General features: G+C 41.8%; 3 protein-coding genes and 2 long non-coding RNA genes across 6 annotated transcripts; 4 read left to right on the top strand and 1 right to left on the bottom strand.

The window, feature by feature from the left end:
• Positions 1-371: 371 nt before the first annotated feature.
• Positions 372-69,257, bottom strand: LOC125704124 (uncharacterized). The gene is made up of 33 exons (XM_048969454.1): positions 69,146-69,257; positions 68,813-68,887; positions 68,514-68,631; positions 35,348-35,592; positions 35,127-35,249; positions 34,879-35,034; positions 34,646-34,793; positions 34,354-34,526; positions 34,148-34,276; positions 33,876-34,061; positions 32,985-33,229; positions 32,749-32,891; positions 32,433-32,657; positions 31,740-31,958; positions 31,519-31,646; positions 31,068-31,211; positions 30,713-30,919; positions 26,902-26,955; positions 24,913-25,030; positions 24,258-24,502; positions 24,019-24,159; positions 23,771-23,926; positions 23,538-23,685; positions 23,246-23,418; positions 4,231-4,359; positions 3,959-4,144; positions 3,039-3,283; positions 2,803-2,945; positions 2,491-2,715; positions 1,800-2,018; positions 1,576-1,706; positions 1,125-1,268; positions 372-978 (listed from the first exon to the last, which is right to left on the bottom strand). Exons 2-33 carry the CDS (start codon positions 68,861-68,863, stop codon positions 769-771), a joined length of 5,307 nt encoding a protein of 1,768 aa, XP_048825411.1. The 5' UTR covers positions 68,864-68,887; positions 69,146-69,257; the 3' UTR covers positions 372-768.
• LOC125751663 (uncharacterized) lies at positions 7,379-11,886 on the top strand. Its single transcript, XR_007400719.1, has 2 exons — positions 7,379-8,854; positions 9,458-11,886. It is a non-coding gene; the product is annotated as an uncharacterized LOC125751663 (long non-coding RNA).
• On the top strand, positions 37,794-50,990 carry LOC125751664 (uncharacterized). Its single transcript, XR_007400720.1, has 2 exons — positions 37,794-46,767; positions 47,434-50,990. It is a non-coding gene; the product is annotated as an uncharacterized LOC125751664 (long non-coding RNA).
• An 8,554-nt stretch (positions 69,258-77,811) lies between the features above and the next one.
• ciao2b (cytosolic iron-sulfur assembly component 2B) lies at positions 77,812-80,167 on the top strand. 2 transcript variants are annotated; one of them, XM_049030784.1, is made up of 5 exons: positions 77,812-78,192; positions 78,282-78,365; positions 78,644-78,769; positions 79,704-79,749; positions 79,945-80,167. In XM_049030784.1, exons 1-5 carry the CDS (start codon positions 77,977-77,979, stop codon positions 80,043-80,045), a joined length of 573 nt encoding a protein of 190 aa, XP_048886741.1. In that variant the 5' UTR covers positions 77,812-77,976; the 3' UTR covers positions 80,046-80,167. The 2 variants fall into 2 exon arrangements, with proteins under 2 accessions (XP_048886741.1, XP_048886742.1); XM_049030785.1 differs by having other exon boundaries at positions 77,816-78,103; positions 78,286-78,365.
• Positions 80,168-83,596: 3,429 nt separating this feature from the next.
• Positions 83,597-86,951, top strand: rrad (Ras-related associated with diabetes). Its single transcript, XM_049030766.1, has 5 exons — positions 83,597-83,759; positions 84,200-84,576; positions 85,133-85,206; positions 85,317-85,521; positions 85,938-86,951. Exons 2-5 carry the CDS (start codon positions 84,210-84,212, stop codon positions 86,213-86,215), a joined length of 924 nt encoding a protein of 307 aa, XP_048886723.1. The 5' UTR covers positions 83,597-83,759; positions 84,200-84,209; the 3' UTR covers positions 86,216-86,951.
• Positions 86,952-110,073: the final 23,122 nt, after the last annotated feature.

Consider the following 110,073-nt stretch of genomic DNA (forward strand, 5'->3'; position numbering starts at 1 on the left):
TCATAAGTATATTACTTGAGGTCTGTGCATGTGTTAATTACTACTCTCTTCTTAAATACAAGCATAGCAGTCAAGGGGCTAAAACTGAAGTTATTCAGAGTTCTTTGATAACCAAGTCCATTTAATATTAGGGTTGACAGGAATACTGGCAATTTACTGGGCTACGAGCAGATTTTGGTCAACACACCAAGTCTGATCTGCATGCCATCCTCCTCAAAAGAGGTATATTAAACTGTCAAGGTTCAGGGTTGTTCAGCACTGCTGTCTATCATCTACTCCAAGAGAAGCCGTTCTTTCATGAAGGAGACCAACTCAAAACATAGAACAAGTAGCGTCAGATTACTAAATGCCAAAGCATCAGTCCAAAGGCATTTGTTTTTAATATTTTAATAAAAACCTTTAACAAAAAGTCCTAACAATCACAATGAATGCAAGAGTGAAAAAAACTCATAAAAGCAAAGTGAAAAATGTCTTTAAGGCACTAAATATGACTATGAAGGAAATTAAAACTGAGCATGGATAGCACTTTAAAATATTCAATCACCTTTAATCATCATTTCAACAATTAATCCAAGTTCATTAGGTGCATATATACACAAACTCAAGTCCTAGCGCCAGATCAGTCTTCTGAGAATGATCTCACATTCAAAAGCAACTCCCATTAAACCACAAGTGTGGAGTAAGACCCAGACAACAAGGCAACAGTCTTAGGGCAGAGCGACACAGGACTCATCAATGGCCACAAGCACAAAGTCTGTCACGTGACCTTCAGTCCTCTTCACCACCACCATACATGTCAGCCAGCTTCTTAAATCGCGGCCCCCATTCATTTAGGCAGTTGTAGTCTTGGTCCTCCCCAGAACTGGAGGAGTTGAGCGAGCTGAGGGAACCAGCATCAGAGCCCCCTCCCTCATAATCAAACACCAACAAGGAGTCATAGGGTGGAGCCGTTGGATCTGTATCTGCAGCCTTTAAGTTCTGTAAAGTTAAAAAAAAAAAAGACCATCTTATAAAATCATATTAAACCATATTGACAGCAACGGCCAAATTTGTGGATCAAGAACTGCAGCATAAATGAACCCACGATCACGTCGCGCGACGTGTACAAACCACTGTCCACTCACATCGTCAATGAAGTTGCCGATGTCCTCGGGGTTGGCAGGCCTGGGCCGGTACTGTGGTGCAGCCAGGAACGTCGGGGCCACGTCATTACGGAAAACGTCTGGCCTGTTATCCAGTCCTCTGTGTATCTGACTTAAGTCATAGTCCTGATTGCAAGGGGGCAGAGTGAAGACAGAACAACTTAGTTGACCGCAACTCTTCTAAATACAGGACAACACCCTTAACAGTCCTTGGTTCTCAATTCTACAAATTTGGCATGTTTCCCAGAGCACTCTGATGTAGACTAACCCAAATCAAACTTGGGCATGATTTAAACAGAGCGGCACACAGGCGGGGGATGTTTCACCAAAGCGGAGTGCGACCGAGTGGTTCAAACCATGCAAGTCGTTAATTGGAGCTTCTGGAAAATGCACCCCTGAACGATCTATACTATTCAGAGCCTTTGGCACCCACCTGATCTTCCTCTCCACCACCTTCCTCGTCATAGTAGTAGATGTTGTCCCGGATGTCGTCGTCCTGGAGCAGGGGCTCCTTCTTCACCCGAGTCCTCCTTCTCAGGAACATGAGCAGCAGCAGAACAAGCACTGAAGGGTGGCAGGGGAAGGAGATCAGGAGGCTGTGCCAATTCTACAATACATACAATTAAAAACCACCCAAGACACAGAGGCACTACTTACGAAGCAGAAGTAAGATTGCTGCCAAGATTCCCAGAATCCCTGGCAGCTCCAAGCCAGCAACGTATTTGTCGTCACACGAAATGTCCTTTCCGGTGCAGTCACAGACATCAGCAACGAGAGTATTATCTTGATAAAGGTTTTGACTGTCAAAGAGCCTTAGGACCACATTGTACTTGTCCCGTGGCAGCTGTTCCTTCAATGTGAGTATAATGCCTGTACCTGAAGAGGGGGGGCAAAGTTAGAATCAGAACAAAGACCAGACTTTTTTTTTTTTTTAAACCTCTTCCAAAGACCCCATCCGTTTAATTATAGTGTGGAAACATTAAAGCCTTTACCAACTGTAATAGGAGAGAACTGATAGTAACTAGCTTTCCATTTCAATACAAGTGCTATTTAATTTGTCAGCATGGAAACTGTATTTTCAAGGTTTGCTCATATTACTTGAGACTAGCAATGCTGACTAGTGCCCGATTAGCACAACTCACTGGCCCCAACTAAAAGCAGATTGGCCCCACCCATCACTCACTGATTCAAAACATACTATTGACTACAATCACTGTAGCCTTTGTTTCAACATATCTGTCACCCCACCACATCAAGGGGATAAAGTACAGTTGGACATCCCAACTACCAACCACCCCCCCACCCCCATCAATTGTTTCCCCTCTTCTACAAACAGCTACATGCTTACTGCTTTCATTCATTCTTGCAGTCCAATTGTTGTTGGATTTATCCCGAAGCTCCACTCTGAACGGGGGGCCGAACTGGGGCCCGTCCTTGTCACTGACGGAGAGCAACACCGGCTCGGGGTTCTTGTTACAGATACGGATATCTCTTTGGTCGATTGTTGGGGCATTATCATTCACATCCTTCAGTTCCACAATCAATGTCCCAGTTCCTGTGGTAGGAGGGGCACCTGCAAAACCCAAAAGGCTTAAGATTCATGGACTACATGCATCTTCCTGATTTAGATTAAGGGTAACGTGGACAAAAAAAAATGTACCATTATCAATAGCAAGAACCAGAGCTTTGTATTTGCCATCAACAAGAGAGGATTCTTCTCGGTCCATTTTGCTCTTAACAGTGACATAGCCAGTAGTTTTATTAATAGCTAGCCATCCAAGCTGATCTGGAACCATTTTATACCTGAAAGGAAGTACAAGTAGTAGGTTAGGCAAAATTCTTGGATTATAAACATGGCAGACACAACCAAATAAAAAAGTAAATGCATTTCATTACTCTATTGTCTGTTTCATGTGAGTGTCTGGATCGGTTGCTGTATACTGAGCAACTATCTCATTCACAGCCAAGCTCTCTTCCACAGAAACATGCTTCTCGCGTGGATTGAACACCGGAGGTTCATTCCTGTCCTCCACATTCACCACCACTGTCCCTGTGGCTGTGGGCAGCCGGATGGCAAATGGAGCTTCATTCTCCACTGTAACCAGCAGCGTGTATTTGTTCTTCTTCTCAAAGTCCAGCTCCTACATCAGGGAAACAAGCACGTCATAAATTTGCACCCAAGAAATTTCTATATGAACAGGACAGATATCTGACTCATATCTTAAGGAACCAAGCATAATAGTAGATGTATAACCTTTTTATGGTTTATGGTAAACGAGTCCAATAAGTTTGCACAATCTGCACTTAGTTTAGTTTGGCACTCTACATAATAGGGCACATTCACCATATTAATACCTTCACTATAACCCAGTATACCCTGCTCATGTATTAAAGAACAAGTGACAAACACTGTCACACCCCCGCATGCCTTCTCCATCGTGGAGTGGCTCTAACGAGCCACACCTGTTCCTCGTTTAACCCCGCCTCTCGTTTCAGCCCTCGTGTGGATGATCCCAGGTGCCTCTCATCTGTTCCCTCATCTGTGGTGTATATAGTGCCTCCTCGTCCTGAACTCCCCAGTCTGGTCATTGTAGTGTTACATTGTAATGTTGAACTGCTGACTGCATGTACCCCTCCGTTTACTCTGTGCCCCGTTTCTCCATCTGGCTCGCCCTGACCTAGTTTTACCCTTTGTGGTCCATTTCCCTTTGCCTTGCATTTCGTTTGAATAAAGCCCCTTTAGGTTTCCCCGATGCCTGCCTTCGCCTCCATCCTTCCTGCACCGTGACATGACAGCTGTAATACTGGGACTTCACCTTTATTAGGGTGACGATGCCATCCAGGCCACCAGGGGCAGTTGAGACATTGAAGACATTCCCATCATTCCCTTGGATAATCTTAAACTTCGTGAACCAGGCAGGAGTTTCAGGATCATCAGCATCATTCACTGACAACTTCACAACTTCAGTGTCTTTTTGATTTTCGGGCACAGACACCTCATACTGTGGACAGAACAGGATCATTAACATGAGCACATATCAAGCGGTGATACTACTGCCTTGTAATTATTGGGTGAAACCTAACTTACAGTTTGTGGGTCAAACTGAGGAGCGTTGTCATTGCTGTCCGTCACAGTAATTATGGCTTTACAGGTGACCAAGTAACCATTTCCCATCATATCACCAACCTGAACCGTCAGTGAATACTGAGGGTGTTTCTGGAAAGAAAAAAGTTCAGGTCACACATTTGTTCAGACAGAGCCATTTTTGGTTAGAGGAAGAAAAGCCCACCTACCTTCTTATCAAGTTGACCATTATTCAGTCGTATCAGCCCACTAGTAGGATTAATAGCAAACATGTCTGGAACAGGTAGCGGTGGATCTTGACTTATAATGCTGTATTTTAAGGCTGCATTACTAGTCTCAGGATCATCAGCATCAGTTGCCGTGACACTCAGGATCTCATACCCTAAATATTTTAGGGGAAAGCACATGCAAAAAAAAAATCAAGCTGATGCAATGTCTGTATCAAAGTTCTTGCCTTGCAAGCAGACCATTAGCAGCAATGTGAAGCATATCAGCACACTGTACCTTCACCCACAGCTTCTGGAACACTGCCCATATATACATCTTGTGTAAAGACAGGCTTGTTGTCATTCTGATCACCCACTGTAATTACGACTTCCATAGGGTCCTCTTTTGTAAGAGTAGATCCAACAGCAGCAGCGTGAGCCAGAAGCTGGTGAAAGAAGTACCATTTAGGCATCTCAATTCAGGTTAAGATTCTTTTCATTATTATTAAGCAAAAGTGAAGCAATGCTTACGGTATAGCTGGGACACTTCTCTCTGTCCAAAGGCTGTGTTACAAAGAGCTGGCCAGAGGTTCTGTCCATAGTGAAAATGTTTTTAGGTGCCTCATCTGCTCCAGGACCAGTAATCCAGTAGTGCATTACAACTTCTTTATCCTTACTGGACCTGATCTAAAAATAAAAGCATTGTTTATTGGATGAGCATAAAAGTACATAAGACAGTTGAAAGCAAAGCGTCAGTAAAGTATAAAAATGTGACATACCTTCACCACAAATTTAGGAAAGGGACCCATTTGACCTTCAAGAATTGTGATTGGAGGAATCACCCACTCTCTCTTCCTTCTTCTGAGACCAGCTGAGGACCTTGGAAACACCAGCTCTGGGACAGACTCACTGCCATCAGACTGGAAAGCAGAAGGACACCATGGAGTGCAAACTAATCACACTTCAGGACTTGAAACAAAATGGACCAAAATCACTGCAATCATTCAATACATCCTACCTGTTCAGCAGGGACATTTTCCACACCAAGCAGCACATGGCTGGTCTGTGGCTCAAGCTGCACCCGGACTCTTGCAGTGACCTTCTTGCCCACTGAGTCCCAGGCATGAACAAAGAAGCTCTTGTGCCCTTCATGTAAGGTCACAGGCCTTTTTATTAGGATAGTCCCATCTGATTCCACCTTAAAACGGGAATCTGCTGAGTTGAAGAGGAACCTCTGGCGCCCACTGCAGTCATCATACAGAACTGCATAAAGAAACACCAATAGAACATGGTGAAACTTCAAATTCAGGAAGGTGGCCAATACATAGATTACCATGTCATTTAAAGAATATATTTAAGCCAGGACATGCTAAACAAACATTTACTGATTTCCAGAGGTACACTTTAAATTTATTCTTTAATTCATTACAAGGGTCCCCAATGAAAGAGTTTGTCATTTAGATATCTGTTAAATGGACATATTGAAAAGTTTGTGCGGTCTGTCATCTTAGCATTTCATTCTGCAAAGAATACTCCAATATTAAAAGGTGCTAGATGTGCTATGCATCACTGTCAATAAACACTGACACACGCTCATCGTTTTCTGCAAGCTGCAACTACAGCCCATACAAATCACTAGATCGATTACGGCACTTTTCCCACTGGCATACAGGAACCGACCCATACTGCGAAGAGACTAGTTACTGCACGAATCCAGCTTGCCTTGGGTTTCCACTGCAGAAGGATCAGCTCATTAAAGGCTTGGACGAGTTTGGAGAGCGGCAGTCACGTACAACAGAAGAGACTCTTACTGTTCACACAGTACACGTAATTCACTATATGCAATTAAATTTTTTGGCCGCATGCTAATTTCTTAGCATGTCTATGAGAATCACCATGTTATGCAAGCACGAAACACTAGCGGAATTAGCATTCACTTGCTCAAATTTATATTGCAAATCCATTCCATTCAGCTGTTCTACAGTACTTTAACTGGAAATTTTACTTTTGCGTTTTCAGCTATGCATTGCCATGTTCGAAACTACTAATAATGAATGATATACCGAATGTTACACTTTCTTCAGATAATCCATGCACAGAACACTGATATCTCTATGCATTTTGAGCAGTCAGAGGGTGGCGACACAACCAGCTCAGTTTAGGCTCCTACAGCTAGGTTCTTGATGGCAGTGGAAAAGCTCCATTAGTTATCCATTTAATGTAACCTAAACTCCTATCCACCATCTTGCTCTGCAATCTCTACCAGCCATCAATAACCACTTTAACCACCAAATATCAAAGGCAGAGCCCATAAATATGGCATACTAGGAACGGGGAGTCAAAGGCTGGAGGACACACTGGCTACTGACAATTACCTCCAATTCAGACGGGCATCTAAAGGAAATATTTTTAAAATCAAGGCTCAAAAATCTTAAGGTTCTCCAACTACCTTGAATTTTTATCCTTAGAATTTTAGTACAGCAGAATACAGAACAGAATGCCATTATGACTGCACATTTCCAGCACAACAAAATATAAAACATGAATAATGAGTAACAATTCCAAATGTTTGATTTGTCCCGAGTGATTTAAGCATGCTTAGGGTTAGGCTTGATTGGACGGTGGGTGCATATAAATTTTGATAATAAGCAAATGTTGCAGGCTAAGTTCAGGGCTCCTCCTTCCATTTACAAGACAAGACCTGTCGCACTCACTCGGCAGGTCTAGTCCGAGCCGGTTGCTTACACGCCCAGTCAGGATTCCAGGAACTTCAGTTTCACAAGGCGTTATGCATGACATCATAAAGCATGTTTAAACTGACAAAAACACCCTATCATACCATGGCTACTTAACCAGGAGGCCCCAAGTTAAAATACAACTGAACAAGATACTAAATTAAGCATTTATACAATTTAGCATATCCTAACCACACCTTTCACCAACTGATGTCTTTATTTCAAAGACGATAGAGCGTATACTGGCAATATTTCTGTTAACCTTTACCAGGATCCGAAACCTGATCCCTCAACATTTAAAAAACACCCCCCCCAGACACACACAGCCCACCTTGTTGCACAAGAAGCAAGAGACAATACATCTACGAGAGCATTACCCTGGTACCCTGCACTCAACGCCACACACACCAGCAGTGCTCCCAGTTTTACTAAATCAAGGCTGTCTGAAGATACCACTAGATAAGCTTCCGTATTCGTTTGTGCTTTAAGTTCAGGAAATCGCAGGGAACACGTATGGCCGCAATAAACTTTAAATAAGGAAAGGTGCCCAGGAAAAATGACAAAAACTCAGAACATTCAAGGATTTACCTCTCCCCAGCCTCCTGCCCTTCTCCAAATGTGCCCGATCTACATTAAAGGTGAAGAGCTTTGATGAAAATCCAGGCTGACATGGCTCTTCCTCTTCACATGACCCTAAATTGAAAACCTGGAAGAAGGAAAGAAAGAGAAAGAGGGAAAGAAGCGGCTCAACAACTCAGCGCAAAAGCAGGTAAGGCGCACTGCTTTTACAATGGCTTTGGCCGGGGCACCTTCGAGCCGTGCAGAGACCCGCCATAAGCTACGGAAACAAGGACGCTTATCCAACTTAGGAATTGAAGACGAAGTAGAAAACGATACACCACAATTTCGCCAATCAGTCCAGTGGATTTAAGGTTTAATAAGACTTAAATTACATAAAGTAAGCAATAAATACATAAATGAAATCAAGGGCGCTGCCACGGTTGGGCGCTCACTCCCAAACTAATGGGTCCAACGACTCCGAAGCAAACAGACCACAGGCAACTTTAATTACATATCTGCTAGCGTCTACGTTTAATTTATAATATTTAAATATATAAAAAAAATAACAACTTTAAGGGGGTTAAAAAAAATGAAAGGCTTCATATCCACAGCACAGCAACCACGAAAACCCAAGTAAAAACCAACTTACCTGGAGTAAAAAGATAAGTCCCAACGCCAAGACCTTGTAAGTCCCCATTAGAGCGAAGTCTCGCCGAAAACCTCTGTTCTCTGTAAGCAGGGATAGTGAACGTTTGAAGGGGGGAAAAAAAGCAAATCCGCCTTAGTCCACACAGTTTCGCAGGCTACCCCTCCCCAAAGGTGTGCTGGCACATTAATGCGCAGCTGAGCAGGTAGTTTCGGGAAGCGGGGGCTGCCGCGCCCCTTAGGACGGCCAACATCCAAATATGGGCATGGAGCCTCTTCATCCGCAAGCTGCCTACAGGTAAATGGAGACTCCGCTCTTTCTCACCGGGTCCTAAAGCCAACCGTTTCAATTTATTCCCTACGGGGTTTTAGAGGAAACGCCCGCAAGAGCGAGCGCGTTTGTCCTGGAAAAACTCGGCGTTGAAATGCAAATTGTGGTTTGGGTATACGAGCCCCCTACTTTGGATGGCGTTATTGCAGGTGAGAGTTATCGAAAATATATATTAAAAGTAAAAAAATTAAATAACGAAAGAAACACAGAATTAACTCATTACAGTTAATCAATCAGCTTGAATTAGAATTGTATGTGTGTAACCTTAAGAACAGTCTCAGTACACCTGTTAGGCCGCAGACAACACATTATGTACTGGAAATACCACAGTGCATAAGTTACGTGTAGTTTTACAAGCTGAACGTATTCTCATTGTCGTGTGAAGAACTTCAGGTTTTACCTTAGCATACTGAATGATTTGTATCATATTTTAGGCAACACGAATCAGGCAATTTTCGATTGATGTTTAAAGTGAAAGATGATGGAGTGATATGAAAGGTTGATTTTTTTTCCATAACAATTCAAAACAGCCAAAGACACACTGTATAATTGTTTAATGAAAGCAAAGCAAGTCAGTCACCACCCTCTTCTTAATAATACTCCATTTTCACTACGTGTGAAGGTAATACTTATAAAATGAGGAATAAGTCCCATTCGCCAACCACTATTATTGTTGTTAGTTTTTCTCAAAACAAAAACACTGCAGATAAGTACGCAAACTGAGGTATTTACCTTCCTTTGTCTCTTCGCAGGTCTCGGCACCCAGAGAACAATGCTGCAAATACCTCCCAGTCTCACTCAGGCTGTCACACCCTTATTAGACCATTTAATTCCTCCCGATAGCTAACAGTTACACTGCCCTAAGTACACATTGCAGCTTATCTTTCGACACTGCTCAAAAGCATGATGTACTTTAGCCTCAGTTTAAAAGTTAAAATGAGTTAAAATTTGAAACAGTTTTAAAACGAGAACTTGTGTTTAATTGTGTAAAAATGATTGGTGCCTGTTTCTTCATTGCCATGTGAAGGTCCACATTGGGGTACAGAATCCTTGCATAATATCTTCACCTCAACCAGAGCTGAACTGAAAGGCACCATTCAGCAGATCTTACTGACCACACACTCCATGATCCTAATGCCCTACCGCTTTTGGGATCTGGAGAGTTAGGAAGGTTGTTTCGTATTCAGCCACCATACTTGTATATTTCATCAATATTTGAGCCCAGGAATCCCCCAGACTTCCCATCCTGTCTACAGTTTCCTTGTATTCATAGCTTTCACTATGACATCACTTCGCGTCATATGTTGTAGGCAAGGGTCTACCTAGAATTTCTGGACCTCCTGAAAAAAACTCTTCATGGTCCCTTGTCAAGCGGTGTCTCCCCTGAATCTGACAGGGTATCCATGACCCTCCGACAGCCCTGGATTTATTGCTGAAACTTTGGTTGTTTGGCAAGCAGAACTGTAATGAGAAGAGAGATTTTTCCTGTTCATGCCTGATACATAGGATAATATTATGGATTATGGGTTCAAATTCTGAGCCTGGCAGAGTAATGATATCACCGTCGAGCCCTTGCGCGAAGCCCTTAACCCCATCTGCTAAGGAAGGCTGTACACTGGCTGAACTGGTGTTCTGACCCCTGAACTTAGCTGAACATGCCTACACATTTGTGTCTCTCACAGAGAGCCAGATTAGGCATGTGACAATCCAAAGAATTCCTGTGTGCTGCACAAATGACAAGTTAAGTATCAATGATACTATATGTATGAGGTCATATATACAAATACAGAACTCGAGGAACAGGTTTAGCAAACTATTACAAATTGTTATGGTCAGCTGACTGTGACCATCTCCCCCTAGCCCCCCTCACACAAATATCATGTATTGTTTTGCATCAAACAGTAATACCTATTGTTGCTGCAATATTTTACATGGTATTACATTTTATTAAATAATATACGTATGTTATTTAAATTGACATTAATGTTATTAGTTAATACCATTACTGTCACTTCATTTTTTGAGAACTGCTATTTGTTTCTTCAAGGGTGTTGTGTGTCTGGGAGGGTTAGGACTAGGTCTCTGTAATCAGAAGGTCGTTGGTTCAAATCCTGTGGTTGGTAAAGTAAGCTTATTTTTATTTTTGGGCTCTTCAGTCGTTTCAGGGACTGGCTTGACCATGTTTTCTTAGCTATATGTTGCTTTGGACAGAAGCATTTGCCAAATACATACATATGACCGAATCAGACATTTACCACTCAGTAAGTATATGAAGCTCAGTCATCATGTGATGTTTCCTGCTGGTCTTGAACCATTTATACAGCATCAATTATGCAGAAGGTGGTGGTAGAAGGAATATTCTGTGATACTTCCTTTTTCTGTCCTTTTCGAGACATTTGTTGATTGGTATCAGTTCATGTCTGTAAGCCGAATACTGCAAGTCAGGAGATCTGAACAATTATTTGATGGGTGGGACTGCGGCAATGACTATTTTGTGGTCTAAATGACAAGGTGTGTTAAATTGAATTGTTCTTTTTATAAAAGTAACCGCAGTTTCAGAGTAAAATGAGATTAAGATTCCAGAGTCTCTGAAAAAGATGAGGTTAAAAATAAGTTTGACTTCAAACTTTTTAGTTCCTTGTTAAATAATTTATGATGGTGAGATATTGATCTATTACTCTTATTGCTCTTTTCATACTCACAACAACTTGCATTAATGGAGAATCTCTTATGCTGAGTATGGAGATTAGTTAAGTGGTTACTGGAATGAGTATATGATGCATCTGTGTGGTTAAATGTTATAGGATCAAAATAGGCTTTATCTTCTAATACATGTTTTTTCTAACAAAAGTGCAACCAATTGTTGATAATGAAATTATGGGTTTTTCTCACAGGCTATAGCATGAAGCATAAAATAAATGAAGCTTAAAGCCAATGCTGAACCTTTTTCCCACCATCTTGACAATACTTATTCTGAATTGCAAATAAGCTGTAACTGTGTTTAAATACTGTAACCTTTGGAAATAGCCTTGTACAGGCAGGGCATCCTTCCCTTTAATGTAATTACTCATTAAGTCGCATTAAGTCATTAATTGTTAAATCAGAGCAGGGAGGACAGATGTTTTATGTCTTGTTCATGGGAAATTGAACTGCTTTTTAATATTAAATGTTCCACACTTGAGGTCATGTTCTTCAGAATGTATTTGTATCCTTAAAATGAAATAGCTTGTATTTATTCTGTCTGACTTCCAAACGCATACCAAGTGCTGGCCTACAGGTTTCCACTTATCCATCCATCCATCCATCCATCCATCCATCCATCCATCTAGCCATCCATTTATCTTCAAACTGTTTATCCAGCTCAGGGGCACATAGTGCATATCTTTATTGCCTTTCAGATTTGCATGTGTAATACCATTTCTGACATGTCTTCCCTTTCTTCCCCAGCAGTGTTGCAGCTCGCCCTTATAAACCGATAATACGGGAAGTCAGATTACAGGCATGAGCTCTGTGCTGCGGGGCTCAGGTGTGAAACGCACAGTCCGGGAACAGATTGGTAGGAGTGGCTGGGTTCTGCTTCCCGTCCTTATGACACCATTTCCAGAGCCACCCACATATGAACTGTACTTATTGAATGCAGTTTTCCTATAAACATTCATCCATCCATGTCCTTTCATTGTTAACATTGAAACAGGCCGACCCTGAGACAGTTCAGGAATAGAATCAGAAATATGTAGGCCTGCGTTTCTTTGGTGCAGTTGATAAGGTTGTTAAAAATATGTAGAAATATACAGGCGTAGCCTACATATGCAGTGTAGGTAATATCATGTCGTAATTTAATTTTAACCTTGTGAGTCAAATCCATTTAAGCTTAGACGCGAACTACATGGCCAATACCCGGTTCTCTAAAATGAAGTGTAAAGTTTGAAATTTCAGTCAGAGCTATAACCTCCTTTTATTTCCCCCTATCTATTGAGTTTATTTCTTCGTTAAGACATTCACCTTCTGTTATTAACAATGTCTAAATTCACCGACTGAAGATGAAAGGCAGTCGATAATCACACATCTGAGTCATAAAAAGTCACAGGCTGAATCACATGCCTGTTTCATGATCATGCGAATAGATGCTCGATTGTTCGTTGAAAAAAATAGGGGGCGTATTAATTGCTGCCCACTTTTTTGGTGCAGTCTTTGTTTTTATCAAGTGATAGTTTATCTGATGACATTTGGAAAAAAAATACGGCTGGTAGGAATAGTTTAAAGTGTTGATCACCCCCACAAATATCTTTTTAACGTGTGCAAAGACATGGAACTTTGAAATGTGGATTTTATAACTTGTATTAACTGCCTGCCTTTTACACTGCTCTTCACTGACTGCAGACATTTTCATGCTGTCGGCCTACTGATAGACACAGACTGAGGCAGCAGAACATTTATTTTCCCTTATCGAAAGGGCAAAACACACGACATTGCGATTCCTAAGCAGGATTTGACTTTGCTTTAATTACACAGATGCTTCAAATTAATCTTCATGGGAAACAAAATGAGGGGGGTTTTGTTTAACATTCTTTCGGCCTGATTATCTTTGTGTTTGAGTGCGACCCCAGTGAGACTGACGAGCTGCATTTGTAAAGCAAACTTGTGGAGATGCGCTAAAATGCCTGTGAGCTGCAGCCAGCCCATCTTCTCGCACCAGTAACCCCAGCTCTTCACCTGCAACATGTTTGTTCACAGTCTGCTCATCACCTATGCATCTCGTTGACGTTCCCTAAGCAAACTATTTTGTTGTCGCCGATAAAAAGCAAGCCCGTCCATGTAATGGCCTGCGTTTCCAAATTTATTTTAACTAGCACTTGATAAGCTAGGTCATGTTGTTCTTTTTGTTTGTTAAAATGGTTTTGTTTGGCATCCAATTTGTGCATACGGCATAATGTGCTGTTGTAGAATTATACTATACATTTGGCTTTGAAAAACCAGACAGTTGCTTTGAAGAGTGTCACATTCATGTCCTTAAGGGATGGAAGGGTTCACAATACAACCATTATGACTGGATACCCCCCCCTCCTCACACACACATTCCACAATATAGTGTAGATATCACTGACCTTGCTAATGATACAAAAGCCTTGAGATACAAATGGTTTCCTGGCAGCTTTGCTATGAAGGTACTGTTTGGTGTTCAGAACAAGGCATGAAACAATGTAATTGCATGTGGTAAATATCATCCAGTATCCCCAGTATTACTGAGGAGAGGTGAAGCATCTCTCTGTTAACTCTTAAGCTCCCGTATTTCATTTCTAACATTTTCAACAAAACACTGTTATTTTCATCTGCAGCTGTTAACTTTCTGTTGTGCCTGATTATGTTCCACCCATCCCCTATATAAAAGGTTAAATGGGTTGCAATAAATGCATTCTAAATCCTTAGTTTGCTAGTGTGTTGGCTTAGAAAATGCATTTTAAGGGTGCTATGTATATCATCATCAAACTTTATTTGCAATGATCAAAATATGAATACATTTTTCTACAATAAAAATATTGAAAATGATTTAGGGAAATACGGTTTCAATGTCTAATAGTAATACACACAACTCTTTGTGACAGAGTGTGTATTAATCCACTAGACATTCATTTAACCGTAGTGTGTTCGTTAGTAAAAAAAAAATAACCCCTCTCTCTTTTACAGCCCATTTCTAAAACTCATTTAATGATTAACAGTGTATTTATACACTGCTGCTGAAAGAGAAACTACATTTTTTCTTCCTGCTTGATGGTTATAACAAATAGAACTTTAACCATGATTCTACCAAGGCCATTGGCCTGGGCCACTGATAATAGCCGATTGCTATTCATTTACTAAACTTGAAAATGTCTCCTGGATTTTTCCTCTCATATGTTATTTTTTAAAATGCTTTAGCACTTTTCTCCTTCATCTACGTATTAATAACTACAAATTAACTCAGAAATCGTACAACGCATGTATCTACCATTTCCTTGCTATACATGTGTTGACTTTTTAATGGACAAAGGTTGAGTTACGTTTAACTTTTGTCCGCCTTAGGTAACAGACACTGGCTGTGAAAGTAAACATCATGTTCGTGTTGTTCATAAATTATGCATTTAGCTGAATGTTTCGGACTCAGGATGCAAACTATTAACTTCTCTGCTGCGGGAGAGAAACTGGGTGGAGAGAGAGAGCATATGGGGGTTGGGTGGTTATTTGCTCGTGTGAAGAGATGCTTTATGGCACCATCAAAGCATGTTCCTGCAGGTCAGAGTCGAGAAGAATAACTAGCTTTTATCTGCACAAAACACCTGAAGTAAATACAAGCCTTAATTAATATAACATGAGACTTTTTTGTCCATACCTACCCAAGTTGAAATAGTTAAAATATATGTTTAAAATCGTGAACAAATAACTATACACTTCATAAACTGTGAAGAATTCTTCCTCGAAAAAGGAACTCGGAATCCGTGGTTTTTATCTGCAAAGCTGCTTCCGCTGTAGCATATTGACTTCATCAATGTCCTTAAAAGCCCATTAACACAGAAGCTTTTAGATAGCATAAAATGTTTATGTAGCATGACCTTTAAAGTCTTATTATGTTGTGGAAGCATGCATCTCGACCACGTCTCTTTATCCTTGAGGTAAGTTTCAGCATGTTCAGATTCACCCGAAAAAAATCACGGCCTCTTGTTTCTGTGGCAGAGACAAGCACCATCTTGCATTTGTAGGGGTATTGTTTCCTGGAATGTGCTCCGTGTCTCCTATCTCACGCTGAGCCACAGAAAGTCCCTCCTGGCTAAAGACGGCGATGCGTCAGTGACTCTTAGGCTGCCTTTTCTCATGTTAAGGTTCATGAATTAAATGATCCACCAGCCGTCCCCCCTTCCCCCCCAATACAGAATCAGGCGTCTAATGACAGGGTCCCTGAGCTCAAAGGGGGATCTTGTACACACATGCTGTGGGCATGTGACTTCAGAATGACGTCACAGCTAGACAAATGCTGCGAGACATAAAGTGTAGTCGGTTGTGGGGGATGGTGCAGTTCATAGTGGGAGACGGTGTTGCCAGCAGGAAATGGTGGCGCGCAATTCAACATCTCGTGGCATGAGGGAGATTTCGATCTGCCTGAGGAGCTGGAGGAGTTCTATCTTCCAGCCTTCTGAGATTCTTCCCACAGGATCTCTGAAGCTTCCCTTTTGCAGTAGAGTGCTTCACTATTTTTCCCAAGTGTGGCAGTTTGGTGCCACAAAACAATGTGCCCAGTCAGCCCTTATATCTTGTGATTAAGGACAGAGGGGGGGCTCTACAATTGGTACGTTCCTCACTTTGGTGTGAATGCAGATAATTGCCTCCCTGGGGGCTAGGCCAGGCTTTATCCCGGCTTAGTTGAACTCCACCCTGGCTGTATCATGCGTACTTACCTTTACTGTTGTTGACACTTCAAGTAGGTGACCTATGTAAACTACATTAGTAGCAAACTTGGTAAACTAGCAAATTTTAGAATTTTAAAACATATTCCTGATTCGTAATCCTTATACGCCGATCATGCAAGTGCCTCCGGGACGGCTTGTAGATAAGAAAAGGTGTGGTAAGTTTGCTCTCGGGCAATTTGCCGTGACGTAAGGTTAGTCCACCTGTGAGAAACTGTGATGTCATGCTTCCAGTGTAATTTGTGTTTTAGCCGCAGTGAAATGGCTGCCTACACTCAGGTCATGACTGTGTGTCACCAGGAAGAACAGGATGTGAAATGTTGTAACCTGATGCCACAGTCTGCACCACTTGCTCACAACAATGCACAGCTAATGCAAATGGAAGCAGGAAGAAGCGTTATCAGCAATCTAAACAGGTATTTCAGGTTGAGGGAGATTTAAAGGCACAGCGCACATTTATTGTGCAAGACATTCGTTTCTATACATATATGGATGTCTGACAGAAGACTGCATTAAACCAAAAGAACTCATTCGTTTGTAGCCTGGTGATGAAAATGATGATTACTGCCTGTCCACTACACAAGAGCTAAGGCTCTGAAACTATGGATTGAGCAAACTATGGCAATCACTGAGGTTGTGTTCACATTTAGACAAGACAGATTTCAGTTAATTAAAATATGTGGTAGCTTAAATGATTATTGACAGGATGCTGTTTGCTCTGACAGAAAGACTGGAAATGCATTAAGGAATATTTACAGAAATGCTGTATCATCTGCATTCTGTTATATTTGAATATTGTTTTGAGAATGAAATGAAACATTCTGAAATTTGAATCAAAAGAATGTACATTTATTCACTTTTCGGAGCATTCTTTAAAAACTACAAATGCATCAGCTGTAATGTGACACTTGGAGACTGTAAGTATATAATGCCGTTAGAGGTGTAATTACAAGTCCATTTTACCTCGAGCTGCAATTATTATGGGCCTTTTAAAAATTTCTGATCATTCTAGACGTCCTTGAAAGAAAGATCAAGCAACTTTCCGTTAGGGCGTTTGTCCAGCAAGTAATTAGTCATGCATTCGCAGAAAGTGGTTGTGGCTAATGCAGAACACAAATGCGATAACGCTATCAGACATTTTTTCAGCATCGTGGGAAGAGACATCACTAAATACTACCAAGAACCTCTGGAGAACGAGTACGCCCTTCTGCAGTACACAACATGAGACAAGTATCGATCACTAAAATGTCCAAGAAGGTGTGTCCAGTGAATGCTTAATTGGAATAATGAGAGTCTTCCGGTACAGTTCTTATCATCCAAAAGCAGGCTATCAAAACTGGTTTGCTTTAGAAAACATGCTGTCTCCACAGTCTCTGATCCTACCTATGATCAGGTAACTCTCAGGTCACTGTGACCTCAGTCTCTGTGTGCATATCAAACACAGGAAGTTGTGTTTACTCTGAACTGCTTTCTGTCTTCACCATCTTATCCTAAGATGGAATGTCTTACCGGCTTGAAGAAGCATCGCACGTGCCTAGCTAATATATTAGGAGAACAACTGCTTATATCAGCCAGTTTTCATCTTTATTATGTAAGGTACATCTATATGTCTTAAATATTTATTGAATGGTTTGAAGAAGAAAAAAAAACAATTTCATGCACTTTAAAGCACTGCTATCGATTTAGTCTTATTGAGATTAGTTTGGAAAAATATCATTGTTCCTCAGGCAATAGCCACATCAAATGTGATTTGTAAATCTGTATATATACAGCTGGAATATTTTAGTGGATTGACAATGATTAAGTAAATTATGAGGACATGACAGCACGCTCCATCTGTGTCATGAAACGTTGACGTTCGATTTACACATCAATTTCCTCCCGTGCTGCGTGCTCTCACAGTACATCACTTTATCAGATGATACAACGTAGGTTATCAGTTATTTTCTACAATTTAAAACAAACAGTCAAGCAGTGATGCTCTCTAAAGCAGATGAGTGTAGGTTTTATAATAGTTTCATTTTCAATGTGATGTTGAACAAAAGAACATGTTAAAAAAAATATGGTTGGAGATTCCCTTTAAAGAGAAAGTGGAATTATGGTTATATACATAAATAATGAAATAATATACACAAGGATTATGTTAATGGATAAAGTACAGCTACTTAGTAGACATGTAAGCACTATCGGTAATGAGGCGTGGGTGGGGAAAATATTACAGACTGTCCACTACCCTATTATACTCTCTCAGAAAGTGCCTGGTGCTTTTGTAGTAATCACATTACTAAAACATTACTTGAACTACAAAACGAGGCATCTATGTGTTCGATAAATATATAGATCAATCTGCTTTACTGTACTTTTTCCCTGAAGTATACTGTAATATGTCTTTCTGCCAGTCAGATTAAATGTGTAAAACATTGACATTTACAGTAATATAATTTTAAATGATAAGTCACCTTCAAGAAGTTACTTATTTTTTTGGATAGTATCGTGGCCTTTAATATGTTCAGTCACAGTCAAAGGTCACAGTAACAGTCACCTCCAACAAGTCAGAACAGGAAGTGATGTCAGGAGGTTCTATAAACATTTCCTTAAGCGATTCACTTTGTCATCATTAAACACGTGAACAGAATAGAATAGGATATGTTGACCAGGAAGTTATCTTCATTTTAAATTAAAATGGACTTCCACCAGTTTCAAGCAGTGCAACGTTTATTAACTAAAAACACCAAACATTACAGAGATAGTCATTTTATCCTGTCTAGCTAGCGTGATATCTACTGATTAACTGATTTCTATGATAAGATTTTATCAAATAGGAAATGGTCTTGGTCAAAACTATTGGAAACTGCATCTATGCTGTCTTGCTGGGTGTTTTATATGTATGACTTTGAGAGGTAGACTGAACGCTGTGTCTTATCAGGTGAAAACCCCAGGTTAGCTTAGACCTACAGGTGTGGACACACAGATGCCCATTGTTTTAAGGCTTACTGATGCATGACAGAAGACAACTAATCTGATTACACAGATGTTACGTATTGTTATACGTTGAAGGCAATGAGACGAAATATAAAATATTTAACAGACGTGGTTAAAAAATGGTACAAGTTATCATATGTCCAGGCTTATGCCCAACAGTAGGTGGCGTAGTGATTAATGACATGAAGTTGTCAGGCAAACATTACATTGAACACAATACCCTCTAGTGGTGGCAGAAGGGAGCCTTTGAAACTGACAAGTCGTGGGATTATTTTGTGTTACCAATAACCAACACACTGGATGGGGGGTGGAAAGTTGTTCAGCGGGTTAGGCCTCCATATCTGTGATCAGTAGGTTGTCAGGTCAGGCCCTTACAGAATCATGACATGCTGGGGCCTTGAGCAAGGCCCTTAACCCCCAATTGCAGGGGTGCTGCACACTGGCTGACCCTGGGCTGTGACCACCAAGCTTTCTCTCATTTTTCTATGTGTCTGATAGAGCACTGTATGGGGTAGGTGAGAAGGGAACTGCCATGAATCGATACATTATCACTGTTATATTCTACTTTACTTAGCTCTCATTGGCTGCTGGTCCATATAAGATGTAGCTAAGGAACAAATCAGTCATGTTACACTGTACTATAAATTGGCTCTAAAGACCTTCTGCGACAGGACTTCTACATATAGATAAATTCAGTATTTATAGCTTACATGTGATGCACAATGCATTTAAAGATACAGAAATTATATTTTTGCAAGGAGATGATCATTTGTATGCAGTTACTGTGAAATTCCCTAGATCCTGTGGTGCCCATTCACAGTCTACAATAGGGCTGTGTTTAAAATGAAGCTTGTCATCAGTTTGAATTGATATTATGAAAGGCGTTTGTGTCATTAAACATGGCTCCTTAACTGGGAACAGCTTGAGCCAGAACTGGCATCTAAAGTTAATTATTTTTAACAATAGTAGATAGCATGACTTATTTATGTAGCTGCACTGCAGCCCTCCTTTCCGGCTTCCTGCCGTTGAATACTTGTCAATGGTGGGAACTCATCTGTATTTCCAGTAAAGATGACACTGTAAACATTTCCTTAAGCGATTCATTTTGTCATCATTAAATACGTGAACAGAATAGAATAGGATATGTTGACCAGGAAGTTATCTGCAAGCAAGAAAGTGTACAGTAACATAAGACAATAAAATAAATATAATAATGCTACCTAATAATAATTAAATTTTCTGTATTGCTTATCCAGTGGCCAACCTGGAATCCATTCCTGGAGTACAGGTACACCTTGGCAATAATGTTACTAGAAAAATAGTTAACTGAGTAAAACTTACAATACTTGAAAAAGACTAAAAGCACTTTTAAAAGAAAAATTGATTGTGTTACATGTGTAGTTGCCAGAATAGGTGAGAAGACAGAAGTTCTTCTGTCCTTCATGCAGGTTTATAGACTTTTTTAGCATGAATGAGAGACCTCTGGCGCCCACTACACTATAGTAACGGAACTGCACACAGACTGTTTCAGTTTGGACTTACTTTTACTAAAATCACCCGAGGGAATATAAATGTAGTTAATCAGACATGTAAGTGTAAGTTTAAAATATTTGCAGAAATCCAGAAACTTGTGATGACTTTTCAAAACATACTTAATACATTAAGCAAAAAACTTGAAAAAAACTTGATTGATGTTTTCAATCCTTCTGCATTCACCACAACCAACGCAGTGGCTGTGGCCAGCTGAGTGGAAGATGGAGCTTCATTCTCTACCATACCCAGCCAAACTAAGAATACTAAACATTACAATCAGAGATGCCCTTTCTATCCTATTGAGTTGGCATGATATTCATTGATTAAGGAACGGTGTAATTTTATCAAACACTGACATCTAACCATTTATCCTCGTCAGGGTGGTGAGGGGCCTCAGACCTGCCCTACACCACAGGAACGTTTATTGATTACAAAATTAAATATTAGAACAAATACCTGAAATAGAAGATCTTCCAAGGAAATGAACATTATGCTAATGTATTAATAAAACACATTTTAAACTCAGTTGAATATCTGTAACCTCTACACAGCTGGAGCCTCATCCTCATCCTCTACATTCACCACAACCGTTGCAGTGGCTGTGGGCAGCTGAGTGGAAAATGGAGCTTCATTCTCCACTGTAACCAGCAACGTGTACTGACTCTTCTTCTCATAGTCCAGACCCTTCAATGGAAAACAAACACACAGGACGCTAAAAGAAATGTAACACTCTTTCTGTTTCGCTAACAACCAGGAAGTTTGTTGCATTGCTTCACTTTGGAAGGTCAAATGGGTCCCTTTCCTAAAGAGGTACTGGCAAGGTTTCTGGCATAACTGCAAATAATTAACTTTATTTAATAAAGATATTCACATACCGCCTCAGCTTGGGTCACTCTGATCAAAGCAACTGTAGCATGATGAATAATTGCCAAAAAACCTTGGAGTCACACTAAGTGAGAACCTCACCTTCTCTGTAACCTGGTCCTGCAGGCATCACTAACATCTGATGGATCCTCCTACTCTCTCACAGAGCATGTCTAGGTCCATTTGACCTGTCCACCCTACTTTGTTACTTTTTTCACCCTCGCAAAAGGTCTAACACATCCCAATCTGCTTCAGTTACCAAGGAGAATGACACCACATCACTGCCAAGACCGCATCAGACCATACAGTGCACCTAGATCCTCTATCTCAGGCTGAAATGTGGAGAAATTAGACTCCCTATGTAATGGGACAAGCTCACTCTTATTTCAGGATATGTAAATATTAAAGAAAAGTCTAAATTGTTAGGTTGCACTGCAGGTGATTACATCATTTCTTAAACTATTTTTTTTATCTGTTTTCAAATTTTGACAGACTAATAGCAAAAAATTAACTAGCAACACATAAATTAACAACTTCAAAGGGACGAAGAAAAATGACTCCTCTCTGAATTCAGACTGAAAAGGTCATAAGAACGAATTTACCTTCACAGTTTTAATAATGCCATCCACATAGCAGGGTCCAGTGCTGACGTTGAAATAGCCTTCATCGTTCCCTTGGACTATCTCAAACTTGGGGAGCCAACTAGGAGTCATTGGCTCATCGTTGTCGTACACAAACATTCGCACCACTTCCACATCCTTTCTATGCTCAGGAACAGACACTGAGTACTATCACAAGAGAAACACTGAATTACCACGGTGCACTGATCAAGCTGCCAAATGGTACTCAGAACCATGGTTTGCTTCTGTGTAATGCTATTCTACATAAAATTTGAATATTTTCACCAATAATTATTAATGATACTAGACTTACAGAGGACCAAGGAAATTGAGGGGCGTAGCTATTCAAAAGCAGAGCTTCATTCCTGTCCTCCACATTCACCACCACTGTCCCTGTGGCTGTGGGCAGCCGGATGGCAAATGGAGCTTCATTCTCCACTGTAACCAGCAGTGTGTATTTGTTCTTCTTCTCAAAGTCCAGCTCCTACATCAGGGAAACAAGCACATTTAAAATAAATTATTTGCAAACTTGTATCCATGGCAGCTGTTCTGATGAAGGAGCAGCCAGATCCTCGAGCTAACAGCCAGCAACACACAAAATGACTTAATTAACTCTAATACTTCACCTTTATTAGAGTGACGATGCCATCCAGGCCACCAGGGGCAGTTGACACTCTGAAGACATTCCCATCATTCCCTTGGATAATCTTAAACTTCGTGAACCAGCCAGGAGTTTCAGGATCATCAGCATCATTCACTGACAACTTCACAACTTCAGTGTCTTTTTGATTTTCGGGCACAGACACCTCATACTGTGGACAGAACAGGATCATTAACATGAGCACATATCAAGTAGTGATACTACTGCGTTGTAATTATTGGGTGAAACCTAACTTACAGTTTGTGGGTCAAACTGAGGAGCGTTGTCATTGCTGTCCGTCACAGTAATTATGGCTTTACAGGTGACCAAGTAACCATTTCCCATCATATCACCAACCTGAACTGTCAATGAATACTGAGGGTGTTTCTGGAAAGAAAAAGTTCAGGTCACACATTTGTTCAGACTGAGAGCCGTTTTTGGTCAGAGGAAGAAAAGCCCACCTACCTTCTTATCAAGTTGACCATTATTCAGTCGTATCAGCCCACTAGTAGGATTAATAGCAAACATGTCTGGAACAGGTAGCGGTGGATCTTGACTTATAATGCTGTATTTTAAGGCTGCATTACTAGTCTCAGGATCATCAGCATCAGTTGCCGTGACACTCAGGATCTCATACCCTAAATATTTTAGGGGAAAGCACATGCAAAAATATCAAGCTCATGCAATGTCTGTATCAAAATTCTTGCCTTGCAAGCAGACCTTTAGCAGCAATGTGAAGCATATCAGCACACTGTACCTTCACCCACAGCTTCTGGAACACTGCCCATATATACATCTTGTGTAAAGACAGGCTTGTTGTCATTCTTATCACCCACTGTAATTATGAATTCCATAGGGTCCTCTTTTGTAAGAGCAGATCCAACAGCAGCAGCGTGAGCCAGAAGCTGGGGAAAGAAGTATCATTTAGGCATCTCAATTCAGGCTAAGTTTCTTTTCATCATTATTAAGGAAAAGTGAAGCAATGCTTACGGTATAGCTGGAACACTTCTCTCTGTCCAAAGGCTGTGTTACATAGAGCTGGCCAGAGGTTCTCTCCATAGTGAAAATGTTTTTAGGTGCCTCATCTGCTCCAGGACCAGTAATCCAGTACTGCATTACAACTTCTTTATCCTTACTGGACCTGATCTAAAAATAAAAGCATTGTTTATTGGATGAGCATAAAAGTACATAAGACAGTTGAAAGCAAAGCGTCAGTAAAGTATAAAAATGTGACATACCCGAACCACAAATTTAGGATAGGGACCCATTTGACCTTCAAGAATTGTGATTGGAGGAATCACCCACTCTCTCTTCCTTCTTCTGAGACCAGCTGAGGACCTTGGAAACACCAGCTCTGGGACAGACTCACTGCCATCAGACTGGAAAGCAGAAGGACACCATGGAGTGCAAACTAATCACACTTCAGGACTTGAAACAAAATGGACCAAAATCACTGCAATCATTCAATACATCCTACCTGTTCAGCAGGGACATTTTCCACACCAAGCAGCACATGGCTGGTCTGTGGCTCAAGCTGCACCCGGACTCTTGCAGTGACCTTCTTGCCCACTGAGTCCCAGGCATGAACAAAGAAGCTCTTGTGCCCTTCATGTAAGGTCACAGACCTTTTTATTAGGACAGTCCCATCTGATTCCACCTTAAAACGGGAATCTGCTGAGTTAAAAAGGAACCGCTGGCGCCCACTGCAGTCATCATACAGAACTGCAAGAAGAAACAAACGTTAATATACACCCACCTCCTAACCAGGTATCCAGTACAGGGTTGCAGGTCTGTACTGGATTCTGTCCCAAACAGTACAGGAATGCCCTGGATGGGACGTCATTCCATTACATGGCACACACAGGATAGGCAGTTCAGAGATGGCGTTTGGCAGACTGTCTGACTTTCATGATATCGTCTATTCACTGTCTGCACTTTAAGGCTGATAGTAAGTCAACTCAGTCTCCATCTGATATAAAATAACCAAAGAAAAGACAAGACTTCTCTATGAATTTTTGTATATTATTCTGTTAGTCAATATCAAAACAAAGTACAATATATGTATCTTGTATTTTTCATACTAGTAAATTTTTGAGAATTCAACAATGTCAGAATCTAAAATATTACTTTACCTCTCCCTAATCTCCTTCCCTTGTCCAAATATTTTTGATCTGCTTTGAACAAATAAAATTGTTCTGAGAATCCAGGCGAACATGGTGTAACCTCTTCACAGGACCCGAAAGTGAAAACCTGAAATATGCAAATTTACAAATAGGTAAATCAAGAGTTTTCCAATGATATAAACATTTTATTTGACAACTAAAAAAGAAAAACAACATCATATTGACAACCGACAGGCGAAACATTATTTAAAAATGTTCACCAAAGGTTGTATGCAAAGGAAATCTTCCAGGCTCATATTTCGCTCTGTGCAGTACGTGTGGATGGATGTAAAAAGCTATACAAGGACACGATCATTGTTTACACGCTTTTAAAGTTTTGCAATGAAAAACCAAAAACAACCTCCAACTCCCCAAAACCTCAAATAACAAAAGTTGCAAAAGCTTGCTTACATGCACGGCTGGATCTAGAACTGGGCAAGGGTGGGCAAAATCCTGCTCTGTCCACCCAATTGGTCAACTGTTGCCTCACACCTCTGGGTCCCAGGTTCGAGTCCAAAAACATGCTGAGGCTAATTGGACAGTGTGTGAGTGACTGGTGTGTGACTGTGCCCTGCGATGGACTGGCTCCCCATCCTGGGTTATTCCCTGCACCGTGCCCATTGTTTCCGGGATAGGCTCCCCCAGCGACGCAGTAGGATAAGCGGTTTGGAAAATAGATAGATAGATAGATAGATAGATAGATAGATAGATAGATAGATAGATAGATAGATAGATAGATAGATAGATAGATAGATAGATAGATAGATAGATAGATAGATAGATAGATAGATAGATAGATAGATAGATGGATGGATGGATGGATGGATGGACGGACGGACGGACGGACGGATGTTTTTGTTAACGAGCCAGCGCGCTAAAACAGTACAGTGAACCCTCATATCCGTTAATATGGTAAGTGCGGTCCCTGTTACCGGTGGTTTACTGCAGCTTAAAAACAGTAAGCGGAAAATTCCAAAAATAAACTTTTAATAAGTTGTACATTTCGCATCGCTATCAGTAGCCTTTCCACTCTGTCCTGGCTACATAATATAATTGTTTTATTTAATTATTAGTTAGTGCTGCTGATGTCTTATTATGTGTATAATTTTAAAATTAAACTTCGACGGATTCGGCAATCCTAGGTAGGTCTTGGAGCATATTCCCCGCGGATATGGGAGCACTACTATACATAACATTTGACAGTTAACGCTAACGTTTATATCAGCGTTCCGACAATACACACCCTAACGAGGTGTTACTATACCGACAGCCTGCAGTTTGGTCGTCCTGCTCCCGCTGCTACGTGACAGATAGATTACGTGTTACAATGCACTAAAATTACCACTACACAGCCATCAACGCCATGCAACGATTTTTGGTTCTCAATTCAAAGCTGCGAATAACCAAGCATCGGGACCGGTGCCTTGGAGTCGAGCGGGCAATTACACCGTTAAACCTTCCCTGCCCACTTCACACCAACACAGTGCAGGTAGCCGGATAGTTTGTTTGCAAAGCTAGTTTATGGTTTGATCATTTTAGCTTTTAATGTTTCAACTATAATACTGTTCATTGTACATATTCTACTCTATGTTCTTTTATCAGCTCATGAGTTTTAGTTCCTTATTTGCTTTAAAAATGCCGATAGATCAATACAAAAGCTTTTAAGTCAAAGTTTAACAGAAACGTCTACCCAAAGAACCTTACAAAAAAAACAATAATAATTAATAACAACAGTAGGTTCTTTCCTGATTAGAGAGATGACTGATCTTAAAGCATAAATGTTGAGTTCCCAAATTCCAGTTCAAACATGGAATATGAATATGTCCATGCGCCCCACTATTTCTCTGGTCACAAGCAGCTACTGCACTGTAATATAGTCCATTATGTGAAAAGCTTTCCACCCAAAACTTTTAATTGCGCCCACCCCAGTCTAAGCAGTCTAGACCTGGGCTGGCTTACCTGGACCAAGGAAAGGATCACTCCCAGCATCCACATCCTCATGATCAAGTCTGTATATTTTCAGAAGTGTCTAAACAAAATTTACTTGAATGAAAGTGTATATTTGCACACGTAATCAAACTAACTAAACGTGCAGTTGAGGAAATAGTAAGAAAGGAAACCTGAAAGCACAAAGGAACGACAAGTAGAATAGCTTGATATTACACGCAAAGAATGTCTTCTACCCAAAGTCTAAGGCAAATCACAGAATCACAGTCAATTTATACCTTTATCTGATATTGACGATGTAAACTTGTTTGTGGTGCCAGATGTCCAAGGTCTTATCCATGAATAAAAAACAGTGCGGATAACAAAAATGGTACAAAGTTCACAAAAATCTCCAGACTTCAACAAATAATAACCATCCATCCTTCCATTTGCCAAACCGCTTATCCTACTGGGTCGCGGGGGGTCCGGAGCCTAACCCGGAATCAATGGGCACGAGGCAGGGAACAACCCAGGATGGGGGGCCAGCCCATCGCAGGGCACACTCACACACCAGTCACTCACGCATGCACACCTACGGGCAATTTTAGCAACTCCAATTAGCCTCAGCATGTTTTTGGACTGTGGGGGGAAACCGGAGTACCCGGAGGAAACCCCATGATGACATGGGGAGAACATACAAACTCCGCACACATGTAACCCAGTCGGAGACCCGAGCCCGGGTCCCAGAGGTGTGAGGCAACAGTGCTAACCACTGCACCACCATGCCGCCCCCAGATAATAACCAATGAATGAAAAATAAAAAAACATAACATTTCAGCCAAAAGGTAAACGAACATTTTTTTTGCATTTTTATTTAATTGGCTTTTTATTTATTTATTAGGTGCTATTTTTACCCAAAGCAACAGACATTTTTTGAGAGAAATCAGGGTTATACAAACTGGGGCAGTTGAGGGTTAAGGGATAAGTATATTCCCCAGTATAGAGACAGGCACAGAACCATGCTTTATGTTGCACTTTTAAAGGGTTAATGTCAGATGTACTCTGGCCTAAGAGTGCTCTGACCGACACCCCATGGCGACAGCAAACCATACCTGAACTGCAGTGCGGAGTCCCGGCTATGAAAGTGGTCCTTCGAGCCTGATAGGTTGTTACCATGGTATTCCCAGGGCATATTACTTCCAGCTCAACACCTGCTTGTGGCCAAGACAAGTATGAAATCTGTGGGGGTCAGTGCCCATCCGACCCCACCCTCTGTGACCTTTCCACATTTGGCCAGCAGGTATTGCTGGTCACTCTGCCTCTTATTAATGTTTATCGGTTTTCTGTTTACTCTGCATTTGTTATGTTCTATTATGGTTTCCTGGTCATAGCTTCACCCTGTGTGTGTTTAGTTCACTTCCGTAGTTGTGTTCATTTTATGGTTTTAGTTAATTCCTCATTTCCCCCCCCTGTTTGTTTCTGACTCCTTGCGGTCCTTGATTTTCTGCCTTCCCTGTTTTGTTCAATTGTGTTAATAAACCGCTTTTATCTTGGAGTCACTAGTGGATCGTCCGCTCTTTTTCCTGCCCGTGCCATGCTGCGTTGTGACAGAGATGTGCAGAACCAAAATGAGAGTATGATATATTTCTCCTATCTCATTTTTCTTCTGCATAAAGATACACAAAATCTCATATTAGCTTCAGACTGCCTCAGTGTAGAGAGCACTCGTTATGAACTATTCTCGTCAAATACCTGTATGAAACTTGTACCCATATGGACAGAAAATAAAATGACTTCTTAGGTTTGTGCTGGTTTGTGCAGCAAAAATAAGCATTTGTATTTTATTGCTTTACAAATTTCAATTAGCCATTCATCTTTATCAAGTACTACTTCAACTATTTTATGTACTACTGCAACTACATTTATTAGTAAAATTTATGTTTTTCTTGTTTGTTTTTATCCTCAAATTCAATCCCATATTTGGCAAGTCACTTACGTCATGGACAAGAAAAAGTAGTCAGCAAAGTTGTGCCATGATTAACACTATTGCTTCGTCCCTCCAGATACTAAGGTTCGAGTCTCCACCATGTGTGTGGAGCTTTTGGCTCCAGTGTTGCTCATTAAAGAGCCCAAGTCAAGTTTGGCCAGATTTGTTTGTCTCAAATATTAGTCCTGTGCTCTGCCTCACGCATGTCGGCTTTATTTCTCGTAGTCGATCGTAGGAGAATTGTATCAGACGAAATAGCAACTAAAATGAGGTTAAAACGAGAATCACAATTTTGTCTAAGCAAGCTTTAGAAGAACAAACCCTGGGCAGTATAATTTTCTTCTGGGGTAATTCAGCAATTCTTGGCATATTAAATTTATTTGTATATCCTGCTCTTGTGAGGATAACGGAATACATTTATGTCCCATCCAGAACATTTTTTTTCCCCAGATCCCTGATGGTATAACGTCTATGGTCAATTAACTACACAGTTTCTGCATGTTTTGGGTGCTTGGAAGCAGTTTTGAAAAGACATACAAATAAAACTGCCAGACGAGTAGTTTCATATCACAAGTATATTACTTGAGGTCTGTGCATGTGTTAATTACTACTCTCTTCTTAAATACAAGCATAGCAGTCAAGGGGGTAAAACTGAAGTTATTCAGAGTTCTTTGATAACCAAGTCCATATAATATTAGGGTTTACAGGAATACTGGCAATTTACTGGGCTACGAGCAGATTTTGGTCAACACACCAAGTCTGATCTGCATGCCATCCTCCTCAAAAGAGGTATATTAAACTGTCAAAGTTCAGGGTTGTTCAGCACTGCTGTCTATCATCTACTCCAAGAGAAGCCGTTCTTTCATGAAGGAGACCAATTCAAAACATAGAACAAGTAGCTTCAGATTACTAAATGCCAAAGCATCAGTCCAAAGGCATTTGTTTTTAATATTTTAATAAAAATCTTTAACAAAAAGTCCTAACAATAACAATGAATGCAAGAGTGAAAAAACTCATAAAAGCAAAGTGAAAAATGTCTTTAAGGCACTAAATATGACTATGAAGGAAATTAAAACTGAGCATGGATAGCACTTTAAAATATTCAATCACCTTTAATCATCATTTCAACAATTAATCCAAGTTCATTAGGTGCATATATAGGTCCTGCAGCCGCCCGCATCAAATTCAAAACACTGATGCTCGCATACAAAGCCATAAACGGTCTGGCACCATCCTATCTAAAAGACCTCATCACACCCCGTACTGCGCTCCGATCTCTCCGATCCTCCAGCACTGCTAGACTGGTCCCACCACCCCTCAAGGCACAAGGACGACACACATCTCGGCTCTTCTCTGTCCTGGCACCTAGTTGGTGGAATGAACTCCCCCTTGATGTCCGAACAGCGGAAACCTTGGCTATCTTCAAGTGACAACTCAAAACTTTCCTTTTTCAGAAATACCTGAAGTAGTACTCTGTATTCTTACTCAGCTCTTTTCCGTGTGTGTGTGTGTACAAAAAAAAAATTTTATTGCACTCTCTCAACAGTGTTCGGATAGATGGTATTCATAGCTTGGGTCCTTATTGAGCTAGTATCGGAAAAATTCATCGCAGCATCTTGAAACACTTATGTAAGTCGCTCTGGCTAAGGGCGTCTGCCAAATACTGTAAATGTATATACAAAAACTGAAGTCCTAGCACCAGATCAGTCTTCTGAGAATGATCTCACATTCAAAAGCAACTCCCATTAAACCACAAGTGTGGAGTAAGACCCAGACAACAAGGCAACAGTTTGTTAGGGCAGAGCGACACAGGACTCATCAATGGCCACAAGCACAACGTCTATCACGCGACCTTCAGTCCTCTTCACCACCACCATACATGTCAGCCAGCTTCTTAAATCGCGGCCCCCATTCATTTAGGCAGTTGTAGTCTTGGTCCTCCCCAGAACTGGAGGAGTTGAGCGAGCTGAGGGAACCAGCATCAGAGCCCCCTCCCTCATAATCAAACACCAACAAGGAGTCATAGGGTGGAGCCGTTGGATCTGTATCTGCAGCCTTTAAGTTCTGTAAAGTTCAAAAAAAAAAAAAAAGACCATCATAAAATCACTTTAAACCATATTGACAGCAACGGCCAAATTTGTGGATCAAGAACTGCAGCATAAATGAACCCACGCTCACGTCGCGTGACGTGTACAAACCACTGTCCACTCACATCGTCAATGAAGTTGCCGATGTCCTCGGGGTTGGCAGGCCTGGGCCGGTACTGTGGTGCAGCCAGGAACGTCGGGGCCACGTCATTACGGAAAACGTCTGGCCTGTTATCCAGTCCTCTGTGTATCTGACTTAAGTCATAGTCCTGATTGCAAGGGGGCAGGGTGAAGACAGAACAACTTAGTTGACCGCAACTCTTCTAAATACAGGACAACACCCTTAACAGTCCTTGGTTCTCAATTCTACAAATTTGGCATGTTTCCCAGAGCACTCTGATGTAGACTAACCCAAATCAAACTTGGGCATGATTTAAACAGAGCGGCACACAGGCGGGGGATGTTTCACCAAAGCGGAGTGCGACCGAGTGGTTCAAACCATGCAAGTCGTTAATTGGAGCTTCTGGAAAATGCACCCCTGAACGATCTATACTATTCAGAGCCTTTGGCACCCACCTGATCTTCCTCTCCACCACCTTCCTCGTCATAGTAGTAGATGTTGTCCCGGATGTCGTCCTGGAGCAGGGGCTCCTCCTTCGCCCGAGTCCTTCTTCTCAGGAACATGAGCAGCAGCAGAACAAGCACTGAAGGGTGGCAGGGGAAGGAGATCAGGAGGCTGTGCCAATTCTACAATACATACAATTAAAAACCACCCAAGACACAGAGGCACTACTTACGAAGCAGAAGTAAGATTGCTGCCAAGATTCCCAGAATCCCTGGCAGCTCCAAGCCAGCAACGTATTTGTCGTCACACGAAATGTCCTTTCCGGTGCAGTCACAGACATCAGCAACGAGAGTATTATCTTGATAAAGGTTTTGACTGTCAAAGAGCCTTAGGACCACATTGTACTTGTCCCGTGGCAGCTGTTCCTTCAATGTGAGTATAATGCCTGTACCTGAAGAGGGGGGGCAAAGTTAGAATCAGAACATAAAGACCAGACTAGATTTTTTATTTTTTTTAAGAAAACCTCATCCAAAGACCCCATCCGTTTAATTATAGTCTGGAAACATTAAAGCCTTTACTAACTGTAATAGGAGAGAACTGATAGTAACTAGCTTTCCATTTCAATACAAGTGCTATTTAATTTGTCAGCATGGAAACTGTATTTTCTGTATTTTGCTCATATTACTTGACTAAGAATGCTGACTAGTGCCCGATTAGCACAATTCACTGGCCCCAACTAAAAGCAGATTGGCCCCACCCATCACTCACTGATTCAAAACATACTATTGACTACAATCACTGTAGCCTTTGTTTCAACATATCTGTCACCCCACCACATCAAGGGGATAAAGTACAGTTGGAAATCCCAACTACCAACCACCCCCATCAGTTGTTTCCCCTCTTCTACAAACAGCTACATGCTTACTGCTTTCATTCATTCTTGCAGTCCAATTGTTGTTGGATTTATCCCGAAGCTCCACTCTGAACGGGGGGCCGAACTGGGGCCCGTCCTTGTCACTGACGGAGAGCAACACCGGCTCGGGGTTCTTGTTACAGATACGGATATCTCTTTGGTCGATTGTTGGAGCATTATCATTCACATCCTTCAGTTCCACAATCAATGTCCCAGTCCCTGTGGTAGGAGGGGCACCTGCAAAACCCAAAAGGCTTAAGATTCATGGACTACATGCATCTCCCTGATTTAGATTATGGGTAACGTGGACAAAAAAAAAAAAATGTACCATTATCAATAGCAAGAACCAGAGCTTTGTATTTGCCATCAACAAGAGAGGATTCTTCTCGGTCCATTTTGCTCTTAACAGTGACATAGCCAGTAGTTTTATTAATAGCTAGCCATCCAAGCTGATCTGGAACCATTTTATACCTGAAAGGAAGTACAAGTAGTAGGTTAGGCAAAATTCTTGGATTATAAACATGGCAGACACAACCAAATAAAAAAGTAAATGCATTTCATTACTCTATTGTCTGTTTCATGTGAGTGTCTGGATCGGTTGCTGTATACTGAGCCACTATCTCATTCACAGCCAAGCTCTCTTCCACAGAAACATGCTTCTCACGTGGACTGAAAACCGGAGGTTCATTCCTGTCCTCCACATTCACCACCACTGTCCCTGTGGCTGTGGGCAGCCGGATGGCAAATGGAGCTTCATTCTCCACTGTAACCAGCAGCGTGTATTTGTTCTTCTTCTCAAAGTCCAGCTCCTACATCAGGGAAACAAGCACGTCATAAATTTGCACCCAAGAAATTTCTATATGAGCAGGACAGATATCTGACTCATATCTTAAGGAACCAAGCATAATAGTAGATGTATAACCTTTTTATGGTTTATGGTAAACGAGTCCAATAAGTTTGCACAATCTGCACTTAGTTTGGCACTCTACATAAATAGGGCACATTCACCATATTAATACCTTCATTATAACCCAGTATACCCTGCTCATGTATTAAAGAACAAGTGACAAACACTGTCACACCCCCGCATGCCTTCTCCATCGTGTTCCTCGTTTAACCGCGCCTCTCGTTTCAGCCCTCATGTGGATGATCCCAGGTGCCTCTCGTCTGTTCCCTCATCTGTGGTGTATATAGTGCCTCCTCGTCCTGAACTCCCCAGTCTGGTCATTGTAGTGTTACATTGTAATGTTGAACTGCTGACTACATGTACCCCTCCGTTTACTCTGCGCCCTGTTTCTCCATCTGGCTCGCCCTGACCTAGTTTTACCCTTTGTGGTCCATTTCCCTTTGCCTTGCGTTTCGTTTGAATAAAGCCCCTTTAGGTTTCCCCGATGCCTGCCTTCGCCTCCATCCTTCCTGCACCGTGACATGACAGCTGTAATACTGGGACTTCACCTTTATTAGGGTGACGATGCCATCCAGGCCACCAGGGGCAGTTGAGACATTGAAGACATTCCCATCATTCCCTTGGATAATCTTAAACTTCGTGAACCAGGCAGGAGTTTCAGGATCATCAGCATCATTCACTGACAACTTCACAACTTCAGTGTCTTTTTGATTTTCGGGCACAGACACCTCATACTGTGGACAGAACAGGATCATTAACATGAGCACATATCAAGCAGTGATACTACTGCGTTGTAATTATTGGGTGAAACCTAACTTACAGTTTGTGGGTCAAACTGAGGAGCGTTGTCATTGCTGTCCGTCACAGTAATTATGGCTTTACAGGTGACCAAGTAACCATTTCCCATCATATCACCAACCTGGACTGTCAATGAATACTGAGGGTGTTTCTGGAAAGAAAAAGTTCAGGTCACACATTTGTTCAGACAGAGAGCCGTTTTTGGTTAGAGGAGGAAAACCCACCTACCTTCTTATCAAGTTGACCATTATTCAGTCGTATCAGCCCACTAGTAGGATTAATAGCAAACATGTCTGGAACAGGTAGCGGTGGATCTTGACTTATAATGCTGTATTTTAAGGCTGCATTACTAGTCTCAGGATCATCAGCATCAGTTGCCGTGACACTCAGGATCTCATACCCTAAATATTTTAGGGGAAAGCACATGCAAAAAGATCAAGCTGATGCAATGTCTGTATCAAAGTTCTTGCCTTGCAAGCAGACCTTTAGCAGCAATGTGAAGCATGTCAGCACACTGTACCTTCACCCACAGCTTCTGGAACACTGCCCATATATACATCTTGTGTAAAGACAGGCTTGTTGTCATTCTGATCACCCACTGTAATTACGACTTCCATAGGGTCCTCTTTTGTAAGAGTAGATCCAACAGCAGCAGCGTGAGCCAGAAGCTGGTGAAAGTAGTACCATTTAGGCATCTCAATTCAGGCTAAGTTTCTTTTCATTATTATTAAGGAAAAGTGAAGCAATGCTTACGGTATAGTTGGAACACTTCTCTCTGTCCAAAGGCTGTGTTACAAAGAGCTGGCCAGAGGTTCTCTCCATAGTGAAAATGTTTTTAGGTGGCTCATCTGCTCCAGGACCAGTAATCCAGTACTGCATTACAACTTCTTTATCCTTACTGGACCTGATCTAAAAATAAAAGCATCGTTTATTGGATGAGCATAAAAGTACATAAGACAGTTGAAAGCAAAGCGTCAGTAAAGTATAAAAATGTGACATACCCGAACCACAAATTTAGGAAAGGGACCCATTTGACCTTCAAGAATTGTGACTGGAGGAATCACCCACTCTCTCTTAATTCTCCTTGAAAACACCAGCTCTGGGACAGACTCACTGCCATCAGACTGGAAAGCAGAAGGACACCATGGAGTGCAAAATAATCACACTTCAGGACTTGAAACAAAATGGACCAAAATCACTGCAATCATTCAATACATCCTACCTGTTCAGCAGGGACATTTTCCACACCAAGCAGCACATGGCTGGTCTGTGGCTCAAGCTGCACCCGGACTCTTGCAGTGACCTTCCTGCCCACCGAGTCCCAGGCATGAACAAAGAAGCTCTTGTGCCCTTCATGCAAGGTCACAGGCCTTTTTATTAGGACAGTCCCATCTGATTCCACCTTAAAACGGGAATCTGCTGAGTTGAAGAGGAACCTCTGGCGCCCACTGCAGTCATCATACAGAACTGCATAAAGAAACACCAATAGAACATGGTGAAACTTCAAATTCAGGAAGGTGGCCAATACTTAGATTACCATGTCATTTAAAGAATATATTTAAGCCAGGACAAGCTAAACAAACAATTAGATATCTGTTAAATGGACATATTGAAAAGTTTGTGCGGTCTGTCATCTTAGCATTTCATTCTGCAAAGAATACTCCAATATTAAAAGGTGCTAGATGTGCTATGCATCACTGTCAATAAACACTGACACACGCTCATCATTTTCTGCAAACTGCAACTACAGCCCATACAAATCACTGGATCGATTACGGCACTTTTCCCACTGGCATACAGGAACCGACCCATACTGCGAAGAGACTAGTTACTGCACGAATCCAGCTTGCCTTGGGTTTCCACTGCAGAAGGATCAGCTCATTAAAGGCTTGGACGAGTTTGGAGAGTGGCAGTCACGTACAACAGAAGAGACTCATTTACTGTTCACACAGTACACGTAATTCACTATATGGAATTTATTTTTTTTGGCCGCATGCTAATTTCTTAGCATGTCTATGAGAATCACCATGTTATGCAAGCATGAAACACTAGCGGAATTAGCATTCACTTGCTCAAATTTATATTGCAAATCCATTCCATTCAGCTGTTCTACAGTACTTTAACTGGAAATTTTACTTTTGAGTTTTCAGCGATGCATTGCCATGTTCGAAACTACTAATAATGAATGATATACCGAATGTTACACTTTCTTCAGATAATCCATGCACAGAACACTGATATCTCTATGCATTTTGAGCAGTCAGAGGGTGGCGACACAACCAGCTCAGTTTAGGCTCCTACAGCTAGGTTCTTGATGGCAGTGGAAAAGCTCCATTAGTTATCCATTTAATGTAACCTAAACTCCTATCCACCATCTTGCTCTGCAATCTTTACCAGCCATCAATAACCACTTTAACCACCAAATATCAAAGGCAGAGCCCATAAATATGGCATACTAGGAACGGGGAGTCAAAGGCTGGAGGACACACTGGCTACTGACAATTACCTCCAATTCAGACGGGCATCTAAAGGAAATATTTTTAAAATCAAGGCTAAAATCTTAAGGTTCTCCAACTACCTTGAATTTTTATCCTTAGAATTTTAGTACAGCAGAATACATAACAGAATGCCATTATGACTGCACATTTCCTGATGTCTTTATTTCAAAGCCGAGAGAGCGTATATTGGCAATATTTTTGTTAAGCTTTACCAGGATCCGAAACCTGATCCCTCAACATTTAAAAAACACCCCCCCCAGACACACACAGCCCACCTTGTTGCACAAGAAGCAATAGAGACAATACATCTATGAGAACATTACCCTGGTACCCTGCACTCAACGCCACACACACCAGCAGTGCACCCAGTTTTAGGAAATCAGTTCAGGAAATCGCAGGGAACACGTATGGCCGCAATAAACTTTAAATAAGGAAAGGTGCCCAGGAAAAATGACAAAAACTCAGAACATTCAAGGATTTACCTCTCCCCAGCCTCCTGCCCTTCTCCAAATGTGCTCGATCTACATTAAAGGTGAAGAGCTTTGATGATAATCCAGGCTGACATGGCTCTTCCTCTTCACATGACCCTAAATTGAAAACCTGGAAGAAGGAAAGAAAGAGAAAGAGGGAAAGAAGCGGCTCAACAACTCCGCGCAAAAGCAGGTAAGGCGCACTCCTTTTACAATGGCTTTGGCCGGGGCACCTTCGAGCCGTGCAGAGACCCGCCATAAGCTACGGAAACAAGGACGCTTATCCAACTTAGGAATTGAAGACGAAGTAGAAAACGATACACCACAATTTCGCCAATCAGTCCAGTGGATTTAAGGTTTAATAAGACTTAAATTACATAAAGTAAGCAATAAATACATACATGAATCAAGGGCGCTGCCACGGTTGGGCGCTCACTCCCAAACTAATGGGTCCAACGACTCCGAAACAAACAGACCACAGGCAACTTTAATTACATATCTGCTAGCGTCTACGTTTAATTTATAATATTTAAATATATATAAAATATAACAACTTTAAGGGGGTTAAAAAAATTAAAGGCTTCATATCCACAGCACAGCAACCCCGAAAACCCAAGTAAAAACCAACTTACCTGGAGTAAAAAGATAAGTCCCAACGCCAAGACCTTGTAAGTCCCCATTAGAGCGAAGTCTCGCCGAAAACCTCTGTTCTCTGTAAGCAGGGATAGTGAACGTTTGAAGGGGGAAAAAGCAAATCCGCCTTCGTCCACACGGTTTCGCAGGCTACCCCTTCCCAAAGGTGTGCTGGCACATTAATACGCAGCTGAGCAGGTAGTTTCGGGAAGCGGGGGCTCCTGCGCCCCTTAGGACGGCCAACATCCAAATATGGGCATGGAGCCTCTTCATCCTGCCTACAGGTAAATGGAGACTCCGCTCTTTCTCACCGGGTTCTAAACCCCTAAGGGGTTTTAGAGGAAACGCCCACAAGAGCGAGCGCGTTTGTCCTGGAAAAACTCGGCGTTGAAATGCCCCCTACTTTGGATGGCGTTATTGCGGGTGAGAGTTATCCATCCATCCATCCATCCATTTTCCAAACCGCTTATCCTATTGGGTCGCGGGGGGTCCGGAGCCTATCCCGGAAGCAAAGGGCACGAGGCTGCGAACAACCCAGGATGGGGGGCCAGCCCATCGCAGGGCACACTCACACACAATTCACTCACACATGCACACCTATGGGCAATTTAGCGACTCCAATTAGCCTCAGCATGTTTTTGGACTGTGGGGGGAAACCGGAGTACCTGGAGGAAACCCCACGACGACATGGGGAGAACATGCAAACTGTATGAGGTCATATATACAAATACAGAACTCGAGGAACAGATTTAGCAAACTATTACAAATTGTTATGGTCAGCTGACTGTGACCTTCTCCCCCTAGCCCCCCTCACACAAATATCATGTATTGTTTTGCATCAAACAGTAATACCTATTGTTGCTGCAATATTTTACATGGTATTACATTTTATTAAATAATATACGTATGTTATTTAAATTGACATTAATGTTATTAGTTAATACCATTACTGTCACTTCATTTTTTGAGAACTGCTATTTGTTTCTTCAAGGGTGTTGTGTGTCTGGGAGGGTTAGGACTAGGTCTCTGTAATCAGAAGGTCGTTGGTTCAAATCCTGTGGTTGGTAAAGTAAGCTTTTTTTTTATTTTTGGGCTCTTCGGTCGTTTCAGGGACTGGCTTGACCATGTTTTCTTAGCTATATGTTGCTTTGGACAGAAGCATTTGCCAAATACATACATATGACCGAATCAGACATTTACCACTCAGTAAGTATATGAAGCTCAGTTATCATGTGATGTTTCCTGCTGGTCTTGAACCATTTATACAGCATCAATTATGCAGAAGGTGGTGGTAGAAGGAATATTCTGTGATGTTTCCTTTTTCTGTCCTTTCCGAGACATTTGTTGATTGGTATCAGTTCATGTCTGTAAGCCGAATACTGCAAGTCAGGAGATCTGAACAATTATTTGATGGGTGGGACTGCGGCAATGACTATTTTGTGGTCTAAATGACAAGGTGTGTTAAATTGAATTGTACTTTTTATAAAAGTAACCGCAGTTTCAGAGTAAAATGAGATTAAGATTCCAGAGTCTCTGAAAAAGATGAGGTTAAAAATAAGTTTGACTTCAAACTTTTTAGTTCCTTGTTAAATAATTTATGATGGTGAGATATTGATCTATTACTCTTATTGCTCTTTTCATACTCACAACTACTTGCATTAATGGAGAATCTCTTATGCTGAGTATGGAGATTAGTTAAGTGGTTACTGGAATGAGTATATGATGCATCTGTGTGGTTAAATGTTATAGGATCAAAATAGGCTTTATCTTCTAATACATGTTTTTTCTAACAAAAGTGCAACCAATTGTTGATAATGAAATTATGGGTTTTTCTCACAGGCTATAGCATGAAGCATAAAATAAATGAAGCTTAAAGCCAATGCTGAACCTTTTCCCACCATCTTGACAATACTTATTCTGAATTGCAAATAAGCTGTAACTGTGTTTAAATACTGTAACCTTTGGAAATAGCCTTGTACAGGCAGGGCATCCTTCCCTTTAATGTAATTACTCATTAAGTCGCATTAAGTCATTAATTGTTAAATCAGAGCAGGGAGGACAGATGTTTTATGTCTTGTTCATGGGAAATTGAACTGCTTTTTAATATTAAATGTTCCACACTTGAGGTCATGTTCTTCAGAATGTATTTGTATCCTTAAAATGAAATAGCTTGTATTTATTCTGTCTGACTTCCAAACGCATACCAAGTGCTGGGCCACAGGTTTCCACTTATCCATCCATCCATCCATCCATACATCCATCCATCTAGCCATCCATTTACCTTCAAACTGTTTATCCAGCTCAGGGGCACATAGTGCATATCTTTATTGCCTTTCAGATTTGCATGTGTAATACCATTTCTGACATGCCTTCCCTTTCTTCCCCAGCAGTGTTGCAGCTCGCCCTTATAAACCGATAATACGGGAAGTCAGATTACATGCATGAGCTCTGTGCTGCGGGGCTCAGGTGTGAAACACACAGTCCGGGAACAGATTGGTAGGAGTGGCTGGGTTCTGCTTCCCGTCCTTATGACACCATTTCCAGAGCCACCCACATATGAACTGTACTTATTGAATGCAGTTTTCCTATAAACATTCATCCATCCATGTCCTTTCATTGTTAACATTGAAACAGGCCGACCCTGAGACAGTTCAGGAATAGAATCAGAAATATGTAGGCCTGCGTTTCTTTGGTGCAGTTGATAAGGTTGTTAAAAATATGTAGAAATATACAGGCGTAGCCTACATATGCAGTGTAGGTAATATCATGTCATAATTTAATTTTAACCTTGTGAGTCAAATCCATTTAAGCTTAGACGCGAACTACATGGCCAGTACCCGGTTCTCTAAAATGAAGTGTAAAGTTTGAAATTTCAGTCAGAGCTATAACCTCCTTTTATTTCCCCCTATCTATTGAGTTTATTTCTTCGTTAAGACATTCACCTTCTGTTATTAACAATGTCTAAATTCACCGACTGAAGATGAAAGGCAGTCGATAATCACACATCTGAGTCATAAAAAGTCACAGGCTGAATCACATGCCTGTTTCATGATCATGCGAATAGATGCTCGATTGTTCGTTGAAAAAAATAGGGGGCGTATTAATTGCTGCCCACTTTTTTGGTGCAGTCTTTGTTTTTATCAAGTGATAGTTTATCTGATGACATTTGGAAAAAAAATACGGCTGGTAGGAATAGTTTAAAGTGTTGATCACCCCCACAAATATCTTTTTAACGTGTGCAAAGACATGGAACTTTGAAATGTGGATTTTATAACTTGTATTAACTGCCTGCCTTTTACACTGCTCTTCACTGACTGCAGACATTTTCATGCTGTCGGCCTACTGATAGACACAGACTGAGGCAGCAGAACATTTATTTTCCCTTATCGAAAGGGCAAAACACACGACATTGCGATTCCTAAGCAGGATTTGACTTTGCTTTAATTACACAGATGCTTCAAATTAATCTTCATGGGAAACTAAATGAGGGGGGTTTTGTTTAACATTCTTTCGGCCTGATTATCTTTGTGTTTGAGTGCGACCCCAGTGAGACTGACGAGCTGCATTTGTAAAGCAAACTTGTGGAGATGCGCTAAAATGCCTGTGAGCTGCAGCCAGCCCATCTTCTCGCACCAGTAACCCCAGCTCTTCACCTGCAACATGTTTGTTCACAGTCTGCTCATCACCTATGCATCTCGTTGACGTTCCCTAAGCAAACTATTTTGTTGTCGCCGATAAAAAGCAAGCCCGTCCACGTAATGGCCTGCGTTTCCAAATTTATTTTAACTAGCACTTGATAAGCTAGGTCATGTTGTTCTTTTTGTTTGTTAAAATGGTTTTGTTTGGCATCCAATTTGTGCATACGGCATACTGTGCTGTTGTAGAATTATACTATACATTTGGCTTTGAAAAACCAGACAGTTGCTTTGAAGAGTGTCACATTCATGTCCTTAAGGGATGGAAGGGTTCACAATACAACCATTATGACTGGATACCCCCCCCTCCTCACACACACATTCCACAATATAGTGTAGATATCACTGACCTTGCTAATGATACAAAAGCCTTGGGATACAAATGGTTTCCTGGCAGCTTTGCTATGAAGGTACTGTTTGGTGTTCAGAACAAGGCATGAAACAATGTAATTGCATGTAGTAAATATCATCCAGTATCCCCAGTATTACTGAGGAGAGGTGAAGCATCTCTCTGTTAACTCTTAAGCTCCCGTATTTAATTTCTAACATTTTCAACAAAACACTGTTATTTTCATCTGCAGCTGTTAACTTGCGATTTTCTGTTGTGCCTGATTATGTTCCACCCATCCCCTATATAAAAGGTTAAATGGGTTGCAATAAATGCATTCTAAATCCTTAGTTTGCTAGTGTGTTGGCTTAGAAAATGCATTTTAAGGGTGCTATGTATATCATCATCAAACTTTATTTGCAATGATCAAAATATGAATACATTTTTCTACAATAAAAACATTGAAAATGATTTAGGGAAATACGGTTTCAATGTCTAATAGTAATACACACAACTCTTTGTGACAGAGTGTGTATTAATCCACTAGACATTAATTTAACCGTAGTGTGTTCGTTAGTAAAAAAAAAATAACCCCTCTCTCTTTTACAGCCCATTTCTAAAACTCATTTAATGATTAACAGTGTATTTATACACTGCTGCTGAAAGAGAAACTAAATTTTTTCTTCCTGCTTGATGGTTATAACAAATAGAACTTTAACCATGATTCTACCAAGGCCATTAGCCTGGGCCACTGATAATAGCCGATTGCTATTCATTTACTAAACTTGAAAATGTCTCCTGGATTTTTCCTCTCATATGTTATTTTTTAAAATGCTTTAGCACTTTTCTCCTTCATCTACGTATTAATAACTACAAATTAACTCAGAAATCGTACAACGCATGTATCTACCATTTCCTTGCTATACATGTGTTGACTTTTTAATGGACAAAGGTTGAGTTACGTTTAACTTTTGTCCGCCTTAGGTAACAGACACTGGCTGTGAAAGTAAACATCATGTTCATAAATTATGCATTTAGCTGAATGTTTCGGACTCAGGATGCAAACTATTAACTTCTCTGCTGCGGGAGAGAAACTGGGTGGAGAGAGAGAGCATATGGGGGTTGGGTGGTTATTTGCTCGTGTGAAGAGATGCTTTATGGCACCATCAAAGCATGTTCCTGCAGGTCAGAATCGAGAAGAATAACTAGCTTTTATCTGCACAAAACACCTGAAGTAAATACAAGCCTTAATTAATATAACATGAGACTTTTTTGTCCATACCTACCCAAGTTGAAATAGGTAAAATATATGTTTAAAATCGTGAACAAATAACTATACACTTCATAAACTGTGAAGAATTCTTCCTCGAAAAAGGAACTCGGAATCCGTGGTTTTTATCTGCAAAGCTGCTTCCGCTGTAGCATATTGACTTCATCAATGTCCTTAAAAGCCCATTAACACAGAAGCTTTTAGATAGCATAAAATGTTTATGTAGCATGACCTTTAAAGTCTTATTATGTTGTGGAAGCATGCATCTCGACCACGTCTCTTTATCCTTGAGGAAAGTTTCAGCATGTTCAGATTCACCCGAAAAAAATCACGGCCTCTTGTTTCTGTGGCAGAGACAAGCACCATCTTGCATTTGTAGGGGTATTGTTTCCTGGAATGTGCTCCGTGTCTCCTATCTCACGCTGAGCCACAGAAAGTCCCTCCTGGCTAAAGACGGCGATGCGTCAGTGACTCTTAGGCTGCCTTTTCTCATGTTAAGGTTCATGAATTAAATGATCCACCAGCCGTCCCCCCTTCCCCCCCAATACAGAATCAGGCGTCTAATGACAGGGTCCCTGAGCTCAAAGGGGGATCTTGTACACACATGCTGTGGGCATGTGACTTCAGAATGACGTCACAGCTAGACAAATGCTGCGAGACATAAAGTGTAGTCGGTTGTGGGGGATGGTGCAGTTCATAGTGGGAGACGGTGTTGCCAGCAGGAAATGGTGGCGCGCAATTCAACATCTCGTGGCATGAGGGAGATTTCGATCTGCCTGAGGAGCTGGAGGAGTTCTATCTTCCAGCCTTCTGAGATTCTTCCCACAGGATCTCTGAAGCTTCCCTTTTGCAGTAGAGTGCTTCACTATTTTTCCCAAGTGTGGCAGTTTGGTGCCACAAAACATGACATGACGGCACGCTCCATCTGTGTCATGAAACGTTGACGTTCGATTTACACATCAACGCCATTTCCTCCCGTGCTGCGTGTTCTCACAGTACATCACTTTATCAGATGATACAACGTAGGTTATCAGTTATTTTCCACAATTTAAAACAGTCAAGCAGTGATGCTCTCTAAAGCAGATGAGTGTAGGTTTTATAATAGTTTCATTTTCAATGTGATGTTGAACAAAAGAATATGTTAAAAAAAATATGGTTGGAGATTCCCTTTAAAGAGAAAGTGGAATTATGCTTATATACATAAATAATGAAATAATATACACAAGGATTATGTTAATGGATAAAGTACAGCTACTTAGTAGACATGTAAGCACTATCGGTAATGAGGCGTGGGTGGGGAAAATATTACAGACTGTCCACTACCCTATTATGCTCTCTCAGAAAGTGCCTGGTGCTTTTGTAGTAATCACATTACTAAAACATTACTTGAACTACAAAACGAGGCATCTATGTGTTCGATATATATATATAGATCAATCTGCTTTACTGTACTTTTTCCCTGAAGTATACTGTAATATGTCTTTCTGCCAGTCAGATTAAATGTGTAAAACATTGACATTTACAGTAATATAATTTTAAATGATAAGTCACCTTCAAGAAGTTACTTATTTTTTTGGTTAATATCGTGGCCTTTAATATGTTCAATCACAGTCAAAGGTCACAGTAACAGTCACCTCCAACAAGTCAGAACAGGAAATGATGTCAGGAGGTTCTATAAACATTTCCTTAAGCGATTCACTTTGTCATCATTAAACACGTGAACAGAATAGAATAGGATATGTTGACCAGGAAGTTATCTTCATTTTAAATTAAAATGGACTTCCACCAGTTTCAAGCAGTGCAACGTTTATTAACTAAAAATACCAAACATTACAGAGATAGTCATTTTATCCTGTCTAGCTAGCGTGATATCTACTGATTAACTGATTTCTATGATAAGATTTTATCAAATAAGAAATGGTCTTGGTCAAAACTATTGGAAACTGCATCTATGCTCTCTTGCTGGGTGTTTTATATGTATGACTTTGAGAGGTAGACTGAACGCTGTGTCTTATCAGGTGAAAACCCCAGGTTAGCTTCGACCTACAGGTGTGGACACACAGACGCCCATTGTTTTAAGGCATACTGATGCATGACAGAAGACAACTAATCTGATTACACAGATGTTACGTATTGATATATGTTGAAGGCAATGAGACGAAATATAAAATATTTAACAGACGTGGTTAAAAAATGGTACAAGTTATCATATGTCCAGGCTTATGCCCAACAGTAGGTGGCGTAGTGATTAATGACATGAAGTTGTCAGGCAAACATTACATTGAACACAATACCCTCTAGTGGTGGCAGAAGGGAGCCTTTGAAACTGACAAGTCGTGGGATTATTTTGTGTTACCAATAACCAACACACTGGATGGGGGGTGGAAAGTTGTTCAGCGGGTTAGGCCTCCATATCTGTGATCAGTAGGTTGTCAGGTCAGGCCCTTACAGAATAATGACATGCTGGGGCCTTGAGCAAGGCCCTTAACCCCCCATTGCAGGGGTGCTGCACACTGGCTGACCCTGGGCTGTGACCCCCAAGCTTGCTCTCATTTTTCTATGTGTTTGATAGAGCACTGTATGGGGTAGGTGAGAAGGGAACTGCCATGAATCGATACATTATCACTGTTATATTCTACTTTACTTAGCTCTCATTGGCTGCTGGTCCATATAAGATGTAGCTAAGGAACAAATCAGTCATGTTACACTGTACTATAAATTGGCTCTAAAGACCTTCTGCGACAGGACTTCTACATATAGATAAATTCAGTATTTATAGCTTACAAGTGATACACAATGCATTTAAAGATACAGAAATTATATTTTTGCAAGGAGATGATCATTTGTATGCAGTTACTGTGAAATTCCCTAGATCCTGTGGTGCCCATTCACAGTCTACAATAGGGCTGTGTTTAAAATGAAGCTTGTCATCAGTTTGAATTGATATTATGAAAGGCGTTCGTGTCATTAAACATGGCTCCTTAACTGGGAACAGCTTGAGCCAGAACTGGCATCTAAAGTTAATTATTTTTAACAATAGTAGATAGCATGACTTATTTATGTAGCTGCACTGCAGCCCTCCTTTCCGGCTTCCTGCCGTTGAATACTTGTCAATGGTGGGAACTCATCTGTATTTCCAGTAAAGATGACACTGTAAACATTTCCTTAAGCGATTCATTTTGTCATCATTAAATACGTGAACAGAATAGAATAGGATATGTTGACCAGGAAGTTGTCTGCAAGCAAGAAAGTGTACAGTAACATAAGACAATAAAATGAATATAATAATGCTACCTAATAATAATTAAATTTTCTGTATTGCTTATCCAGTGGCCATATTTCGCTCTGTTTTCCCGATGTCACAGTGGAAGGTGTACATGATGTTGCTCCCGGCTGTGTAGCAATACCATGTAACGCAGCGCGAACAACTGCCAAAACTGCACATTCTATGGCCTCTAAGTGAGCGGAATTTATGGCGTCAAAAAGTGCGCATAAAAACCACGCGCGCATGCGCTCGCGAGCAGAAAATCCATGCTCTCTACGCGCTCGCGATTGCACAGCATTCAGTCGCTCGCTCGCTCGGCGTTAAATTAGTGCCAAAAGTCGAACCGCTCGCGTGCTGAAAACCCATCCCCTCTACGCGCTCGCGTTCGCTGGACCCTATCTACGCGATCGCGTCTGCTTTGGTAGAAGATGAAGATAATTGACCAATGGATGTGGGATTCACACTGTCATGAAGTCGGAGCAAGTAAGTCTTACACTGAGTTCACATCTTTTAGAGATTCTGTTTTCATATTCCACGTTAAGGATTGGAATCGCGTGTGTCTGAATTAATGCAGAGCTTGAAATTCAATGCGGTATAGCTGGTATCTCGTGCAATATTATTTATTCACAGTCTGCTATCATAATTTGGGAATTTCCCGCTACGTCTTACCGTATATAAAAAAATGGGCCAATGTACGGTAAATTGCATTGTGAATAACATTTCTTAATACAACATCACAAAGCCAATTTAATAAACTCAAATCCTGGGAAGCGCGCTCCTCAGATATTAGTTCTCGGGTTAGTGTTAGCAGAATATAGGCGAAACCACCTTAAGTGCTATCTATTAATGTTTATTAAATTAGCATTAAAATGGAGTGGTTTATAATATCTTTTGTCCTTGTAGCTGCTAAATACACTCATTATTAAAGCCATAAAGTTGTCTGCCTGCTACATGGGAATCTCCACTGAGTAAGTGTTTTTGGTGGACTTTGTTTAACTTTATATAAAATGTATCATCATACATGAACAAGCACCTCACAAAACAAAAAAAATTCATTTTCATAATTAAAACTTTTGAATGGTAGGCCTAGTGTGTGGATCAGAGACAAGATCTTGACACCTCATTAACTATAATTTGTTCTGTGAACAGCTCAGATGCCACCTTCTCGAAAGTCTTCTGCATAAAATGGAAATGGGATTCAGCGCGACTCCACTAAATTTGGATTATCTTTAGTTCCTTTGTCATCAGGAGCTGTATCTTCTGCAGGCCTTGTCTAATCACATTGAAGTACCTCCTGCTATCACCCTGGCTTTGCAAGAGCTCTTTGACCTTGTGAGGGCACATCTGGAACGTCCAGCCCCATGTGTCACACAAGAAGTCACTGCCACCAAAGGACGACCCAAGATTTTGATTGAAGAACAACGTTTGAAAGAAATGCTCCATACACAACTTCCTGTGCCTTGCATAGCCACACTGATGGGTGTTTCAAGAAGAACAATCTTAAGAAGAATGAAAGAGTATGAGCTCTGTGTTAGGGACACATATAATTCCATCAGTGATGAGGAACTTGACAATTTGGTTTCTTCTGTCAAGAATGATCTACCAAATGCAGGCTACAAGATGGTCAGAGGGAGGCTGCAGTCAATGGGCTACAGGGTTCGGTGGAGAAGAGTTGCAGCCTCCATGCATAGGGTTGATTCTATGGACATCATATCAAGGTTAAGTCTTGGCTGTGCTGTACGCAGAATGTACTCTGTACCAGGGCCCTTGTCTCTGGTACACGTGGACACAAACCACAAGTTGATCCGGTTTGTATTAACATCAAATTTATTTGAAGTTTGTTCATCTACAGCCCTGGGTGGATTGGTGTGAGGTGGTGGTGGGGCTTTGGAGAAGATTTCCTGCCGATCAACACTGGCAACTTATATTTATGTGTCATGGAGGTCTCGGGACTCACAGATATTCAGAGACATGTGGATAGTTTACCAGTGTTTTTCAGCAGGAAATAGTTATTACTACAAATTGTCACCCCCCCCACACACACACACAGAAACTGGATCTGGCTATAGTGGGAAAATCTTTTTTTATTATTATTTGTGAGAACTTGAAAGCCCTTAAATTGCTTTCAGCAAAGTAAACAAAACTTGGAAAAAATATATGTTCATTCACCAACAGTTTCTAATCTGGGGTCTAAAGTGGTCAGGCTTGCAAGTGTATTTGGTTATTTGTCTATCCTAGCCTGTTGCAGTGTATATTTCCTGTATATTTTGCATGTAAAAATGTTGTTTGTTATGTCAGTGCTTAATATTATCATGTAGTCTTCATGAACTTTCTTCATCTTGGCCAGGGACTGCATTTGGAAAGTAGCCACTTGACTAAAATTGGCACATTTTCAGAAATGCCAGCAACAATACTGATAATGAACACCCCTCTAACTGACTCTCAGTTGGTTTAGAAAAAAGACTTTTAAGAGAAAAGAAAGCCTTCCTTTGGTTTTGCATTTTTCTCTTTTTTGTTGGCTGTGCACAATATATTAGAAGAATACCTTACAATTATATTAGTTAAGAAATAACAGATTGCGTATATACAATATTAAGGTGATAACAACAACCCTCACTGTCTCTAGGTGCTGCTTCAGACAGGGCATTCTGCAGCAGGGACACCACCCGTCGTGCAGCATCCTGCAAATCTCCCTATCACAACAGCCCACATAACAGAATAACATTAGTGTATGATTCAGTAGGGCTAGTCCAGGTCTGGAAAGTAGTTGGGCCAGATTTTCAAACCAAGAAATTTAGCTGGGCCAGACATTTTCAGCAGCCCAGTAAGCAGCAGGTAATGGCGTTTTAAACAAACACAAATCAAGGTACATTATTTTAAAAAGCTACAACTGAACAGAGTCTGAGAGCAGAGCAATATTTTTTTTCCACTTCTGAAATAAGGAAAATATTTTGGTCGTATCTGGCCTAGACGCATCTCAAAGTGCATAAAAAGAAAAAAAATGCCTATTAGATGGTAAACTGCCAGATATAAAGAAAAAGGGAAAAATCGGCTATAATCATCATCCGCTTATCATCATCCGGGCTCACCTGGAGCTGCTCCCGGAGGTGCCGCTATGACTCATGGGTAACATGCCGGAATGGGACGGCACCTGTAGGCTGGACCAGTTGTCATGGGACGGCAACATGGACAGACAGGTAGACGAGCTGTCTGACTAAGCAGCTGCAAGTATAAAACAATAAATGAAGCAGGTATGTGGTGGGCAGTGTTACAGCGTCCTTAATATGGTCAATACAGAAAAGGCACATCATCATGTTATGTATATACTGCCTCCAGTTACTTAATGCCTAACTTCAATACATTGATTGATTTGTTCACTGTTGTAGCCTGTGTCAACTTTCCTTTCAGTCAGATGTAAAGTCATTTCTGTTTTTGTTCTGTGGAGTTTTTTTTTGAACAGCATATGGCTGAATTCTGTTAAACCTCAGATTGAAGAAAATTGTCTTAATTGAAAAGCAAATATCAAAAACTCAGTCCACAGGAATGTTTTTCAGACGATTTCTGTGGATTTTTTGAAATTTCACGAAATTCCATCGCTTGATTACATAAACACTGAGTGAGATTTCATTCTCATTACTGCAACATATGAAGAGGATTATGACTTATTACTTTAGGTTATCGGACTGAGTGAGTTTTGGAAATTTGCTCTTCAATCGATAACTGAAGCAGTGCTGTGAATGCAGAGGTTATATGCGTCGCATATCAACAGAACTGTATGTTTATGTCGTCTTAATTATTTTGATTAAATGTCTGACTAGTCCCAATATGTGTGAACATACTTGGCCAAATAAAGCTGATTCTGATTCAGTTAGAGGGTAATGGTCGGTGTGCTGTACTATCGTGGTGACCCACACAGAGAGCTTAGGACCATGATTTCAGTGTGCGCTTGTGTGAGGGGACAGGCAGGGCGGCTGCTCACTGGGTGATGCACTCCTGTGGGTATAGGGGCTGGGATAGGGTGCGGATCGGTTACTCCTCAAGGAGGAATAACGGTCACAGCCGTGGGGGGAGGAGAAGGAGAGGGTGCTCCCAAACTGGGGGTGTGGGTTTGATGAAGAGCAGAGAGACCCTGAGCCTGGGATGAACCAGCTGCCTACTGAAACGAAAGCGGATAAAGACAGAAACTAGAACCTCAAACTAAACAACACAAACAACAATATCAAGTTATATTCAATCATTAAACAGTTATATATTTAATCTAAACAATAGTAATAAATATCGTTTCGATTCAAAATATCATTTACGGGTGAATCTTATGACTTGCATTGGGAAACAGGAAATGGGCCAAGCTACAGGGCCAGTTCAAAGGCATAGTGCGAGGCGCTCAGAAGGGGGTGAAGTCTGGGCGGAGTCAGCTAAAGAAGAAAAAGGCCTGACCTTTTTCTGGATGCTGTGGACGGTGTTTGTGTGTGAGCTGCAGCTGCATGTTCCTTACATTTTTTTATCAACACCAGCACCCTGAGGTTTGGCCTGGACTGGGTCCTGTCCTGCACGGTTGAAGGCATGTTGACTGATGGCCAGCCCGTGTTCTGTTGGATCCCACAGAAAGGAAATGGGAATCCCATTTGGATCGGATGCTGACAGTTGAAAAAAAAAACTAATGTCTGTGTGTTATGAAAGAATATCAATAAATGTTTCCGAAATGGGATGACTCATTTGGTAATTATTTACGGCTTATGTTATGGCTGCCAATTTACAGTCTTTACTGAGGTCTGACTTCTTTCGAGTCACCTTTAATATAGATTGGACACTCTCTATGCAATGTGCAATACTTATATAGATGGTAAATGTTTACCTGCTTGCACAGATGGTTGATTAGGTAATTAGTGTAAGTGTGTGTGTGTGTGTGTGTGTCCAATCGCATGTGTGTCCAAGGTCCATAGTAAAAAATATACACTGATCAAGAGATGCCCGAAAGTGGATGAAAGAGGACATTAATGGGGGTATCACTTAGTGTAACGGGTGCAGGAAAATGAGCAGGACTGCAAGCCATATAATGACCCACTGTCCTTATCTAGCTCTTAATATAGTATGCATACAGTGATGTATCTACAATGGACAGCTACTATAAGCAGATAGCACAGTAAAGGTGCTTAATCTGTATGCTATTTCCATCCATCCGTCCATCCATTGTCCAAACCGCTTATCCTACTGGGTCGCGGGGGGTCCGGAGCCTATCCCTGAATCAATGGGCACGAGGCAGGGAACAACCCAGGATGGGGGCCAGCCCATCGCAGCTCACACTCACACACCATTCACTCACACATGCATACCTACGGGCAATTTAGCAACTCCAATTAGCCTCAGCATGTTTTCGGACTGTGGGGGGAAACCGGAGTACCCGGAGGAAACCCCACGACGACATGGGGAGAACATGCAAACTCCACACCCATGTAACCCAGGCGCAGACTCGGGTCCCAGAGGTGTGAGGCAACAGTGCTAACCACTGCACCACCATGCCGCCCCCTGTATGCTATTTCATTCTATAAAAAGAAACTTACTGTACTGTACAATAAAGTATTTCACCACTGCTTCTTCCTCAGCTCCCACTGTTTGCTAGCACATGCATCTTTTGATTTCTTAGTGCAATCTGTGCTTTATTTTTTTCGTGAAATGTAAGTGCAATATCTGTTTATTAAGTGCTGTGGTTTAATATGTACATTATTATTTCAGTACTGTGTATACTGTCCTTAATGTCTTGCCTCTCGTATAACTTGAGATACGCCAAAATTGACATGCAACAAGTGGTCCTGGGTCCAAATACGGAAGTCGATGGATACCTGTACTTTATATGCTGTAGTGTGCTGGGTATCAGACATTGCAATGCACCTTGCTTTGATTTTGACCCGTTAGATCAGAGGGAGGTAATCTTATCCAGAAAGGGCCGCTGTGTATGATGGTTTTCACTGCAACTCTCTGAACAGCGAACCTACCGGTTATCCCAATACCTTGATCTTGCTAGCATATTTAAATGTGTACCTATTCAGGAATAGAGTGGTGAAGGCATTCAGAGGAGGACTGATGATTATCAGAGGGAACAAAGGGGCTGGGTACTTGTCAGTATCCAGTAGAACCACCAGACTCCTACACTGAATTGTTCTGGATGTGGCAAAGACAATGATCCCTCTGTATTAGGGGATCCGTCTCCAGTTTGTACTTTTCCAGTTAATAGGTAGATTTTCAGACAGATTTTCGCCCTAGTCCAGTACTCATTGACAGCCTAATACACCGTGTTTCAGTTTGTCTTGATAGTCAATACATGTCACAGGATGTACATTACTCAGATGGGCAGGCCCTCTTACATATGATGGAAACACTACAACAACTTAAGAATAAGGGTCAGAAGAGTGAAATACATATAATGAGTGTGTAGCTCAGCAGACTAAGACTCTGCGGCTGTGATCAGAAGGTCGACGGTTCGTGCTCGGAATTGGCAGGATAGCCACATGTCCACAGGCTTTTGAACAAGACCTGAAAACCCTGGGGGCCTCAAGGTAGCAGTCTCTTCACTGTGACCCCCAAGCTTGTTCTTGCCTTTATGGAGAGCAAGATGGGGAAAATGATTAATCCCATGGGGCCTCAGCAGAATTACAAACCAGTACAAGGAAAATAGTTGTTAATTTTACATACTACCTTCTGCTGGCCTTATGAGAATATTCAGATTATCATTTTTCCCCATAATTGCAATTTTAACATTAAATAGATGATTTTCCCACGGTCCTGTGGCCGCTTTATATGGTAATTATTGATGAAAACTTTTTTAGAAAGTGAAACAATATTAAAATTGCTTTATTGCGTAAAAAAACTGTTTTTGTTTAGTAAAATAATGTTTTTTCGCTCTTTATACTGCCGTCTTGTGGTAAAATTTAAATACTGCAGTTTGAAAACAATTAAATGATTTCTTACCGAAATTGCAGTACCTACGTTTGGCCACGAGATGGCAGCAAGAAAATTAAAAATTGCAATACCTACGTTCGAACACAAGATGGCAGCAAGCAGATAGGAAAATTATTATGCTGCCATCTTGTGTTCGAACGTAGGTATTGCAATTTCGTTTTTATTCACTTTTCATACTGCCGCCTTGTGGTACAATTTGAATACTGCAGTTTGAAAACAATTAAATGATTTCTTCTCGAAATTGCAGTACCTACTTTTGGCCACGAGATGGCAGCAAGAAAAGTTAAAAATTATTTTCCCACGGTCTACTAGCAGCTTTTTGATGTTAATTCTTCATTAAAATAATTTGACTTGGTCCAATGTATTTTTAATACAAACAATTACCACACAAAGCTGCCAGTAGACCGTGGGAAAATAATTTTCCTATTTTCTTGCTGCCATCCCGTGGCCAAAAGTAGGTATTGCAATTTCGGTAAGAAATCATTTGTTTTCAAACTGCAGTACCTACTTTTTGTCACGAGATGGCAGCAAGAAAATAGAAAAATTATTTTCCCACGGTCTACTAGCAGCTTTTAGATGTTAATTCTTCATTAAAATAATTTGACTTGGTCCAATGTATTTTTAATACAAACAATTACCACACAAAGCTGCTAGTAGACCGTGGGAAAATAATTTTTTAATTTTCTTGCTGCCATCTCGTGAACAAACGTAGGTACTGCAATTTCGAGAAGAAATCATTTAATTGTTTTCAAACTGTAGTACTTAAATTTTGCCAGTATACAGCCGAACTATTTTATTTTCATCTCATAAAAAAGTAATTGCTGTGTACCAATACATTATTTGTGTCCCCTCAAGTAAAGTGTGACCAAAGACAACTCAAAAACCCATAAATCAAGGAGTTTTAGATTGCTAAATACTGAAGTATCAGTCCAAAGACATCTTTGTTTTTTAACATTTTTAATAAAAGTCTTTAACAAAACTCCCTAACTAAAATCACAATTAATGAAAGAGTGAACTCGGAAAAAACACATGTATGAGGATATAAGTCTATATGTGTCTTTAAACATGGCTATGCAGGAAATCAAAGAGTTAGCAGGTTAAAGCACGATAAAACGTTAATCACATTTAATAGTCATTTTGAAAATTAATCAAAGTTCAACTGAAATACATTTTATATATCACAGCTCACAGGACGTCGGGGTGCTTGGTTAATTCAGTAAAAATATTGCGAATTAATTGGTTTTATAACAAAAATAATTATTTTATTAATTTACAAAAATATACATCACATTAGAAACAACCAGGAATTTTAAGTAAAACATAAATTTTAAGTAGTAATATATTGAATCCCAAATTACAGTTCTTAAAGAACAGTTCTAGTGAAAAAACTCACTAACAAGCAGTCTTATTGGGTGCTTTTAAATAGTAACACCTTTGCAATAACATAAAACACCAAACCATTTGTGTTTAGTATCATTTTGAGAGCCAATTACTACAATTGCAATTAATAGCAAAATGAAAAAATCAGAGCTGAATGATTCGATTAAAAAAATGACACAAAGAGAAAATGTGTGTAAGGGACACATGTGCAGGTATGTTAAACAATGCTTGTCAACTGACATCTGTTAAGAAACCAATCATTTTTACAGAATCAAGCGTCGCAAGACCACAAACTCAAGCTCACAAAGGTCCCAGCCCCATAGCACAGCCTTCTCCATGAGAATGATCTCACATTCAAAAGCAACTCCCATTAAACCACAAGTGTGCAGTAAGTATCAGACAGCAAGGCAACAGTCTGCTAGGGCAGAACAACACAGGACTCAATGGCCGCAAGCACAAAGTCTGTCACATGACCTTCAGTTCTCTTCACCACCACCAAAGTCTGCCAGCTTCTTAAACTGTGGCCCCCTAAGTTACAGATTTTGATGAGCGCAGTCATTCTGTCATGGTGATTATGGCTTTACAGGTAGCTGGGTAACCTTCTCCCATCATATCAGCAGCCTGAACCGTCAGTGAATACTCAGGGTAATTCTGGAAAGAAAAGTTCAGGTCACACATTTGTTCAGACTGAGAGCCGTTTTTGGTCAGAGGAAGAAAAGCCCACCTACCTTCTTATCAAGTTGACCATTATTCAGTCGTATCAGCCCACTAGTAGGATCAATAGCAAACATGTCTGGAACAGGTAGCGGTGGATCTTGACTTATAATGCTGTATTTTAAGGCTGCATTATAAGTCTCAGGATCATCAGCGTCAGTTGCCGTGACACTCAGGATCTCATACCCTAAATATTTTAGGGGAAAGCACATGCAAAAAGATCAAGCTCATGCAATGTCTGTATCAAAGTTCTTGCTTTGCAAGCAGACCTTTAGCAGCAATGTGAAGCATATCAGCACACTGTACCTTCACCCACAGCTTCTGGAACACTGCCCATATATACATCTTGTGTAAAGACAGGCTTGTTGTCATTCTGATCACCCACTGTAATTTTGATCACTGTAGGATCCGCAGCCACGCTACTTCCAAGATCAGCAGCGTGAGCCATAAGCTGGGGAGAAGTAATTTGAAGAACATACAACTGAGTTTAAAATTCTCTATATCTTCATTTTAAAAAGAATTCAAGGTGAAGCAGTGCTTACAGTATATTTGGAACACTGCTCTCTGTCCAAAGACTGTGTTACATAGAGCTGGCCAGTGTTTCTGTCCATAGTGAAAATGTCTTTAGGTGGCTCATCTGCTCCAGGACCAGTAATCCAGTACTGCATTTTAACTTTTTTATTCTCACTGGACCTCATCTAAAAATCAAAATATTGTTTATTGGATGAGCATAAAAGTAGATAAGACATGTGAAAGTAAAGCGTCAGTAACGTATAAAAATGTGACATACCTTCACTACCTCTTTAGGAAAAGGACCCATTTGACCTTCAAGAATTGAAATTGGAAGAATCACCCCCTCTCTCTTCCTTCTTCTGAGACCAGCTGAGGACCTTGGAAACACCAGCTCTGGGACAGACTCACTGCCATCAGACTGGAAAGCAGAAGGACACCCATTGAGTTCACACTAAATCACACTTTAAAACTTAAAACAAACAAAATGGACTTAAAATCACCACACTCCTTTAATACATCCTACCTGCTCAGCAGGGACATTTTCCACATGGCTGGTTTGTGGCTTAAGCTGGACACTGATTCTCACAATGAACTTCCTACCATTTGAGTCCCAGGCATGAACTGAGAAGCTCTTACGACCTTCATCTAGGGTAACAGGCCTTTTGATCAAGACAGTCCCATCAGAGTCCACCCTAAATCTGGAATCCTTTGATGCAAAGACGAACCTGTGCTGACCACCGCAGTCGTCATACAGAACTGCAAGAAGAAACATTTATTAACAATATGGAAACTAATTCAGTTCCCAGACACTACTAGGCAAACAAACAATCGAATGCAGAAGACTAAACATTCGTGAACGTGTATGATAGTAATGAACTTTATGTGTTGTCAAGACAAGTCTGAAAAAGCAATGCCAGCAAATTTAAGAAGAATCATTAATAAATTTATGAGAGTTAAATGAGGAAAGACACCCCAAAAGTATGTTTTGAGTTTTGCATTCAAGGATTTACCTCTCCCCAGCCTCCTGTCCGTCTCCAAATGTGTCCGATCTACATTGAAGAGGAAGTGCTTTGATGAGAATCCAGGCTGACATGGCTGTTCTGCATTACATGACCTTAAGGTGAAAGCCTGGGAGAAAAAGAGGAAGAGAGGGAGAGAAGTGGCTCAACAACTCAGTGCAAAGACAGTTAGCACGCTTCCTTTTACAATGGCTTTGGCTGGTTAATAATGACCTGGAAAATAAGTAGCTTTGTCGTATTTACAAAGGAAAGAGAAAAATTAATGACATCACATTACACTTAGTAAAGTACAACTGAGTGGAAACACTAGCATGCAGGGTCTCACAACAGCATCAAAGAAATTGTGTAAATAGTATACAAAAGATGTGAATATACTACCTAGGCCCACGACACATTTCACGAATAGAAAAAACAACAAAAAAATTACACAGCAATTACTTTTTTATGAGATGAAAATAAAATACTTCGGCTGTATACTGGCAAGAATCCGGCGATACGATACATATCATGATACATCAGGTTATAATTCAATATACTGCAATCTGTTACGATACACTAAGCAAAGCGATATATTCAGATTTTTAGAATTTTATTGAAATTGTCATAGTATTAAAAACATGCTACCTTACGCATAAAATCTGAACTTAAATCAGAACAGTGGAATCGAACATCCAGCATCATAGCACTACATTTTGTGCAGTCTGAGTAAAGGAATTCACATTTGTCTGTCAGTAAATAAACAAGCAAACAGACAAACAAATAAACAAACGTTTGTCAAAATGAGTCCACACTTCAGGCTTGTATGTTATGGAGCTGGTCGAGCTCTTTTGTACTTATACTAGCGGTAGTGGTGCTACTGCCGGTCTCAGTTCATGTCATGTTTCTCAATACCAAGAACGCAAAGATCGTACTTGCGGTATTGGCAAGACCAGTCTCGTAACTTGCCTTTCAAGAACAAACTTGGGGCGTAACGAATCATGGGACTGATCTCGTTTGGCTAGGATGCACCCGATGTGTCCTTGAACAACAAGAACACCGAAGAACAATGTCCGGGGATTTTTACTGTCCTCTGTACTTCTGTTTTTGAGTATTAGAACTCGTTTTTGGCAATGGAAGGTGACAAAAAACAGGTAGGCCTACACAAGAACACAAGTATGGTCAAGTATGCATATTGAGAGACACCCAGAGTCCATCCATTTTCCAAACCGCTTACCCTACTGGGTCACGGGGGGTCCGGAGCCTATCCCGGAAGCAATGGGCACGAGGCAGGGAACAACCCAGGACGGGGGGCCAGCCCATCGCAGGGCACACTCACACACCAGTCACTCACACATGCACACCTATGGGCAATTTAGCAACTCCAATTAACCTCAGCATGTCTTTGGACTGTGGGGGGAAACCGGAGTACCCGGAGGAAACCCCACGACGACATGGGGAGAACATGCAAACTCCACACACATGTAACCCAGGCGGAGAATCGAACCCAGGTCCCAGAGGTGTGAAGCAACAGTGCTAACCACTGCACCACCATGCCGCCCCACACCCAGCGTCAAATGGCAGAAAAAAAAGATTACAACATGTGACGCATGTGTTCCATAATTTAGTACGGCCCTTGAAGGACATTATAAATATTAAAATGGCCCTCGAAAGGAAAAAGGTTCCCAAACCCTGGTCTACAAAGTGCCTGCTGTGTGACTGCTGTTACACTCCATCTTGTATAGTACGTGTAAAAACGTCATTTCTGATTAATAAGAAATTTCAATGTAGAAGATTTAAATCATGGCATTTGCAACCACATAAATTGAGAAATGTACAGCTTTAGAGCTTCAGAATAAATAAAAAAAATCACCGACAGTGAATGGAATGAGTGAATATAACAGAGCCAGAGTCATTATTCTGATAAGAAAAATAGTACGACTTTTAAATAGACACCCAGCCCATGATGTGTCACTTTTACAGAGAAACATATTGCCTTCGTAATGTCACAGTACCATCCCGTCATTTTTAAAGGCCTAATGAATCTGACTAGGTTATGCGACTGCTTAGGACAGAGTGCTACGATAATGATTCATGAGATAATTTACTATGCCATTTCAAATAATGTCAGATTATGTACTATGCCATGCCAGATTATGTAAGGAGAAGCCTGTTTATTTTACTTAATTTCCAAGACCCTCCCTCCATAATTTCAAAACGTCTAGAGAATCTGACAGCTGTGGGTGAGACTGAATAGGGCTAGAAAACTGATTTATGAGAAAATTTGCTGTAGCATTTCATAATAATGACTCGGTGAGCGGTTGCTGATCTTATATCACGTAATGTGTGACGATCATACAGAATGAGACTGAAGATTCTCTGGCATAAAAAGAAATAAAAACTGCTGCTTGTGCGAGCTTCCTGCAGTGCAGCCATATCATATCAAGATTTCTTTTGCGAAATATATACAGCGGATTTAATTAGACTTCAAAAAATGTATTATAAAGACAACAAATAAAGGTAACTTTATTTACAGATGGGCGCTCGTTCCCAATCTAATTAAACTAACGACGCAGAAGTAAAAGGACAAAAAGGCATCTTAATATCTGGTAGCATTTACAATTAATCTATAAAAGTCAAATACGCCAGTTCCTTGTGGAAGTTAAAGTTAAAAGCTTCATATCCACATCACAGCAACCGCGAAAACCCAAGTAAAGACCAACCTCACCTGGAGCATAAAGATAAGTCCCAACGCCAAGACCTTGTAAGTCCCCATTAGAGCGAAGTCTCGCTGAAATCCTCTGTTCTCTGTTAGCAGGGATAGTGAATGTTTGAAGGGGACAAAAAGCAAATCCGCCTTCGTCCACACGGTTGCGCAGGCTACCCCTCCCCAAAGGTGTGCTGGCACATTATTGCGCAGCTGAGCAGGTAGTTTCGGGAAGCGGGGTGGTGCAGTTATGTATAATTTTACGTGTAATTCTTACGATATGTTTCTGTCATCTTTACAATCCGGATCAGGCAGTTTCCAGTTCATGTTTAAAGTGAAAGACGATGAATTGATATAAAACGTGTTTTAATAAACTCAAAACAGCCATTTGAGTAGTTGTTTTTAATAGCATGTTTTTTTTTTTTTTAAAAAAACATTGTTTTAAATGGAGAACTTATCATGTTTAATTGTGCAAAAACATTTTTGGTGCCTGCTCCTCTATTGCTGTGTGAAATCTATATACCTTGGGTTTAAAGAAGTATTTAAGTTAAGCACACTGGAGTTCATTTTGAGACATATTGCCCCAAAATTTAAGTGCTCGGTAAGTATCTGATGGAATTCTGATGGAATTTCAAATTTGCGTATACATTTTATGGGCAGAAATCTTAAAGGGTTTAAATTTTGAGACAATCTGCACTAAAATTAAATTATCACCACATAGTGATATCAAAGACAAGGGCAGACTTGAACTTTCAGCGTGATAACTCAAAAGGTATTTGTCAGTTGTTTGACAAACTTAGCAGAGGTACTATACTGTGAAGATCTGGTCTGATCAAATTTTGAGACAAATCACACAGTAATTGGCAATAATTGAAGGAACACTGCTTAGTGGCAGTAAAGGGAGGGGTGACCTCAGGTAACATTTGACCTTGTAAACATGATAAGTATTGGCTCATATCTTATGGTCCTGGATTTGACCTTATTACCATTTCACAAAAACACATAATGAGACCTGGTTTCATTTTGAGACAAATTCCACCAAAATTGAAGCACCAACGGTAGGTGGCAGCAAAAAAAACAGAAAGGATGGCTGCAGGACACTTGTTCTTGTGAATACAGTAAATCTAAACGTATTCCATGGGTCTTTTTCAAACTTCACAAGAACACTGCACAATACAGTGGTTCTCAAACTGTGCCGCGGCAAATAATTGGGAGGGGCCGCAAGATGATTATCTGTTAAGTCTCGCATATGTTTTTTCGTCACAGTCGGGGGAAATTTGTCGGTAGTGGTCAGCGGATAACGTGGCAAAAGTTATTGCCCCCCCCCCCTTTCGGTAAACCATACCAGTATCCGCCTGTTAGCCAGTCATTGAAATTTATTGTGGGATTCCTCCCGCGCAGCGCATTCATTGTATGGTAATCAGAGGCGGTACATCAAGAAACAGGCACAGATGAAAATCTAGTGAGCTTCATGGCACTGAAATAAGTCACTTGAAAGTGGGTGTTCAATAATTTTTTCTGAAGCTGGAAGAGTGTGTTGCATGTGTAGGGTAGGCTTGGGCTGTGTTAGGGCAATATTTTTGGTGTACTGAGGTATTTTCCTTCAGTGAATTTTATTGTGGGGACGCCCCTCCCCCCAAATATCAGAAAAGGGTTGCTTTTGAAAATACTGTCAAAATATACTGTACCGCAGTGTAGCGTATATCGCAGTATATTGTGTGAGCAGTACATTGATATGAAAAATATGATGCTGCCCAAGCCTATTGCGGGCAGGCTAGACACAGAGATCAGGGAGTGTGGGAAGAGAATAGATCAGATGGGGGGAGGGGGAGGGGCAGTCCAGGGAATACAGTGAGGAAAATAATTATTTGCCCCCGTCTGAATTTTTAAGTTGACCCATTAACAAAGAAATGAGAAGTCTGTAATTTCACTGGTACAGGTATGTCGATTTTACCAGCAAAAGATAGATTATCTGGAACTGGCGTATTTGACTTTTATAGATTAATTGTAACACTTGTTGGCAAGCACAGCTGTCAGACATTTCTTGTAGTTGGTCACCAGGTTTGCCTGCAGGTCAGCAGGAATTTTCATCCACTGCTCTTTGCAGCTCTCTTGCGAAGCTTGAGTCCCATCCATAGTTTTTCCATGGGATTAAGGTCCTGAGACTGTAATGTGCTTCTTCTTGATCCACTCCTTTGTTGCCTTGGCGATATACTTAGGGTCGTTGTCTTGTTGGAAGACCCACCCACAATGCATTTTCAGTGCCCTGGCTGAAGGAAGGAGGTTCTTATCCAAGGTTTTATGGTACATGGCCCTGTCCATCTTTCCTTTGATGCGGTGCAGCCGTCCTGTACCCTTGACAGAAAAACACCCCGAAAGCATAATGCTTCCACCTCTGTGTTTGACGGTAGGGATGGTGTTCCTGGGGTTAGAGTTAGCTTTCTCTTCCCACCAAACACAGCGAAAAGAGTTGATGACAAACAGCTCGATTTTGGTCTCATTTGACCGCATCACATGTTTCCAAGCCTGACTGGAATTATTTAGGTGTTCTTCGGCATACTTCAGACTGGGCCTTCTTGAGCAGGGTTACTTTGCGATCACTGCAGGATTTCAAACCATAACTGCATAATATTACCAGTGGTTTTCTTGGTGACTGTAGTCCCTGCTGCTTTGAGATCATTAATAAGCTCCTCTCATGTATATCTGGGGTTAGCCCTAACTGTTCTTAAGATCACTGATGCTGCACGAGACGAGATCTTCCTTGGGGCCCCAGACTGAAGGTGACTGACAGTTATTTTGTCTTTCTACCATTTGCAAATAATTGCAGAAACAGTTGTCACTTCCTCACCAAGCTGCTTGCTGAAGGTCTTGTAGTCCATTCCACCTTTGTGAAGATCAAAAATCTTAATTGTCTCTGATGTCCTTAGATAGCTTTGCGGTATTTCCCCTAATGTGTTAAGGTTGAAGATGTAGACAGGTTAGTAACCAAAGAATACTATATACAGGCTTGTAGGGAATCAAATAATTATTTCCCTAGATAAATGAGAAATTCATTTGTACCTGTTAAATAATGTTTTTTTTCTTGTTTGTTTTGTTGGAAATCTATCTTCTGATGTTAAAATAAACCTACGAGGGAAATTATAGACTTCTCACTTTTTAATAAATGAGTCTAGATAGGAATTCAAATGGGGACAAATAATTGTATTTCAGAAAAGGGTGCCCCCACAACTATAGAAAACTATTATAAAGATTATTTTTGTTGTTGCACTTCCTAAGCATCAGCCACCAAATAGTTGCACTGTGAACTGGGTAAATAGGGATATCTTTGAAATTAGCAACCAATGGAAAATGTTTAGGACTACAATGTAATTAATACTTTAATATTTATAGTAATGACTAATATATAGGAGATTCGGTCAGCAGTTTGCTTTTTTTCGGTCAGTAGCTGCCATGGATTAGACATGCAACAATTTGAAGAATTCCTGTGTAGTACACAAATGACAAATGAAGCCTCTTTGTTTTGGCAGACATGTGTGCACTTATGTACCAAAACACAAAATTCCAACAGGTATAACAAACTATTACCAATTATTGTATTCACCTGCATATGAGTATATTTATATTGTAATTGTCATTATTACTCCGTTAATATCAATACTTTTACTTGACTATTTAATTGTTTGTTTGAGAGAGGCATGTGTCTCTGAAGGTTAGGACTAGGTGTCCATAATCGGAAGGTTGCTGGTTTAAATCCTGGGGTAGGAAGAGTAATTTTACCATGATGCCCCAATTTCTCCAGATACTGGCTGACCATGCTTTCTCAGCTATACAGTATCACACATTTACGATTTAGTAAGGTACGCAAAGTTAGCTCATCCCTTAACGTTTCCTGCTGGTCTTGAACCATTCGAATTGTCAATAATGCACACAATGTAATCACAGATGGAAAATTCCAAAATACTTTCCTTTCCTTTTTACGTTGTTTGTGGTTTAGAACCAGCACTTGTTAGCAAACTGAATACAGCAAGTTTGGAGTTTCAAAGCTGTCATCGAAGGGTGGGACTGCGGCTGATGACTATTTTGTTGTTGAAGTGACAAGGTCAGTTTATGGGTGTGAGCGCTGTGCTGCAGGGCTCAGGTGTGAAGAGCTGTAGGAGTGTCTGGTTTCCCGTCCCTATGACACCATTCACTGAGTCACCTACATATAACCTGTACTTCACCCTTACATATCCATCCATGTCCCATTTATTTTGAACAGTGAAACGGACCAACCCCAAAACAGTTCAGAAATAGAATAAGAAATATTTACATCTCTTTTTTGTAGTTAAGATTTTATTGATAAAAAATTATGTAGATGTCAGAAGCAGTCCCTGTCTTGTCCCGTCCTGTCCATCATTTCCCTGTTTGACCAGCAGGTGCTGCTGGCCCTCCTGTCTTTTCCTGTGTTTAGTACGTTTCAGTCCCAAGTGTTTTCCCCTGCTTGCTGGTCCCCTGCATAGCTGAATGGGCTGAGCCAGTAGCAGAGAATCACAAATCCTTACCATAGTGGGTTTGATCATATTGAATATTTGTGTCTTCTGCCCCAGAACTCAGTTAGCTATACCCCGTGTTAATTATGTCTTGTGTTTGACTTTCTGTATTGGTTCTTGTTTTAGAGGTGGCATGGTTGTGCAGTGGGTAGCACTACTGCGTCATGCCTCTGGGACTATTGACTTTCCACCATGGCTTCATGTGTGTGGAGTTTGCATGTTCTCCCCATATCACCCCCACAGTCACAGTCAGAGGTCACAGTAGCAGTCATCCCTAACAATTCAGAACAGGAAGTGATGTCAGGAGGTTCCATTTTGGCTCAGGGCCTTAACCACTTTATTATCTGTTACCAAAAATCAGTTAAACTAAAATTGTGAGGTACATTTTCTTACATGCAGTCAACATGGAAGCAAGTAATGATTTGGAAAAAGTTGCCAGTGTGCAGTACAGGATAACAACAGGTAGCACTATGATTTTAGGTGAAATTAAGGTTGATTTTCCCCAGTTTCAAAGCACTATAACGTTTAGTTCCATGATTATGATTTTGCAGTGAAAGCTACGTGAGAATAATTGATTCAGACTCAAAACTAAGAATACTAAACATTACAATCAGAGACGCCCTTTCTGTCCTATTGAGTTGGCATGATATTCATTGATTAAGGAACGGTGTAATTTTATCAAACACTGACATCTAACCATTTATCCTCGTCAGGGTGGTGAGAGGCCTCAGACCTGCCCTATCCCACAGGAACGTTTATTGATTACAAAATTAAATATTAGAACAAATACCTGAAATAGAAGATCTTCCAAGGAAATGAACATTATGCTAATGTATTAATAAAACACATTTTAAACTCAGTTGAATATCTGTAACCTCTACACAGCTGGAGCCTCATCCTCATCCTCTACATTCACCACAACCGTTGCAGTGGCTGTGGGCAGCTGAGTGGAAAATGGAGCTTCATTCTCCACTGTAACCAGCAACGTGTACTGACTCTTCTTCTCATAGTCCAGACCCTTCAATGGAAAACAAACACACAGGACGCTAAAAGAAATGTAACACTCTTTCTGTTTCGCTAACAACCAGGAAGTTTGTTGCATTGCTTCACTTTGGAAGGTCAAATGGGTCCCTTTCCTAAAGAGGTACTGGCAAGGTTTCTGGCATAACTGCAAATAATTAACTTTATTTAATAAAGATATTCACATACCGCCTCAGCTTGGGTCACTCTGATCAAAGCAACTGTAGCATGATGAATAATTGCCAAAAAACCTTGGAGTCACACTAAGTGAGAACCTCACCTTCTCTGTACCCTGGTCCTGCAGGCATCACTAACATCTGATGGATCCTCCTACTCTCTCACAGAGCATGTCTAGGTCCATTTGACCTGTCCACCCTACTTTGTTACTTTTTTCACCCTCGCAAAAGGTCTAACACATCCCAATCTGCTTCAGTTACCAAGGAGAATGACACCACATCACTGCCAAGACCGCATCAGACCATACAGTACACCTAGATCCTCTATCTCAGGCTGAAATGTGGAGAAATTAGACTCCCTATGTAATGGGACAAGCTCACTCTTATTTCAGGATATGTAAATATTAAAGAAAAGTCTAAATTGTTAGGTTGCACTGCAGGTGATTACATCATTTCTTAAACTATTTTTTTAAATCTGTTTTCAAATTTTGACAGACTAATAGCAAAAAAATTAACTAGCAACACATAAATTAACAACTTCAAAGGGACGAAGAAAAATGACTCCTCTCTGAATTCAGACTGAAAAGGTCACAAGAACGAATTTACCTTCACAGTTTTAATAATGCCATCCACATAGCAGGGTCCAGTGCTGACGTTGAAATAGCCTTCATCGTTCCCTTGGACTATCTCAAACTTGGGGAGCCAACTAGGAGTCATTGGCTCATCGTTGTCGTACACAAACATTCGCACCACTTCCACATCCTTTCTATGCTCAGGAACAGACACTGAGTACTATCACAAGAGAAACACTGAATTACCACGGTGCACTGATCAAGCTGCCAAATGGTACTCAGAACCATGGTTTGCTTCTGTGTAATGCTATTCTACATAAAATTTGAATATTTTCACCAATAATTATTAATGATACTAGACTTACAGAGGACCAAGGAAATTGAGGGGCGTAGCTATTCAAAAGCAGAGCTTCATTCCTGTCCTCCACATTCACCACCACTGTCCCTGTGGATGTGGGCAGCCGGATGGCAAATGGAACTTCATTCTCCACTGTAACCAGCAGCGTGTATTTGTTCTTCTTCTCAAAGTCCAGCTCCTACATCAGGGAAACAAGCACATTTAAAATAAATTATTTGCAAACTTGTATCCATGGCAGCTGTTCTGATGAAGGAGCAGCCAGATCCTCGAGCCAACAGCCAGCAACACACAAAATGACTTAATTAACTCTAATACTTCACCTTTATTAGAGTGACGATGCCATCCAGGCCACCAGGGGCAGTTGACACTCTGAAGACATTCCCATCATTCCCTTGGATAATCTTAAACTTCGTGAACCAGCCAGGAGTTTCAGGATCATCAGCATCATTCACTGACAACTTCACAACTTCAGTGTCTTTTTGATTTTCGGGCACAGACACCTCATACTGTGGACAGAACAGGATCATTAACATGAGCACATATCAAGCAGTGATACTACTGCGTTGTAATTATTGGGTGAAACCTAACTTACAGTTTGTGGGTCAAACTGAGGAGCGTTGTCATTGCTGTCCGTCACAGTAATTATGGCTTTACAGGTGACCAAGTAACCATTTCCCATCATATCACCAACCTGAACTGTCAATGAATACTGAGGGTGTTTCTGGAAAGAAAAAGTTCAGGTCACACATTTGTTCAGACAGAGCCATTTTTGGTCAGAGGAAGAAAAGCCCACCTACCTTCTTATCAAGTTGACCATTATTCAGTCGTATCAGCCCACTAGTAGGATTAATAGCAAACATGTCTGGAACAGGTAGCGGTGGATCTTGACTTATAATGCTGTATTTTAAGGCTGCATTACTAGTCTCAGGATCATCAGCATCAGTTGCCGTGACACTCAGGATCTCATACCCTAAATATTTTAGGGAAAGCACATGCAAAAAGATCAAGCTCATGCAATGTCTGTATCAAAGTTCTTGCCTTGCAAGCAGACCTTTAGCAGCAATGTGAAGCATATCAGCACACTGTACCTTCACCCACAGCTTCTGGAACACTGCCCATATATACATCTTGTGTAAAGACAGGCTTGTTGTCATTCTTATCACCCACTGTAATTATGAATTCCATAGGGTCCTCTTTTGTAAGAGTAGATCCAACAGCAGCAGCGTGAGCCAGAAGCTGGGGAAAGAAGTACCATTTAGGCATCTCAATTCAGGCTAAGTTTCTTTTCATCATTATTAAGGAAAAGTGAAGCAATGCTTACGGTATAGCTGGGACACTTCTCTCTGTCCAAAGGCTGTGTTACAAAGAGCTGGCCAGAGCTTCTCTCCATAGTGAAAATGTTTTTAGGTGCCTCATCTGCTCCAGGACCAGTAATCCAGTACTGCATTACAATTTCTTTATCCTTACTGGACCTGATCTAAAAATAAAAGCATCGTTTATTGGATGAGCATAAAAGTACATAAGACAGTTGAAAGCAAAGCGTCAGTAAAGTATAAAAATGTGACATACCCGAACCACAAATTTAGGAAAGGGACCTATTTGACCTTCAAGAATTATGATTGGAGGAATCACCCACTCTCTCTTCCTTCTTCTGAGACCAGCTGAGGACCTTGGAAACACCAGCTCTGGGACAGACTCACTGCCATCAGACTGGAAAGCAGAAGGACACCATGGAGTGCAAACGAATCACACTTCAGGACTTGAAACAAAATGGACCAAAATCACTGCAATCATTCAATACATCCTACCAGTTCAGCAGGGACATTTTCCACACCAAGCAGCACATGGCTGGTCTGTGGCTCAAGCTGCACCCGGACTCTTGCAGTGACCTTCTTGCCCACTGAGTCCCAGGCATGAACAAAGAAGCTCTTGTGCCCTTCATGCAAGGTCACAGGCCTTTTTATTAGGACAGTCCCATCTGATTCCACCTTAAAACGGGAATCTGCTGAGTTGAAGAGGAACCTCTGGCGCCCACTGCAGTCATCATACAGAACTGCAAGAAGATACAAACGTTAATATACACCCACCTCCTAACCAGGTATCCAGTACAGGGTTGCAGGTCTGTACTGGATTCTGTCCCAAACAGTACAGGAATGCCCTGGATGGGACGTCATTCCATTACATGGCACACACAGGATAGGCAGTTCAGAGATGGCGTTTGGCAGACTGTCTGACTTTCATGATATCGTCTATTCACTGTCTGTACTTTAAGGCTGATAGTAAGTCAGAATCTAAAATATTACTTTACCTCTCCCTAATCTCCTTCCCTTGTCCAAATATTTTTGATCTGCTTTGAACCAGTAAAATTGTTCTGAGAATCCAGGCGTACATCGTGTAACCTCTTCACAGGACCCAAAAGTAAAAACCTGAAATATGCAAATTTATAAAGAGCTAAATCACACGAAAACCATCTTTGTCTACATGCCTTTTAAATTATGCAATGAGGGAACAAAAACAACCACCAACTCACTAAAACCTCAAAATACTAAACAGAAAAAACCCTGGATAGTTCATTAAACTGCAAGAAAGTTGCCAAAACATGCTTACCTGTACTAAGAAAATGGCCAATTCCAGTATCCACAACCCAGTACTTATCATTTTCTGTACAGTTTCCACAAGTCTCTAAAAATGATAAAATATGCATTTTGTTAGCTGACTGGAGTTTTTTGGAGTTTACTATATGATAATTTACTTATATGCAGGTTTATGCACATTTAGCTGAACTAACTATTTAGAACCACAAAGATTAGATGAATACGAATGATTCAGATAAAACTTTGTCTTTACATTTTAAGCAGAAGTCAATGTAAAATTGAAGAAATAGAATGAGATTAAATTTGAAAGTACAAAGGAACAACAAGAAGTACAGCTTGATGTTACCTGTCACCTCCTGCCGCCTGTGTCTGCCTGATCCTTCTGTCTCCTCACACCTTGTGAAGCCACACCTCTCCACCTTGTTTCTCTTGTTCCTCTCCTCATGTTAACCACTTACAGCTGCCTCTTTCCTTCCTTCTTGGTTATGTTGGTTGTGTATTTAAGTGATTTCTTCAAGGTTGGCTTCAGTTTCGTGCGTCTTTTTTTTTGGTCACGTCTGCTCTCGGGTCCTTCGTCCCTCTGGGACCAGTGTGACAGAATGACGGATCTTCCCTACAATCCCAGTAGCCTGCACCCTTGCTCCGGCTTGCGCGCTTCCATGCATGCAGCAGATCAGATGCCCTGAGTATCTTGGCTTCAGAGGTCGAAGGGTTGTCAGCCCCACAGGAACTGCCTCCTCTTCAGGTGAGGTGGTGAAGATCAGGTGCCTGTTGGTTGAGGTGAGGGTAATTGTCAAGCATGAGACTGCTTGGATAGATCCTGATCCGCCCACTGGCTCCCCACAGCTGGCCACCAATTCGTCTGCTGACTCCTCGCAGCTAGCCATCGGCCCATTCGCTGCCTGCAGTCGTGGGAAGTGAAAGGAGAGGAGTGGGCTAAACTCCCCCCACCCCCCCAGAACCTGTCTTCAGCTCTGGCCTGGCCCTGGCCCTGCTCGCCTCCAGGTGTCCCGGTCTGGCCCTGCTCGCCTCCTTGCCTCCAGGTGTCCCGGCCTGACTCGCCTCCTTGCCTCCAGGTGTCCTGGCCTCACCCAGCTCCCCTCCAGGTGTCCCGGCCTGGCCCTGCTCGCCTCCTTGCCTCCAGGTGTCCCGGCCTGACTCGCCTCCTTGCCTCCAGGTGTCCTGGCCTCGCCCAGCTCCCCTCCAGGTGTCCCGGCTTCACCCTACTCGTCTCCCGTTGTCCTGCTTTCACCTTGCTTGCAATGCTTGTCTCCAGCCGTCACCCAGACACCTGCTTCATCTCCTGTCATTTCCACCAGGCCGATGCCTGACTCCTCAACTACTGCCAGCCCAGATGAGATAGCTGGAGGATGGCGCTCTGTCAGACTTAGAGTGGGACCCTTTGGGTCTTGCCCTTAGTCCCATTCCATGGATCCCCACATCTGCTCAACGGTTGCACCAGCTCAGTCATAAGCCTTTGCACGGTCGGCGGTGGAGGATATGATCTCCTCATCACTTGTTCTTCTATCTACGAAGAGTACTGTGACTGTGACTCTTTATGTTCAACTGGTTGATAGAAACAAAATCTTAGTCTGGATTTGAACTTCGACCCCTTCCCCCCTCCTACTGCAACCATTGATGAACCTGAGTCAAATGAGTCAGTGCTCCCTCAGGACTTATTACTGCTTTGCTACATGTAGGATTTAAACGTAAATGATTAAAGTTGAATATTAAAGTTTCTTTTTACAGATGCCATGTTAAAACTGCTCTGATGAAGCTGGTCAACAAAGTTGATTTTATTCACTCTCCTACAAGCAACCAAATTAATATCTGCAGGGACATGGTTCTTCAGGGGAGCATGCAAGCTTTTAGAAGGCAAAAGATTCGACCTTTCAGCACAACTAGATATTATCTTTGTGGACAATGAAGGTGAGGCAGAGAAGGCTGTAGATGAAGGAGAACCAACCAGAGAATATCTCAGGTTGCTCACAAAGGCTAAACAACCCTGGGGACGCATGATATTTGACCCTCGATACTCATGGCAAGTGGCAAAGCTTCTATCAAATTTAGGTTTTCAGTGGTTCTCAGCTGGTTTAGCCTCAGGACCCACAGTATTCCTCAGTGATTAAGTCATGACCCTAAGTTTGTGTTTTTTATTTATTTCAATAAAAATTGGGGTGGGTGGGGTGCTATCAGTAAAACAAAAAATATATATTTCTGGGACGACATTGTGCATCATTCACAACCACAACAGTCCAACATTAAAAAGGACCCTTTATATACTGTATATAACATTTTATCCACAAAATCCATGACCCAGTGCAAATGATTCCGTGACCCATTTTGGGCTGCAACCCACCAGCTGAGAACCACTGGTCTAGCTGTTTACTTATTATCATTCCGCAGTTAGTTCTGGTCTCCCGTTGTGAGAGGCTTTCTAAGGTTGCTCATACCCCACATCAGCCCTCTTGAGACCGTTCTGCCTTATTTACCTTGTTGTACAGGTCACATCAGTGCAAATATTGAATGGTGAAGCGAAACCTCAAGTGTGTTATCGCACAATTAAATACTACTATAATAATGATTTTAGTATGAGAGCCTTTGTTACGTTTCTTCACTGGGAGAAATGCTATGGCCCAGTCAGCAGTAGAAGTTTACGTCAGTGGGCATACCCATGTGGCACTGACACAATGAGTGGTTATACTGTGCTTTTACCTGAGTGTTCTCAGAAAATATTCATCTTGTATTGCAAATTTATGATAAATTCTCTCAACAAGCAACAATCTATACCCCAAAATGTCAAAGCAAAAACATGATTGTCAGGTTGCAGGGAAGTCGGGCTGGCAGGCAGCGGGTACGGATGAGGCAGGAAAGCGAGGATGAGGGGAAAACTGGTATATTTGGGGAAGACAGGATACGGGAGAGACAGGGCGGGCGGCGACAAACTAACATTAATGACAAGTCTGCGCAGACGGACTCAGACGCGGACTAAATACACAAGACAAGCCGAAAATAACAGGAAACAGCTGGGCACGATCGGGGAAGCACACCTGGATGATCAGGGGGCGTGGCACACACGAGGATCGGACGAGCTGGGCGTGACAATGATTATAGGTCTGAAAATTTATATAATTTAGTATCACACTGACACGTATGCAGACCCTTTAATCAGTTTGTTCCACTTGTTTGAGGAGGGGTTCAAACCCTTGGGCTGCTTGAAGGACTGAAGGGTCAGCTACATGTTTTTCAAGATCTTTTCCTTCTTTCATTCTGAGAAGACACTGGAGCAAAAGACCAGTCCTCTTTGTTTGAAGTGTGTTTCTCTGAAACAGGCAGCAATTGCACGGATGGATGGCTGGATGAATGAATGGTTAGATGGATGGATGGAAGGTATAGAAATGTAAGTTATTAAGGTAGATATCAAGAGAGCACTGCTTGTTGTGTGGGGCCCACATTATAATAGCTGAGCTCTGTGTTTGCAGAAGGAGAGGGTGGTCTCCTGACACTGCAGATGGTCTTGGAGTTTGCATCAGGAGCTTCAGCTATACTTCCACTGGACTTTCCTCAACGTCCTACTATGCAATTCCTGCTTAAGGCTGATAATCAATACAGAAAAATATTCCCAGAGGCAAACAGCTGCCCAATTATACCCAGACTGTCACTTCATGCAACCTACAAATACTTCAAGACTTGTATAAATGATAATATACTGCAGGCTCCAACCTTTGGTGCAGCATGGAACAGTCGGCACGCTTAAATGACATTAGAAAAAAATATTGTATTTGTCCAGCTAAAACCGGACTTTTAAAATACATGTAAACATGCGAGTCTGACTGAAATTGTACATAACCGACTTTCTCAAAGTCCCAAGCCATAGAGCATGACATGGATATTGGGTTCAGTCCATCGGTCTCGGATTAGGTGCTATAACGTTACCTTAAAGCTAACTTAATATGTAGCAAGCTGGTGCATGAATGTGGAGAAATCGATAAACATTTACCGTATCCATACGCAGAACATAAATGTGAAGTTCATCTTACCTAGAAAAGAATTAAGCCAACAGTGAAAACAAATGCATAACATGCAAGTGTACTTGAATTTTAAGCATTCACTTTTGTTCCCTCTCTAGAGAGTGTACTGCAGACAGGAGACCTTGAGGGGACAGCAGAGGCAGAGTCGCCTGAGACAGCAGAGGAACCCGATGAGGAACCTCCCTGTCAGACCAAAATGCCCAATCCTTCTCAGATCTAAGAAGCCTCAGTTCCTTGGTGAACCAGGACTTGTCATTATTGTACCATGGTTTTTTTTTAAGAAAACACATGTCTTCACAGAAGGTGATGTAGGGTGTTACAGAGTCAGCAAGTTCATCCACGCTGTTACACCAACCCTCCATGGCTTTCCAGTCCAGCCAGCCTAAGCAGTCCCTCAAGGTTCCTGCTGCTTCATGGGTCCACTGTCGACAGATGGTCTTTGTAAACTTAGACTGCTCCAATTTCCTTTTATAGCTGGGCAGAAGCATAATCATGGCATGGTCGGAATTGCCAAGTGGAGCACTGGGGAAGTGGCGGAATGCACCTTTAAAGTTGGTGTAGAAGTGGGCCAGAGTTCTGTTCTGACATGTAGGGCAGAGTATCAGTTGGTGGTATTTGAATGGGGCATGTTTCATGCAGGAGTGTTTAAAATCTCCCATGATGACAATCACAGTGGTGGGGAATTTGTTTTCCAGAGTATAGATTTTGTCAGCCAGTAGTCGTTGTGCAGTGTGGTGGAAGGTAAACTCCAGCCAGGAAAGGGAGTGGAATTCTCTCGGTAGGGATACTGGTTTGCAGTAGACTGGCACCTTGCTCTTCAGCTGGCTTCTTGCTGCTCCCGTCTTTGTCAGCTTGCTTGTTTCAGCTTCTTACAGAATTACTTTTACTTGTACCGAGCTTCTGAGCATTAAGAAGTCAGTTCCACCTAAATTATCTAACTGTGTTCATTTCTGGGATAGTGGAATTAATGTGCAAGTCTCCATCGAACAAGAGCAAGGATTATGACCAAAAACCATGTAACCTGAACTGGTAATTGGTAACAAGACCTCTGAACAGCCTTGTCCATATTTGCTGAATTGAGATACAAAGCAAAAAAGCTGAAATACGTCCATTATCCTTATTAGCTCTGATGAGAAGTGAAAGTTCATCTATCTTGTTCTCTTTAACTATTTGGGTACAGACCTGGCAGTAAGAACCTCTCTCTGTCTCTGTATTGCTCTCTGCTCAGTAAATTATATGTTAGGGAAAAAAGATTTGCTGTGTCTGGTCTTCACTGATTAGCGACGACAGACAAGTTTAGGCTGTGTGGCCCACAACAGGTAATCCCACCACGAAGGGCATTAGCCGACGTTTAGCGGCTAACAAAATGCCTGGGGATTCACATAAACGTGGTAGTAGCCCAACAAATTTCTTACCTGTTAGAATATATGGAGCGGAAATGGAAGTTGCTTGGTGACTCATTTAAAGCTGTTAAGCTTTCAAGAAGTTCGCTGTTCAAGAAAGGATGAGCCCAACTCATTCGTCGCATCTTCAGATCCACTGGGTTGCCAGTAATTGCGCTTAAGTATTAAAACTTTCCTTCTAATGGTTTCAAGAACTGGTAACACGTCCATTATTCCTTAAAAGAGCAAAGAGACAGAAAGGCAGAAGTGGCATCATGCAGAATGAACTAGGCCTATAGTACTTGTTTTTTTACGCTGTTTTACTGATCAAATATAGCTGTAAAACTAATGTATAAGCATATTTCAAAATCTGAGACATGCCTATCGTTGGTTTAAATTTCAAATCTGCTACAGTATTTTAATAGGTAGCAGTCAACCAGGAAATTGCATGAATTTACTTCCTCTAATGAACTGCCACAAAGGAGGTGTGTTGGATTTCAACTGCCTGAGTTTCGACCAAGAAGAATTGTATCACAGATATCTAGAATTGAAATTATAACTCCTAAAAATGTAAATATGACAAGTGAGAAATATTTTCTAACTAGTAAGAAGTGCATAATTGAGATCAATATTATTATCTACAAGCATGGACATTTCTATGTATTGGAAAAATCAGGGGCAAAGTCAAGTTTACCTGAGGCTTCATTTCTTGATTTCTCCGTCTTACTTCGCACAGAGGGCTTATTTTGGGCATGTTTTCATGTGAGGTTGCTTGTTTATCTGGTGAAACTGAAGCAGTGACAATCTGACTTCAGGTGTTCTTACCCGGCGGGGAGTGCAATAGGACAGGAGAGGTGGGTGATGGTGAACACAGTCTGGTGGTGAGTGATGGTGAACACAGTCTGGTGGTGAGTGATGGTGAACACAGTCTGGAGGTGAGTGATGGTGAACACAGTCTGGTGGTGAGTGATGGTGAACACAGTCTGGAGGTGAGTGATAGTGAACACAGTCTGGAGGTGAGTGATGGTGAACACAGTCTGGAGGTGAGTGATGGTGAACACAGTCTGGAGGTGAGTGATGGTGAACACAGTCTGGTGGTGAGTGATGGTGAACACAGTCTGGAGGTGAGTGATAGTGAACACAGTCTGGAGGTGAGTGATGGTGAACACAGTCTGGAGGTGAGTGATGGTGAACACAGTCTGGTGGTGAGTGATAGTGAACACAGTCTGGTGGTGAGTGATGTGAAAACAGTCTGGAGGTGAGTGATGGTGAACACAGTCTGGTGGTGAGTGATGGTGAACACAGTCTGGAGGTGAGTGATGGTGAACACAGTCTGGAGGTGAGTGATGGTGAACACAGTCTGGAGGTGAGTGATGGTGAACACAGTCTGGTGGTGAGTGATGGTGAACACAGTCTGGAGGTGAATATGACTTAAACAAAAATAAAACTAAAGACTTGCTTGTAGGCCTATATCTTAAAAATATGTTTTTATGTAAAAAAAAAATTGCAAAGCAAAAAACACTGTATTACACAGTCTTCCTCCCTTTCCCATAAACATAAGAATAGGTTGCCTTCATAGGTACAAAAGCTTGCTTTTCTGCGCAAGAGATTACAATGGTAACAAATACATTTTTTTCAATGTACCTAAAAGATGGGCAAATACAACAAAATTTTAACCAGTAATATAATTTTGAAAACCGCTAAACATATTACATTTTATCAAAATCTTTTAAATGAACCTAATAAACTTCCATCCCACTTATAACCAAACATACGTCAACATTTAAACCTGTGGGCGGCTCAGTTTTAGTCCCCTAAAAGCTGAACCAGGAGCCTCTCCACCGACCTTCACAAACACAGCCACGAAAGACAACTTGCTTTTGCAAGAAACAGCTTAAAAATCTAAGCAGGTATGTGATCAAAGACATCCTCTGCTCTGGATGCATAATGACCTCCGAAAACAATAATAGCAGCATCTGCTCCCTAACTAAATATTGTGAAATTATTCATGAAAGATTACTCAACACAGTATTCTACATTAATGAATCAGATTTTACAGATGCAACAATGTTCGAACCAGTACATCCTGAGTTCATTCCAAATGATGTTGTGCACACTTTTTTAATCGGGGTAGCGATACAAATCTTACCATTACAGGAACTTTTATGACATTCCATTCTAAAGCCATAGGCATCAAAAAGGAGCTGGTCCTCCCTTTGCAGGTATAACAGCTGGAACTCTTCTGGGGAGGCTTTCTACAAGATTTGGGAGTGTGTCTCTGGGAATTTTTGCCCATTCATCTAGAGGAGCATTTGTGAGGTCAGGCACTGATGTTGGACGTGAAGACCTGGCTTACAATCTCCATCCCAAAGGTGTTTGATGGGGTTGAGGTCAGGGCTCTGTGTGGGCCAGTCAAGTTCTTCTACACCATTCTCACGGATCCATGTCTTTAGGGACCTTGCTTTGTGCACTAGACCACAGTCATGCTGGAACAGAATAGGACCTTCCCCAAACTGTTCCCACAAAGTTGTAAGCATAGAATTGTCCAAAATGTCTTGGTATGCTGAAGCATTAAGAATTCCCTTCACTGGAACTAAAGAGCCCAGCCCAGCCCCTGAAAAACAACCCCATACCATTATCCCTCCTCCACCACTTCATCTGATGCTTGGCTCTTCACTTGGTGACGTGAGACCTACATGCAGCTGCTCGGCCATGAAAGCCCTTCCGTGAACCTCGGGGTTAATGCCAGAGGAAGTCTGGAACTCTGCAGTTATTCAGTCGACAGAGTACTGGCAACTTTTTTACACTATGCAGCTCAGCACTCAGCGACCTCGCTGTTACTGTACGCGGCCTGCCACCTCATGGCTGAGTTTCTGTTCTTCCTAAATGCTTCCACTTTGCAGTAATACCACTTACTGTTGACCGTAAAATATCTAGCAGAGTAAATATTTCAAGAACTGACTTACTGCAAAGGTGGCCCACTTGAATTCACTAAGCTCTTCAGAACGACCCATTCTTTCACCAAAGTTTGTTAACCTGACTGCAGACCAGACTCTTACCTTCTGCGCAGACTCAGTCTGCAGTGGCCAGCATGGTTTTCTACTGTGTGACCTGCTGTGGAACTGACAGCAGTTCAGACAATGCCAAATGCCTAAACTCACTGAAGGCAGTAACTGAGAAGAGAATTTTGGCAAAATACTAGGCATAAACAATTCTGCCCACCAACTTCAGGTTACATGGTGTGCTTAGAAAAAAGGTTCTGGCCGCTGTTCCTGCCTGCTGCCATCAGGCACCTCGACGCCTCATCCCGACATCACCCTCCCCTTCCCCATCCCCAACTCCAACACCTCGGGAAGCATCCTGTCCTGTTACAGGGACAGTCTGATGCTACCTGTTCTAATTGCACATATAACAACTGCTAATTTATTTTTCTTTAAATTCTGCACTTATGGCTACTGTCTTTGCACCTTGTCTTATTGGCACTATATGTACGTCAATCTGTGCATTATGTTTTTGCTTCTGTTTGCAACAACATTTCCCGCTGGGATCAAAGAAGTCCATTTAAATTTAGCATAAGTTCTTTGCCCTTACACTCCAGGCCGGTAGGGGGCGATGACGATAAAGCGAGAGCTTAGGCTGTCGACGTTAAAGCAGGGGATTGCAGAACTATGTTTGTGTTGATACCCCACTCTCCTGAATTATTTATCAAAAAATAGTTAGGTTAGGCTACGGCATAAAATTAAAGGCGTTTAATTTAAATAGGAATGTCGGGGGGTACGCTCTTGGAGAACGCAAACCCGCTTATCTTTCAGCGGTCTGGGGAAAGGCCGGTTACTCTAGAGGAAGAGGATGAAAACTTTGCAGATCCCATCGATGACAGGGAGGTTTTCGATATCCTTGCTGTTTTACCCACGGACCAAGTTATGACGCCGAATGTTTTAGTATATGCCGTGTATCCACGTGATGCATATCATACTACGGTACTGCGGTATTCTGCGTTAGGTGTTTAATCGAATCATAAGTCTATCGTAATGCATTGTGCTTTATTTGTCCTTAATGCATTTTCCAGTTACACCTTATCAGGTCCATAAATGACCCCGAACATCCGCTTTCACTCGAGGAGCTCAATGTTGTGGAGGAGATGAGAGTTCATGTGAGTCTGCCTGCCTCTGGTTGCTTGGTCGTTTTACGGACACGGTGTATCATAAACTCTCAGGGAATTGAGAGAGACTAAAACACGTGGACAGTCTAGGGGTCCCTGAGGACTGGTTTGAGAAACAGTGTTCTGTGCTATATTAATAATGTCCTGATACTGTTCTTTTTGTTTACACTAAAGCATATTTAATATACAGGTCTGTCGAGAAAGTAGTAATGGCGGTGACTGCGGGTTACTGCTGGTCGAGTACATTATGTGGATTTCCCACCGAGCAGGTCAATGACCAGGCGAGTACAGTCGGAGTGGAGTTCACGCCCACGATCCCCCACTGCAGCATGGCTACCCTGATTGGCCTGTCCATCAAAGTCAAACTGCTGAGATCACTGCCTGATCGATTCAAGGTAGATAGAACCGGCACTCTAAATACCGTTTGTATGAATTGCTAAAACACTTTTCGTGAAACCTTCCGCTCTTTTCTGAAAATGGTAAAAACAAAACTCAATCTTCAAACAACATTCAGAAAAACCTCGACTGCCTTGTGAAATCAAACACTATTTCATATATATCTAAAATATATATATGAAATGAAAGGCACATTACAAATGTTCCATGTCAAGCCAACTATCAAGGACGAGTATTTTTCTGTTTATTCTGTCTACTCATGATATCTGTAGGCTGTGTCAGGCCTGAGGAACATTACATTTACAGCATTTGGCAGACACCCTTAACCAGAGCGACTCACATAAGTGCTTTAAGACTCTACAATGAATTTGTACAACATTATTTTTGAAGTAGACAATGTTCTTCCTTGCTAGGCAAGACGGGAAGAATCCCATGCTATGACACGCCTTGACACCATCCTTGCACTTCCACTCTCATCTGGCACGGTTTCTGTGCCGTTCATTCATTGACTTTTCCACCTGTTTAGGAATGTGCAAACAATTTGTCATGGTATTTAAATGATGACTGCTGTGTGCTGGGTATGTTTAAGCTCTGCGGCCCGTGTTTTCCATTTTGCATCAAAGTTCGTCAGATTGCAAAATGCACCTTGGTGAATGAGAATGTGGATGGAGTTCTGCAGAAAGTGCTGATCGGATCTGCAGATTGTCTGACTAGGTGAACATTGTTTTAGGGTTTGCCAAACGAGTAAGTGGTTTGATGAGTTTTGGTAACTGACACGTTTAGTTCAGAGAATGGAATTTTGTTTTTTAGCGATTTATAAAAACGAGAACAGAGTTAATTTGGCCAGGATTTTGTGGTCTTGGATGTGGGTTAGTTCAGTATAAAACATCTGACCAGTTTGTAATGTATGTATGGGATTTTTCTGTTCTCCAGATTGATGTACACATCACACCTGGAACTCACACTGCGGAGGAAGCAGGTAACATGTCCTTCTAGTAAGCAGGCACCTGACCCTAGCTAAAGACATCTTTTTAAAATAATACATACTAACAACACAGAGGGCAGAAATCTACATCTGTCGATGTATGTTCTCGGATTTGCTAAGCTTGCATCTGGCTATTCTATTAGTGTGTCCTGGGCAGTTTTCAGTTCTCATCGTTGGTGTCTTCTCCAGTTAACAAGCAGCTTGCAGATAAGGAAAGAGTTGCTGCAGCTTTGGAGAACTCGCATCTGCTAGAGGTGGTGAACCACTGCCTCAACACCAAGTCAGCGTGACCATGCCAAGCCTTTTATTTTTCTCCAAAATGTCCCCTCTACAGTTTTTTTCTTTTTATTTGGCACAACTTTTTGAATTTTGTATTGTGAATAAATAAACTTAACTATGTTTATTAACTAAATACTTGTGCACTGGTCTGAAATATATTCATGTTTTAATTAGACTTCTTTTTAAAATATGTAGGTATGAACCTTCCCTTAATTTTATTGAAATAACTAATATTGCATTAAAAAACCCCTACTGCGGTATTTATTGTCGGGTAGCAGAGTGGCGCAGCGGAAGCGTGCTGGGCCCATAACCCAGAGGTCGATGGATCGAAACCATCCTCTGCTAAGTGATTTATTTTTCTAAACCCATGGGTTCTCTTTACGAAAACATTACGCTAAATATAATCGATGTGTTTGTCTAAAGAGTAAAATGACACGGTCAAGTTAAAATCATACAATTTTACGGTTCAGAGAATAGATTATATTTCCTTTTCTACATATCAGCACATCCTGTTTTACTACATCGCCACACAGTGTATCCTTGCATTACGTTAAGTGCTTGTTCGGTAGAAGGAGCTCCCTCTTCCGGACAAATGCAATTAATAAAATGTAGCCTTCTGAATGGAAAGCGAATCGGCAAATAAGCCGGACTGGGTCTGGAATCAGACGCGCGGCAAGGCATCGCCTCCTTCTACTCATTTCTTTACTTGTATATACTTGATGTAATGTATATATAGACTGTGTATATGTATCTTTTTTTCAATCTAGAATACACGCATAAATAAAACCGGAGCACGGGGCACGATAGAAATATAAGGCACTGTTTCGGATGGAACTATGCATATTTGCTTTTTGTCTGAGCTACAGGAACAGGAAGATGTTCTTACAGTGACAACTTAACAAACAAATGACAGGTAGTGAGGCTTCAGGAGTCAGAAATGGTCAGCATCAGAGCAGTACCCTGTCTAACTATGAATGTAATTTATTAAGCGATGTTTTGAAAGACATGAGGATAAACATCAGCCTTCCTTTTATTGATTATGGATAACAGACATTTTCTAACTGATCTTATACCTGAGCACTTCTAGGTCAGTTACATTTCAGACATTTTGAAGATTGTTTTTTTGTTACCAGACCAATTTTAATCTGACCAAAATAGAAAATATATTTCCATTTTTTAGCAAATGGTCATCAACATGCTCTGTCTGTTTATTCTGAGTTTGAACGTTAAAAGTTGCCTTTATAATCTTGACATTTTCTAAGTGTATTTTCATATTTAGAAGTACAAGATATCACATGTGGTTCTGTGACCTTCGGGACTCTGTTACCTGCAGGATTAAAACCTGGAATCGTATGGGTCATATGGTGAAAGATATTTACTGTCAATTAGCAGATACTTTTATTCAAAGTGACGTGCAAGTGAGGCAAATAGCACATTACAAACACACACACACACACTCACATACACACAGTCCAGGTGTCGATTAGGCATAAGTGCAGGGAAGCTGAGCTTCCAATGAATACCCAGTTACAAGTGTAAGTAGTACTGAAGCAGGAGCTACACATCTTTTAACAAAGCCAGAACCTAATACCACTATTCAATGTCCACATTAAGAACAGTCAGGCAACATCGAAAGGCATCAGGTGAGTAGACGAATTCCAGGAACAGATAGTTCCCGAGGTGTTTCTTGAAGGTGGTGAGGTGCTTCAGCAGCTCATGCCACCATGTGAGAAGCACACATCAAAACTATCTGGGGTGACACTTCTTATCTAGTTAAGGCATCTCCAAGCAGTGTCAGTTTGCTGGCTGAATGGGATAACATGGAATGTAGGTCTTAAGGAGTCTCTTGGTGGAGAAAATTGATCTGAAAACCAGCACCAAGGAGTTGAACGTGATGCGAGCGCCTATAGGAAGCCAATGAAGAAAGCCAGTGAAGAGAGACCACTAAAAGCCGCTCACAAGTGGTCATCCCCATATAATAAGTACAGATCTGCAAGCGTAGGTGTTGCAATAGCACACCATAGCCTCGGACATAATGCGGGAACAAAAGGCAAGGGCGACAGAATGGGCGATGACTCACGTAAAAGTCCAGCGTCGATGACTGACATGCACTCATTGTGCTATTAGCATTGAAATAAATGTTGACACCTCTTCTATACATGTGTTAATGAGAGAGAGAGAGAGTACTCGAACTGGGCTGAGTGGGAGATTTTCTCAGTAATGTCCATTTGAATAGTCAGGTGGAATTAAAGTAAGAAGGAGCTGATAACCTGGGGGGGGGGGGGGCTTCTACCTATTATACACGCTACCACCGAGTACTTGTTTGAATACATCAGAAGACACCTGATTTAAACGGTCGTGAATGTGGCGTGATGGTTAGTACCAATAATGGTGGTTTCAGCATCACGCGAACAGCCACCTGCAGCGTGTAGATTTTGCGAAGAATAATGAGATGAGTAGGCAGTTCATCATGTAAAACATGTAATTCAAGTAATAACCAAGAGATGGCGACACCACCCTGAATGGTTTATACTTCAAAAACAAAAATGCTGTAGCGCAGGGAACCATCTGGCGGCGCTGCGAGCAGAAACGGTGCCGGTCACGTATTAAATGTAAATAGCTGTGTGTAGTTAGCGTCAATCGTGTTGTTCTTGTGTTTTATCTTAGAGTCATATATAGTGTTTAATGTTAGGTGTTGTAAACGGTGTGTGAGCTTGTGCAGTATAAGTAGTCGGGACGGTCAGCACGGTGGGCAGAGGGCACTGGGTATGTGGGTGTTTTACGCTTGATGGAGGTGTTTGGTTTTTCTGAGAACTATCAATAAACGAGCGATTGTGTTTGGACAGAGCTATCTCGCCTAGTTTTTGCTGAGATAATATTTGGGTCTGCCCAGCTACAATACTACTTACTGCTGAATAGTATTACATTAAAAGTCCAATACTGTCTGTTGACTGCAGGTAAGAAAAATCGTATATGAAGCCAGCGAAGAACGAAAATAAAAAATACATATTTGTTGCACAGCGCACCCAATTTACACTAGGCTTATGTTTTTTTCTATCATTTTTATTTTGGAATCATGTATTTACATAATCTATTAGAAGCAATGCGCCGCTAATTAATGCTGTTGATCAGAGGGTCTTCCCGGTTCGTAATTCTTATGGAGACTGAACCCGACGTATATAAATAGCACGGACATGTAGGCTAAACAATGATTCAAGGGTTTTATTTGTCAAGCTATAGATTACGTGCAATGCTTTGGCTTGACAGTGCGATGTACATCCATCAGGAAGTCATGCCTCTGAATAGATCACTGATCATGATGTGTACAATCATGGTCAGATGCTCAGTGCGCTGGTTCTTACGGTCCCGGTAATAATGGAGCGGCTCCGCATTACATCAGCGCCGTGGGAGCTTGGAAGGGAGAGCCCCTAAGCCGCCCCCGGCTTTCTGAATCACGTCTCGCAAAGCAGACTGATCTCCCTCCCCCCGTCCCCAGCATGATGTTACTATCTATAAAGAGGCAAACCCGGCCTCAGCCTGACGTCAGGGAGCCGGCCGGAGCATAAATACGGGCTTCAGGCGGACAAAGCAAAAAGCCGCGGAGGAGGAAGAGCAGCGCGACCGGAGGCTTTATTATAGGAATCTCATCGTCTAGCTCTTGTAATATAAAGGAAGAGGAGCACCGGAAAGGATAAAAGCAACAAAAGAGAAGTTTGGATTAAAATGTAGGTTTTCGCCTGGGGAATATATCTTTTACGTTTGGTCGTTGGTCATTTTTACTTACTTTTTAAATTAATGTAGGAATCTTTAATTCTGTTATTTAGTTATGTTTAAAATGGTTAATGTGTATCACAATATTTATACTTATGTCAGTCTAAATGATAAACAAATGCAACTGAGGTAGAACTAAAAAAATGAAGTGAAGTAATGAATGACACGGTGACTCGTTAACATGCGGTGCTCGAAAAGTTTTTTTTTTTTAATATCGGCATATATGTATATTTGGATAGATGTTTGTTTTAAATTGTAGGAAAGTGAGATTTGGAAAGAAGTGTATTTTTGAAAGCGTATAAAGAAGCACTAGACAGCTAACGTGACTGTCCGAGAAATATCCTCATATTTCACAATGAAGTGCCTGTTAACTCACGCGAGTCGTTTTTTGCAGACTAGTGATCATGACGCTGAACAAAACGGACAAACTGCGGAGCATGGACAAGCGGCGAGGGAGCACTCCCTTCCCCATCCACCTACAGAACCTGCACCGGAGAAGCATGCCCGTGGACGACCGGGAGCTGCAGTCTACAGTACCCTTGGTGCAAGCCGCAGAGCTGTCAAACTTCACCCGCTGCTCCTCGTACAGCCCCGGCGAGCCACACCGGGACAGCTGCGTCTCGGATTCATCCGACTCTGTCATCTCATCCGGGAGCGACTCCGATGGACAGGTTCACAAAGTGGTGCTGCTGGGCGAGCACGGCGTGGGCAAATCCAGCCTGGCACGGATCTTCGGTGGGGTTGAGGAGAATCACGAGTCGGATGAAGCAGGTGAGCTGCCACTACACGTTAACGTGTGTTTGCGTGGTGGTGGGGGGGTGGTTGCAAAGAAAGGCTTTCTATTCTGCATTTTGACAAAACCAGGTAAAGTCAGATTTGCATAATAGTTATAAGACAATGATGGAACATTATCGATGGGAGAAAGAGTCAGATTTAATTCACTAATGCATCAGGAAATTTAATCAATTTGATTTTGTTTCAAAACACATACTTCTTGTACTTATGTATCTTAAACATGTGGCTTATCAAGTCATTTTCCCTAAATCGAGTTTGCAACTCAGAGAGTGAGATAATATTGATTCCTGTTGTATTCCTTCCTGCTATTTTTAGCACCCATGCTATCCTGGTCTTTATAGCCACTGATTAAGACGCATAATGGAAAAATAAACACAATGGGCAAAGAGATAATAAATCCAGTCTCCTTCAGGATTAAAGACCTACCACTACTGTAGAGCAGGAATTCTGTTAGAGCATGTTGTGTAAAGGTAACGGGAGACACTTTGCAAAAAGGCTAATGTCTGCTGTCCGCTGACTGTGTCTCCTTCAGGGAACATGTACGACAGATCTATTATTGTGGATGATGAGGAGGCCTCCATTCTCTTGTACGACGTTTGGGAGCAGGTGAGCTTTGGAGGAAGGGGAGGCCCAGGGGGAAGCAGCTGGAGCTGGATGTAGTTTTTTATGTGGAAACGGGCAGGAGAGTGACTTCGTGGCTTCTGGTGGTATTGCAGGATAACAGCCAGTGGCTGAGGGAGCAGTGCATGCGGATGGGCGACGCATATATCATCGTGTACTCCGTGACGGACAAGGCCAGCTTCGAGAAGGCGTCCGAGCTGCGGATCCAGCTGCGCAGGGCCAGGCAGTCGGAGAACATACCCATCATCCTCGTCGGGAACAAGAGTGACTTGGTGCGCTCCAGAGAAGTGTCAGTTGACGGTGAGCAGTATGGACGTCTCAACATCATAATAATGGTGCAAAGCAAACTGGGACTTGAACCTACAACCACCATCACTTGTTTTCATTACTATGACTAGCTGTTTGCTCATTAAAATTCACTTGGAAATTAAGTAGATGTCAGCATTGAAATGGACGCTCTTCTGCATTTTATACTTTTAAATGACTAAATCAAATCTAGAATTTACATGCACTTACTTTTGTCCAAGTGTCTGTGACATAGAAGTGAGGCAAATAGCACACTACTAACTACATACTGAAATCTACAGGTGGTTGTTGGATCCAAACTCAAGCTTTAGTTGATGGGCTACACATAGTTTCAGTACACAGGCATCACTGTGCCCTGAGGAAGGTGCCATCCTTTACATCCCCCCTTTTGCTCCATGTCTTCCACCCAGAGGGCCGTGCCTGTGCCGTGGTCTTCGACTGCAAGTTCATCGAGACGTCCGCCTCCTTGCACCACAACGTTCAGGATCTGTTTGAGGGAATTGTCCGGCAGATCCGCCTGCGCAAGGACAGCAAGGAGGAGAACGCACGGAGACAGGCCAATAGCAAGCGGCGCGAGAGCATCGGCAAGAAGGCCAAGCGCTTCCTCGGCCGCATGGTGGCCCGGAAAAACAAGAAGATGGCCTTCCGGCAGAAGTCAAAGTCCTGCCATGATCTCTCAGTCCTCTGAAAGTCCAGATCCCTCCCCCCTCCCCTGAACTGTTACTCTGTCACCAAGACCAGATGCTGTGTGACCCAGGCTAGTATTTTAAATCGTAAATCAAGGACTGATAGAGCTGTATATAAATATATTTACATTTTTATACTAATGAACCTACGAAGAAACACATGTATGAAGGCCATTCAGTGGTGAAGCATCTGCATGAAGTTTTCTTATTTTTTTCTTATTATTTTATTCTGCCTTAAAAGTACTGCTGTTCATCCCTACTTGTGCATAGAGGCAGGGGCACCACTAAAGTTTGTCCTGCAAAGGTATTTGGTTTGCTGTGAAATACCTCGGCCCTGAAAGTGGTAGCTGTAGGTACAGAGATTTCCAGTGAGGGGGCACAACCAAGACAAATGCTGTAGAAAAGTGAAATATTGTACAGTTTTCTTGGGATTTGGTTTCTTGTGAGAGCGGAGAGTTTTTGTGCAGAGCTGTATGGTGGATTTTTCCGTTGAGCTGTCATTTGGAAGGATATTTACTTGAAACTGTGTACGCAGGTTCGTACCATGGCTGGAATATAGGTGTAGGGTTGGGGGGGTACTAAAACAGGAAGAACATACTGTAATGTGATGCTGACCTGCAATATTTATGCGTGAATGAATGAGAAAGAAGCAATAAGTCATGTCTGTGTTGTGAAGTTGATGTTTTATGAAAGTTGATTTGCACTTCCATTAAAAACGTTCTATCAAACTTTGATAAATGTTTACATTGATATTTTTAATAAAATTGAAAAATGTGAGAACACATTTTTTTTTTGCATGGTTACAGAGTTAGTAGTATATTCTTTGTTACATAAATATTGTAGGCATCCTTTTCCCGACCTCAGCAAGGGAAATTGAAGCTGAGGACCTTTTTTGAGAAGCGAGACGTCGCCCAGCATTATGGCGTCCGGAACATTAACCAAACCCAACATAAGCAAGGGGGGCACATCCTGCGCTTTGGAAAACAAATAACTGTATGTATTATTGAACGTGCACTGTTCATTTGGTGAGAGCCTAAATTAACTTAATGTCAATTCTGGGTGGAATTTCACTTTCAGAGATGAGATTAAACAAACACCAGAATGCCCTGAGGGAGTGGGACTCCCCGTCCTTAATCTACATCATGAACGGAAAGCGATTTATTTCTATAATGATCATCATGGTTATAAGCTGCTCTCTCTTTGCTCCTCGGGGTACAGGAAGATCACGGTCCTTCAGGGCTGTGCAGAGGAGAATTACAATGACACATTTCCCCCCATGTCAGCCCAAAGCCTGCCGCTTTCCCAGAGGATTTCTTGGCGCATGAGTTGCGTCCAGCTTCAGGGGGTCCGGGCAGCATCTTTTTTTGGGTAGATATGTCAGAGGTCGCTCACAGGAGGCCTCGCCACATGCTGGCAAGCGCCTTTCCGAAATCAGCGGGAATGGCTCCTTGAGGGACCTTGGAATGTCGGACGCAATGTTGCTTCCCTAAATTGAGAATGATCTGACTTTAACGGGATGAATGCTGCGTAGCATTGGTGGAGGTAGCTTCAGGAGAAGAGACGTGTGGGATTAAACTAAATGATTGCTTGTATCCAAGTGTTAGTCCAAAATCTTCAGTGGACCTCCTTAAATAGCTTTTCCCCCCAATACTGATCTCTAATTTGTTATTTCTACAATTTGAACAATTTTGGTTTTTATAGCTGTGTCTTGGCAATTGACAAGGTTTTGTTTCATGTCCATCAAGAATTACTAAATAATTCCTTAATTATAATAATATTTAATTTCAAATGTTTTTCTGCTTGTATTTCAAAATATTTAGGTACTTAGTATAATTTTTGATTCACTGAATGTCATGTACAGAGTCCCTTCCTGTGATTTGACTATCTTTAACTAATACATCTTAACTAATAAACCGCCTCCTGTACATCACATTTGGTTTTGTTTTTAGATACTTTGGCCAGACATGGATGTTTATGATACAACTATCAAGTATGCAACAATCAAACTGCTACTGGAACTCGAACCCACAACCACCTTCACTTCTTCTCATTGTCACTGCTTAAGAGTCATTCTAAAGTCTGCCCACTCTGTTGTTGTAACCTCTGGGTGATGAGCAGGCGATGCGCTGGAGACCTGGTACTTCAAGGACTCTGAAGAGGAGCTTGGATGTTACTTGGTGCGTCAGCCTGCAAAGCTGCATGATCCATCATCCCTCACATGAGACTCGCATCAATGGAGAGTCACACTGGTAATTTAGGCACTATGAAGCAGATTAATGTCAGGCTGAATTCTGCATACAGTACCTTCCTTTTTTGTTAAAAGTTATAACAATGGTTAAGTTTTTAAAAGGCAGAATCCTCTTGAAATTTAATTGGAATGGTTTCTGTGATGGATGTTGGAAGGTTGATGAGAGATATTTTTTTCCTGTACTCATACAAGTTTTGTAGAGTGAAAATGGATAAGGGGTGGTTGTTATCTCATTTATTAATGCTGAGGTAACTAAGGTCCACGAGCTGTGTGATTGGTGGCCAAATCTGGTCTGGTCTTACATGATGATAATCACACCTAGTGCTACTTCCTGTGTGGCACAGTTAGCTGCCCATCAATGCCTCAGCTCCCTTGCTGATTGGAGCCTGCTTGGCCCCACCTAATAGCAGCATCTTCAGACACAGTGTGATTGGGCAGAGCTGCTGGTTGTGTTACCTCCACTGGCCTTGTCCTGCCCTCAAAGATATTCTAGAAATAGTGCATGTTTCTATTCACACACACACACGCACACGTACACGCACACGCACACACACACACACACACACACACACACACACACACACACACACACACACACACACACACACACACACAGACCTGTACTCCTATCTTAGTGGGACCTTCCATTCATTTCTGTGGGAAAAAACAAAATCCAAAAATTACAACCTTAATCCCTACCCAGCCCCATCTTTAACCATAACCAAACAATATACAAGACTTTTAGCATTTTTAGTTTTTGACTGCAGTCACCCCACAACGTCAAAAAAACAGATCACTTTTATTGCGTTGTGGGGACATTTCATCCCCATAACATAAGGTATGCCTGGACCACACATACATACAGACACACACACACACACACTGTTAGTTGCCAGAGAAGCCAGGGAGAAGCAACAGATTTAACAGCGGCTAACAAATATATGTGTGAGGTATCTGTCGAGCAGCGGGGCAGGAATTTACAACGCATACACCTTCAGTATACCTAAAAGATTAAAACACTGTTTGACTCAACCCTGCGATAAGGCTGCGTGGTTGTTTAAAAATAAACCCCGCTGTGTTGATGGAAACATGAAAAATTGACTTTGTCCATGTTTGCTTGGTTAACTTTTGCCCTTGGCAGCGAGAGCGACCTGGATGAATTATTCAGGGTCCCAGGTGACCTGGCACTATTCTCGGCTGCCTAACCTTCCCGCTGAATGTGCTGAGGGGGGACACTGAGCAGACGTTGAGGGAGGTTCCTACACACCTTCAAACCTCTCAGCCAAGAGAACAAGCTCCATCCTATTTGCTCCCGGTAAACCACCACTTAAAGCAGGATTTCCCAAGCTGGAAGGTCGCCAAATGTCAGGAGAGAGTATCTGACATTTAGAAGTAGCCTAGTCAACAAGAAATAGATGAAATTAATTTAAATGATTCATCAGTCAGTATCAAAAATTAAAATGTGCAACATTGCATACATTTGAACTGATTTGATAAATAGCATAAAGTCATTTTATTTTCATCACTTTTTGGAATTGCATATTTAAGTAAAAATGATTTAAATATCAGTTAATGTAATAGCTTGTGTTTTAAGAATTTAAAGACAACACTGATTAATTCTGAGACAGATTCCATATGTCACACGTCATCTCTAATTAAGTGAACATTATTGTATAGTAAGAAATATGTTTTGCGGTATAATTGTGAATCCTGCTAATCATACCTCAACGAGATCAGACCTCTGTGCGTGGGTGTGCATCCGGGTGTGAGTCCATGTGTGTGTACGTCTGTCTGTGCACTTCTGCTTGACGGCTTCCTAAAATAGACGCGTGTTCTGCATCAGGCAAGCAGTTACGGCTGGAAACGAGGCAGCAAACAGGTACATGCCCTCAGCAATTAGTTTGATTACAGAACATCTGCCAGACTAACCAAGGAGGCCGACATGCCAGCTGGGCCAGCGCCATCGCTCGTGAGAGCCGGTCCATTGTCGGCACACGGAAATCTTTACACTTTATTCTCTAAGCAGTCAGTGGAGGATCTTGGCATGGATGCTACCGTTGCCCCCTCCAGAGGTGATTCTAGGGACTCTGGGGGCCCTAGATATAAAACTCCATGCCCCCCCCCCAAACTCTCCCTACCCCCAAAGGGTAAAATGTCTTACCTGTATTTTACTATGGAGTGTAAAGATCAACAAAAGAGAATTTAATAAGCATAGGACCTTTTATTTGCACTTTTGTGAAGAACGGAACACACAAACAGAGCAGATTTGTCACTGCCATGTATTCGGCTCCCCTCAGGGCCCCCCTCCCAGCTCGGGGTCCCAGGGCAATGCCTGCCCTGCTTGTCCAGTCACTGAGTCTCTGCCCCCCCCCCCGCCATTGTGAGCAGGTCTTCTTCTCCATGATGACGTGTGTGGCTGCCATGGCAACACTATACATTTAATGCATCAAGCTGTGGGCAGAAATGGGTGAAAAAAATGATTAGCTGAGCAAACACAGCATTACTCTCCTCAAGCTCCTCCAGCCTAAATCCTACCGTGAGCTTTTATCATCTCTGTGTGCAGATTTGAGATCTATGATTTTTTTGCAGCATTGTAATCCGGGACACAATATGTTGCTGTGGTTGTTGTTGTGCAACACAACACTATGTGTGGTCATTGTTCACACATGGGTCACATGTATGTCTGTCCCTTACATGTGGGTGGAAGCCGTCCAATCAGAGTGCGAGAACAGTGGTGCACAAAGAAGCTGAAAGGCAGTTTCAGAGATACCAGGAGGTACCAAGTTCATAAAGGACTGCCATTGGACCCAAGAGTGGGGGCCCCCAGGCCTGATCTGGAGGGGTGTCCCTGTGTACGTTGTTTTTTGTTTTAATCAATTTTCAGAACTCAATTCACTGCATAACTGAAATACCCTGTGAAGTGATATAAAATATTGCTAATGCAATTCATAGACTTAATTAACTCATACGAACTCATACGAATTATAATTCCTCAAGGCGCCAACAAATCTGTTTACATTTCCCATTACAACATTTCATAAGTAGCAAGATTTTAATTAAACAAACAGACTTCTCTGGTTGGTGAATGCCTGTAATGCGAAACTGTTAATAGACATGACATCAGCATCTTGTTACAGCCAGTCAGGGCTAATTAAAATATTGTAAGATAAACCACATAGAAAAATTTAAATAGATTTAGTGAAGGCTCAAATTAGAAGTAAAAACCACTGATTTGGAGCAATGAGCTCAGTCTGGAATCCTCCAGTAATCACCCACCCATACGAGGAAAAAAATAGCAAAGCTCGTAGTGAAACGGATTGAAAATTAGCTTTAGTTTTTACAAACACGTTGTGGGAGACGTTCTCTTTATGGAAGCACGATATTGGTCAGCAAAAGCTGTGCCGTGATTCTTCACTGCTTACCTCTGCAGTTGTGAAGGAAACTAATGAAATATTGACCTTTTATTTTGTTCCTTTGTCAAACTGGCGAGCGCGTGACAGGTTCTGGTTGTTCTGTGTGGGACGTGGTGAGACACAGTCATGACCATGCACAAGCCATGCTGCTGAATTTGAGGGAAGCTCACTTTCTTAATATTTCTATTAACAATAAGACCAGGCTCCTACGACTTCTGAGGCTCCGTCTGCACTGTTGCCGACCAGCTGTCTGATAGGAAATGGACAGCATTAACAACAGCACACAAAGTCATTGATAAGCATTAGCGAGTGAGTTTAGCTAGCCAACTCCCAGAATCCTGCTGTCATCTGTTACATTTTCATTTCTTATAAAATATAAAAAACCCTTTCTCCATGCATTCCCTTGTGAAATCGATAATGTTATGGGCTATAATATAAACATCATCAGCATTTCTGGGCTCAACAACAAATCCCATCAGATTTTAATGCTCCACTGGTGATGTCTAAGCACAGTGAATGTTTTGATTTGTCTCGGTTTGTATATTTCATGCATTTTCTCAGAATGGAGACAGTATTTACCCTTTTAACGGAGGGTAATAATTAGTTAGCATTGCTGTCTTATTGCTGTCACACTGCAGTCGGATGTCGGATGTTTGCGGTGAAGTACAGTAAACTATAATATGTTTTGAAGGGTTGCACAGTAATTCAAGCTTACATTCAGCCATTCTTGCTAATTTGAAAACATTCCATTATTAGGTTGAAAAAAATGAAAAATTTTTGCTCAAAAAGAATCATTTCACCAGTGCTCCATGATGAAGTGATCTTGTGCATGTTTCCCATAAATTTATCTTTCAGTGCCTTGGAAGGTGACCACAGCAGTCAAAGACCCACAATCAGTCGCATGTTGTGATGGTGGAGGTGATCAACGACCTGTAAAGGTGGGTAATTCAGATCTGGGGGGTTAAAGTCCAGACCAAACTTTTATGTCAAGCAACCAGTTCAGTACTTTGTGAGTGTTACTCTTTATACTCAACTGGTTGGTGGAAACGAAATCTCGGTCTGGACTTTTACTGTTTGGACCTGTGTTCAGTTCCTATCGTGTGGACTTCTCCATATTCTTAAAATCTAGGCCCTACTCCGGAAAGGATCAGACCCTCAGACCTCTTTTGCTGAATTTACTTTAAAACCCATGGAATATATCTTTTTCATTTCATATGCGAATTAATATAATGAAAAAAGAAGAATAGGTCAAATCATACGTTATGTTATTACGTTATTACAGTACGTTATTATCAGAAAATTATATTTTCTGTATCCTATTTATTCAAGACTAAAAAGATCCAGACTCCCAGCTGAGACCGAGAAAACGTTCAGGTGCCCAGTATGCTGAATGCACGTCTGCCATGATCATACATTGTTAAAAACTATTTTCAGAAATAGATCACATCAAAAAGGAAACATTCACAGGGAAAATAAATATATGATCTTCATGTTTGTTGGGATTTCCATCAGTATGTGCTGCTGAGTTGGGACGTCACTAATGTCTCTACTTTGGGTCAAGATCCCTTTTCTGGACAAGAGGACATAGGCCATGTCCCTCTGTTCTAGGTTCCCCACCTGATCCTTACTGCCATGTGCCGGGACCTTGTGTCACATTATTCAGCATTTGCACTATTAGTCACGGCCTAATGCCTATTTTTTAATATACACTCCTACAATTCTGAGAAAGACTCGGTATCATTACCGGAACAATGTCTGTGTGGAACCCTCATGAATTACACGATGTAGCGCGGGGCGGTAGCACGTTAGCCTCCGCAGAGTGCCGCTGGTCCCAGTATGTGTGGGAGGAGACGCTCTCCATCTTTCTCCCGCCTGTGAAAGGGAAGCCGAATGCTCACAGTCTCTCTGCTACCCGCCCCCCTTCACTCGAACACCCACTCCCATTTGCCACGCCAGGTGGTGCTCAGGGATGACCGAAATCTGACTCATTCTCGTTGCCTTTTTCTCACTGGCCTCTGTCGAGCAAAAAACCAAACACAAGCGTCTGTAGTTTTTTTTTTCTCCATTGCAGCGAGGTCATGGAAATTCAAACCACGTTCCTTGCAGGATAGTCTGATCAGCAGTAAGTTCTCTCTGTCGCGGTGCTCACTTCATGATTACTTTGCATCGCCTTGCAGTGTTGGGACGCACCTTTGCTGATAGCTGGGCTTTTAAGGAAAACGTAGCCCCTTAGCTCCTCTAGGTTCCTGGATGATCTATGAGTCCTAAGGTGACCTTAGAAAAGCAAAATATATTCCTCTCACATCCCTGTCACGGTCTGTTTGGAATCTACCTCTAAACCCGAAAGCCCATTTCACTAACAGTACATGGACATTCCTGCTTCTGTCGGAGGGAATAACCCGAGTTCGTTATGAAACACATGGCATCCTTTCTGCTCATGGTAGCACAGCTGGGGCCTTGCAGACTGTCCTGCGTATCTGCCAGTCATGTGACAATATTCACCATAGTCATGTGACATGCACCAGAATGGACGTTTACTCATCCTTTCATGAGGCTGCGAAAGAGCACTCAGGCTATAAGTTCCTATTAAACTCTGGGAAGAGATTCACTGCTTTTATCCATCAGGCAGCTTGGCAGATCCCATAATGCAGTGTGTGTGGAATGTCTAATTCACTGTTAAGGGTGTCACTATTGTATTTTATGAACCTGCAGTACAGCTGACAAGGCCTCCGATATTTGGAACATAGCCACTGTGGATTTATTTTTGTTTAACGTAGCAACAATCTCCAGTTTTATCCAAACACCTTCCATTTTTATTCCCACTAGGCTTGCAGTTTAAGTACCAGACACAGTCATGCTTGCTTAAGTGGCTTTCTTGTATGCAGTCCGTGACAAACAGCAGAATTGTTTTCTACTATTTTCCAGATTTGCATTTATCGTTAAGTGACTAAGACGGAGCATTGACCTTGACTGGATCCCCACAACATGTATGATGCGAGGTTTTTTTAATAGATTTTTAGCAGTTAATACAGCAGCCTGCTTTTTCAACAAGAGAAGTCAGACACACTTTGAGATTCCCTGATTAGACAATGGAAAATAATCGATCAACGTTGCCCATAAACGTGTCTTTTAGTGGTTTGAAGTGGGTCCCCACTTTTGTAAGCCCTGGCTGCAGACAGGCTGATGGCTTCAAAGAATAATAGCTCAAAACAGATTACATCACCTTGTGTGTGCTGTGCGTCTCCGCTGCTGAAGCCGTCCAGAGTCGGAGGCTTGTGTATACAGCCCGGGTTCGAATGGAGAGCCATCTCCCAAACATAGCTTGCTGTGATGGAAACAGAGGGGGCCAAATGCAGAACCACGTGTTCCACACAGGATGGGATCCTGTCCTTCTTGGGTGCTGTTTCTATGATGCCCCCCCACCCAAATACAACTGGGGGAGCTTGTCAGTCAGAATGTGTTCCCTTTCAGTTCAGCTTTTAAGAGCTTCAGGGTACCCGTGGAAAATGTACCCACCCCTTCCCCCAACCTCTTGCCGGATTTTACAGGGACTTTTCTGATGTGGCTGGGCAGGATTTTTTATAGTGCAAGTCTAGTTTGCGATTTTACAGTTGCTAGTCTGCTCTTTAGCCCTTTATCTTGTCATACTATATACTTAACATGTTTCTTTGCCAATTTCTCAAAGCTCCACAGTGTTTTTACGATATATGTTTTCCATTTCGTGCCACAGTAAACACGGTGATACAAGATAAATTGTAGCTTACCGCCCTGGACTGGGAGATTCAGCCAAATGGGTTTGTGTGATTGATTTCACCCATTTGATGGGGATCAAGAAAGGGGTTGTGTCACCTTTAACTTACCCCTGGATGGGGCAGTTCAGCACCAGATGAGTGAGTGTGACTGTCCAGACAAGCAATAATCTAGTTCAATGGGCTATCATGTTCTCAAAAGTTTAACAGCAAGCAACAATAATTTGTCTGAAGACTAAACATTTGTTTGTGAAGATATGTTAATTTAGAATATTAAATAAAATGTTCATCCCATCAGTATTTTTTAAACAACAAAGACGATAAATTTCAGAGGCCATTTGTGTTTTTTTGTGTTTGCTCAGATAAAGATTTCTGATAAAGTCCTGGAATTATTCGTCTGTCCCTTTTGTATATACATCTATCCATCCTACTGACAGACATATAAAATGCACCATCCTGCTCTGCCAGAGGCTCAAACTTTTCACACAGCAGTAAAACGTAACAGATTCCACCCCTTGTAAATCGCTGCAGAGCTCACTCGATGTTGCCATGTTAAGTAGCCAATCATCTGTATAAGTACTGTAACCTTGTCTCACTCCCTGACTGATTCAGTTCCTACAGGATGCCTCATGTGTGTTATATTGCACCATTATAGAGCAGGGCAGCGGTCACCAACTGACGGACTCCGGTCTGTATCTGGGCCACAATATAATTGAATCCGGACAACATCTCTCACCACACATCTACATATTTTTGGATGCATTAGATGTTGGCTTTGTGTTGATGATGGAACTCGGTGCTAGGGGGGGAAACATTTTGGGATGCCCGTCCCAGGGAAATCTTTAAAGCCCAAAGGTATCATTTGATATCCCTAACAACAAGCAGAACTGTGCAAGGTAATCAGCCCTTACATTATGCTCCTTATGTTTTCAGGAGCTCGACTTCTCATGATAAAAACGGCGTCCTGTAGCCTGAATGAAATGGGCCTTTAAGGTTGGCATCTCGCAGGTTAGAAATGCACTGGCAGCATGGCATGTTATTATATATTTTTTTATTTGGGTGTGCCTGACTCATTCTTCACAATTAGTCACGGCTGAATGAACAGAGCGGGCCGGCACGGCTGCCTCTTTGGTGTCATCAGTTCCTCACGCTGGGCCATGTGGTTCCTTGCTGGATGGTATCAAATCAAAATGAAAGTCACGGCTTGGCAGGGAAGCTGTCACACATCGTATTCGGTAGGGGAGGAGGGCTAGTCCCTGGATTCTAGTGCTACACCTCGGCAGAGCCTTCTATGACAATCCGGCACACAGAATCTTTATGTCCTGCTCCTGCTGCAGTGCGACCTGCACTATGCTTTCCCCCTGGCTGTTTGAGTTCGCTGACAATGTGGCTGTATCAGCAGGGAGCACGGATGATGTCACTTCAGACAGGCAGACAGGTGCACTGTGGTCCAGCGTAAACTGAAGCTAATTAACCAATCGATGTCATTCGCTAGCTTTTGTTGAGCAGAAATGAAGTGAATTGATTTCCCGCACATGAAAGGGAAAATGGCTCACTAATTTTTATCTTTTGAAAAGAGAGGGCTGTTCTTCCCACTTTCCCTACGCCAAGGTGAATAAGATTTACATCACTGGAGTTCTACGCTTTTCTGAATCATTTTTGCACGTGCCACAGAAAATATGACCAGGCATCTGCGAGCAATACATTCATGTAGATAAAAGTCAGAGGTGGTTCACAATTAATGACGTGGAACTTCAGCTAATGGTGTGTGATGTCAATGACAAAGAGCCCACCTCCCATCAGGCTCATTGCAAGGCAGCGGTGAAGTGAGTTTGACACTTGGGGTGAGTCAGCTCTCAATGCAGCTAAACCATCATGCAGCATACACTGAAGAATGGTCTCCATTCTTTATCTCATCCCCACTACAAAGGCTTTATGATCCTTACTGATCTGTAAGGTAAAAAAGTTTCATGTTCATTTGTGTAGATCAGTGTTTCCCAATCCGGTCCTCGGGGACCTGTAGACAATCCAGTTTTTTGCTCTCTCTCAGCTCCCAAAAGAGCAAAATTGTGGCAGGGAGATGGGAGGGAGCAAAAACATGGACTGTCTGTGGATTCCTGAGGACTGATAGGTTGATAATCACTGCTATAGATCTTGATTGCATGTGCAATGCATGGGCTAAAATATCATTACATTATATTATATGATATAATCCGATCCAGAATGTACCCCAAACCCATGTTCCCTGGGCCACCTGAAGGTTCTAATGATCCTGACCAGTTAGATGTGCCTGGGCAACAAGAAACATGTATCTCCTAAAATCCAGTATTTCAGGAGCAGTAAAAAACACATTTTCTACTATTTTATAAAATAACCCTAAAACAATATAACGAGACATCCTCACCACCACAAAAAGAAACCTATTTTCTTCACCAGTGAATGGTTTATTGTTTAATATGGACAAGGATTGTTGTAAACAAGGCAAATATATCAGTCACATAAAGATACGAATTAATCTCACTTTAAATTCACAATTAATGATGTTAGTGATATAGCTAGTTGACAATGTTAAGCTGTTAAAATATAATTATGAAGTAATCCATACAAACAACCATCATGGATGGTTTTAAAACAAATTTGACCCAGTAGGATAAGCGGTTTGTAAAATGGATGGATGGATGAATGAGGAAGCACTTCTTTACACAGCGTGTAGTTAGAGTATGGAATTGTCTTCCTGTTAGTGTAGCACAAGCTAAAACCCTGGGTTCCTTTAAATCAGAGCTAGATAAGATTTTAACAACTCTGAGCTATTAGTTAAGTTCTCCCCAAACGAGCTTGATGGACCAAATGGCCTCCTCTCGTTTGAAAATTTCTTATGTACAAATGTTAAATAGTATATAAATACTAATACATAAATACTCATTAAATAGATGACTTCATGAATCATCTTTTCACTGGTCAATTAGATGCCATATGCTATCAGTAGACACAGGAGAATGGATGCTTTCCACCTATAGTAAAAAGTCACAGTTGTCAGAAGGTGGACAAATCCAATTTTCATCAGACAGCAACGATTTGCAGTTAGAACATGGATTGACGGATATATGGTGTAAGTGCTAAAAGGTCATCTTCCTTTCAAAACAGTGTTAGAAACAAAGAACATCTGATAGTGACAGATTAGTCAAAGCCCTTGGGAATAGTCTTAGTCACACCAAGATGACATGATTCAGGGATCTTCTTGGTGCATGCTGAGAACATGGAGGACTCTGCCCCAGAAACTCGCTATTAAACTACTGGAAAATTACTTAGAAGACACTTTCAAATAAAGCAACATACTATTTCTTTTGCTTACATGTCTGTCCATGTTTATGTACGAGAATTTGACACTGCAATCTTCTGGTCACAAGTGTCTTTCCATAACCACTTGACCATCTGCCGTCACTGGAAACTGCGTCACTGCGTTTCTGTTTTATTTTGCGCTCCAGGACTGAGGAGCTCCTGCAGGGTTGTGGTCAAACATGTCGGACAGATAGTGATTGAAAACCTCCCTGTTCCCGTAATCCCCAGGGAGGGAGGTAATTCCTGAGGCCTATGACTCTTTCGGTGTTTAGTGCGCCTTCCATTTTATTTTTGTGCTGAATTAATTCGAGAGAACGAGCGGTTGGCTGTTCTCGTTGGTGCTGCTGTTGCAGTGAAATAAGACCACCATTTTCGAGAGGCTGTTTTCTGTCTAAATGATCCCCACAATATGATAGATGAGAAGCACAATATTTATTTACAGGGAAAAATTAAGGCTTTCTAATACATGACAATGGTGGTGATGAGCAGAATGATGGACCCTGTACTAAAATATAATAGACGTGTACCTAAAAAGTTTGGATTACTTGCAGACTTACAAGGTTTATTGCTTTCCAGCAAAGATTCATATCTGAGAAACGACATGCAACAGAACAGCAGACTTTTCTCTGCTTAGAGGTCTTTTCTGAGCCCATCCTAGTCTACTACTGGTCGCCTGAACGCCTAGTCACTAAAAGACATGAAACCGACCAGACGTACTCCTATGCTCCTAATGTCTTGCTAAGCTTGCAACATTCATGTGAAAATCTGAAAGCATGATGTGACCATGTCTGGCTGTTATCCGAAAAACGAACTCCAAGGGGGGTCTCCCTGCTCCAGTTTAACCTCACGTACCTCAGCTCCTACCAAACTTGTCTATTTCGGAAGCATTAGCACATCTTCTTAAAATCCATGGTTCGCACTCAAGAAAGATAAATACCCTGCAGACATCAGGGTTTTATTTGCTTGTTGTCATTTACAAACACCTGAGCAGAATAATTCAGTCCCGGCAATGCAGTCGGGGGGGAGGGGAGGAAGGGGCACATGGCAAGACATGATCAATCAAGGTCAGAGGGTGGTCCGATTTGAAGGAGACGGCCGGCAGGCGTTCAAATTTCAGTGCAATCGGTTCCTCTGTCGACAAAATGAATAAATGATGCAGCAAAGAAAATTTCCCAAAAAAATGAGATCAGATAACCAGCCTGTCTCCGTACCCAGTGGAACTTAATGGGAGCTACCTGGCCTTTGGGTATAATTAGATGCCCTTGGTCTGGAGTCTAGAGTGGCTCTGGGAAGATGGGAGGGGCTCTGCTTTGCACTTACTAAAATAATGTGAAATTACATCTGGGGTGGGGGTGTGGTGATGTAATGGTACCTTTTTGTTCAAGAATTGTTTAAGTAAAGTGAGGTTTGGCAATGAACTGCTTGGTGTGGAAAAAGCTATCACAACAATCACAGCAGACCTGCCCCAATCCCCGCCCCAATCCCCGCCCCCACCCCAGCTAATTCCAGCAACACGTGAGCAGTGCCTTTATGTGTGGAAGACCCATGGATCAACAAGTCGAAGGGGCTCTGAGGGAGGGGCTCCCTGGTGGATGAGTGAGTGGCAGATTAACCCCCCCCCCCCCCTCTTCCCTGAAGTGGAGAGATAGGGGCGTGTAAGTGAGGGTTTGCAGGGCTGGAGAGGGGTGCTTGGAGCGAGCTATTACTATGGCTACCGAGGAGGGGGCAAGTTCAACTGCAGAAGAACCACAACATCAGATGTCCATAGAGGGGAAGCCCCACAATTAGTCCCGATTACTGTGAAAGGTGCAGCCACAACGTTAACCGTGTGCGGCTCTGCAGGTTGGCACTCTGTGACAGAAGGTCATTGGTTCAAATCCCAGGACTGGCAGAGTGTTTTTACCATTAGGCACTTAAACCCAGATTCTCCAGGGACTACCTGATCCGGCTCTCTCAGTTGCGCATCACTCTGAATAAAAGTGTCTGCAAAATAAATAAAAATAAAACATTACATTGGTTATTCACAGGGGCAACAAAAGCATATGTAGCGAAAACAGACAAATTTGCATAGTGCACATAATTTATAGGTCAATTTTCCTGGATTATGGGTGTCTGTGAAAGGTTTTCTGCCTCAGGCTCCATTTCTCTGTCACCATGTTGTATCTCTTCGTGGTTATATCTTCATCCTTCTTCCTTAGCATGGGATGAGAGCAGAGAAGGCAGATACAGTAGCTGGTGCGTCACAAGCTCGGGTCCGGAGATCGTAGAGAAATCTTTACACCAAAGAGAGACAGGCAAATCAATAAAGCCTCTCTATTCCAGTGAAAGGTACGCCATGGATTCTCAGAACAGCCCCTACTCCGTGAACCTGGATTATTCTATTGTTGATTCAACATTAAAAATATACTTATTAGGCAATCCAAAGGAAAGTATTGCATAGCACAGTATCTGGTACTTGTTACAGGCAACATGGAGAATTACACATGAATGGAGAGATTATTTGAGCCAAAGTAGAATATGTTTGCTTTCACTGTAGACTTTCACTGTACTTTGACACTTATGACAGGCTATTTCTATTTTAGTTGTGCATGCCATAAAAAGAGTCTATTTTAATGGATGCCGGCTCTGAAAATAGCCCCCCCCCTTTGTCCTCTCTGCTCCTCCAGAGGACTATCGCCTTAGTCCTCTAAACTTCACCATCACTACAGTACAGATTAGTCCACCTGTAAATCAGCCCAGGTAGTGAAATGTCATTTGACACAAGGGCAGACCGCATCAACCTTTCGTCTTAAATAAGCCTCTAACTACGGCTCGCCTTCAGTCCTTCAGGGGTTAGAGGGTGACCTACCTAAAGTGCCCAGCAGGTGGTGCTGTGATTAGGAACCACACTTCTGATCATAAGGGTCTAACTACATATGTTGGGATTGCTGGCCCATAGCCAGAATTAAAATCTGTGGAGGGTCTGGCAATTCTATCAATAGGTTCCTCTTGGTTGATTTTGCTGACTGGGGGGTGGGGGGGTTTCCCCAGGTACAACCAGGGGCCTGAAGCTAATTTCAAGATGTTAAAAATTCCTGGCATTGTGCCTGCGAGACTGGATTGGATGTCAAGTCTGTGTAAGGTACATATACTCAAATTTCACAATGAATTGTAGTTACATCTGTATAGACTTTGGAAACTTTTTACAAATCTTGGTAGCTTTTTATGTGACTTTAGACATGAGATAAAAAAGCAAGTAATGAGAAAATGAGTATAATCATTAATGCAAATGAAGTGCAGTGGCGGTGTTACCTAACAGATGTAGATAGTAGTAGTAGTGTGTACTAGAGAACACTGGACATGCCTTTACATGCCTCAGATTACATAAAGTCGGTTCTTTAAGCTTCACAAAACCTCTGCTACTGTGTGAAGCCCCACTCTCCCTCGATTAATTCTGCTCAGCCAGGGAATCCCTTTCTGTTTCATCTAATCAGCACATTGTGCCCCTAGTGCTCACAATGAGATAATGGTGATGGTGTTTTAGCAAACAGACTCATTAATTGCATGGTGCTTTCAGGGGAGGAGTAAGTCAAGACAGCACTCAACTGCCTGGATGCACAAGTAGAAAATAGAGCTGGAAAGTTCAGATCCAAAAAGAAAAATCCAGAGCAGGAATTTGTTTCAACCATTTAGTTGAATCTAAACAGACACAGAGTACTCAAGTGATTGGTTGGAACAAAATCTTGGCATGGATAATTTTAGTTTTGGAACTGAACATTCTACCCCTGGATAGCTACATGGCCCAGAGTTATGTCAGGGCTGCCAAATTCTGGTCTTGGAGGACCAGAATCCAGGACAGTTTGCAGATTTCCCTGTTCAATCGCACCTACTTCAACCTGGTAATTAGCCGATTGAGATGTTTGAGCAGGGAAATCTGCAAACTGTTGGATTCTGGCCTTCCAGGACTAGAATTATGGAACCTTAAGTAAGGTCCTTAACCCACCAGCTGCAGGTGGCTGACTTTCAAGGGGTTAGGGGTGTGCTCTGGGACCCCCCAAGCTTGTTCTCACCTCTGCATATGGCTCATGGGACTTTTACTTACACAAAAATGTTCTGAGGGCAGAACAAAAATTGATTGGTTCAGAGAAAAAAAATCAATTAGATTATAGAGAGGCTGGATACAAGCAACTTGAGGAGGCCGGACCAAGACATCTGATTGGTTGGTCCCGCCTCCTCTAGTTGCTTGGATCCATCCCCTCTACAATCTGATTGGTTTTCTCTCTGAACCAATCATTTTTCATTCTGACCTCATCACATATTTGAGTAAGTAAAACTCCCATGAGCCTATGTGTTTCATTGAGAGCAAGATGGGGCAGGCAAAAGCACATTTTCCCCATATGTATCAGTAAAGCATCATCACTGAACCAATGACCTTCCGATTACACGTCACACAGTCCTAATGCTCTACATAAAACCTCCCCATTTCATATTGAAGGGAATGAAGAGGAGTGATTAAAAGATAACAGGGTAAGGGAGCACAGAAGATGAGTGAAGGGTCTCACATACTGTGTCTGACTTCCAGTTAGGGGCCGCTGCCCTGGGCTCTGATCAGTTGGACTGCTGGTACAGATCACGGTGTGTTCATTTGGCCATGTGCAGCGATGATACGTGTTCAGTCTGTGCACTGGGCTCATTCTGTTCTCATACACTTATTTGTTTAACTGTGATTGTGCGTCTGCCTGGCCAGGAAGGCATTAAATTAAGTGTCCTCATTATGGCAGAGCTGCGGGTAGGCGGTGGTCTCACACAGCAAAACACCACTGTTCCGCTGTCCATCAGACGTAAGACGACCAGTATATTTGTTCCCAAATTAAACTGCCACAGTGAGTCCCTTCCTCACATCTCCAAATGCATGGAATGACATTCCATTGGCCATTTGTACAGGTACAGTGGAATTCTTTATTTTTCGCATATATAGGGTAAGAGTGAAGCGTGGGGTGTGACAGCAGGGTCGGCCATTTACGCGGCTCCCCAGGAGCATTTTTCTGCGGTTAAAGGGCCAACAGCAATATGACTGAGTTTTCAGCCACAGGATTTGTAGCACCGGCCGTCTGATTCCAGGCACCGAGGCCTAACGTGTGGAGCCACACACGGTTAGGTATATCGCACAAAAAGAATACAGCTGCTATCTTTTATGGAGTTTGGGGATGAAAGCCCAGTTAGAACCACCTGTTGAGAGCATCAGGGCCTGTACTTCTTCACCACTCATAATAGTATTTTACACAGTCTGTGCTAACTCAAAACAGACCTGTTCATTGAGAAGTAATTTAACCTTCTATCTATCTATCTATCTATCTATCTATCTATCTATCTATCTATCTATCTATCTATCTATCTATCTATCTAGCTAATCTTCCAACTTACTGAATGCCTAAATTCATAGATTTTTTTACCATGACATTCACAATAACTTTGCATCAGTGATATTTGACGTCCCCTATATTAGCACACTTTCAACAGTGCATACTGAGTACAAATGCCTGGTGGAGTACTTTGCTTACAATATGCAGTCTTGAATTTAACCATGGTGCTCACTCTTGTTAATTTGTCTAGACTGCTGAACACACATCAGGCACAAGCGTGTCAAAGATGTCTGAGACTTCCATAAGCCTCTGCAATGTGTCTGTAAAACCAGAAGACAAGGCAGACCTCGTTTACAGCATCCAGGGCTCAAAACTGGACTTAAAAGGCATCAGGTGAACATTGAGTGTACATTTTTATTTCATGTTCATTGCTCCATTACTGAAATTGACCAGTGAAGTCTCTGTACGAGTAATTTATGTTTTTTTTTATGAAATTTTGTTTATTCTGTACATTTTTAAAATGAAATACTTTATTCTGTTTGTCATGAGTCCTGTAAGTGAATATACTGTAATGTTCTACTATACAGACGCTCCTATACTTATGAACTTTCAACTTACGTACTTTCAGACATATGAACGAAGAGGACTAAGTCCAAATTGTGTTCGTTGGGCTCCCGTTTCCTGTCCACAACATCAATTTTTTTTCTGCACATCAATTCCAGGTAGTACGACTTCTGGCCACTACTCCCGCCGCACAGCAGCGTAGCGTGCGTACTCCCTTTTCATTCTAGTTCTTTGTACTTGCGTATACCCTTAAAATGATGTTGAATAACGACTTACAAACATTTCAAGTTACGAACAGCTGTTCGGAATATATCTCAGTTATAAGTAGAGGAGTGTCTGTATCATGGTCTATATTCAGGCAGGAATCTAGTAGAAATAGCTCAGAGTGGTCAAGTATATATTTAAAAAAATGTTTGGAAGCATTGCTCTTGACAGTTTCTTCTTAAGCTTCTCCTCAAAGACAGGAGAGGACAAGCACCCAAAAGTCTACATCAAAATAACTCAGGTTGGAGCAAACTGACCTGAATTGTCTTTGCAAAATGTCCAGCATTAAGGTGGAATGACATTTGGCAGCTTGTTTCATGTGAGGGTGCTGCAATCAACTGCAGTACATTCTTCCTTGTCTGATTAGCCGATGGAGTCTCCTCACCCTGTCACTCACCGATTTGAGACATATCATTTGCTAACGATGAGGTTGGCCCTCTATATAAATCACTGTCCTCCAAACTATGCCTCGAAACATGAAAAAAACCATAGACTCGCCCCTCCTGGACTCTCATGTTCCTGTACAGGCAAAATGAAGGAGCCTTGCTGTTAAAGTCCTAGGACCATGATGGACTCTTGCAAAGGGGCCAGCTGTACATCCCAACAAAGTACGTCCAGGGGTAGCAGGGTAACATGGCCATGTTAGCGGGAAACCGAGCCAAGGGGATACACAATGTTCTTATTTCTCTCCACTGAACTTATTTGGATTGGTCAGTCCTATGAATGTGTGGCTTGGGTGTGGGAGAGCGCAAAAGGTCAACGAGCTTTTTTTCCAGACCTGTTTATCTGATGTCTGCCCCATTCACCCTGTGTCGATCATTGCGTCACTAGCAGAAATGGAAATGTTTATGTCACTTATTTTATCATACAGACCACCCACAAATTCACACTAATAATCAAGATATTTGCTTGAAGTGCTTTCGAAGGCCTCGGGGAAGAGAAAATGAGTCCCATTTCCCATAATGCCGTTCCCTTCACAGCTGTCTGGGTGGCAGTAATATCTGTAATGGCCTGCTTCCTGTGGCTCTAACAGCTGGTAATATGTCAAACTGAGGCCATCGTACTTGTTGACTTTGCTATGGTGACGATCGACTCGTTCTCCTGCTCTTTCCCTTATCCTGATCTTTTCCACAAGATATATATCACAGGGATGATCCCCCCCTCCACGTTTAATTACATACTCCTTTTAATCTGAGTGACGTCATGGTTTGCGCCCTTTTGGCAGAGTAGCTTACACAAAACTCTCAGCCACTCTCCTCCCCACCTTCACAGCCCAGCTAATTGCACCGGTCCAAGACAACCTGTCATAATGTGAGACCCCCAAGGGAAGACAGTGATGGCGGGTGACGCGGTCCTCGTCTGCTGCCGTCAACGCTGTCCCTGACGTCCCCCACGTTCCCTGTCCCACCTAAGTGGGTGATGGTGGAACGTCATCAAAATTGCCCGGTCAGTCAATTACTCCTCCAATTACAGGGGCTGAGTGAGATACTGAGTATTGAGATCTCCTCTGCCGTGTCCTTTTAAACCGGGGTAACAGACGCATGGCAACGCTTTACACGTTCCTTGTTGTCTTGCGCTCTTCACTTGTTGATTGAGGTCTGTTTTAAAATAGCCCATCCGGCAGACCCAGTCAATGATGACACACCTTCGTGCCAAATAGCACGGGCATTGACATTCAATTAAGGGCTAGACACTGAGCGCGAGGCTGTCCTCGCCTTCAAGAGATTTATGCTGCCGTCACAAATATCCTTAACTTCTCCCGATAAAAGCCTGGGCAGGATTTTAGCAGAATCTTTGCCGGTACAACATGCGTTTTTATTTTTAGACCAGCTGGAAAATAGAAAGCATGGTTACTAAAAGCATCACCGCAGTTTTGCACCTTTTATTTACATTTGACATGTGACTTGATCTAAGGTACAAAAACAGCCTTTCCCAGAAATATGAATCAGAGACAGTTCAGTCACTTGTTCCATTTCTTAACTATTGCACCACCTGCTGATCCACATCTGAAACAACAACAGTGATGGCAGATTAGGAGACCTTCACAGATCATCAGGAGCCTCTTGTCCTCCTTTATGAGGACCCACGTCACATCGCTGAGCATGGCTTAGATACAGCTAGACAGACCAAGATAAAGCCACCTGTCTTTACCCACCCCCTGCCCCACCTCGTGGACGTCATACAGTGCTGATTATACAGTATAGTTTGCAATCAGTAAAACTCCTGCCCAGATTAGATAGACTGCCTGAGTGTGACGGCGCCCAAACCCCCCCTCCCCAGCCCACACCAGGTTATTTGCTACTTAAGAGATACAACAGACAGACTTGCTTCATGCTCTTACATTCTTTTATTTTACTCGTCTATTCTCTTCATTGTTCCATACTTAAGAACATTACCCCAGACTCCACACCAGTATATCAGTTTTTCTTGGCTTCAATTTTAATTTGTTAACCATACGGTGGTGAGAGAACGTTTGTGAACCTGTTAGAGCAGCGTTTATTAACTCAGTTCATGGGGACCCCCTGCCAGTCCACATTTTTTCTACCTCCCTGCTTCCAACACTCCCATACCAGTTATTCTGTGTTCTTAAATGTCTGACTGTTTGGTTCATGTGTGGTGGGAGCTGGGAGGGAGTAAAAAGATGGACTGTCTGCAAATCCCCAAGGACCAGATTAGGAAACACTGATATGGAGGATAACTGGTTAAGGGAAACACTGAGATGTATAAATAGTACATAATTTAAAATCAACAACACACCAGTAACTCAGAATAAGTGTGTAAAACTCAACTAACACAATGTACCTCATTCACACTCTAGCGTCTTACAACTGGACTTAGACTTAGATGTCCAACAACCACAGTTCTGAACAGAAGCTGAGTTAATTGGAAATGATTATGTAGCGTCTTAAAGGCGCAGGGAACTGAAGCTCTCAGTACTGTTTCCTCCAGTACTCTGGTCGTACCCATCAATCAAACACTACCAGCATAGAGTGGAACATTTATGGACACAGGAAGAGTTTCTTCAGGTAATATGGAAAAATCCTAACAAATTCCCAGTCAAGTGCAGCTGAATATAAAACATGGAATCCAGCTGCACTAAAGTATTTGGTGAAAAAATTTGTAACTACTGCAGACATTTTGATGAAATATGATGAAACCTTCATTATTCATAATTCATCAAACACCTATTTCTAAGTGTTGTTGCTTCTGTGCTATAAATACAAAAGCATGCTATTCTTTATGAAAAAATGCACCAGTAAGATGTACTCCTACAGTACGCCAGCAGAGCAGTGATTGGTTAACAATGGCTTTGTCGGCATGGCGACCTGCTGCCTTGCCTGTTACCGAGTGCTTTGCTCTCTTTGCTGTTTACTGTAACTGTATAGCACAATCCGCTTTGAAGTTCATGCACATAAACCGTGTTTCAGTCTATCTCGGGCCCTCTGTCTCCCCACCAAATCCATAGCTTTACCAAAGCGCCCCCCCCGCTGGAAGCCCTGTCACCACCAGCTAGGCGAGTTGCTCCACGTCAGTTGCAGAAGGCAGCCAAATCTTGTCAGGTAGCACTCTGGATGCGTCCTTCCACATTCACGTCGGCCCACTTCATTTAAACAGCGTAGGCCTCTGTGCCCACTGCCCCTGGGCTGGCAGCCTCGATCCCAGTGGGGGGTACAGTGCTCACTGACAGGCTCCGGCGAAAAGCTGAGCCCCTGGCCAGCTGGCAGCTAATTTCGGAGCTGCTGAGAAGTCAGTCGGACTGAGTGTTTCCCCATAAACTCCAGTGTTCCCACTGTATTTCACATACATAACTGCATGTTCAAATAAATACTAATCATACACTGAGAATCATGTCTTAGGCTTATCTTTAATATCCTGTTTATTTTAAAATATACACAAGAAGCAGTGTTAATTGCTGAAATTACAACCATTTCAATGATCACGTACTCCAATAAAGCCCCAATTGCTTGATTTAAAATGCAAAGGATAATTACTGTTTGTGTTTTATTCACCTCATCAGTTACTATCGTACAGTAATACGATTGTATAAGTGCATATTTAATCTAAACCTAGATCTGGATTATAGCATTTGTTTATATTTGAAACAAACAACCGTTAATGTTCTAGGACGACAGCTATTTTTTTCTACAAAGGATGATCCAATTACACTAATCGATAACGCTGAATAGCGAGCCACATTCGTAATCGTGATCATGCTTACTAATACCACTGGTTTACTGGATGGATATAAAACCCATAGCGACGCTAAATATATTTTTAGTCCTGCCAAAAATAGACCCTCTGATTGATTTCCAATAAATGATGTCTGGCAGAAACGAGTTAAAAAAAGAAATTTACCCCCAGGTGCACGTAATCGTAATTTTTCTGCCCTTTGTTTGTTTGTGTAAGCGTCGCCGTTTGCAGAATGGCGCCCGTTCACCGCACGCATTATCTGCAGGCGATTTGTGAGCTTTATCTGGACGCTCCCGTGACCGATACCAGAGCCATTATTCACCGCACTAACTCGCGATCAGACTCATCAAACCCAGGCTGGTAGGTCATCATCATGCAACAGCAGGCCACTGTGCATTATGGGTTGCGAATGCGTTTTGTTTACTTTTCAGATCTAATTCAATTGTCTGGTAATATAGCCATTAAATAAAGGAATGGTGCAAGATATCCACAAATCCTACATTTAACAACAGAATGCACAAGATCAATATTTTCTTTCTTAGAAAGTTAGCTCACTGTGTAGATGATAAAACTGGAACTTCTGGGTGCTTTTGAAGATGCGGAGATAAAGATGCAGGGGACTGTGAAATTCTGAAATCCTTCCAGAAAAAAATGCACCCCCCCCCAAACACACACACACCTCAGAACCGGATCATGCTGAACGTGCGTCGTGATAACAGTAAGACCCCCCAAGCCCTGGGGTGGTGCAGC

This window comes from Brienomyrus brachyistius, chromosome 11 (genome assembly GCF_023856365.1).
Source record: "Brienomyrus brachyistius isolate T26 chromosome 11, BBRACH_0.4, whole genome shotgun sequence".
In the NCBI taxonomy this organism is placed as follows: domain Eukaryota; kingdom Metazoa; phylum Chordata; class Actinopteri; order Osteoglossiformes; family Mormyridae; genus Brienomyrus; species Brienomyrus brachyistius.

Bases quoted from the DNA above. Each gene is read 5' to 3' on its own strand.
- rrad (XM_049030766.1), top strand. From the start codon at position 84,210: ATGACGCTGAACAAAACGGACAAACTGCGGAGCATGGACAAGCGGCGA. The intron at 84,577-85,132 runs GTGAGCTGCCAC...TGTCTCCTTCAG, and splicing joins TCACGAGTCGGATGAAGCAG to GGAACATGTACGACAGATCT. The intron at 85,207-85,316 runs GTGAGCTTTGGA...GTGGTATTGCAG, and splicing joins TGTACGACGTTTGGGAGCAG to GATAACAGCCAGTGGCTGAG.
- LOC125704124 (XM_048969454.1), bottom strand. From the start codon at position 68,863: ATGATAAGTACTGGGTTGTGGATACTGGAATTGGCCATTTTCTTAGTA. The intron at 35,035-35,126 runs GTATGTCACATT...TTTTATTTTTAG, and splicing joins TTCCTAAATTTGTGGTTCGG to ATCAGGTCCAGTAAGGATAA. The intron at 32,892-32,984 runs GTAATGAAATGC...ACTTCCTTTCAG, and splicing joins CACATGAAACAGACAATAGA to GTATAAAATGGTTCCAGATC.
- ciao2b (XM_049030784.1), top strand. From the start codon at position 77,977: ATGTCGGGGGGTACGCTCTTGGAGAACGCAAACCCGCTTATCTTTCAG. The intron at 78,193-78,281 runs GTACTGCGGTAT...TGCATTTTCCAG, and splicing joins GTGATGCATATCATACTACG to TTACACCTTATCAGGTCCAT. The intron at 78,366-78,643 runs GTGAGTCTGCCT...CCCACCGAGCAG, and splicing joins TGGAGGAGATGAGAGTTCAT to GTCAATGACCAGGCGAGTAC.